At 49.7% G+C, this 125,521-nt stretch overlaps 2 protein-coding genes and 1 pseudogene across 4 annotated transcripts; 2 read left to right on the top strand and 1 right to left on the bottom strand.

The window, feature by feature from the left end:
• Positions 1 to 5,780: 5,780 nt before the first annotated feature.
• On the bottom strand, positions 5,781 to 21,066 carry CDX1 (caudal type homeobox 1). Its single transcript, XM_060092054.1, has 3 exons — positions 20,634 to 21,066; positions 6,552 to 6,697; positions 5,781 to 5,996 (listed from the first exon to the last, which is right to left on the bottom strand). The coding sequence occupies exons 1-3, from the start codon at positions 21,064 to 21,066 to the stop codon at positions 5,781 to 5,783; spliced, it is 795 nt and encodes a 264-aa protein (XP_059948037.1).
• A 10,828-nt stretch (positions 21,067 to 31,894) lies between these two features.
• On the top strand, positions 31,895 to 70,693 carry PDGFRB (platelet derived growth factor receptor beta). 3 transcript variants are annotated; one of them, XM_060093633.1, is made up of 23 exons: positions 31,895 to 32,309; positions 48,361 to 48,406; positions 49,528 to 49,851; positions 50,381 to 50,647; positions 51,370 to 51,497; positions 51,613 to 51,784; positions 52,329 to 52,521; positions 53,228 to 53,343; positions 54,662 to 54,785; positions 55,219 to 55,430; positions 57,833 to 57,927; positions 58,827 to 58,959; positions 59,511 to 59,615; positions 59,940 to 60,050; positions 61,108 to 61,267; positions 62,336 to 62,496; positions 63,410 to 63,528; positions 63,773 to 63,895; positions 64,700 to 64,811; positions 65,249 to 65,348; positions 65,899 to 66,004; positions 66,917 to 67,149; positions 68,654 to 70,693. In XM_060093633.1, the coding sequence occupies exons 2-23, from the start codon at positions 48,367 to 48,369 to the stop codon at positions 68,829 to 68,831; spliced, it is 3,312 nt and encodes a 1,103-aa protein (XP_059949616.1). In that variant the 5' UTR covers positions 31,895 to 32,309; positions 48,361 to 48,366; the 3' UTR covers positions 68,832 to 70,693. The 3 variants fall into 3 exon arrangements, with proteins under 3 accessions (XP_059949616.1, XP_059949617.1, XP_059949618.1); XM_060093634.1 differs by lacking the exon at positions 31,895 to 32,309 and adding an exon at positions 39,667 to 39,720; XM_060093635.1 differs by lacking the exons at positions 31,895 to 32,309; positions 48,361 to 48,406; positions 49,528 to 49,851 and having other exon boundaries at positions 50,534 to 50,681.
• Positions 70,197 to 125,180, top strand: LOC132486863 (large ribosomal subunit protein uL11-like; annotated as a pseudogene).
• Positions 125,181 to 125,521: the final 341 nt, after the last annotated feature.

Here is a 125,521-nt window from a genome sequence, read left to right as displayed (position 1 = left end):
GGGAGGCAGGCCATGCACATGGACCGTAACAGCCCTGCCTTGGGTTCCAGCATCTCTGTACCTCCTCTTCTGTGACCCTGCCCACGTTATTTAAACTCCCGGTGCTGCCATTCTCTGTCTAGAAAACGGGGACAAGAATCTTACCTCCCTTCTAAGGATGTGAGGAATCCAGGAAGATTGTGCATAGAAAACATTTCGCGCAGAGCCTGGCACATCATAGGAGCTCAGTTAACATTTATGGACCTACTGTGTGTTGTCCACCCTTGCCAACAAATGAACAGCCGATAGTCAGCTATTTATTCAATCATCCAATCTACCAATATTTACTGAGCACCTAAAGTGTGCCAGATCCTGGGCTAGGTCTTATTTTTCTCAACACAGTGACCTGGAGAAGATGTTATTATCCCCGTTTTACAGAAGAGGAAACCAAAGCCCAGAGAGGTTAAGTCACTCACTCAAGGTCACACCTGTGACAGGGTCAGGCCTCATGGACCTTCCGGACTAGCAGTGGTGCTGAACAGGCCTGTTTCCTTGGGATGAAAGTGAAACGGAATTTGGGGTGAGGAGAAGGGACAGGGCAAGTGCCACTGTATGGTTGTGATGGTTTGTGACTTAGATCATGAGCACCTGGGTTCCTGTCCACCAGCTGTATGACCTTGGGAATGTAAATGGTTTCCTATCTGTAAAGTGGGCCATCCACCAATTTGGGCCTGGCTAACCTCTCAGAGTGTTGTAAGGGTACAGTGAGCCTGCAGCTAGGATGGGAAATTATTAGCTAGAGTGATTCTATGCGTTGGTTTGTGGAACTGAACCAGTATTTGCTAGTGGGCCCAGCATATACATTACAAATCATGCTCCTTTCACTCTCAAAAGTGTCCCAGTTCAGACACTCATAGCATTACCCTACCAGCAGCCAACATGGGGAGGCCTTTGGGGAGAATGAGATCGTGTCTGCTGCCCCTCCCGTCCCTGGAGCAGGAGGCAGGAAGGGTTTAAATCAGAGCACAGGCTTGGATAAAGGACCTGGCTGGGTCCCAGGCCCACCTCTCCTCCCCAGGTCCCACCTAGCTGCTCCTTCCTTTAAGCCTGGCTTCACAGGGCAGGCAGGGACTCTCCAGACCCAGGAGGAAGGAGCCCCTTGGCCATGAATGTAAACGGAAGGGGTGTTCATTGAGCCCTACTGTGTGCATTAGATGAGCTCATATCCAATATCTAAGTTTTAGCTCTTTCCAACAGCCTGGAAAGACAAGTTTGTGTGTCCCCATTTTGTACCTAAGGAAACTGTCTTGAAGGAGTGAAGTTGTATGCCCAAGGTCACAAATCACTGAATCTCTGAGCTTTGGAGATAAAGCGAGGAGGGCCTTGGGCTGTGCCTGGGGAGAGGCAAAAGCTAAGAGGCCCAGGCAGGATACACCTCTCCTCTCCCCGAGGGCGTGTCACCACACCTCTTACAGGACAGCTTTGCTGAACCACTCCCTCTCGTTGGCTTGTGGGTTTCATTAGACGCTAAGGAAGGAAGAGAGAACCATGGAAACAGGGAGTAGAGGTGAGGCATTGGCTCAGGAGCCCTGGAAGACTAGCTTCCTTGTGGCCTCTTCCCAGCAGCACCTGCTCCCCCAGATCCAGCCCTGGAGGGAGCCAGCCCTAGGCGAAGGGAAGGGAACAGGGCTGGGACTTTAGCCTTTCTCAGACACATCATGGGGTGACCACTGAACATCAGCAGCAGTCACTGGGGCTCTGAATACAAATGGGTCTAGGTCCATGCCTTTCAGAAGGGGAAACTGAGGCCCAGAGGAGGCAGGACTTGGAAAGTCAGCCTGTGAAGTAGAGACAGGGTGAGGCCTGGAATCTAGGAGTCTGACCCCACCTAGGCTCTGCCCTCCATATCACACCTTCTGCCATCCCCTCCCCCATCACCACAGCACTTGTTGGAAAACTCTATACTTCATACAATAAACAACCCCCCAACGTTTTTTAGAAGACATTGTCCACATGAGTCAGTCTACCCTCTGAAATACAACTGGCCATGAGTTCAGCTGCTGAGCACATTTGACAATTGCTCTCAATACCACCCCCTCTCCCCCATCCCAGAGGAAGTTTGGGTACCACCTGGCAAAATAACTAGCTAGGAATTCAAACCTAGTAAATAATCTATTTCCCTTTCCCTCTCCCCTCCCTCTCTATTTCTCTTGGTCTCATGACAAACCAGAAGAATGGGGATGTGTGCTGATTTAAAGAAAATGTGAGATGAAAATGTACTTCCTTTTATTATATAGGGAGATATTTTTAAATGCATATAAATAAACATTTTTAATTTGCTTAAACGTTCAGACTTTATCGCTGAATAGCATGTGTTTTGTTACACCAGAGTGGCGAATGTGTAAGTAAGATGAGGATCCAGACTGCTAATCCATCTGGTGAGAAAGCGGTTCTGGAGCAGCCGTGCCGGGGTAGGTTTGCCCTCCAAAGCCGCCCTGTCCTACACCTGGTCTGCTCCCAGCTTCTGTGTCCCACTGGCTGGGCATCTCATCCACTCTGGGCCAGGCTGGTTTCCTTGCTAGAGACCTCCTCTGTGAGGGCACTCCACTCCCAACCCTGACACCTTCCCTAGTCTTGAGCTGTGGCCCTCTCCACTCAGCCCACACCAGTCTCTTGGCAGTCAGTGTTGGGAGTCTCATCCACAAAACTCAGATTCTCAATATGGTGTCAGGAGTCTATAGAAACGTAGCGCTGACGCACACATTTCTGATTTGCTAGAGGTCATAAACAGGCCCTGGGCCTTCCACAGCCAGGCCAGATATCATTTTTGCCTGGACGCCCCCCCTCCCACCTTCCATCCCCCATCTCTAGCATCAGCTCAGGGCCCGCCACCCAGCAGGGGAGGAAGCATAAAATCACTATATGCAAAGCAGAAGCAGCATCGGCCATTCCCGATAGGAAAGCTGGAACACCTCTTAGCACTGGGGTGGCTGCCGGGTCTGACAGGACGTAATGGGTCCTTTTCCCTGAGCCATTACAACACCCCCGCCTCTGGTGGAACTCTCTGGGTGGCAGGGAATGCGTTACTTCACACTGCAGCTCAAGACAGTGCTTGGAAGTTGTCTTAGATAAAAGTTTCCTTTTCCACAGAGCTCAAACACCAGTTGACAGGTGATGGCCAGTCCAACCTGTGGGGCCCACCCAAGGCCCTGACCGCCCACGTAGACAGCAACTGCAGCTCACCCAGCCTGCTCGGCCTGGCGACTGACCTCCAACCAGGCAGAGGTCTTCCTGTGGCTGGGGGCGGCCTTGTCCTGCCTCAGATCTTCCCAGCCACCATCTGTCCTCAGCACTGGGGATGGGGGTAGTTAGAACATCAGTCAGGCCTGCCAGCATCACACTAGGATGCAGCAGCCCAGGGAGCAGGTGGCTAAAACACAGAACTTACTGTGTGCCGGACCCTGTGCTAAACATAACTGAGATAGCTTAGATAGCTTAGAGTATTTTATTTCCATTTGACAAATGGGGAGGCTGAGGCTCAGAGAAGCTAAGTAACTTGCCTGAAGTCTCACAGCTTGGAAGTAGTCAAGCTGGAATCCAGGCCATGTGACAACAAAATCTGCTACTAAACACTGACTGAGTCACAGCTGAAGTGTGGCCCTCCAGCCCACAGCGTTCCCACACTCTAGAGCGGTGTTCACTGGGGTGCTGGTAGGTGCTGGTAGCAGGCTCCTGGGTAGTGAAGCATGGGGAATGCTGGATTAAAGAAAATTCAAGGGTTTTCTTTGCTGTGGGACTTGTCAGAGCCTTTGATGTGTTAAGGCACCAGTGTGACTCTCCCAGAAGGGTTGAGTCTGCAGGACTTCTCAAACTGACTTGACCAGAGTCATTTCTTCTTGGTAAACAAGCTCCCCAGTCTTACAGATGGGGAAATGAGGCTCAGAGGGGGGAAACAATTACCCCAGGGTCACACAGCAAATGCTTTTGACAATCAGAAACCTATATTCACTCACCGCTAGCCACCCTGCCACCAGCCCTCTTCCTCTGCTCCTGGAACCCTGGTCCTCTCCCCTGGTACCACCTGGTTCCCATGCCTTAGATGTCCACCATCCTCAGTGAAGCCATGATGTCTCCCAGGCCAACAGCAGGAGGAGGAGAGAGAAGTGCCTCTGCTCTTCAGGGGCTCATGTGGGGACTGGATCCACCTCGTGCACTGTTGTCATGTGCCCCAGGAGCAAAGGGCAGGCAGGCAGACTGCATGCACTTTTTATGGCCAGGCCACCTCCCAGAACAGTAAACAGAGGGGCAGGCAGCTGGCACCAGAGCCCTGTAGGGAGTGAAGGCCCCAGGGAGCAGACTCCTGCCCACCTCTGGAAGGGAGTTCAAAATAGCAGCTTTTCTCAGGAGTTTTTAAAAAGTGTACTTCAAGTTCATATTCCTCTTAATCTTATTTTTACTATTCCTCCTTCTTGGCCTGACAGCACCTACTAGTCCTATAGGCCTCAGTTTAAAATCACCTCCTCCAGGAAGCCTTCCAGACCCTCCAGGATAAGCTGGGAGCTCGCTCTGGACTCCCTGGATGCTCTGCTACCCTGATACCTAGAGCATAGCTCAGACTGGGAACTTCTGGGTGGCAAGGACTGTACATTCCCTGGGCCCAGCCATGCCTGGCATATGGGGTGCCCAACGAATGTCATCTGTTGAAAGAAAACCCTGAGTTGAAAGTATTTGAAAAATTCAAACGACTGAAATATTGAATCTGATGATTCTGCTTACAAAATGGACTCAAAATTTAACAGTCTCATAGACTTACTCTAATGATGTCCTGTTTTGATCTTTCAGAAGTATTTTAAAGGTGACCTTGTTGTAGGCCTACAGAGACTAGGAGAGACTATGCAGTTGCTGAGACGGGTGAGGATGATTTACACTTCTTTAGCATTTTCCTTTCATGCTATGTATAATGATTTTCATACATTTTTAAAAAGAGAAAAAAAATTTTATTCTTGAAGCTGCATTCAAGAGATTCCACTCTCTGTGCAACCCCTTGCCCAGCTGTGAGTCTGCTTGGTCCAGAGCAAGTTCTCTGGGGCTCCCTGGGGCCTGGGCCCTGAGGGACAGCCTGGTGGGGAGGTAGAGACTTGGCAGGATGGACTCTGCCCCTCTGTCCCCCTTCAGAGGCCTTCCCCACAACCTGGAATCTCCACTGAGAATTTGAGTGAGGGAATATGGCTCTGTGGCCCCGAGCCTCTTGCTCAGGCCCAATCCTGCGGGCTTTGCGCTTTGCATCCAGCCTGGAGAGGGTTTGGTGCATGTTACGCCGGGGCGGGGGGTGGGGGGGCAGGTAGAGGTGAGGCTGCAGGAAAAGGCAGGTGTGAGCTGACACCCTCCCCCCTCCCCCCTCCCCCCCTCAGGTCACGGTCTGCAAGCCTTCCATCTTCTCTCGGTTCCATCTCCTTTCTCCAGGAGTCTAGTCCCTACAGCAGCCTCCTACCTTTGAGCCTCTGGAGGAGGAGCTGGGTGGCCCCCTCACCTAGCCCCCTGGGGATTAAGACCTCCCACCCCAGGCTCCCTTGTCCGCCTGAGGCCTAGATCACCAGAGCTGGAAAAGGTCCTTATCCAGCAGGCTCGCTGCACAGATGGGCCCAGGGGATGCAGGGGCTGCGTGGGTGGTTGGTCCAAGGTTACTCAGCTGGTCAGTGGCAGGGTTTGGGACTCAGACTAGGCCTCCTGGGCCCCCACAGGAGCCACATTTCTAGCCCCTGAGTCCTCAAGGCCCCCAGCCCACAAGGCTGGTCGGGGGGCTACGGTAGGTACTCCTCCTTGACAGGCACTGGGGAGGAGGTGCCCAGGAGGCTGGCAGAGCTGGGGCACAGGCCCCCCAGGGGTGGCCCAGCTGGAGTGGCGGTGACATCGTGGGCGGGAGGGGGTGGCTGTGAAGGCTGCTGCTGCTGCTGCTGTTGCTTCTTCTTGTTCACTTTGCGCTCCTTTGCCCGCCGGTTTTGGAACCAGATCTTTACCTGTGGGGTCAGAGAAGAGAGATGGGGTAGGCGGTGGGGAGACCGAATGACAGAACAAGAGGAAAAGAGGAAAGGCAGTGGAGCTCTTGTTTTTCGATGTGGCGCTTGGGGCTTCCCTCTTGCTCCGGCTACCCCAACTGTTCGTGGACCCTGAACACGTTCTCCCCCTCTGGAACTTGCTCCCCTACTCTTAAGACAACTTCCTCGTAACCCTCTTCCTCTCCATCTTCCAAAGCCATGCTCTAACACCCCTCCTCCAGGAAGCCTTCCCTGTTCTCCCTGTGACTGCTCCCTCCTCTGGATTTAAACAGCACTGATTAAAGCCCGCTGTAGCCTATAACTAATCAGGCCCCCATCCCCCTTCTGGTGGTCAGGGATATTGGGTTTAATTGGCCGGGGGATTGGCAGCAGCTCAGTTTCTATTGTGTTGTATGACCATGGCTGGGAGACAACCTCTCTGTTCTCCTCCCTCGACTGAGCTCCATAATCTGCCTGGCAGCCTGGAGGCCAGACTCCCTGTACTGCTCCCGTGGCTGAGGTGGGAGCCCCACACACCTGACGTTCGGTGAGTCCCAGGTTGGCGGCCAGCTCTGACTTCCGCCGTATGGTGATGTAACGGCTGTAGTGGAATTCCTTCTCCAGCTCCAGGCGCTGGTGGTCGGTGTAGACCACGCGGTATTTGTCCTTGGTCCGGGTCTTACCTAAGAAGCAGAGGTGCCAGGAGGAGAGGTGAGTGGGGAGGGGAGCTTGCAAAAGGCCAAGGCAGGGCTCCCGGGAGGAAGAGCAATCCAGGGCCCCTGAAGAAGGACCTTGAGGGAGTAACAGTCATTATCCCAGGCTCAGGCTTCGAGACTCTCAACCTGGGAGGCAAGCACTGTTCTCATGCCCATCTGGGGGGGCCCTAAGGCTCAGAGAGGGGAAGCAACTTGCCCAGGGTTACCCAGCAAGCTGCGGGTGGAGTTGGGGGTTTCAGGCCAAGTCTCCTGACTGAGAGCCCTACTCTGATTGCCAGGCCCACCCGATTTCGTGCAACAGTTCCCAGGTGTGGCTGCACAACAGACATGCGGGGAGCTTGTGAAAAACACAGCTTCCAGCGCATCACTGAGAACGTGAAATAGAAAGCCGTGGCATGGAATCTCCATTTTTCACAAGCTCCCAGGTGGTTCCAATTTGGGGATCCTCAGACCGCAGGTCTGAGCACTAGAGACTTGGAGGAAGGAACACCTGGCAGCAAGGGTAGCTTGAGATAACGAGACGTCAGCTGCTCCTCTCTCCTGTGCGCAAGGAGAGCAGGAAGGGCCGCCACAGCCGGAGGCCGAAGCAGGAAGCTTGCAGGAACTGCCCTGGGGTATATGCTCCTCAATTCCTGTCAAACGCCTGGTGGCTGGTGGCCGCACAATCAAACAGAAAGGACTGGGGCTGCCGGTGGCTCCCCAGGACCTGTCAGGCTCCTCAGAAGGCCCTGGTTCTAGGCGCCAAGCCCTGAGCTGGGGACTACTCTGCCCGGAGCCATCTACACTCCAGCCTGTGCCCAGGCACAGAGCAGGAGTACTCAGATCAGCCCACAAATATTTACTGAGTTCCTGCTGTGGCCAAGTGCTGGGTACAGCAGTGAGCAAAACAAAAAGTCCCTGCCCTCATGAAGCTTAGGTTCTAGTGGAGGGAGATGGGCAAAAATAAAATAAATATGGAAATTATTTGATATGTTGATTGATGATAAGTATTTCAGAGAAAAAGAAGGACTGGGAATTTAAGGAGGAGTGAGGCTGTGATTTTAAATAGAGTGGTCCATGAAGGCCTTACCTTGAAGGGGAACTTAAGCAAAGATCTAAAGGAGGTGAGGGAAGGAGCAATGCAGCTGTCTGGGGAAGAGGTTCCCAGGCGGAGGGAACAGTAGGTGCAAAGGCCCTGATGGGGTCATGCCTGCCGCCTGAAGATTAAGGACCGGTGAGGAGGCTGGTGCACCTAGGGTGCCGTGAGCCAAGGGAGCGGACAGGTCGAGCCGGGCCTGTGAGCCCCGGAAGGGACTCTGGGTTTTACTCCGTCTGGGACAGGAGCCATTGCAGGGTTCTGAGCAGAGGAGACAAGAGGTCTGATGTAGGATTTAAGATTACTCTGGCTGCTGCATGGAGAACAGATTGGTGAGAAGGGGGAAGTGTGGGGAGACCTGCCATAACCCAGGCAGGGTTGGCTTGACTTCCACACGAGGCTCAGCCTCGTGGATTTGAGGAAGTGGATTTGAGGACCGACTGGGTTAATGTCAGGGATCTCTTTCGGGCTGGGATCAGAGGTCCGTCTGGAGAGAATATTAAGAGTCATGCTTGGCCTGGGCTGCTGTCGGGGCCAGACTCAACACCAGTTTCCTTGTAAGAAGCTGAGCGCAAGCACTTTTTAGACCCACCCATGTGTCCCACCAGGGCATGGCGGGTCTGCATAACCATCGAACCCATCCCACTTCAGCCAAGGGCCCCCGCAGTAACCTGGCCTTCACCTCCCTGGCCCCAGCTCTGGGCCTGCCCGCTCCTTGGCACCCCTGCGCTAACCACCCTCCCACCAGCGCCATTCCAGCCCACACAGCTTGGCAGGACAGCGCTGGGCTCCTCAGAGCCAAAGGGTTTGTGGAGAACAGGAGACAACACATGTTCCTCGGCTCTTTTCCTTGGGCTTCCTGCCAGAGTAGCAGAACCACACTGGACTCTTCCACAACCACTGACCTCAGCCCACTGCCCAACACAGCACGGGACAGCCTCGGCCCTTGGCCAGGCCTAGCCCAGGAAAGGGACAAGGGAGTGGCTGCCGAGGCCTTGGCTCCAGATGGGGCCCCTCCTTGACCTAGAAAATTCAATGCTGGCTCAAAAACTGTTCTGCCTAATGCACCACCACTGAAACCCAGCAGAGCTCTGAACCCACAGCCCCACTGGGTTCACTGGGCTAAAGCCAGAAGGGGTCATGGGAGTTTAGTCTCCTCCCACTTTATAGATGAAGAGACTGACGTTCAGGATGGTTATACAGCGTCCAGAGGTCCAAATAAGAGAGGCCTTGTGAGTCCTTCTAGTCCAACCTCCCTGTACAGTCAGGGTCATTGAAGCCCCAGGGTGCCATGGACTTGCCCAAGGCCATTTCACCAGGCCTGCAGGTCTCGCTCCTGCTCTAGTGCACAACTCCTCACCCCATCAGATTTAGGGTCCACAGAGACTGCTATAGGGCCCTCTAAGCATTGGCAGCAGAAGCTCAAACAACAGACCACCCATCTACTTGTATTTCTGGGAAGAGAGGGTCCAGACCATGGTGAGGGCAGATCCCTGAAAGCGCTGGGCTGAGGCTGGGTGGCCCACAGGTTGAAAATGCCTAGAAGATTCACAGCCTGAGGTAGGGGGAGGAGGCTCCCTGCCCACCCAAACCTCAGCCTGAGAGATTATAAAAGACACCCCCCCTTCCCTCAGGCACCCAACCCTCGGTCCCATCCTTCCTGATGAGCAAGTGGGGATCCACTGCACCCATTTCATAGTTGGGAGAAATTGAGGCTCAGAAAAGTTCACTTGCTGAGGCCCATCCTTTCTGGTAATGGTATAAACCTGGGCTCAGGTTTCCTGACCTCCAGCCAGGCTTTTTTGGGTCAGGGGACGGACGAAATTAGATGAGAGATGGGACTCTAGCTGCATAGTTACTCCTCTCTGCATAGTTACAGACTCTAGCAAGGCTGGCAGTGAAGACCCAGCCTACAGGCCCTGTCACCCCCTCCCTGGACCCAAGAGAAGGGCTGGTGGGCTCAGGAACACATTGGCCACTTCTATCTGGTGGAGTTGCTCAAAGCACACAATTTTATTGCTAAGAAAATGGCTCTGCCAGAAAACAAAATGTTTGATATTGCACTGTGTGGTCCAGGAACCAGGGAGTCCCACCTGCTGTCCAGAAGGTGATAATGGGAACATCCTCCTTGGGGCCCAACTTGGTGATCTCAGCCTCATTTAACATGCACATGCCCTTTGACTCATTAATCCCACTTCTAGGGATCAATCCCACAGAAAAATGCCCAAAGAGGTAGCTGTTTCAAATAGCACAGAACTAAGGACAATGTACATGTCTATGAGTCAGGACTGGCTAATAAGATAAGCGATGGTACATCCATGGAGAGGAGCACTACACAGTCACTAAAAAGAAATTACAAAGCTCCGTAGGTGCCAATGTGGAGCAATTTCTAAAAATATATTGTTAAGTTTAAAAAAAGGCAAAATGTTGTAGATAGTATGTTGCTATTTTTGTATAAAAATGGAATACACACACACACACACACTCAAACATGTTTGTGCACCGAGTTCTTTCTGAAAGAATACACAAGAAACCAGTAATGGGGGTTGGCATGCCTTGGGGAGGGGACTAGAGGCTGGGGAGCCATAGGTAGGAGGGAGTCTTTGGGATGTTTAAATTTTTACCATGTGCAGATGTGAATTTGTATTTTTAATGACAATCAGGAGCCCTGGGCTCCAGTCCCAGCTCTGGGCCAGAACTCCCCACTGCCGTGAGCAAACCTCCTTTCCCCTCCTGTGAACACCTGTGCCACCCTGGGGGCCCAGGAGAGAGGGGGCAGGGAGGTGCGTGACAGTGGTGGGGCAGGGAGAGGGCCCAGGATGAATGATTTACAGGCCCTTGGGACACTGGGCCTAAGAGGGAAGTCCGGGCTCCTGTAACAGGTGTCTGATGGGGGCCAGGCCACTCCCAGCCACCTAACGAATAACCCTCTGGGCCAGATGCCAGTGCAAGTAGGTGGGAGGGAGGGTGGGAGCCCCCCTACCAGCTCTTAGGGGTGAAGCATGGGGAGAGGAGAGCCTTGGATAACTCTGCAAATGAGAGGCTTTCTCTCTGCTCTGGCTGTGGGATGTGAGGAATGGCCCATCCATACGCATCAGGCTGCCGTGGAGGTAGCAAACTTCCCATCCCTAAAGCATGCACAGTAGAGGTCCTGGGAAGCTCCAGGCTAATGGTTCTAAATACCTGACCAGCAGCCTCAGAATTGCTTGGGGAGCTTTTTAAAAGCACAGATTCTGGCCCAGAAGTTCAGACTCAATAGGACTGAAGTGGGCCTCTGGGATCTGAAACTTGAATAGCTCTCCAGGTGACCCTGACATGTGGTTGTTTGGGCAAGTAGACCTCCGGGGCTGTGCCATGAAGCTTCTCAATGGCTGGGTGATCTAGGACACCTCACACCTCTCTGAGCCTCAAATTCTGTATCTATAAAATGGGGATAATTATTATTGTAGTAATGGCCAATGTGTCCATGTGTCAGGCACTTTGCATACATCTCTCAACAACCTATGAAGCTGTGCAACTGTTATCCCTAGTTTACAGATGAGAAAACTGAGTTTCAGCAAGGTCTGCACATCTGGAAGGTGAGATTTAGCCCAGGTCTGTCTAGCCTCAGAAACAGCATTAGAATCTATGGCCCAGTGTAAGGTCTCCCATAATGATCTCCAACTCTCGGGTGTACAGGGGATCACTTGAGATGGATGGATGAATGATGCCTAGCACAGTACCTGGCACACAGTAGGTACACAGGGAAAGGTAGATCTTATTCATTTCCATGGTGGCATAACCACATGGCAGGGATACTGGGAAATGGATCTGAGCGATGGGCTGTGTGTTGGATGAGACTGTTTATTTACAAGGTCCCTTCCAACTTGGAAACATGAAGCTTCCAATGTTTGTTGATGCTCTGATTATATTTGTTATTTTTGCTGAAAGAATTCTAAGACTGATTTCCCTGTCTGAGAGTCTAGAAACTGGGCCTGCCCAGCTGGAGGATAGAGGGCAGGAGCCTGGCCGTCTGCAGTGGGGCCTCCCCATCTAGCCTGGGCCAGAGTTCAGCCTCTGCCCCCAGGGTGGGGTAGGTGCCTCCAGGAAAATTGAGTGGCCTCTGGGTCAGCACGTCCTTTGACCTCTTCCTGCTGGGTTTGTGGCCCTGAGGGATGACACTGCCAGCTCTGGCCCTAGGGCTTGGAACACAAATCCATGACCCCTCTCTGTGTGGTCCAGCCCCACTGGCTGTATATCAAAATCCCCACAACCCCGACCGACACACACACACACACGAATGCACACACACACACACACACACGAATGCACATATGCATGCATGGATGCTTGTTAAAAATACATATTCCCAAGCTCTCAGATCTATTGCATCCTGGTCTCCCTGCCATCTTTAACAAGCCTACCAGAGGGAATTCTGAACCACCAGCTGGAGTCAGTAGGTCCTGGTCCCAGTTCTGTGCCATCTGTGTGGCCTTAAATAAGTCCCTTCTCCTCTCTGGGCCTCAGTTTCTCCTGTGCATCAGAAGAAGGTTTGGTGTCAGCCCCAAGGGCCCTGTAGATTCTGAACTTCTGTGTAGCTCTGAGTCCTCCCTTAAGGACCTGGGCCCAGGTCTGCATCCTTAGCTAAAGGACTTGACAAGTGATTGAATTTCTCTGGGCTTTCCTTCCCCCGGGGAACAGAATGGGTGTGAAAGCAGTTTGCAAAGGGCAAGGAGCTATGGACACAAGGAAAACTGAGCTGTTTGCAGAAGTGGATGTTGGAGGAATCCCTCGGGAGAGGGGGACATGCTGCCTGATGGGGAGCCGCAGGGCAAAGAACATTGGCCTAGGGGTGGGGAGGTCTGGGCAGGCCACCAGCCAGACATGTGATGTTCAGCTTGGACCCATGTCCTCATCTGTACCACCAGTGGGTGGGACTTCCGCTGCAGCAGCCCTGACCCACCCAGTTCAATGGTGGACGGATATCCTCCCTGGGCAATGAGGCTCTCTGCTGGGCCCATGACTGGTCCTTGTTCCGGCTGGTTTGCCGGTCCCAGGCTGCTCTAGCACAGTTCCTCATTCACCCCTGCTCATTCCTGGAGCAGGGGCGAGGCTGGCATGGGGGCGGGGGTGAGATGAGAGGAGGATAGGCAGGCCAGCCACGCTCAGGGGCCCTGTAGCCTTAGGCAAGCTTCTCCACCCCACTGTCACCCTCCTTCCTAGTCACAGCACTCAGCACCGCCCCCTCCTCCTCCCAGGCCTCTTCCCCTCTCCTGTCTTCTCAAGGGGGTCCACAGTCTGACTTGGCTACGAGAAGCAGTGAAGAGGACAGAAACTTCAGAGTCAGATAGACGCAGTGGTTCTAACCCAGCCAGGCCAGGTGCCAGCAGTGGGAACCCAGGCAAGTCACTGAACCTCTCTGAATCCCAGTTTACTCATGGGTCAAATGAGGACATGAATGCCTCCTTTAGACATGGTAGCTGTGGAGATTAGATGTGATCATTTCTTTAACAAGGTAGTTAGTAATAAGAGCTATCTGTGACAATGATGAAGAAGAAGGAAGAGGAGGAGGAAGAAGAGGGAGAAGATGATGACTGCAGAGACAATAGAGGCAAGAGGGATTCCTCAGTGGAGAATAAGGAGCCCATCTGGAATGGATTACATTCTAGAAACTCTTGAGCAGGATTTTCCTGCACTGTCCTATATGACAGCTACTAGCCACATGTGGCTATTTAAATTAAAATTAATTAAATGGAATTAAAAATTCAGCTCTTTAGTCACACTAACCATATAGCAAGTGCTCAATAGACACGTGTAGCTAGTGGCTAGCACACTGAACAGCATAGATAGAGAACTATAGAAAGTTCTATTGGACAACACGGCTAGATCAAACTCCCAGCCAGGGCTAGATGCTCACACCCTCATAGCATACCTAACCAGACTGCTTGGACTATCTACAAAGCAGCCTGTTCTTGCATCCATCACCCATTTATATTCTTCCCAGGATTTTCCACAAGGGGCACCAGAAATAAGGGGCACCCTTGGCCTAGAACAGCCCTTCTAAGAGTTGCAAGCAGCAACTGCATCCCTTCACGTCTTCTTCTGGGCTGAACAACTTGAGGCCACCAGCTGTTTCCTGGTGGAGTGTCCAGGCCTCTGTCCTACCCTGGCCATCCTCCTCTGGTCTGGAGGTGAAGTCCCTGCCTAATCATCCACAGGCGTGGGTCCTGAAGAGTCACATTTGGGGCAGAGGGGCAGGATGGGGCTCTGGACTCCAGCCCTTTTCTAGCTCATTGAGGAACCTTGGCAAATCCCTTCCCCTTGGTTCCTGGCTCCCTGAATGCTCTGTGAGGGCAGAGACCATGCCACCTTGCTCATTTGGTTCCACAACAGTGCCAGACACACACAGCGAATACTTGATGAATCCTTGTTAAACTTAACACAGACCTACTGCTTCCTGGTCTTCCCCTCACAGTAAATGGCCCCTATCCTCAGCCACTCAGGCCAAAAGCCTAGGTGGCACATCCCCTGCTTCCCACATCCAATCCATCAGCTGGTGGCTCAGCCTTTAAAGGACATCCTTCTGTCCAGCTCCACTGCTCCCACAGCCTTAGTCAAATTCACGAATCTAATGCAGAAATGTGCTGTTCTGGGGTCGAAAATACCTGCATTTGAAAAAACAGCGAGTACTCAATAGATGCTAGTTCATTTTATTATTACTATGGGAGGTGCTTGGTACTTATTTGTTAAACAGTTCATTCCTGTTTTTCATGGGTGGGGGGTAGATTAAAAACAAACGAAATAATTACGAACTGTGATGAGTGTGAAGGAAAGCAATGGAGCTGAGAGCTAGATTAAGTGGCGGGAGGCGGTGGGGGAGGGAACCTACTTTATTTAGCTTGGGGCAGCTAAATGTCACCTCCTGGAGGAGGTGACATTTAAGCCAAGATATGATGGTTGAGAAGGAGGTTTCCATGTCACCAATGGGGAAGAATATCCCAGGAAGACAGAACAGCATGTGCAAATGCCCTAAGGCAGAGAGCAGCAACAGAGGACCAGCTCTGTGAGGGACCCTGTCTGCTTCTTCTGGCAGGAATCTCTAGCACCTAGCAGAATGTTTGGCACAGAAGAGAGACTCAGAGACTATTACTGCCTGCCTGCCTACATGACTGAATGAAAGAGGCGTGTGATGAGCCTGGAGAGGTTAGCAGGGCTTTGAGCCCTGGGGTGAGGCGTTTGGATTTGACTTCAAGAGAAATGGGAAGACATCAGAGGGGGTTGAGCCTGGAGTGTCAGTCTCGGCTTTCACTAACATCTGCTCCCTCTCTCTGGTGATGCTGAGGGATCTATGTGTGGCATCCCTATAAGGTTGATGGGCAAGTATGGCAGGGGGAGGGCTTAGCATGTTAACACGGTGATGGACCTGACTCCAGATGTAAATGTCTCCAAATCCCAAGAGCTCCAGGACAGAAACTTGAGGGGTCATCTCATTAAGATAATTCCTCATCGACAAGCCAGGCTTGCTGCTAACAAAGCGGTTTTGGACCTTCAGAACAGCTCCCCAAGCTCTCAGCAGCAATATCTGCCAAAGTGTGCATGTGGGGGGAACACCCAACTGAAAAAAGCCTTCTGCCACCTTCTAACTGGGTCACTCCCCCCTTCCCAGGTACATCTGAGAGATGAGGTGGCAAATGGAGTTTCTGCCTTGAGAACCAGTTTTAAACAGCCCAGCACCTGCTGTGCCCATCCTCCCCCTCCAGCTTTTTATAGCTCATCTCTCACTGGCCTCCTTTTCCCCACCTGGACTGGAATGCACATGGGGAGGGGTCTTGGGCTCCCATTCTGAGTGTGTTGCTTTATTTTTATTTTATTTTATTTTATTTATTTATTTATGGCTGTGTTGGGTCTTCGTTTCTGTGCAAGGGCTTTCTCTAGTTGTGGCAAGTGGGGGCCACTCTTCACTGTGGTGCGCGGGCCTCTCACTATCGCGGCCTCTGTTGTTGCGGAGCACAGGCTCCAGACGCGCAGGCTCCGTAGCTGTGGATTACAGGCCTAGTTGCTCTGCGGCATGTGGGATCCTCCCAGACCAGGGCTCGAACCCATGTCCCCTGCATTAGCAGGCAGATTCTCAACCACTGCGCAACGGGGAAGCCCTGTTGCTTTATTTGATAGATGCTCATTAGGCTGTAGAGTCTAGGTTTGAACACTGTGCAGCAGCATCCCAGCTGTGTGAGCTTGGGCAAGCCACCTTACCCTCTCTGAGCCTCATTAACTTTATCTGTAAAATGAAGCTAATAATAGATCCTCACACCTCTTAGAGTTGTTATGAGACTTAAGTGAGATCATCCATGCAAAGTTCTTGGCACAGTGCCTGGCACATGTTAAAAACTCAGCTGATGCCACAGTTATTAGCTTTATCGTGAGCTCCTACAATGTGCAAGGTATGGTGAGAAGGACAGGACTGATTAGCACTGCTCCTTGAGGGGATAACAGATGGTAGATGGCAGGGATCAACAAGACAGTCAGTGATAAATGTTGTTCAAAACAAGGGCCTGGTACAGTGTTTGTAGGGGAGGGAACCAAGGAGGGCTTCCTAGAGGAGGTGGCCTTGGAGAAGAAGCAGGATTTGACCTGGTAAACATGTAGGAGAGGGAAGGGAGGGCAGTTCAGATCAAGGGACCCATAATAGAGAGGCAGGGAGTGTGAGGTGTGTACTCGCGTGCACCTGCTAAGGACTAGTAGAGATGGTCACAGGCACCAGTGCACTGAGTGCCTACTTTATGCCAGGGTCAGGGCTATGCTCTACTGGCACCATTGCTTCAAGGTGTAATCTTATTATCTTAATGTTACAGTGGAAGAAGCTGAGGCTCAGAGAAATGATCCAAATTAACTTGCCTGAGGCTAATGCAGCTTCTGACAGAAATGCAATCCCAGGCCTGAGGCTCCCACGCCCGACGCTTAACTGTCCCAGGTAAGCATTTCTGTATCTCGGCAAAGTAACAGGAGAGTGGCTTCAAGAGTGGGTTGGGGCCAGTTCTCAAGAGGGCTCTGAAATGGAGCTGGATTTTACAGCAATGAAATGGCATAAAATGAAATGGCAATTCCATGGCAGTGGGGAGCCATGGTTTAGAGGGCAGCTAGGGCATCAGAGAGAGGCTGAAGGTGAGAGGCCAGGTTGGTGACTGTGGCAATGGGCCAAGGGAGAGGGTCTAGGATGTGGTGGGGAGAGGAAGGTTCATCCCCTCCACGGGCCTCAGTTTCTCTATCTGAAACCTGACGGGGATGGACCAAGATCTAAACCCTGCTGCAAGAGTTTCATCATCTGAGCGGACATCTCCCGACTTGTATGGGACCTCAGCCACCCCAATGGGCCATTAACCTGTGAAAAACTATTCACAAGGAATTGGAGGCTAAGCCTTCAGCAGAAGGATAATTTAGAAACTTCCTAAGGAAAATGCTGATATTTACAGATGCAAACGGGGAAGACAGGAAAAAAAAATAGAGCCCCTTGTAGTCATTTCCTATCCTGGCCTCAGTCAAGTGAAAGTCATCACTCAGAACTGGTTAATGGGTAACATAACAGCCTCTCCCACATCTTCCCCATCTTCCCTGCCCCCTCCTTAGGGAAAGCTGGCATCTTAGTCCCAGCCTCAGCCACGCCTATTCCCCAGGTGAGGATGGAGTACTGTCCCATCCATGGAGTAGGGAGAAGGGGGCAACCAGGCTTCTACCACTGGCATGAGCTGCTCAGCTGGACAGTCATGGGTCCCATCTCTAGGTTGAGATCTCATCTCTCCCCTCTTCTCCCAGAGCTGTCTTACTGTCCCTCACACTTGCCCTGTTCATTCATTCAACAAAATGTATTGAGCACCTACTAAATGCCACACACTGAGTTGGGTGCCTGGAATGTAGTCACGGGTCAAATAGACATGGTTCTGGACTTCATAGGAGTTTACCTTGGTCAGTGGGTGTGGGAATAGACAACACACAAACATACAAATAAGTAAGTTAGTGCTCTGAAGGAAACATGGCAAAGATGATCAATGGGTATTGGGGGTGGGGGGTGCCTACTTTGGAACATCATGGAGGACCTCTCTGAGGAGGTGGCCATTAAGCTAAGACCTGAATGGTGAGAAAGAGCCTGCAAAGAGTCTGGGGAAAGAGTTTTCCAGGGAGAGGGAACAGTATGTGTACAAGACCTGCCTGCAGTAGCACATACAGCTTTGTAGACCTCAGGAAGGAGTGTAGATTTTGCCCTAAATATAAAGGGAAGCCACTGGAAAATTTTAAACTGACTCATCCAACATATATCCCAGCCCAGCCTCCACTTGTGTGAAACTGGAACATGCCTTAAAATCTCCAGGCTTCAGTTTCCCATCTCTGTGTCTGTTCTCTAACTGTCCAGTTCAGATATTCTAGAATGCTAGAGGCACAGAAGGGGGAAGAAGGGGCAAGAAGGGTACAATAAGAACAGGTGACCAGCAACATCTGGGGAGATGGCATGCACTGACCTTCCCTCTGCTGTCCCAGACAACAGCCTTACCCAGGAAACACCCCCAGAGACCCTGTATCTTCACTGCCCAGAAGGAGAAACTGAGGCCAAAGAGGAGAGGGGCTTGGCCTCTCTTTCAGGGAGGGTCTGTAACCCCACCCCAATTCTGCCCCCACCTTAAGAGTCAGAGTCAGATGCTGCCTGAGTGGACAGGCAGCAGCTTCTACCTTCGAAAACGCAGAATGGCTCTCACCTGGCTCCTGGGGTGGCCACTTTCCTCAGGAGCCCCCAAACCTCCCTCGGCCCTTCCTTTTACTTTCTGGGAGTGAGGGTGGAAAGGACTTTTGCCTTTGGGCAGAGTTACTCCTAGGCCCCCTATGTGCCCAGGGACAACGGTTTCCAAATGACTTCCGAGACGAGAGCTGAACTGAGTTCGGCAGCTCCAGTGCCCAGAGGGATGTGACTTGCCTGACATCACACAGCCTGGAAGCTCCCCAGGGTTCCTGCCAGTCCTCTGACCCCCACTGACCCACTCTCTCCCCCTCACACAGTGCTGGCCTCTCTCCAAGTCCCCGCCCCTGGGGAACCTCCCCATCCATCTCCAAAGTCACCTGATCAGCAGGAAGTAACAACCAGAATAAAGGAGCAGGAAAAGTGGGCTTCCTTCTTCAGGGAACAGACACAGAACTGCAGGACCCTGAGGGTCAGTGGCCCCAGACACTTCCTCTTATATAATCTAATGCAAAATTCTCAACCGAGGTTTATGGATAAAGCTTTTGGGGGCCTTTAGAACCCCTGAAATTGTCTGCCCGATTAGGAAACACTTTTTTTCTAGGGAGAACATTTATACTTCCCATCAGATTTCACAAAGGGGTCCTTTTGTAACTCAAACAAAGGTACAAGACCCTTCCCTCTTATGGGATGGTAAAACTGAGACCCAGAAAAGATGGCTGATTTAAGAGACACTGTTCAGAGATTAGAGCACAGGCTTGGTCAAATCCCAGCCCCACCATTTACTGCTTATGTAGGTATAACTATACTTGCACAACTCTGTAACCTCTCTATGCCATAGTTTCTTCATCTTGAAAACGGGGGTGATAATAGCACCTATGATAAAGTTATAAGAATTAAAAGATATTAGGTCAGTGCCCGCTCCGTTAGTAAGTGTTCCATAAACATTAGCTGTTATTATTTAGCCAAGGCCACAGAGACAAGTGGCACAGCTGGGACAGAAACCCCAGTCCTCTGAGGCCTCCGGAGGCAGACATGAGGTTCTGTGTCCCTGGGACTCCCAAGGAGGTGGTACAAATACAGCCAAACTTGTAGATCAGCCCTCCCCAGCATCTGCTGGGAGTGTGTGGGGACATGAAGGTGAAGAGAGAGAGGAGGTGGGGGATGTCCTAGGCTCGCTCCCAGCTGGGGGAAAGGGAGGAGGGGCTGGACATCAAAGGGTGGGCAGGCCAACTTCCCGCCCCTAAGGCCAGGTGGCCTTTGTCAGGACAGGCCGGACACAGTCCGGACAATGGGTATCATGTTCACTTTCTGGCCGACAGGAGTCACTACCGAGCCAAGGCCCAGCCTGTTACATGACAAAGGGGGGACCTAGGAAGGAGGTCAGGCCGCCCCTCATTAAAGCTGAGCCTTTGTCCTGCCCCCTCCCCTGCCTTTGAAGCGGGTGGATCCAAGAGGCCTGCCTGGGGGCAGAAGGTTCACAGGCTCAGGAGCCAAACAGTAGCCACCTTCCCAACTGCTCCTACTTTCCCCTCCCCCAGGGTCAAGAGTTCAGGGCGAGCCCTGGGATGGTAAGGTAGGGACCCTTCACCACCACCAATCTAACCAAAGAGGGCTCTTTTTTAGTCCAAATGATATGACCCACCAATCTCTTCATTGTATGGATGGGGGACTGAGACCTGGAAAGGGAAGTGACTTATGGGTGTTCACATAATCAGTGCATGTCCTTTGGGGGTTTGCAGCCCCTCTTTGGGGCTGGGATAGGGGTGCATGAAACGGATGACCACCAGGGCCAGTGTTGCTAAAAGTTTACCCTGGGATAAAGGTCTGGGGAACTGTGTCTAGTTCCGGCCTTGCCACGCAACCACAAGGCGTCGTTCTTCATGGCTGGGGTCTCAGTCTCCCTGTCTACAGGGAAAGACAGATTGTGCTTCCCGAGGCTCCAGGATTCAGAAGGGGGAAGCTGAGAGAACAGCCCCCAGGGACAGAGTCGGGGGTGGGCACACTCTGGAACCCAAGCAGGGCCGGGGCAGAGGTCAGACAGGGGGCGGCTGGGGCCTCGCTCTAGCACCTGCCGGCGCCCAGGGGAACCGTCCAGAGGCGCAGGGTGAGGGAGGGGTGCTTACCGCTGCCACCGCCGCCTCCGGCCGCCACGCTGCGCCGCATCCACTCGTAGGGCGTCCGCCTCTGCGCTCCGGGCGAGGACGGTGCGCCTGGGCCGCCGAGGGGCTGCGCCAGGAGACCCGGCCCAGGCCCCGGGGGCGCGGGCACCGCGCTAAAGTCCGGAGGGGGCCCGAATGCCAGCGGGGCCGGGCTGGTGGTGGGGGCCGCGGGGCCCGGACTGTAGGCGGCGGCCCATTCGTCCTTGGGCGCAGAGAAGGGCGTGCTCCAGGCCGCAGGGGGCACAGGGCCCGGCTCCACGTGAGAGTAGCCGGTGAAGTCGGGGTACTGCGGAGGCGGCGGGGGGCCGTAGGCTTGCGGGCCCAGGCCGAGACTGGCGGGCCTGGCGGGGCCGGGGTACACGGGGGATTCCTTGTCCAGCACATAGCCCACGTACATGGTGGCCGCGGGGCCCCCCGCGCATGCTGGGCCCTGGAGCCGCCGCAGCCGGCCGCCCCGACGAGCAACTGCTCACCTGAACTCCCAGCCCTGCCGCCGCCCGCCCCACCCAGGCCTTTTATAGCTCCGGACCGCCACGGCCCCAGCCGAGGCGGGTTTGCATTTCAAAGCGGGGGGAGCCTCCAGGCCGCGAATCAAAGGGGGAAACCCGTCGGGGGCGGGGGGTTCAAAAGGAGACAAATTGCCGCCCCAAGCGGGAGGTGGACGCCGGGGCCAAGGGGGGTGGGGGGCGCGGAGGGCGCATCCTGAGCGAGCATCGAGGCATCGCTAGGTGTGGGAGTCTCCTGCGAGGCCCCAACCTCACCGCCCGAACACCTCGACCGCCCCGCAACCCCCTTTTACAGGTGGAGAGAAGGGATCCGAGGGGTTCAGGGACGCCAGGCCAGCGTCACGCAGCCACACCGGGCCTGTGGCGCAGTCCGCAGGGACCAGTTGGAGGTGAAGGGGAGGAAACGCTGACTTCAAACGGGGTTCCCGTCTTTAAGGTAGCGGGTCCTTAATCTTTTGCGGGGGGGGGGGGGGGAGGGGTCACGACCCCTCTGAGTGTCTCTTGAAAGCTGTGGATGTTTTTCCCCCGGGGGGGAAATGCACATATGCACATACACGAGTCTGCAAACAATTGGGGAGTTCACCTGAGTTGGCTCTCTAGAGAAAGTTCTTAGAGAGGTGGCGTAGCGACATTCTTTTAGAGACATTCTAGCGAACTTCTCACAATTCTCTTGGCAACCCCCCTACCCGCGCCCTCACTCCCACCTTTATTTTAATGAGACGTTTCAAACATACACAAAAGTAGAATTGTAGAGTGAATCACTATATACCCATCACCAGTTTCAACCGTTATCAAGATTTTGCCACACTTATTTAACTGACTCGCTTCCCTTTTTTTGCTAAAGTATTTTGAAAGAAATTTCAAACATCATGTCATTTTACCCCTACTTACTTCAGCATGCATCTCTAAAACACATGGGCATTTTCTTACATAATATGCCATTATCACACCTAACAAAATTAACACAGATTCCTGGATCTAGAGACTGTCATACGGAGTGAAGTTAAGTCAGAAAGAGAAAAGCTAATATCGTATATTAATGCATATATGTGGAACCTAGAAAAATGGTACAGATGAACCGGTTTGCAGGGCAGAAATAGAGACACAGAAGTAGAGAACAGATGTATGGACACCAAGGGGGAAAGTGGTGGTGGTGTTGGTGTGATGAATTGGGAGATTGGGATTGACATGTATACACTAATATGTATAAAACAGATAACTAATAAGAACCTGTTCTATAAAAAAAAATAATTCAAAAAAATTAACACAAAGTCCTGGGTATTATCTAATACCCAGTTCATATTCAAAGTGTTTCATTTGATTCAAAGATGTCTTTTTAATAGCTGGCTTATCCTAAAGCCCTGATCTATTTATTATGGTTGGGGCTCTCTTGTATCTTAAATGTATCATGCATCTCCCCGCACCTTGCCCAATTAAAGACTGCCAAGGGCTTCCCTGGTGGCGCAGTGGTTGAGAGTCCGCCTGCCGATGCAGGGGAACACAGGTTCATGCCCCGGTCCGGGAGGATCCCACATGCTGTGGAGCGGCTGGGCCTGTGAGCCGTGGCCGCTGAGCCTGCGCGTCTGGAGCCTGTGCTCCGCAATGGGAGAGGCCACAACAGTGAGAGGCCTGCAAAAAAAAAAAAAAAGACTGCCAAACATTTCACAGCTACCGGGTTGGGGGGTGTTAAATAGTTGAGAGGCCATCAGTGAACCGTGAGTGGGAGCAAAGTAGAGGGATTTGGGGAAGGATTCATGAAGGACAGGGCTTTGGATCAGAAGGCCTGTGGCAGATGCATTGCCTCCCCACAGGAGGTTCAGGGCCAAAGAGCTGCACAGAAGCCCCCTATGGGATTTGATCCTCCAGCGTTTCCTGGGAGCCCCCTAATTGTTCAGGGACATGTGACCCCCAGAACGTGGGCAGAATCAGGGTCTTATGTATTTAAGCTGTCTGTCCCTTGGGTCACCACATTAGCTAGGGCAGGTCAGCATCATCTCAGGGCTAGACAGATGTGTCAGGATCAGGACACAATTTACAGGGCTCAATGCCAAATGATGTAAGATCCCTTGTTCAAAAATTATTATAAATTTCAAGATGGCAACGGTAGAGCATTCAACCAAGCATGGGGCCCTTCTAAACACTGGGCCCTGTGTGACTGCACAGCTGACTCACCCATGAAGCTGGTCTTGGTCAGAATCTTGTTCTTCTGCAGCTCTGATAGCTACTATAGCAGAGTGAGGGACATTATGCCCAGGGTGCCCCTGCCTGCTTGGAGGAACTCTTTTCATTGCACAGATGGAAGCAGTGAGACACCGAAAGGAAAGGGGTTATGCCCGAGTTTATGCAGCAAAATGAAGGTTGTTCGTCGGAGGGGGGAAAGAGGGCTGCCTGAGTTGTGGCTGACATGGATGAGCTCATGACTGCCTTAGCAGGGAAGGTCAGGAAGTGGATGTGTTGGTGAAAGGTTGCTCAGCAAGTCCTCTGGAGTGCTGGGCTCTGCCCAGGACCCAATTTTTCAAGGGGTCAGTGAGAAACTGGGAAGAATACTGAGAAGGGAGAAGAGACCCAAGAGGACTGAGCTCTACTCTCAGAGTTGATGTAACCAGGACTGCTCAGAATGGAGGAAGAAAAGACCTGGAGAGTGACTTGAAGGTCTGAGTTTGGGGCGGGGGACAGGGCAGACCTAAGACCTGAGACAGAAAGCTGCAGGCACAGAAATGGATTCCAACCCACCCATAGTTAAAGTGCTCTCTAGAGGGCGGTCGTGAAAGAGAGAGTGAGCTCACCATCACAGAAGGTATGCAGGTGACTGCTGGAGGTCCCCAGTCAGGGATGCTGCTGAAAGGATGCCTGTCCCAGGGAGTGAGAAAGTTGGTGCCCTCTAGGTGCCCTCTAATTCCAAGAATATGCTACATCAGACTTAGATGGAAGGCTTAAAGTTTGGGACTAGTTATAGGAATTCATTTGTTCATGTGTTCATATGTTTGATAAATGTGTATTAACATTCCTCCTTTGTGCTGACCGTGTGTCAGGTACTGAGTGAGGCTCTGCACTTGGGGTGCTTACAGAAGGGGAAAGGGGAGAAGCAGGTACGAATCAAATGATCACAAATAGGAGCAAAATTACATCTCGGTGAGGGCCAGGAATCCGGAGAGTTTTCCCAAATGGAGGAGACATGGAAGTCTTGCAAGAGGAAGTGACATATGAGTCAAGCCCCTGGGGAACAGGGAGGGACACTGGGCAGAGGGACAGTGTGAACAGAGGGGTTGAGGCTGGAGGGGACACGTGGTCCTCCAGAACTGAAGGACCAATTTGGAGTTCAGTGATGGGGGGGCGCACAGGACAGGGGCAGGAGACGAGTGTGGAGAGAGAGCACGGCCTGGCAGGACAGACCTGACGAGGGGTGTGGGAGGCTGTTATCAAGGGTTTTGCATTGTGGGAAGGGGGCTGTGGCTGGTGTGTGGAGAATGAGCCAGAGGAGAGGTGGGAAGCCTGAAAGCTGCAAGGAAGCTGGGCAGGAGTCCAGGAGTGACAAAGACAGTGTCCAGGACTTGGGTTGTGGCTGAGGGATGGGGGACTTTGCAGGCAAAGCAGGGACTATTTCCCTAGCCAGGGAGAGAGCAGAGTTAGGGAGGCCTAAGGCCTGGGGGGGCCATCCCAGCTGCTCCGTGGTACCCTCAGTGCTGTCCTCTCCCGGGGTGGAGGCAGGAGGTGCCTGCCTCTCCACAGACACCTCCTGGGGCCGGCCTCCACCCACCCCCACCCTACCTTGGGCCTGCTCTTTCCTGAGCCCTGGGTACTGGGAAAGGTGGGACAAACTGGCCCCATTTGCTGGATGAGGAAAGGAAGCAGGAAGCACAGAGGTCTACGTGCCTGGCCAAGGTCACAGAGGCACAGAGCTGGGCACAGAAGCTAGGTCTCCTGACCCCACTGGCCTTTCTTGCTGCCCAACCAGAGCGCCCAAGGGGTCCTCAGCCAGCCCTGCTGATCCTCCAAACGGCACCCCTGGTCCATGTAGTGTAGGAGTGCAAGGCTGTCATACATTTCGTAGCATCCTGATCATGCAAGACTCTTAGAGAGTCAACCCACTCATTTTACAGGTAGGGAAACTGAGGGCCAGAAGCCTAAAGAAAGGATTTTTTTTCCAAGTTCCCACAGCAGGTCAGTTCTGTACTGGAATCAGACCCAGTTCTTCTGATGACCAGCTCGGCGCCCTTTCAGTGCATCTCTCTGAGATTGCAGGGTTTGCCCTTTTACCTGTGCTGAAATAATAACAAGAGCACCATTATTTATTGAGCATTTACTAAGTGCCAGGTATCATGCCAAGTTGTTTGCATGTGTTAATCTCATTTCATCCTCATGGCAGCCTGGTGAGGTCGGGTCATTGTTATCCCTGTTTTACAGATGAAGCTGCTAGAGCTCAGAGAAGTGAAGTTACCTGCCTGAAGCCACACAGCAGGTGAGTGGCCTGTCTGGAATTTTTTCTTTCCTCTCCAGCTGAGCTACCTGGAAGGATAGTGAACCTGTATGTGCCCCTCCCCTCACCCCAGGGTTTTTCTTAAACAAATACCTGATTCCTCTTCCTCCTCTAGCTTCCTCATGCAAAAGAGCCTCAGCTCCCCCCTCACCCTCACCCTTAGATGGACCCCTGAGTCAGAGACCTGAACTACCCCTCATGTGACACCTCTGAGGACACTGTAACCTTGTTTAAAAATTTCAAGCTAGGTGTCTGAAATCGCAGGTCTTCCCCCACCTTGGCCTCTGACTCGCCATGTGACCTTGAGTCCTTGCCTCCCTGGGCCTCAGTGTCCCCAGGTGCCCACTGGGGACTTGTTGCTTTGGACATCCGTCCAGCTGTGGCGCTGTGACCATGTGTGGGTGGAGAAGCCCTTCCTTGACCATGTCGCAGCCTCTTCCTCTCTGACAGCCCCTTATCTCTGGGAGCGGCTGTTTATTGGAGCCCTCCTTCCCTCTGGCTCCCCGGGTGGGCCCCTCTTCCCTCTGGAGGTCCTCCCTCTGGGCTTCTCTCACACACCCAACCAGGGCCTTCTGGGGTGGGGCTCAGAGACGATGGCCTCATAAAGATCTTGGTGATAACTTGGTTTTTAAATCAGGTTTATGGCCCTGAAAGAAAGAGGCTCTGGGCTTAGCTTCCTGTTGGAAGTGATTTGCTTAAGAGAAGCTGGTGGGCACCATGGCCAGCATTAGGCTTACCTAGACTGCCCCCCACTCCCAGCCAAGCTTCGACCTCACTCTGTGACCTTGGGCAAGGAACTCTCCCTCTCTGAGCTGTTCCTGAGGTGGAAGTGAGGATGGTGATCTCTGCCCACCTTCGGGGGCAGGTGCGAGGCTCATGGGTGAGTGCTGGAGCTGCTGGGAGCCCCCTCCCCCCTCCCCTCTCCCCTCCCATTACGGTCCTCTCCTCCTCCTGCCCCCTTCAGAGGCTGGGGCGCCACCTGCTGGCACTTTGAGGTACTGGAAGGCTCACTGACTGCCTAGTCTCAATCTTGACGCAAGATGTGCTGATTCCCCTCCCCCTCCCAGTGGAGAAGCAGAGGCGTGGCCTGGGGGGGCAGTCCCTCAGTACACAGCCACTTAGGGAGCGGAAAGGACGCTAGAGCCAGAGACCCAGGGGCAGAATGTGCACATCTGAAGGAGCACTGTGTCTGACCCATTGTCCAGAGGAGATACAGAGGCCAGGACAGGAAGGTCACACTGTGAGTCAGTGGTCAAGCATGGACTGGGGCCCAGAAGTCCCAACTCCCAGCTGAATACATTCCCGCAGCCTCTGGGATGGATAGAGTCAGAGTGGGGGCAGTCAGCCCACAGTCGACTACCGTAGCCTCCCTACTAGCCCCCTGCCTTGCCTCGCCTCTTGCCCCTGTTAGCCAATCCTCCACAGCGTACCACCATGATCTCATCGGTGCCCTGTTTTAAATCCTACACTGGCCCCTCCTGACCCTCAGGACAAAAGCCAGACTCCTGTCGGGCCCACAGGGCCCCTTACTACCTCTCTAGCCTATTCCCCATCATGTCTCCTCTGTGCCTCAACCATTCTTTTCTTCCTGTTCAAACACACCAGGCTCTTTCTGGCCTCCAAGCTTTTGTGCATGCTGTTCCTTCTGCCCAGAACACTGTTCCTGCCCCTGCATTGTAGGTGGCCTCTTAACCTCAGATCTCAGTTGAAATATGTCTTCCCCAGAGAAGCCTTAATCCACCTAAACAAGAACCCCACCTACCCAGCCTGTTATTCTGACTCTTCTATCACATTTGTCACAATTTTTATATTATTAATTTGTGGTTTGCTTATGAGCTCTATGAGGGCAGGGCACATAGCAGGTGTTCAGTTAACTTGAATTGCATGGATAAACGGTGGGAGAAACAGAAGGGCCTGGGAGTCAGAGGCCCCATTCCAGACCCGCTGTGTGCCCTCAAGAGGGTTCTGGCCTTCTCTGAGACCCAGTTTATCCAGTGAGGGGGAGATATGTGGCCTCTGAGGGCCCTGCTGTTCTGATGATCCTTGAGCCATCTGTGTACCAGAAGGACACTCTTGTTCCTTGGGGCACTGAGACCAAGGCCAGCTGGAGGCTGGGGAGAGGCTGAGGCGGGCAGGGTCTTGAAGCCCTTGTTAGGCCTTGGTGGTGACAGCCTGGGCCAGCATAAGCAGTTCTAGGAATCTAGGTTGGGAATGTGGCCTGAAGCCGCCACCAGTCCCTCTGCCCCACCAGCCAGCCACTATGCTGAGTGTCCAGGAGGGGAAGGGGCAGTTTCCACTGTGCGCCTCTTTTCACTCCCCCACCTGTAGGTACAGGGACCTACCTGCTCAGGGTGTGCAGGGAGGAAGGACACAGTGCTGGGGGTCAGGAGTCCTGCATTCCAGGCCCCTTCTGTCTCTGCTAACCTCAGGCGAGTCCCCTCTGCTCTCTGGGCCTCAGTTTCCACGCTTGTCGCTCTTAGGACTCTTCAGGCCCTGACATCCAAGATGACTGTGCCAATGCCTGGGACATGTGTGCTGCATCCTCACCCCAGGCCGGGGGAGCTTGGGAGGGGGGGCAGCGCCGGGAGCGTGGGAGAGCCAGATGTGGTGGCTGCTGGGGCTGCCTGAGTGAGCACTGAGCTGGCCTACTGGGAATTCTCCCACTCAGGCGCCCTTTCCGGGCCCCCTCCCCCGCCCCACGGAGAGCTCTGGCTTCCGGCTCTAGGCAGCGTGGGTTGGGGGGCTGAGGAGGGGGTTCAGTTCAGCCCAGTTCCCTCCTTCAGGGAAGAACATGAGCCTGAGAGTCTAGACCAGAACCTGGGTGTCCGTCCTGGTCTCATATCACAGTCACTTTCCATCACTGGGCCTCAGGCATCCTGGCTGTAGCAGCGGTTGGACCAGCTTCCCTCCAGCCCTGATGGTGGACTTCTGTGACAGCAGCTCCCAGAGACACCTGACAATCAGGCACCTTCTGTGGAGCTTTCTCACTCTGCCCTAGTCCTGGAACAAAACAACTTCGGTGCAGGTGTTATTCAGGCCTCTCAACAACCCCATTTTACAGCTCAAAACACTGAGGCTCTTTGAGCTCAGATCATGTAATTCGTCTAGGGTCACACAGCTAGGAAGTGGCAGAGTTGGATTGGAACTACCCATATCAGAGCCCAGGTTCTTAATCCCCGAGCATGACACTGTGCAGTGGGAAGGGGACGTGCTGAACCCCAAGGCCTGCGGCTCCTCCCTCCCTCTGTATCCCATCCCACTTCACCTCAGGCAGTGTTCCCCACGCTCCACGCTCCGCCCACCCACTCTCAGCCTAGCCTCTCCCAAGACAGGATTATCGGAGGCTGGACCAGGCTCCCAGCATCTGGGCAGGTGGGAGACTGCTTGTGGCTTATCCTGTCCCCAGTGGGGCTGGGGGCCACGCTGACCACCCCAGCGTGACGGCACTGCATTGCCCACTGCACACTCCTTCAGAGTACACAGGGGAAACTGAGGCCCAGAAAGCGGAGAGCTCAGCCTAGGGATACACAGTGGTGGGCTACAGCTGGAATGGGGGAGACACACTATTTCAAGAACACTTCAGGCACTGTACTTAGCCCTTGAGGTGTGCATTACAAATCACAACAGTCTTTCAAGTCATTCCTTGAATTATCTTCATTCTTCAGAGGAGGAAACTGAGGCTGAGAAGTTTAACTGCCTTGCCCAAGATCATGTAGCTTGGAACTGCAGAAGCCGGGATTTGAACCCAGCTGTCTCCGGCTCCAGAGCCTTCCCTGTCAATCATGACCCTTCTTCCTCAACTGTCCAGCCCTCAGTGAGTGCCCTGTGGTGTTCCATGTGGTTCTGCATCCCCCAACCCCATCTCAGCTGTGAGGAGGCATAACAGTCCTGGTGCCTGCCAAGGGTTAATGGTGGTAGGGGCTAAGTGATTCCAGATGGGCCAGCCAGATGCCTGGGCTGGCCGGAAACCGGCAGCCGCCAGCTTCCCAGGGGAGCCACCAGCGGCCGCCCCCTCCCCTCTGTGCTGCCTCTCTGGCCCCCAGCTGTCCCCTTGCCCTGGGGTCCACCAGCCTCCTCTCCCTAGCTAGAGTCCACCTCTAAGACACTTGTAGACAAAGCATCCCAAGGGCCCTCCGGCACAGTGAGTCCACCCGTGTTATGAACAGATGGGGAAACTGAGGCTCAGAGAGGACATGGTAATTATCCAAGGCCACACAAGAAGTGCACAGCTGGGTCTCCTGACTCCCAGACTATCTATTTTGGGTACTGGGAGTTGAAATGCCTCCTTGTTCTCCCGCACTGACCTGGTCCGAGAAGTTGGGCCAAGGCTTTAGAGGTGAATGGCCAAGGCAAATGCCTGGAGGGAAGTTGTAAAGACTGATGGAACCTTTGGGCAGGAAGACCTGACCCATATTCCCCTGTGACTCCATTGCCACCAAGCTGGACCAGGCCCCCTCTCTTGGGAGGCTCTCACGGCCCCCACCACATTGCCTGGAGCTTGTCTGAGAACGCTTCTCCCTCTGTGTGGTCCAGCCAGATGCTCTGCTGGGCAGTCCCCACTGGGACAAGACCAAGAAATGAGTGCAAGATAGGTTACCGTGGTTGGCATGAAATCCCACCCTCCTTCCCCCCATGAACAGGAACCTGGGGTGAGGCCCAGGAGGAAAAGGGTGTAGACAGAGGGCAGGATGGAAGGAGCTCTGGGCAGAGTCAGGCTCTACCTGTGTGACCTGGGACACCTTTCTTCCCCTCTCTGGGACTCCATTTCCCCATGTGTACAGTAATAGCGGCAGGGTGACACAACCCAACTCTATGTCCTTTTAAAATGAGGCCCTTGGTCAGGAGTCTGTGATTAGAGATGTGTTCTGATCCGAGGAAATGATGGTTGAAGAAGTGAGGGGGGGCTTCCCTGGTGGCGCAGTGATTGAGAGTCCGCCTGCCGATGCAGGGAATATGGGTTCGTGCCCCGGTCCGGGAGGATCCCACATGCCGTGGAGCGGCTGGGTCCGTGAGCCATGGCCGCCGAGCCTGCGCGTCCAGAGCCTGTGCTCCGCAACAGGAGAGGCCACAACAGTGAGAGGCCTGCGTACCGCAAAAAAAAAAAAGTGAGGGGGTGAGAAGCCCAGGGGTTCCCGGAGGAACCTTGGCAGACCTTAGTGCAGAGGATAGAAACGGAACGCAACAGGCACTCGAAAATGAATGAGAGATGGGGAAGGGATAACCCAAGAAGAGGGTGGGACAGGAGGGCCAGTTGACACTGCAGTGTGGGTCTTCTGCTGGGGTCAGATCACCTGTATCTGTTCCACCATGTGACTCATGAGGCGTGATTCTGCTCTAGCTCTGCCATAGCTGTGTGAGCTTGCGAAGCTCATCTCACTCCTCTGGGCTTCAGTTCCTTGTCTATACAGTGAGGAAATAATTCTTTCTTGGTACTCCAGGGGTTTTGAGATGATGGAGGAAGATGTCTGGAAATCTGAAGTTTTCTGGATGACCTTGGGCATGTCTCTTTCTCTCTCTGTGCTAATTCACCCGTGGACCTTTATTTCTTCTTATGAGAAGTGACTGATAACCTCAGAAGGGCTTTCTCTCTTCCAAGTCACCTTTTCTCAGAAGCCCTTTCTGATTCCCTTAAGCCTCTGCGAGTGCCCCTCTAAATGCACTCTCAGCCCCCCTGCCCTCCCTGGGCACTGTCTCTCCCACTAGCCTAGGTACCCTGAGGTCAGGGACTGTAACTTACTACTGCATCCCAACACCCAGCAGTGTCTGGCACATAGTAGGTGCTCAACAAGCTTGTTTAAGGAATGTATGTCGATGGAATCAACCGGATAGGTTATCAGAGCTCCTTTTTACAGATGGGAAAGCTAAGGCACAGAGAAGGGACCCAGCCCCAGGTGCCACAGCAAGGGGAGTCTGCCACTCGAGACAGGCATCAGGTAAGTGGGGCCGGGCCACTCTTTAATAAAAGTGACTCAGCGGCTGGCTGGCGTGGGCTGCGGAATTTCTAAACATCTCCTCACATCCTGAGTGAGCAGGCTACAGGAGGGAGCAAGCAGAGGGAAAAGAGGAAGAAAAACAAGAAACTTGGGGGAAAAGAAAGAGGGAGGGGGAAATAAAATTGAAAACAGACGCACGCGTCCACCCTCCCCGCCCCCAGCCCCCCTTCTCCCAGCTGAGCCAATCAGAGGCCGCCCTGCAGCCTTTCCCCCAAAGTGGGGGGGCAGGGAAGCCCACGGTGGTGTGAGCTCCTGGGGCTGCCAGCAGCCCGCAGTCCCTGCCCGCCCAGTCTGGAGCCGGAGAGGAGGGACTAGGAGAGCGCCCGGGCCCCTCTGACCAGCGGCACCAGGCAGCAGCCTGTGCCCAGCGATACAGACAGACAGATCCAGGGCGGCCCCTCCTGGCAGCCCTGCTCCTCCAGAGGGATGCTTTGGGAGTGAGGCCACTCCTCACCCCCGTAGCCCCTCACTCCCTCCATTCTCCTGAGGCTCTGGGAGCCTGCAAAAGTCCTCACTGCCCTCCTACCCTGCCGCTGCCCAATTTCGGGTCCAGCAAAGTCTTTCTGATAACAGGAGAGGGTAGGCAGCGAGGAGGTCTTCCTGGAGGGGGTGACAGCCCAGAGCCCAGGACCTTGCCCACACTTCAGAAGGCATCAGCAGCAAGGTAAGTGCTGGGAAGAGGAGGGAACCCCAGCCCCTTGTCCTGTCCCCTTGTCCCAGACTGCGCCTTCTTGGGTAGGTCAAAAAATGGAAAATATTTTTAACCAAACCAGATGGGAGGAGGCTGGGAGGCTGTCGGCGACATCAGGGCTGGAGGAGCCAGCTCTCTGCTGTTCAGGCTGCTTCTGGGGTCGGTGCCCCCTGCCCTCATCAAACAAATTTCAGAGGTTTCTGGGTGCCGAGCAGGGTGGGGGGGACCTCCAAAGCAAAGCACAGCCTGTGGGGGGGGGTGGCGGGGAGAGCTGGGAGGGGTGTGAGAGGGGAACTGAGAGATGGCCAGCAGGGTACATGGCAAGAGGACCTAGCAGGGAACGGGGACCTCAGATCCACTGCCTCTGTCCCTGGGCCCAAGCCTTGTCCCTAAGAATCTGTCTGGCTCTAGGCCAGTCGGCCGCCAGGCAACCTCTCAGGATTTAAATGGATTTGCAAATTTTCCAGATTCCTAAGATGTCCTTCCAAACCCCCAGCGGCTGGGAAAGTGCGAAGGCGAGGGGGCCATGGCAGGCCCGTGCTAACAGTCACAGTCGTGCAGCCTGGGCCGGGGGTTTGGGATCTGGCAGTCAGATCTGGGGGCCCCTCTGTGAAGAAGGGGGGTTGGCTGCTGGGCCCTTTCCTCTGGTCCCAGGCAGCAGCTCAGGCCTCCTCACTGTCTCCCTCCTTCTTAAATATGAATCTGATTCCTTCTGTGAGTCTCCCTAGTAGAAGGTGCCTATAGAAAGCCCAAACTCCTAATAGCGGCTGCCACTGATCGACACTTACTGCATGCCAGGACCATGTGGAGTGTTTTATAAGCATGATCTCCTGTAACGCTCACCAGCAAATCCAGAGGCAGGGACTGATTTTATACCCAATTTACGAGTGAGGAAACTGAGGCTCACAACAGCCACAAAACTGTACCACACAGCTAGTAGGTGGCAGAGCTCAGGGAGATAGTAACCTCCCTGCCCCATCACAACAGACTTGGGCTTTGTGTTCCTGCCGGTCAGATCCCAGGATTCCCGGAAGGAATCTTCATGATCCTGACAGTGGGCATGCGCTTCCTTCCCACTTTCCCTTTTCCTTCAAGGACCCTCCCTATTCTACCTCCTCCAGGCAGCCTTCCCAGGTTCTTCTAGTCTTCCAAGAGCTTACCATGCCCATCATCCTGGAGCCTTGTTGCTTGACCCTCTGTTTCTGTTCGTGTTCTGTTTACACATCAGAGATTGTTTGGGCCCCAGGCTTCCCCATGTTGTGTTCTGGCCCCAGTGTTCCCAGGAGGCCAGTGGGGCTGAGAAAATGTGGTTGTGAAGGGGAGGAGGGACTGACTGAAGGCCTTGTGTTCCCAAGGGTGAGCCCAGAACCCAGGCCTCTTGTCTTCCTTCAGGCGCCTTTCCAGAACCTTATGTGTGTCCCCCAGACATTTTCCTATATGTCAAGGCGGGGGAGTGCCCCTGCCTCTGTGATCCCAAAGTGCACAGAGGCCTCTAACGAGATCTTCTGAAATCAGGCAGTCCTCCCCTGCCTCCAGGCATCAGGGCCCTGAATCCACAGCACTTGGGGACATGCAGACCATGTTGGTCACCATCATGGAGTGTTTACCCTGTGCTGGGCACAGAGCCTGGAACCTCGTATGCCTTATAATCCCCACAACGGGTTTTTGGAATCGGTATTATTCTTACCCCTGTTTTGTTTTGGTTTTTTTAACATCTTTATTGGAGTATAATTGCTTTACAATGGTGTGTTAGTTTCTGCTGTATAACAAAGTGAATCAGCTATACATATACATATGTTCCCATATCCCCTCCCTCTTGCATCTCCCTCCCACCCTCCCTATCCCACCCCTCTAGGTGGACACATAGCACGGAGCTGATCTCCCTGTGCCATGCAGCTGCTTCCCACTAGCTATCTATTTTACGTTTGGTAGTGTATATATGTCCATTTCACTCTCTCACTTCGTCCCAGCTTACCCTTCCCCCTCCCCGTGTCCTCAAGTCCATTCTCTACATCTGCGTCTTTATTCATGTCCTGCCCTTAGGTTCTTCAGAACCTTTTTTTTTTTTTTTTTAGATTCCATATACATGTGTTAGCATACGGTATTTGTTTTTTCTTTCTGACTTACTTCACTCTGTATGACAGACTCTAGTTCCATCCACCTCACTACAAATAACTCAGTTTCCTTTCTTTTTATGGCTGAGTAATATTCCATTGTATATATGTGCCAAATCTTCTTTATCCATTCATCTGTCGATGAACATTTAGGTTGCTTCCATGTCCTGGCTATTGTCTTACCCCTGTTTTGAAGACAAGGAAAAGAAGGCTCAGAGAAGCTAAGTGACTTTCCCAGGGTCACACAGTTAGTTGGTAGAGTTGGTATTTAGGCCGAGGTCTGCCTGAAACCAAAGACTTAACCCCCTTGCTCCCAGGGAGCCCCTGGTCAGAGCAGAGAGTCTCCATCCTCCCACAGAGCCTGCTCCTGGCTCCAGCACTTTCTCCAGCAGAAAGATTAGCTTCAGGCCTGACCTGCTCCCAGGTCCACCCGGGCCCTGGCTTGGTCCTGAGTGAGGAAGGAGACCATCTGGTGAGTCCCCTCCCTTCAGTGGTGATCGGGCAGCCCTCCCTCCTCTGTGGGAAGAAGAGCTGAGACTTCTAATTGCCCACAGATGTGGGGCAGCGGGAAGCACCGTGGATTCAGAGTCAGGAGACCCAGCTCTGGTCCTGGCTCGACTCAAATCCACTGTGTGGCCAACCTCAGGCCCCCATGTCCTCTTTCTTGCTGCGTCCGCATCTGGAAGGCAGTGAGCACGGTGGGTAAACAACACCAGGCTTGGCATCTGATGAGCCCCGCTTGGCTCTGGCTGACTGTGTGACCCTGGGCTAGCGCTCTGCCTCTCTGGGCGTCAGGCCCCTCCTCTGTGAGCAGTAGGGTGGGATGCAGGGTCCACAAAGTAATAATACAGATAAGGTGCTTAGCACAGTTCCTGCATCTCCTGGGGCTGGACTTAATGCCAAAGGCTAAGAGAGAACAGCCGCTCTCCCCGCCTCCTGCACGGGACGACCTGGCTGTGAAATTGGTCTGCACCTCGTGAAGTGCTATGCCCACAGAAGGGAAGGGACCTGGGCACCATGGGTGTGCTAAAGGCTCAACTCTATCCTCCAGACACAGTCTTGTTCTGAGACCAGCTGCCTTCTCGGTTGAAGGAGGGGACTCTGGAGGGGACTCGGGGTGCTTTGCTCAGGACAGGCTACTGAGTGGTGAGGAGGGAGGAAGGAATGAGAGAGGCCCCAGACATTCCTGAAATGTACCCCCTCACCCCATTTCTCGCACGTGGTTCAGAACCCTGCAGGCAGTGGACCCTTGGAAGGGGGAGATCTTCCTGCCCTGTTTTCCACAGCTCCCACAACCCTCCACCATGTCTCCCCAGCATCAGAGCTTGTAACGCCTCAACTGGGAAGCCATGTGTGCAGGATGACAGAACTGGGACCAGCCCTCTCTGAGCACTTTCATTGTGCTTTACATCCATTACCATCAAGTCCACTGCTGTATTCCTTAGCGCTTGGAACAAGCCTGGCATTCAGTGAGTGCTTAATAAATATTTGCTGAACTAATTTAATCATCGCAAACCACCTCAAGGAGTGGGTATAAACTCTCCATTTTACAGATGAAGAAATGCCCAGAGAGGTTAAGAGGTTAAGTCAGTTGCCCAGAGTCCCACAGCCAGGATGTGATGGAGCCAGGATTTAAACCGGGTGTTTCTGACTCCAGAGTCCACGAATGCGAGGCTGGGTGGGTTCTGGGTCTCGGCTGTGGTGCCCCTCAGAGGTCCAGAGGTGGTCATCAGACCCGGCAACCCATCCTGTGCGACTGTGGGTGAGTCAGTCCCTCTCTGGGTCTCAGTTTTCCCATCAGTAAAACAAGGAGGTTGAACAAGATGATCTCTGAGCTCCTTCCAGCCCTAAAACAATTCCAGGATTCCAAGCCACACCAGCCCAGATTGGCAGCTGCACAAGCTCTGTTGTGTACTCAGGGATCATGCATATTTAACTTCACAGTGAAAGGGTTTTTTCTTACCCTTTTTCTACACATTACAGAAAGTGGTCAGGATCGATGACCTCTAATGGAAAGCGGTGCCCTATAACAAGGAGGAGGGACATTCTGACAATCAGAGCGGCCTGTTAATGCACTCAGTTTCTTGGGGAGCTCTGAGGTCGTGTTTTCCCAGTGCCCACAGCCCTCTTTTCCTGGGATACTGAGGAAGGAGGGTCAGGAGGACTGCCTGTGAGGGTGTGTGTGTGGATGCTGTGACCCTTTGCTGATTTTCGAACTTCATAGGCTCTGATTTCAAAAGGAAGCAAGGCTTTGACCCATGGTAGATGAATGAATGATGGGCTCCAGAGGCAAGGGAATGGATGCAGAGACCCACCTTTAATGGAAGGAGTGTGGAATTCACACACTGTTTCTTCCAGTGTAGAAGGCCCTCCCAAGACTTCAGACCCAGAACCCTCAGGCAGAAGAGCTTCCTGAACCCCCCAGGCCGTGACCCCAGGATCCGCCTTTCCCAGATGCTTTCTGGGACGCCCGAGCCCAGCCTACTGCAGGAGGTTGAAAATCAAGGTGTATTGCTTTAACTGCATTAGTACCCTCTCTTCTCCTCGCTTCAGATCAGAGCTATTTAATGTCTCAGGTGTCCAGAGCCTTTCATCTGCCAAAGGTACCAGCTTCTCTGCCCTGTGATGGAAAGGGTTGTCGCTTGGGAGGTAGGGGCAGCAGGGCCAGGGGGGTCAGATAGTTCCTGAAGGTCAGAAGTGAAAAGGATTATGGGGATCCCTGTGCTCAACTTCCTTACTATATGCACGGGAAACTGAGGTCCAGAGAAGAGGAGGGACGTGCCTCAGGTCCTACAGGTTGTCCGTGATAGCACTCAGCCCAGGACCTGGCCTGCAGGTCTGGACTTTCCTCTGTGCCAGCGCATGTGCTGAATCTTCACCATCCACCTCTGTGGTCCAGGGCTTAGGCTCCAGCTCTCCCCGGGGTGAGGCCACAGGGCAGAGTTTTGGCTGAAAAGGAGCAACACCATCCTGATGAGGGATGGGAACCCCTCTGGGTAGTCTTGTGGACCGTGGAACCTTTGGTTACATCACTTCTCCATTCTGGCCATAATTTCCTTTTACATAAAGTGATGGGGTGGGGGGCAAGGAGACAGCTCAGTGACCCCAGAGGTTCCATCCAGCTCTGTTCTTAGCCCCTGAGAACTCCTGCCAGCCTTTGTGTGGCTATTTCGCATGTTGTTGCTGCCCTGGTTACCTTCTGTCCTGGGAAGTGGAATCATAAGGGCTGTGACACGCCCTCTTCTAGCTTCTTCACTCCTGAGGCTGAGCCTAAGTGGTCATGGATGGCGGAGGGGGAAGGTCCAGAGTCAGCCCCAGAGGGCAGGGCTCAGATTTACAGACCTGTCCCTGAAGCCCTAAAGGTAAAGGCTCAGGTGTGACTCAGTGGACCATGGGCTACTCCTGTCTTAACTGTACTTGTGTCCTTATCAGCCCCCAGGCTGGGGCCTTTTTGCTGAATGGATAATGAAATAGTGATAAATAAGTGTATGGAGAGATGGATAAACAGGTTGGTGGCTGCCTGCATGGATGGATGGATGGATGGATGGATGGATGGACAGACAGATGGCCTCCCCTTTAGTCCAGGGAGCAAGGGTGACTTCATGAGCATTCAACATGTGCAGTCACAGCGGGCTCCATGCTTAGAAGGGCCTAGCATTGCCTTGAAATGCTGAAGAGTCTTTTAACAAGGGTCCCTGCATTTATATTTTGCACTCGGCCCCGCAAATTATATAGCTGGTCCTGCCAGGGAGTTCAGGCTGGGTTTGAGATGGCTTCATCCCTGAGACTGGTCTCGCTGCCTCCACTGTCCCCATTCTAATCCATGCTCTCCCACAAAATGCCAACCTACTCCGTTCACTCTCCTTTGTGAGAGGCCCCCATCCCCATAAGGGCTTGGACTTGTGCCATTGTCACTGCCCAACCAGCAGCTAGCCCCCTACTCTCACTGTCAATACCCTGACAAGTTGGCTTCCCAGTGCCTCCAGGGCAGAGCCCAAGTCCTTACTCAGCACCCCAAACTTTTCCCAGAGTGGCCTCTGCCCTCCTTCTCTGCCCATCCCCTGCCTCTTTGCTGAAGAGCCCCAGTTTCTAGCCTAACAGATCTCTCTGTGCCACCACCCGGATGCCTTGCGATCTCCCCCTTCCGTAACTGCTCATGCAGAGCTTCTGTGAAATACCCTTCCCTGGCCTCGTCCACCAGAGAACCCAACTCAAGGCCACCCTCTCCCCCCTTGAAATCGTCCTATAATCATAATAATTACCATTTACTGAGCACCTGTTATACATCAGGAGCCTTTCTTCATCATCTCTAACCCTCACAGCAATGGAAAAGGATATCTCTTTTGCTGTCTTCCAGAAAATTGGGACTCAGGGAAGTTAAACTCAGAGAGGTCACATGTTTATGAGGTAGTAGAACTGGGACTTTGACCTGGATTAAATGGCTTCTAGCTGGGACTGCGGCCCCTGGCCTGGCTGAACCCCTCCATGTGCTTTCACTGCCCCGGGAGGCGTCAGGCACAGCCTGCTGGCATCAGGGCCCCATATGTCTGTGCTACCCCCTCACCAGCCCATCCCATCACCTCCCTGGAGGGGAAGGGTCACCATCGCCTGCCTATCCCAGTTTCCCAGCCCAGGGAGTGCTGAGTTTTTAGGGGGCAGCCGAGAACCAGAAGAGCTGACTCTACACAGCCATTTGATCTCTCATGCTGGGTAAGCATCTATTGAGCACCTACTGTATGCCTAATCCCATATGAGGAACTTGAAGACATCCCCCACATTGTTAGATGGGTTTCCTCATTTGTGAAAAATCAAACTAAGAGGCCAAGACAAAGGTAGAAGAAAGAGCTGGTTGGCAGACAGTCGACTGGGAGTCATTAGACTTGCGTTCTGGTCCTGGGTTGGCCTTTAAATCCTTGGAGTGCGCCAGGAGGAGACCCGACCCTACCCAAGCTGAGCCTGCTGACAATACCAATAACAACCGCAGCTACCCTTCCTGGCTTTCCCATCACCCCATTTCCCACACGCATCCTTTGCTGACAAGCTTAGCCTAGCGGGGTCTCAAGGCCAGCGAGTGAGTGAATGAGTGAGTGACTTATTCTCTCGTGAGTGAATGAAGAACAGTCACGTGGCCACTGACTTGGCCGAGGGCTGGGCGCCAGGCCCTGCTCTGAATATTTTCCTTGTATTAACTCATTCAAAGGCCTTGACAACTCGATGACGAGACCTGACTTACAGATGGGAAACCCAAGGCGCAGGGAGGCTGAGTAACAGTTAAGTGGGAGACTTGGGGTGGGCGACTGGAGGAAGGGGTGAAAACAGATGCTGGGAAAGCCAGAGAGGAGTGAAACGTGGGCGTTTTCTCCCCTCTGGCTCTGCTGCCCAGGAGGGCTCTGAGGGGAATCTCAATGCTCCGTAATTGGCAGCAATCAGCGGCAGGTTCTCCTTAGCCAGCTGCCCTGCCCGATGTGCGGGCTCTGGGCTGCTGGGGGAAGGCCGCGTGCTGGTGGGTCAGTCTGAACGGCCGAGGCCTGCCCCCTGCCCACTTGGCTCTGAGAACCATTCTATGTGTGGCCCCCACCCTGGCCCAGGGCTGATCTCGGGCTGGCAGCAACCAGGGGAACAGAAGGTTTGCTTGTCTGCGCCTGCTGCGCCCCGCTCCCCAGCCCCAGCCTGGGACCCCTCTCAGGGGCTCCTCTGGCTGCCAGGGCCTGATGCTCCTCGTTGCCATGGCACTGGCTGGAGATGAGACTCGGGGGGTTGGCTGTGGGGGGCGGGTTTCAGGGAGGGCAGCTGAGGGATGGTGGAGGCCTGGAACTCTGCAGCTGCAGAGGCCCCCAGGCCCTCTGTGAACAGTGGAAGGGGTGCTGGAGCTTCAGCAGGGGCAGGCCTGGACCCTGAGCACAGCAGGCCTGTGGCAGAGCTGACCACGCACCTAGCCTGACTACCGGGATGCTCTTTCTCAGAGGTGTCTGGGACAGGCCTCATGGTAGACCAGAGACCTGCTTGGGCACTGCCTCTGCCAGACCCAGGCTGTCCTCAGCAGAGACTCCTCTCCTCAGCCTAGATGCTGACCCTCAGACTCTGCAGTGACATCGCAGAAAGGTTCTGAGTTCTACCCTTACTTGACTTCCAAATTCCTGGGTGAGCTGGGGTAGATCCCTGGGGCTCACTCTGCCCCTCAGTGAGGGAGGGACAGGACTGTAACCTCTGAGGATCCCTCATCCCTGAGAGCCTGGATTCAGTGTGGACCCCATTAGGGTGAACCCATGTGGGAGTGTTTCTCTGTGATCAGACCTGTTTCTGGGCAGAAGCTAGGCAGTCTAGCAGAGCAGTTAAGGATACAGGTTTGGAGTCAGATGGGCCTGAGTTTGCATCCCAGCTTATCATTGGCTTATTACTTATTGGCTGTGTGACCTTGGGCAAGTTGCCATACCTCTCTGAGACTTAGTTTCCCCCTCTGTGAAATGGGAATAATGATTATATCCTCCTCACAGGATTGTTGTGAGGATAAAACAAAATCCCCAGGTCATCTCATTTAGCAGAGTGCCTAGCTCTGAATTAGTAAGGGCTTTTGTTTGTTTTCAGATTGTGGAGCATCAGAAAAATGAATGGGAAGAAAAACGTCCTTGTTGTGGGGGACATTGGCATTGGTGAATGGAAGCAGGACCAATGGGTAGAGGATACGATGAGACAGATTGTGCTCAATGGAATAAAAATTTTCAAATAGTCTGACCTCTGAGGATCCTGGGCTGTCCAAGAATGGAATGGGCTGCGGGTGAGGTAGTGAGATCCCTATCATGGGAGGTGTGCAATTGGAGGCTGGACAACCCCTTTGTTTGCAGAGAGGGTGGGGGAGATGTGAATTGGGAGTACTTACAGCCCCTCCCAGCCCTAAGATTATAGGGCTCTGTGAAAGATGGTGTGACTTTCTCCCCGCTTATCCTGCCAGGTTCACCTGGCTGAAGGAGACTGAAGGAGAGGTTGGAAAACAGAGGGTGAAAGAATAAACCTGGTCAATTGTATATTGAGCTCGTACTGTGTGCCAGGCACAAGCTTGACACCTTTGCCTCCTGCCTGAGAGAGGCTGTCACATGAGTGTTGAGCCTGTGTGCTGTCAGTCTGCCCAGGATCGAGCACCAGCTCCAGTACTGGTGAAATCCGTTGGGCAAACAGTTTGACCTCTCTGTGCCTTGCTTTCCTCATGTGTAAAATGCGGAAGCAACACTGATGTCATGGATTGTTCTGAGATCATTCACATTCAGGCCTTAGCCCAGGCTTTGGGTGATAAGAACTAAATCGTAGGTAGTTATTCTTCTTCTTGTTGTTATTTTCAAGGCCTTCTAAGTCCTTGTTCCTTTTTGAAGGGGCCACTGGGGCCTAGCTGGGATCCAGAGGACTCTAGTGCAGGGATCACTGAGCCTGGGCAGAGCCAGGCCATATGGGCCGGGGAGTGGCCATGGGGATGAACAGGGAGGCCAGCGAGGCGCCGGGGGAGGCAAGCAGTGTTTGCTCGGCAGGCGGGTGGACAGGCGTGCACAGTGGGCCTCCCTCCCTCCCTGACCTCCTTCTCAGGACTGCTTCCCAGCCTGTGTGGGGACCCAGGCCCCCTCCCCTGGGCCCCCAGCGGACATGAGGCACACACTGAGCGCTTTCCCATGAACTGTTCCAAGGAGCTTGGCCTGCTCCCCCTACCCCCAAGTGCGGGTGAGGGGGTGTGCGGGAGCGGGGGCTCGGACTCGGGGGATCAGCCCTTTCTTTATCAGCCTGACTCCGATCCAGACAGATGTTTCGTCTTATTTTGAACTTCCAGAAAATAGGTCATTTCTTTCCATTGTGTCCCTGGGGAGGCCTCCTGGGGAGAGGAGCACAGAGTGAGTGACAAGAGCATGGGGGCCTCACTTGGGCCCCTGGGGAGCTGGGAGGACAGCATCCTCCCCCCTCTGTCATGATGAGCCAGCCGTCTGTCAGCAGGGCCAGGGCTTGAAGGGTCTTAAAGGCTGGGCTAAGAAGCTGGCCTTTACTGAGGGCAGATGGAGAGCCATGGAGGCGCCAGGGAAGGACATGGTCAGATGGGGACATCAGAAATGTTCCTCTGGTTAGGGTGTGAGAACAGGCAGGAGGGGACAGACTGGAGGTGATAGGGGAGGGGTTGGTACAATGGGGCAGGCAGAGGCCACCAAGTTTCTCCTGGAGGGGGCAGGGGTAGGGGCATCCGGTTGACGGTCCATGGAACTAGCACTGTTCTTCCACTCACTTGGACTTCCAGACCAGCTGGATCCCATGCCAGGCCCCAGCTTAGCTGATTTCTGCTGCTTTGTTTGGGAGACCTCATAGGTACCTGGAAAGCAGGAAGGTCCTCTGGGTCTAGAAGCAGCGTGGCAGAGAGTTGGGCCTGGGTGATCAAGCTGCATCACTGTGTGATTTGGGGCAGGTTGCTCACCCTCTCTGACCTCCATGTGATCCTGAGGTTTGTGGGGAGATTCAGTGTGTCGGGTGGAGTGCTCAACCTTTAGCGGCAGAAGGGTCATCGGATTGAGAGGGGCAGGTGAGAGCCGCATAGCCTCCGCCCCTTCCCAGCTTTCTATCCGCTGCCCGTAACTATCTCCCAACCCAACGGAAACTGCTCTCCTTCCTGGCTCCCAGGCTGGGGTTCCCCTACCTGTGTTGCAAGATTGTACCTAAAACTCAGCCCACATGGGTCACACTCTCTGCCATCACTCTTGTACTTTCCCAACCGCTGGCGGGAAGACTCAGTCTCCAGCTCCAGATGCCTCTTGCCCCTACACACGCCCAGGACTGAAGCTGGCTGCCTTCTTCGAGCTGAGTCATGACATCCTGGCTAGGGCCCCTCCCCCGCACCCTACCCCCACCCCAGCATTCTAACTCAGCACAGCTTCTTCCAGAGCAGGGTCCTGAGAGTCACACCACGTCAGCCCCAGAAGTGTTCCTAGGACAGCCCTGCCCACCCTGTGTACAGATGGGGAAACTGAGGCTCAGAGAGGGGCAGGACCATATAAGCAGCCGACAGAGCTGAGCTAGAACCCACATCCCTTACTCTCAGCCAGGGATCAGTCCCCGAAGTTTGTGTCAGGGGCTGTGAAGTGTCTGTGGTGTGGAGGAGAGAGGACTAGACCACCGGGCAGGAGACCGGAGTCTGTGTCCCCCTTCTGCCAGCAACTTAGCAAGTCACCTGCTCTGAGTCTGTTTCCAATCCCCGCCAGGCTGGGACAATGCAGGGAAGGTGATATAAAGGTCTGTGTGTGGCAAGGGGGGTCGGTATCCTGTGGGAAGGGAGGGAGCAGCAGCTGTGGTTTGAACCGTAGGCCCTGAGCCACCAGCCTCACATCTGAGCCGGGGCTGGAGGCAGGGGCTGCCCAGCCAGGTGTGCTTCAGCACCCCATTGGCCAACTGAGCCCAGGATTGCCTAGGTCAAAACACTGAGACCTATCCCTGTCCTTTTCCAAGCCTCAGTTTCCCCATCTGTACAGTGGGGCACGGTAAGGGGGCTGGATCAGATAGCTGGTTCCTGAGGGCCTCGGAGCTCTGACATTCCAAGACTCTGACCCCACGACCGGGCCTCCTCCTCCCTCTGGCATCTTGTTTATTCAGAGCATCCCTGGCCCAAGACTGCTGGCCTCAAGCACCCGCTTCTCCCCGGAGCAGGGCTTCCTCCCACCCCCATTTCACTGCTATTTCTGCCCAGCCTGTTCCCCACCTCCAGACTGAGTGTCCCTCTGTCCACTCAGATACGCAGCCCCTCCAACTTCTAAACTAGCTCAGTGCCAGCTCCCAAACCCTTTCCTCCGCCACATTCTCATCTCAGAAAATGGTATTGTGCCCCCAGCACACACACACTCCTGCCCGCTAGTACTCTAAGCCAGACATAGGGGTGGGGCTCACTCAGGATACCTCTCTCTCCAGCCCTCCTACATCAGATCACCAAGTCCTGTCTTTCTGGGCTGGATAAATCTCAGTCCAGTCTGTTTCCATCCGTCCCCGCTGGCCTCAGCCCAGCCAAACCCAGTAAACAGAGTAATGGTGGCAGAGCCGTCCGCCTTGGCTCAGTCTCTGCTCTGTGTTCCTAGGCAACTTCCGTAAGCTCTCTCTGCCTCAGTTTCCCCATCTAAAATGGGACGATCCTTGTATCTACCTCATAGTGTTGTCTGAGGAACAAGTGAGTAGATCTGTGTCAAGTGCTCAGAACGGCACTTGGCACAGTACGTACACAACACGTGTTGGATCTGTGGCTTGTCTGTGCCCGCATGTGCACGTGTGTTCAGGTGAGTTTGGGGTACCGTGTGCACATGCTCTATGCGTGCTGTATGTGCACAGCTTTGCTTGTGCCGGGTATACATGTGACTTGCCGCGCATGTGCACACCTCACATGGGCACGTGGGAGAGCACAGAGGCTGCAGTCTGGGCGCCGTGGAGCTGCGTGTGTGCATGTGTGGGCGTGCACGTGTCTGGTGCCGACGTGAGGGCTGGGCACACACAGGGCCCGCTGCACACGGGTGTGTTTCAGAGCAGTGTGTGAACGAGCGCGTAGGCAGGAGCCTGTGCTGTGTGTGCACGTGCTCTCCGTGTGCAAGCCTCCCCCACTGGCAGCCATGCAGCACACCCCCGCCCCCAGCCTGCCTGTGTCGTGGGAGCCTTGGGACCCCGAGGGAGGGAAGCTGCTGCTAGCGGATGTGGCCAAGATGGACTGGATTTATTTAGATTAAGGCGGTGGGAAAGGAGTGGAAGCTTGTATGAGCAGGAAGGAGAGAAGGCTGGGGCTCTCACAGTGACTCCTCAAGCACGCTTGCTCTCCTGGGCTTGGGGTCCTCTGCTCACTTGGGGTTCTCCCCTGGACCAAGGGAGGGGTTCCCTCTGACTCACTGTGAGGAGCTGGGCAATTATCTCATCTTTGGACTTCTATACCCCCAAGCTGGCCAAAATAGGAGGAATCACGAGAACTCGCCTCATGTGCAAAGGGGGGGGGTCTCTGAGGGTCCCCTCCCTCTCTCTGCTCCAAGGGCCTCCCCAGGCAGGAGAGTGTGACAGGAAGGGGGATGCCTCCTCCCTGGCTATGACACCCACCTTGTCCCAGGTGGTTCCTCCTTGGAGCGCAGCCCTGCCCCTGAAGAAGGGGAGTGGTCACAGGCAAGTCCTCCACCCGCATATCAGCCACCTGGGCCCCTCTGGGGTCGGCTGGAAATACAGCAGCCCCTGGGAAGCACAGAAGTCTATAAGGCATTGGATGGACAACTGGGGGTGTCAGGGAATCATCCAACATGGCCCAGGAGGTCATGTCCCAAGCCCCACTCTGGTTCCTCCCAGTCCACCGGCCTGTGGCCCACACCACGCTTCCCCCTGCCACCTCCTGAGTGTCCACATCACCCGTCTATTTGTCTGGAAGTCACCTGAAAGACTGAAGTCCAGAGACGGAAGCAACTTGTCAAAGTACACACAGCAAATCTGGGACCAAATGGTCAGGGGATTGAATCCATGGAATGAGATGGGTTATGGATTCTCAGTCTACGTCAGCCTCAGGAATGTTGCCCTTCCTCTCATCAGTCCCTATGTCCCCAAACCACCCCGGCAGGAATAATAGTGACCAGAATCTTCTCTCTGGCAGTTTTAGAGCAGGATGGCTCTTTGAGATGACCCATCCAAACCTCTCCCTGTGTGGATGGGGAAACTGAGTCCCAGAGAGGGCTGGAGACACACTCAGTCTCAGAGTAGGTCTGAAGCCCCATGTGAAATGCTCATTTCATAAAGAGAGAAGCCAGTCCAAGATCCCTGGTTGTCCATATTCTCCCAAAGGTGGCTGCACTCTCCCTGAGCTCCTGTGCCCAGCCCGTCCTCTCCCTGCAGCCTGATTCTGTCTTTTCGCTGTGTGACTGGGCCATGACTCTGTCCGTCTCTGGGCCTCTGCTGCCCGTTCAAGAAGGCCCCTCCCAGCTCAGAGTCTCAGGGACTCTAAGCCCCCTTAGCGCCAGGCCTAGCAGGAGAGGAGCCAGGGTCGGGGTGGTGGGGGAGGCCGCTTGCCCGCCCAGGGGCCCAGCCCACAGCCTTCCAGAGCCAGGCCAGTCCTAGTTGCCGTGACCTCCCATCTCCAGGCCAGCCGACCAAATTCCTCCTTTAGAATAATAAACAGTGTGGCCAGCCAGGGAGGCCAGGAGAGGAGGGGCAGGGAGGCTGAAATGACCCCCTCCCCCAGCCTCCGCTGCTAACGATTTTCTTTGGCTGAGATCTCTGGTAGGAAGGGGGGATCCAGAGGGGCACCCACCAAGGGACAGATAGGCCTCTGTGGTGGATGCTGGCTCCGCCACGGCGCTGCTCCCTCCTGCTGGAAGAGGCCTGGCATCCAGCTGGAGGGCTGGGGCAGGAGGGATGGGAGAGGAGGGCACTGTGGAGGGGGCCTCAGATTGGCTGGGCTTTGAGTCTAAAGCAACTGGGAGAGGGGACCCTCAGGCAGGCTGGTCTGAAGGGATGGGGAGAATGAGGAGGAGAGCAGGTTCGTTCAGGGAGCTTCTTAGGGCGCTGGGCAGAGCTGAGACCAGCGATCCCCAAGCCAGAGCCCTTGCCTGTGTCCCATGACTAATGTGTAAATGCAGCCCTGTAAGTGGTATACTTGCCATCGTCCCATTTTGAGAGCTGGAGACTGAGGCCACTGAGAGAGTGACGGTGCAGGAGGTAGCCCTGCTGGGGCTCAAACCCAGATCCCCGCCCTGGCATGGGAACTGAAAGGGGTGAGATGAGAGTGGAGTGGGAGCAATCGGTGTGTGGCCTTAGGAGCCGGGCCAGGCAGGGCAGCCACTCAGGGAAGGCAGGAGCCCCACTCTCCCGGTTGCCTTGTCACCTGGTCTCTCCCACATTTCTTGCTCTATGACCCCCACCCACTTCTGGCCTTCTTCCTGTTGATCCTGCAGTCAGACCTTTGCAAGCCTGGCTATTGATGGTTATTTTGGACCCTCGGTTGGGGCTGCCAAGGGCAGGGGTAGGGCAAAGACGCACGCAGCGCGATCCATCTCTCTCCATGTCCCTGCTTCTGTCTCCCTCTGCCTCCATCACCCGGTGCTTCCTTTCTCTCTGTCTCTCGGCGTCTTTGTCTTTCTACTTCTATCATTCCAGTCCCTTTGTCTCCCTCCAGGACAAGCGCTGCTGTGTAGCCTCGGGTAAACTTCTTCCCCTCTCAGAGCCTCACTCTCCCCATCTGGACCCTGGAGGTGTGGGTGGGGGCTTTGGATTCAACAGTTTCCAAAGACCGCCAAAGCCGTGCTGTGCGGGGTGGCCTCCCCTGGGCCCAGCCCCCGGCCCCTCCCTCCTGGGCCTCCCTGGGCAGCTTGGGGCTGAGTAAAGGGGGCCGGTGCGGGGGGGTGCCCCCCACATTCCACAGCCCCCGCTTCCCTCCCCAACGCCGCCTCCATTTCCTGTTGTGCTTGTGGAGCTGTGGGAGTTCTCCGGGTTCTGGCTTACCCCCTCCTTCTCCCCTAGGCCTTTCATCACACTTTCCCAAATATTTGTCCTGGCAGATAAGAGCCTGGTATTGGAACTGTCACCCGGAGGACAGGCTGTTAGAGCTGGCGGGCCCCTGGACACCATCCAGCCCAAGACCCGCCCCCCACATACATACAGAGAAACCAAGGCCCAGGGAGAAGCAGGGGGCTCAGCCGAGGCCATCAGGGAGGTAGAGGCAGAGCCACAGCAGGGTCCAGGCACCCTGTGAATGGGCCCGGCACAGGGGAGGGAGCTCCTTGGGCATGAGTGCCCTCTTGGTGGGGGCTCTGAGTAGCCTTTGACTTTAGCCCGAGGGATCCAGAGGCTGGGTGGCTCAGGCTGGGGCTTACTCTGCAGGACCCAGGCAAAGATGGGCCCTGGCGCTGCCTCTGGCTACTCTGGGCCCTGACCCCTGTTTAACTCTGCAGGATACCATGCGGCCTCCGAGTGCCATGCGAGCTCCTGTCCTCGAAGGTAGGTAGACTCGGGATAGGGGTAGAAGGCCCTGGGGAGCCATCTAAGTAGGATCTGGAGCTGGCGGGGTGGTGCATGCCAGCACCAGGGCCCGGGCACTGCTCTGCTCTTGACCTTCAGTTCCCTGCCTTTCCAGTTGCTCTCAGTGGAGGCCTCTTTCCACTGCCCACCCCTCAGCTCAGAGGCCTCAGTCGACCTCTGCCTGCCCAGACACATCAGCTCAAATCCTTGGCTTGGCCCTCCACACCACATGTCCCCTCACCAGCAGTCCCCACCCCATTCCCTAACAGTCACCCTGGTCTCCCATCTCTTGTCAGCACTTGTTGGTACTAGTCCAGCCAGTCTGGTTCCAGTGGGGGACTCCCCTACCCTGCCTGGACCCTTCATTGGCTGTAAGCTCCCAAGTCTGGGTGGGCTTCTCCAGGCAATCAATGCTGACCAGGCAATCAGTGACCAGCCAAAGGCCCACCCAAAGATGACTGACCCACTGGCTGAGCACCCACCTGTCTAAGTGGGTGCTTATTTTCACCTCATGTTCCCTGCCGAAGTGGGCCAGGGTGGGGAGGGCAAGGCTTACAGAATCCTTCCCCGGGGGATATCAGCAAGGGGAGGGGAAACCAATCACTTGACATCCCCCGATCCCCAGTCCCCTTCAGCCTCCAGGGGCCTCAATATCTTTCGTGCCCCAGTCTGCCTCACTCTGGACTACCTTGGCCACCACTTCCCCAAGGAGGGCCATCTCTGGGATTTGGGGCAGAAGCTGGACATCTGGGGCAGCTGCAGGGAAGAGGCTCAGAAAGTGACCTGGGAAGTAATGCAGGAACTGGAGGCCTGGGAATTGCTTCCCGAGGATTTCCTGATGCCTTTGAGAGAACGTGCCTGCAGCCTGAAAGCTGCACTGCAGAAGGACTCCAAGGCTGGGGGTCTCTAGGAACTAAGATCAAGAGGCCAGGAGGCCAGAAGGAGTCCCTGGAGACCAGGCTCTGGGCAAGCAGGTCTCAGAGCCATGGGTTCCCGTCTGTGTTCTCTGTGGATTAGGGAGGTGTGTTCTTCAGGGTCAGCTGTCGGGGAGAGGTGCTGATGTTCTTGTGCCCTGACGTCTGATGCCTCCTCTCCCAAAGGCCAGGTGCTGTTGCTGCCCTTGCTGTTGTTGCTGGGACCACAGGCCTCCTGGGGCCTGGTCATCACACCCCCGGGGCCAGAGCTTGTCCTCAATCTCTCCAGCACCTTTGTTCTGACCTGCTCGGGTCCAGCTCCAGTGGTGTGGGAACGGATGTCCCAGAAGCCCCCACAGGAAATGACCACGACCCAGGACGGCACCTTCTCCAGCGTGCTGACACTGACCAATGTCACTGGGCTAGACACAGGAGAATACTTTTGTGCCTACAAAGGCTCCCACGGGCTGGAGGCCAGCGAGCGAAAACGACTCTACATCTTTGTGCCAGGTGAGGGCCCCCGGCCTGTGTACTCACTCCCTTATTCCTCTTCACAACTGCAGGCATCTGGGGGAAGTTCAGAAAGTGCCTTGCTGATATGGTGAAACACAGCTGTCTCAGAAATGCAGATGAATCAGGGAATCCAGCCTGGTTCAGTGCAGGAGTATGTTCACTCCCACCCCCTTGCTCTGAATATTTGTCTGCTCCCTGCCAGCCCACCCCATTCCTGGTTCCCAAGAACTCTGCATTCTCAGCTGGTTCTAGTATGCACCCTCTTGGCCTCCACATCTCATTTTCCCCATTCTCCGAGCTCCAGGTACCAGCTGCCCTTCAACTTGCAACTGATCTTCTTTCTCAGGCCAGTGCTGTCCCTATCAAATGCTAAAGCTAGAAGGGACCTCTGAGAGCACGCTTATTCTGTAGTGGGTAGACTGAGGCCCAGAGAGAGAAAGAGACTTGTTCAAGGTAACAGAGAAAATCAGGGCATAGCCAGAAACCCAGCTCCTCTGACGTGTATTCTTGGCTTCACCTATGGCAGATCCCACTGTGGGCTTCCTCCCTGTTGACCCCGAGGAACTATTCATCTTTCTCACGGAAATAACTGAGACCACAATTCCATGCCGAGTGACGGATCCGAGACTGGTGGTGACGTTGCATGAGAAGAAGGTGGATGTCCCGCTGCCCATCGCCTATGACCACCAACGTGGCTTCTCTGGTACCTTTGAGGACAAGACCTACGTCTGCAAAACCACCATCGGGGACAGGGAGGTGGATTCGGACGCCTACTATGTCTACAGCCTCCAGGGTGAGCCCCCTTTCTGGCCTGGTGCTCAGCAGAGGCAAGTATGACCCTCCACAGAGGTACAGACCTTTTCGGATAATACAGTGTGCAATTCCATTTTTCACTGAATTCTCACTACAGCCTTGGAAGGCAGGTGTGTTGCCCCATTTTACAGATGAGAAAACTGAGGCTCAGAAAGAGGACGGAGTATGTCCAAGGTCACAGGAAGCATTAGTGGTGGAGCTGGGCTGTATACTGCGGTAGGCAAAGGCACAAGCTTTGAATCAGTGGGGTTTGAATCCCAGCTCTGCCACTTCCCATCTGAGTGACTGCACAAGACACATAATCTCTCTGAGTCTGCTGCTTCCTCTGTAAAATGGGGATAATACTGACTGCTTACCTAGTGGGATTATTGTGAAGATTAAATAAAACAAAAGATGGAGAGTATGTGGTTGTGCTCAATAAATTTCTTCTGTACTCAGATGCCCAGAGAGTACTTTGATTTCAAAATTGTTACCCCTTCTAGAATGTCAGCTTCATGAGGACAGGAGTTTTGTCTGTTGTGTTTCCTGCTAAAGCCCCAGTGCCTAGAATAGTAGGTATTTAATAAATATTTGTTGAAAGAGTGAATCTTTCACACCAGTTATCCCTTCCCTCTCTGGACCCCCACCCCGTCCTTAAACAGATGTGCTGGTGGCTGGGGGGTGACTTCCTCAGTCCTAACTAAGCCAGTCTCTTTCCACCAGTGTCATCCATCAATGTCTCAGTGAATGCGGTGCAGACTGTGGTCCGCCAAGGGGAGAACATCACCATCATGTGCATTGTGACTGGGAATGAGGTTGTCAACTTTGAGTGGACATACCCACGCATGGAGGTAATGCCGGGCCACGGGTTGGAGGAAGGGTCAGGCAGGGATGGATATTTCAGCTTGTAGCCTGACTTCATGGACCTTTCCTGATGTGGGTGGCTTGCCCCAACTTTCCCTACAGAGTGGGCGGCTGGTGGAGCCAGTGACCGACTTCCTCTTTGAAATGCCCCACATACGTTCTATCCTGCACATCCCCAGTGCCGAGCTTGGAGACTCAGGGACCTACATCTGCAATGTATCAGAAAGCGTGAGCGACCATCGAGATGAAAAGGCCATCAATGTCACCGTGGTCGGTGTGTGCCTTAGGCTTACCCCCAGCCCTCAGTCTGAACTGGACCCAGACCTTGTCACAGCCCTGGGATACTGTCAGCCATGTTCTAATCCATCTCTAGCCTTAGTGCCAAGCAAAGCCCCCTTTTCAGGATAAACCAAAACCAAAGCACAGTACCAGCCCCAAATCCAATCCTAATCCCAACCTAGACTTCCCACCTAGCCAGAACCCGAGCCCCAACCCAATTTCTAAATCCCAGCTGCCACCCCCGGCCCAGGCAGCCCCATCCCCAAATTCAGCCAGGCTGTAACTCATCTCCGCCACAATCCTGAGACAGAACACACCAAAGAGCACTACAACCCCAGTCCCAATCTTGAACCCAGCCCCCAAACCAGTATCAGCCCCAAATTCGGCTCCTGCTCCAGTCCATCACAGTCCCCACCTGAACCCCAACTCAGGTAACTCCATCGCTGGTTCAGTTCCTAAAGCCTGAGGCCCCGCCCCCAGGAGGTGCTGCCCCGTTGGAGGCCGGGCACAGCCCCGCCCCTGACGGCCGCCCCTTGCAGAGAGCGGTTACGTGCGGCTGCTGGGAGAGCTGGACCCTGTACAATTCGCGGAGCTTCACCGCAGCCGGACACTGCAGGTGGTGTTTGAGGCCTACCCGCCGCCCACTGTCATGTGGTTCAAGGACAACCGGACCCTGGGTGACTCCGGCGCCGGCGAGGTTGCGCTGTCTACACGCAATGTGTCTGAGACCCGGTGAGCAGCTGCCTATCCACTTCATTCTTGAAGTCATTATTCTCTGCATTCGGCAGGCAGCCCACAGCCTTAAGCTACTTGACAAACCTATCGAGGCCCATCTTTCCTGAGAGCCTACTACATGCCAGGCGCCATACCAGGGGCCTGTGCCAGGCACTGGGGATGCTGCATAGACCAGAACAGACAGTTCCAGCCTTCCTAGAGTTTCCTATCTAGAGGGGAAAACGGACGCTGGTCATACGATCACCCAGATGTTTAGTTGTCCTTGTGATGGGTGGAGTCAGCAGGAAGCAGCCACAGAGAAAAAGGCAGGAGACTGGAGAAGAGGGTGCCAGGCAGGTCACTGCCACCTATGCAAGAATGGTGGCCCTGAGGCTGGAGATGAGCAGGCTGACCTGAGGCGCTGCATGTTAGGATAAAGCAGTGTCAGGCCTTTCTGAGAGGGATGAGATGTGGACGGATGGAGATGGTGCTTCCCCTCCACCACGCCCCCCACCCCATCCGTCCTAACCCTCCCTCTTGGCTCACTGGAGCTGCCTATGGGTGGGGATTCAAAAGTCCTGGCACTGCTACTGAGACCCATGTGACCTTGGCACTCCCCTTCCACTCCCTGGACCTTGTTTTTCTGTCTTTACAAGAAAGGAGGGGGCTGTAGGACTTCTTCCAGCTCTGATAGCTGGGTCTCCTGGCCTGTCCTCCTCCTCAGGTATGTGTCGGAACTGACACTGGTGCGGGTGAAGGTGGCTGAGGCTGGCCGCTACACCATGCGGGCCTTCCATGAGGATGCTGAAGCCCAGCTCTCCTTCCAGCTACAGGTCAACGGTGAGGAGCCTTCCACCCTGCTTTCCTTCCTCTGACCCTCCCACCCCCATTCTCTCGCCATTCCTACACTGTCCATCCACCCACAGGAGGAGGAGAAGAGAGTGTCCAGGACTCAGGAGGCTGAATTCTAGGCCAGGCTCTGACACTGACCACTGCTGTGTGCACATCCCCTCTCTGGGTCTCAGTTTCCCCAGCTTTACGAGAAGGTCACTGGGCTAGATTGGTGTTTACAAAACCTCAGGCATTCACATCCCAGTGGCATGATTTTTCCTTCTCACACACCACTATACTACTAATTAGATATTTATTGAGCAACTACAATATGCCAGTCCATTCAAGTTTCTTGAGGCCCTGCCATGGTGGAGTTTGCATCCCAGTGCGGGGAAGATAAACATTCAAAAAAGGGGAAAAATCAGCAAACCATGTACAAGGTTAGAAGGTAACAAGTGCTGTGAAAGAAAACAAACAAACAGAAAAGCTGGGTAAGGAGGGTAGAGAGTCCTGGGGGCAGGGGATTGAGGAGAGTTACAGTTTCAAATAGCATGATCAAGATTGGCTGCCTGGAGATGACATTTGTGTGAAGACTTGAAGAAGGTGAGGGCAATAGCCAAGTGACTATTTGGGGAAAGGGCACACCAGGCAGTGCAAAGGCAGGAGCAATGCAGAAAGGCTTGTGTAGCCAGAACAGAGTGAAGGGGAGAGCGGTGGGAGATGAGGTCAGAGCTGAGATGGGGCAGTTGGGGGGACAGGAGAGGGTAGATCGTGTAGGCCTTCCTGGGCGCTTGTATGGACTTTGGCTTTTACTGTGACTGAAATGAAGAGCCACTGCAGGATTTTGAGCAGAGAAATGGCACAATAATGACTTAATGTTTTGTGAATTGACTTTCTAAAAATAAATTTATTTTGAATGAAAAGTGAACTTCTCCACTGTAGACGGAAAATCAGCATCACATGTATAAAGCAACCACTAAAATAAACTCTGAGAAAACAAAACAGTGCTATTAAATTCTAACTCCATGTTCTTGCAGGTCCAGGCCTCTGATCCTGAGGCCTGCCCTCTCTTTGTTAAAAGGGAAGATTAGCAAATCTCAGAGAGGTGTTAAAGACAGACTAGCACCCTACCGAGATTTTCCCTTTGAAGTACCCAGAAGGGGAATCTGTCAGTTTTCACATGGTGATTCCTGGTATTTAATGTTCACCTGCAGTCTGAAGCTCCCCTCCCCCCCAAGGGAGACTCTGGACCAGGTCCTCCCTGAGGGCCTTTCTTACTGTCTATCCTGACCTCTCCACCTCCTGGCCCGTGCCCCTCTCTCTGCAGTGCCTGTCCGTGTGCTGGAGCTGAGCGAGAGCCACCCTACCAGCGGGGAGCAGACAGTCCGCTGTCGTGGCCGGGGCATGCCCCAGCCACACCTCAGCTGGTCTACCTGCAGCGACCTCAAAAGGTGAGCAGACCCTGGGCCAGGGTCTCCCAGGGTACCCATAGCTGACTGGAAGGACCCATTGAAGGTCATCTAGTCCAACACCTTCCTCTGGGAACACTGTTCCAGGCTAGAGCCATATCCTAGAACATATGGCTTCTTGGAGATGCTCTGCGTGACCTAAATTGTCGCCTTTCCTTACTTTGACCCTGAGGCTCAAAGGAAGGGAGTGGATTTTGCAATCCAGGTTCTCAATTCTGGGGTAGGAGCGCCCCTGCTGGTCAGTTGAGGGATCACGGGAGGAACCAGCTCAGGACCAGGCAGTGGGAAAAAGGAACTGGACGTGCCCAGCTGCCTTCTACCACCACCGCGTGGCGCTACCTGCTTTTGGCCTCAGTTTTCCCGCCCGCATAGGGAAGCAAGGGACTGGAAACCGACCTGGCTGGTTCTCCGGCAGGTGTCCGCTGGAGCTGCCTCCCACGCCTCTGGGGAACAGTTCCGAGGAGGAGAGCCTGCTGGAGACGAACGTGACATACTGGGCAGAGGAGCAGGAGTTCGAGGTGGTGAGCACACTGCGCCTGCGCCGTGTGGATCAGCCGCTGTCAGTGCGCTGCACGCTGCACAACCTCCTGGGCCAAGACGTTCAGGAGGTCACCGTGGTGCCACATTGTGAGTCCTCCATCCTCCGTAGCCCCTGACGACCCCTCAGCCCCACCTCCACCCTGCTGTACTTGAAACCGTGCCTTGGAACTGCCCACAGCAGGCTAACGTCAGCATTCAGGGCCACGGCATTCAGGAGCATTGTGGGTGTATCTTCCTAGGCATTTGCACAATATTGGCACACGTGTGTACATCCACGAGTGTATGTGTATAAACCATGACAATGAACAGTGCTATCTTCTTTTGTATGTACACTGTTTGTATGTCCTAAGCTGTGTACACGAGCATGCTTGATCCTTGGACATGGGTGCAAACCCTGCAAGTGTAGATTTGTAAAGCGTGTAATGAAGAATGTCCAATCCCCACATACACGCATAAAGCTAGAGTGTGTGTCTGTAAGCATGTACACAAGCATGTTTATGGGTATAAACCCACTGAGGGTATGTTTGTAAACCATGTACATGAGCACCCCAATACCCAGGCAGGTATATAAACCCACGTGTGTACGTCTGTAGGCGTGTACATGCAGGTGCACAATCCCCATACAAGTGTGCAAACAATGTACAACTCCCGTGCACGTGTGCACACTGGCATAGTGCGTGTCTGTAAGCATGGAGATGCAGTACACCTTTTTGTAAAACTGTGCAACCCAATTCCCGTACATATATGCTTGCTGTGCCATGCATGTCTATTAGCAGGTACACATCTATGCAGAATTCTTATCCGTATGAACAGTCCCTACAGTGCCCAGACGCTTTTGCTACCTGCCAGTCCCTGTGCATGCATGGACCTGTGTGCATGTGCTTCATTTTTTCACCTATTTCCTCATTCAGTAAATAGCCACAGGGTCGCAGCTTCTCACTGGAGAAGGCCCAGCCCTGCCTGTCCTCCTACTGCCCAAAGTCCAGAGAGGAGGCAGACAAGGAACTAGGCAACCTCACTGTGGGGGTCAGCATTTGGGGGGAAAGCCTAAAGGGAGAAGGGGCTCCATACGCAGCTGTGGGATTCAGGAAAGTGTCCTGGTAAAAGGAAGCTTTAGGTCAATACCTGAAAGATAACTAGAGTTAGCCTGGTGAGGAATGGTGCTCTGGTCTGACGGAACAGCCTCTGCCCAGAGGCAAAGTGGGTTCAGAGAAATTAAAGGAATTCAACCTGGCTGGAGAACAGAGTGTATATATTTAGGGGCTGGGGGAGGAGATAAGGGGGTGGGGACTAGTAAGGGAGGGGGCTACAGGAGAAGGCAGGAGCCAGTGCAAGCAGAGCTATGAAGGCTGTACAAGGTGTTTTGGACACACTTATGCCTACACTTAGGTAGGTCCATGGGCTTGTACAGGCAGATACTGCTCTATGCAGACCTGCCTCCCCCTGCCCTGTGGTGGGATGGGTGATGGGTTCTAATGCCTTATCTCACCCACACTCCCACACATGCACACATATCCCTGAGCAAGTGGGCACCTGCAGACCAGCTCTGAGCAAAGCAGAAGTAAAACTTTTGTGTGCCACTGAGGGGGAAGCCATGTACCAGCCCACGGGGAATTTCCATGGCTGGATGAAGGCCCCTCTTTTTACTTGGAGATGGCTCCCTAGAAGATGCAGGCTTCCTTCCCAGGATGGGGAAAAGGAGGAGAGGAGTGATGTTGGTCTGAGTCCCTGAGGAGGAGGGACAGAGCTCTCTAGCGAGCAGAGAAGGGCAGGTGGGTGACACAGGAGGAGGGAGTGAGTTCCCAGGGGGCTTCATGGGCGGCCAGAGGGGCAGGACAGGGGAGGTGAGGGTCTGGCTAGGGTGGATGTGGAGGAAGTGGGTATCTGTGCAGCAAAGAGGCTGAGGCTTTGCGGGTAGAGGAGACTCAGGGCTTCGAAGGGGGTGCCCAGAGTTGGCCCTACTTGGTTACCCCAGTTCCCTGGCCCACACCCTGATGTACTTTACAACTACCATCACTATGGGAGAGGAAACCGGCTCCTTTCTGCAGTCTGGATGTCTCAGGCTATGGGAGCTCAGTTATTGGGTCCATTGGCCTCTCAGTCAGGCTCTGTCCTAGCAGTGACAGCCCCAGTGAGGGTGTGGATTCAGAGGAGAGGTAAACCACACCCCAGCTGTCAGGAGCTGGCATCCAATCTGGAGCTATGGCAGACAGGCCAGATTGACCCTGGCAAGGGCTGAAGGGATTTGGAGGCCAGTAGTGATCCAGGGGTAGTTACTGAAGGGCATGGGGTATTTATGCAAGGGGCTGGAGGTGTGGCCCAGAGGGGAGAGGCTAAGGGTCTGACATCATAGGCCAAAGGGGGATGGGGCTGGTTCCATTCTGGGCAGGATGGGCAGAGAGGGATTTGTGGTGCCAGAGGTGGATTGAAGGGAGGGGAGCTGCCAAATGCCCTGTTTGCTCATAAGCAGCTCTTGTCTCTGCTTCCAGCCTTACCCTTCAAGGTGGTGGTCATCTCGGCAATCCTGGCCTTGGTGGTCCTCACAATCATCTCCCTCATCATCCTCATCATGCTCTGGCAGAAGGTAAGCCCCACCCTTGCCTGATGGGTGCAGACTGGCACACCATTTTTTGCATGGACCCCCCTGCCATCCCCTATTGCTGGAGGATCGGGCCATGGTCGGGGCCCAGCATGGAGCTCAGGTGTGGAGTAATGCTGGGTGTTTGAGCTGCTTTCAACCCCAGCAGCCTGGGCAACATGGGCCTGGTCCAGGCCATCCAGGGTGCCCTGTCTCGGCTGTGCACCCCACTTTCCATCCAGAGTCCTGCTCGGGCATCATCCCTGCCCATCGCAGCCACGGGGCATGGGACCTTCAGGGTGGACTGCACGGGCTCCAGCATTCTTCCAACACTGACCCACAGAGACTCCCAGGCTTCTACTGAAAGGCATTCTAATCCTATAAATCTGTCATTTCAATGAACTGTTCTGAGATTTCACCATTCCATGATTCTACCATAGGATTGCAGCACCCCATGATTCTATCATTCTCAGATTCCAATCCTGTGACTCCAACATCCTATGATTTCAACACTCTAAGGTTATATCTTTCTGAGATTCCTGCTGTGACTGATCCAGTATGGGGAGGGGTCATCCACATCCAGTAGAATGTCCCGGCCTTGTGTTACTTTCCAGGGCTGCCTGCTCCTGTCTTCCCAGCTGAGGAGCGGCCGAGGCTCTGGGAGAAGCTGGTGCGGAGGTTCTCATGAGCCTGCCCCTCAGCTGTCAGCTGCTCCTCAGCACCTCGCCCTGACATCTGTTCCGTGGAGCCCATGAAGGCCTTGGCTCTATTGATAACTTGCTATATGGCTTCAAATATGCCCCTAATCCTTTCTGGGCTTCAGGTTTTCCTGTCCCACCTGTTTCATAAGGAGCTGGACCTAGTGGTCCCCCTCTGATGATCCATCCCTTGTCTTGGTCCTGCAGAAGCCACGCTATGAGATCCGATGGAAAGTGATTGAATCTGTGAGCTCTGATGGCCATGAATACATCTACGTGGACCCTATGCAGCTGCCTTACGACTCCACCTGGGAGCTGCCGCGGGACCAGCTTGTGCTTGGTCAGCCCAGGGAGGCCTCAAGTGGCAGTCTGGGGACTTGAGGCGGGTGGGAGCACTGATGTCTGAGCACAGCCTTGCCATGATTAGCTTTGAGACCTAGGGCTGACGTCTTGCCTTCTCTGGCCCTAGAGCCCCACCCTCTGTACGGTGGCGGCAAGATGATCCCCCAGGGACCGTCCAGTGTTGAGGTCCTATGATCCAATGATAGTGTGAGATGGGACCCCTTCGTGGCGAGAGAGGAAGTATTAGTCGAGGGCAGGCTGAGTGCCAGGCCTGCGCTTAGTCTAGCTGGAGAGGCTGAGAGAGCATGGAGGAGCTGTGCTCCCCTCTGTGGGGAGAAGAAGGCCTCCAGGGACTAAAGAGGGGCCAGGAAGCAGGCAGGACTTAGGCGAGACCAGAAAGGTCTGCAAAGCACTGTGATTTTAGGAGTGACCATTGGAGAAACACCTTAAGTCCAGGGTGGCTTGAGGGATGTCTAGCTTGACCTCAGAGAGTGTAGGGGGGTGCAGCTTCCTAGTGTGCCAGGAGCTGAGAGATCATCTCATCCCCAGGACGCACCCTGGGCTCCGGGGCCTTTGGGCAGGTGGTGGAGGCCACGGCTCACGGCCTGAGCCATTCGCAGGCTACCATGAAAGTGGCCGTCAAGATGCTGAAATGTGAGTCCTGGGAACCCGCCCCTCCCTTACCTCTCCCCTGCCCCCTCCCCGGGCACAGGAAGTGCAGTCACACCAGAGCCAGCAGCACTCCCAATTCTGCTTTGGGAAAGAGGCTTCCTCACCTGCCCCCTCCTCCGGGCCTCCTCCCCTCCTCCATCTTCCTCCCATCCTCCTTCCTCTTCTCCTATGCACGGGTCCTCATCACCCTCGGCCACCTGAGTCTTACAGCACAGCCTGGGACAGAAGAGCCAGAATAGGCTCCAGTGGGGTGTCTGCGGGGCCTCAGTGACTGGACCAAGCCTGAGGGCCCCCTCTCTCCCTCAGCCACAGCCCGCAGCAGCGAGAAGCAAGCCCTCATGTCGGAGCTGAAGATCATGAGTCACCTCGGGCCCCACCTGAACGTGGTCAACCTGCTGGGGGCCTGCACTAAAGGAGGTACAACCCACCCCTAGAGGATTCTGGGGAAGTGCCAGTGGCCAAGGCCTGGCCCCTCCCCGCCCCCTCCTCAGTTTACGGACAGGACACTCCAGCTGGAGGGTCCGTGCCCACCCTCTCTAGTGCCCTCACTTCACAGAGGCAGATGGATGTGGGATTTAGCAAGTCACCAAATCACATCACCTTCAAGACCAAAGGACTCTTTAGTTCACCAGTCCTAGCGGCTTCCAAATCAAGGGGTTCTCTGACATTTAAAAAATTTTCATGATACATTTTATTTTATTTTTACTTATTTATTTGTTTACAATACCTTTTAAAAACTATAAAAAGTGGCAGCTCATGTGACACTGAAATGAGTTATAGCCCCACCTTTGGAGCCCACCAACTAGCTTGCTCACTGTGAGCTGCTTTCACTCGGATCATAGAATAAGGTCTTTCCAGCCAAATATGTTTATTTGAAGCTCTGATTACAAGTTAGGCCGCAAAAAAAAAAATGTTATCACTATTTGCAGCTGCTTATTGTGAGATTTGGGATTTTCCTCGGTATTGTGCAACAAAAAGAGAATACAGAAGTACGCTGTGCACGTAGGCCAATTTATGTCTGCAGTGATCACACATTTCAAAATTTTTGATTCCACCAGTATGTTTAAGCTGCCACTGATTGACTTTAAGTCAATGTATCATGTTTGAAGTTAAACAGTAACCTGGTAATAAACAGTTACCTTTGTTTATTTTGTATCCTGGGCTCCAGAATCAGCTTTATCAATAACAGCTAACCCTGTGCTTGCTACTTGCCAGGCACTGAGCTGAGCTGACAAAGGCATTGTCTCATGAATACTCAATGCAGCCCTTTGGGGTGGGTATTACTAGCCCCATTTAATAGATGGGGAAAGTAAAGCTCAGGGAAACTAAGTGCCTTGCTCACGGTCAGGAAAGTCCAGGTTTGCCTGGCACCTAAGCCTCTTTGCTGACCCACGTGCAACCCATCATTAGCCTCATGGCCCTGATGGGAAGACCCCCAACCGCGGGGACTGTCCCTGAGCCTGTCCCTCCGCAGGGCCCATCTTCATCATCACCGAGTACTGCCGCTACGGTGACCTGGTGGACTACCTGCACCGCAACAAGCACACCTTTCTGCAGCGCTGCTCCAACAAGCGCCGCCCGCCCAGCGCTGAGCTCTACAGCAACGCCCTGCCCGTTGGGCTCCCGCTGCCCAGGTACTGGAGGGAGGGCGGGACCTGAATCTGTGGGGAGCCCTGAGGAGCACCTGCTCCCTCCTTCCTTGTCCAGGACAGAAAGCTGAGGTGAGGGCGGGCAGAGCCACTCCTGGAACCAGGTTTCACTTGTTTCACCAGCCAGCTTAAGACCTGGCCCCTGGCCACCCCAGAGGTGGGCAAAACAATAACAGTGATGATGATGGTGGCATCCGCTACCACCTACTGACTGTCCGTGGTGTACCAGGCTCTGCACTGAGCTCTCTGGAGGCTCAGAGGGGGTGACCCCCTTGACCCCTCACCCCACCCAATCTCATCTTCTCCTGTCTTCGACCGGGGGCACCTGGGGCCCTCCTGTCCCAGGCTGACCCCCTCTGTAGGGGGTCCACACTCTACTCCTCCCTCGCCACAGCCTCCCCCCTCTCCCCACACCAGTCTCTCCAGTGCCTCCAGGGCAGCTCATCCCTTTTCTGCTTTCTCTTTTCCAAAAATGACATTTCTTTGTTCCTTTGCTAATTACAAAAGCTATACATGTTTATTGCAGAGGCAAGAGTAAGTTCAGAATAGCATTAAAAGACATTAAAACTCACCCGTGTCCTCCCCAACATTTTGATTGATTTCCTTCCAGTCTTTTCTCTAACCCTAGAGACACATGTGTACATAGTCCCGCAGCTCTTGGGGGAGCTGCTGCTGCAGGCAGAGGCATTAAGGCGATTCATTGCCCACTTGCAGGGTATCGTGGCTGGATGGTGCTGTAGTGGCCACAGGAAGGCACTTGGGTATAGGCCCTTCCTGTGACCCTGGTCCTGGGGTGCTGGAATCACCCCTGGATGTAAGTTCTCTGAGGACACACCCTGGGTCCTAGGTCATCTTGGCAGACCCAGCGTCCAGCTCAGGGTGGATCTGACGTTGGCTGGAAGGGCTCAGTACGTGGTCATTCATATTGTGACAGACTGTGTGGGCATGCGAGAGTGAGGGAGAGAAGAAATGCATGAGTGATGGGGCCTTGCAGGAAGGGGGAGAGAGGGAAGAGCCTGCGCTTCTCCTTTTGTAACGCTCCTCTGCCCCCAGCCATGTGTCCCTGCCTGGGGAGAGCGATGGTGGCTACATGGACATGAGCAAAGATGAGTCGGTGGACTACGTGCCCATGCTGGACATGAAAGGGGACGTCAAATACGCAGACATCGAGTCCTCCAACTACATGGCTCCTTATGATAACTACGTCCCCTCCGGTGGGTGCGCACAGGGTTCTCACACCTAGGTAGTCATGCATTCTTTTTTTTTTAACTTAAATTTTTAAAAAAATTTTTGGCCGCATTGAGTCTTCGTTGCTGCACACGGGCTTTCTCTAGTTGCATCGAGCAGGGGCTACTCTTTGTTGCGGTGCGCGGGCTGCTTCTCATTGCGGTGGCTTGTCTTGTTGTGGAGCATGGGCTCTAGGCGCGCGGGCTTCAGTAGCTGTGGTTCGTGGGCTCTAGGGTGCAGGCTCACTAGTTGTGGCGCACGGGCTTAGTTGCTCTGCGGCATGTGGGATCTTCCCGGACCAGGGATTGAACCCGTGTCCCCTGCATTGGCAGGCAGATTCTTAACCAGTGCACCACCAGGGAAGTCCCATGTAGTCATATATTCTTTTCGAAAACTTTCCTCTGCCCAGCCTGGCAACAACCCTGCTAGGAAGGTGACCTTGTGCCCATTTCACAGATGCAGAAACTGAGGCTAGCCACCTGCCCAAAGCTGCTGTGTGGTAGAACCCCAATATGAACTCCCTGTTTCTGGGTCCAGAGATGCATACACAACCCACAGGGAGGGGAGGAGCTTGGGTGGGCGCAGGGGTGCCTGACCTGCTGGGGCCTCGGGGAAGAGTGGTCTGCAGGTGCCAGGCTGATCTAGAGTCCCTAAAGAGCAGGCAGGCCAGGCTGAGCAAAGGTGGCCCAGGGCTAAAGCCAAAAGTTTTTCTGGCCAATGAGGGCTCTGATAAAGAAGGAGAATTTAAGTTAGATATTTGGAAATTGTTTTCCTTTTGTGGGAGGCTTAGAGGATCAGGAGTCTTCTCTCTGGGACATTCAGCCTCCACGAGCCAAAGGCCAGGAGTTCTCTAGCCCCAGGGAGACACAAGACAGTGGGTGTCCTTCTGCTCTTCCCTAGCTCCTGAGAGGACCTGCCGGGTGACTTTAATCAACGAGTCCCCAGTACTTAGCTACACGGATCTTGTGGGCTTCAGCTACCAGGTGGCCAATGGCATGGAGTTCCTGGCCTCCAAGAATGTATGTGTGGTCACAGTGAGCACAGTGGGGTCCTGGGGAGGTGGGTCACCCAGCCAGCCAGGGTGCTCCCAGTACATGGCCCCCCGTACGGCAGCCCTCTGGTGGGTGAGGACGGCAAGTGCCCTCACACCTGGTGGCCCCTCACACCTGAGCAGCGATGCATATTTCCCAAAGCCCCTGACATGGAGAGTCTTTCCCCAGAATTGCCCTCTACGGTCTCAGCTCCCGTCTCCTCCCTCCCCAGTGTGTCCACCGAGATCTGGCAGCCAGGAATGTGCTCATCTGTGAGGGCAAACTGGTCAAGATCTGCGACTTTGGCCTGGCTCGTGACATCATGCGGGATTCGAACTACATCTCCAAAGGCAGTGTGAGTGCCTTCCCCCGTCCTCATGGTTCGCGTGGCTGTGGCTCATGGGAGATCAGGACAGGGTTCTCGTGGCCTGACCTGCCCAGCGGCGATGGGCTCTGCCTGCCTAGCCCTGTGTGCAGGGATGGTAAGGGGAGCCGCTAGCTGTGCATGGGATGGGGGTGAGACGCCGAGGCCTGTGGGGTAGGCCGGGGGCTCAGCTTTGCTGGTCGTGGCAGGGGACAAGGGACCAGCTGTAAAGGGTCCTGGGGAGGTTGAAGGGGCAACAGGCCAAATGTGCTGTCCCAGGAGCGATGGTGAACAGAGGAAGAAGCCCAGGTGACAGGCTAAGACAGATGAGTAGACGGCAGGCAGTCTTTGGTTCAAAGGTGACCATCCTGCCTCCCACTCATGTCCCCACTTCTCGCATAGGGACGGAAGTGGAGGGACACTGGGCCCCAGACATCTAAGGCAGCTAGGATGAGAGCTGGGTGACACCTTGGCACGTCTCTTCCTCCCCTCAGCAGGGGCCTCTCCTGGGGTCAAGAAGGGGAGCCTGTTCCATGAGGAGCCTCAGACCCTGGGGCTCTCCCTCATGGATGGGGGTTACCATGTCCCCAGCTTGTGCGAAAAGAAACTCAGCCTCCTGATCCTCTGACCAGCACTGGGATGGGCGTGGGAACCGAGCACCAGCAGAGATGGGCCCTCAGGGACCGAGAAGTGAGAAAGAGCTGGGGGTGGGAACTGCCAGGCTTCCTCCCGGCTCCCAGGTGCAGAGTGGGGCCCGGCCCCTCCTTGCACTCAGCAGCCTCCGCCCTCCCACAGACCTTCCTGCCTCTGAAGTGGATGGCCCCTGAGAGCATCTTCAACAGCCTCTACACCACCCTGAGTGACGTGTGGTCCTTCGGGATCCTGCTCTGGGAGATCTTCACCCTGGGTACACTTCCTTCTTCCTCCAGTCCTCAGCCTCACGGCACAGCGTCCGCCCTGACCGCTCACACCTTCATCCTGGTGGGGCTGTGGGATGGGCTCTGGGACAGGGCTCAGAAGCTCTGCTTCTTTCTTGTTACTGTGTGACCTTGGCAAGTCTCTTGCCCTCTCTGGATCTCTTTACCTCCCCATCTCAGTAGAGATGAATTTGGACAGTGACATCAAAAAGCCTGCTTGGCTCTGGTGTTCTCTGGTTCTCTGATTCTGGGGAGGCATGCAGTCTCTGTCCAGAGCCTATGAGGGAGCCCATATTTCCCAATGCTAAGGCCACTGCACCCTCACTGATGCCGGGGTTGGTGTGCCTCTCCCTGTCCCATGGAAGAAGATTCTTGCCACTGTTCCGACACCCCTGAGCCTGTGTTTCTTGTCTCTGCTCCCTAACAGGTGGCACCCCGTACCCAGAGCTGCCCATGAACGAGCAGTTCTACAATGCCATCAAGCGGGGCTACCGCATGGCTCAGCCTGCCCACGCCTCTGACGAGATGTGAGTGGAGCACTTGGGAAGATACTTTGGGTGCAAACAGTAGATATCCCACGTTACCAGCTTAAGCCGAAAATAGATTTATTAGTTCAGAGATGTAGGAAAATGTAGGTATAGCTGGATCCTGTTGTTCATAAGACATCGTCCACACTCTCTCATCCTACCCCGGGGCTCTGCCCTCCTCTGCATCAGCCTCACTCTCAGGTTGGCACCGTCCAAATGGCTACGTCCTAGCTGCTTTCACCGTAGTTCCAGTGAAAGGTCCAGAGGTGACTGTCAAGGGCTCAGCTGGGGTCACCTTCCCATCCAGAAAACCAGCCACTGAGCTAAGGGGATAAAAATGCCTACTGGCCATGCCCGTGTCATGTGCTCACCAAGGTGTGATCAATCCCATGGGACCACTGAACTGAGGATGGTGGGAGGGCTTCCCAAGGGAACATGCAGGTGCAGTAATGGAAAAACCCCTCCCCTCCTAACTCTTCATTATTCCCCTTGGTCTGGGAGGTGGCAGACCCTGAGCCAGAGACCCTGACCCCTCTGCCCCTCTCCCCAGCTATGAGATCATGCAGAAGTGCTGGGAAGAGAAGTTTGAGATTCGACCCCCCTTCTCCCAGCTGGTGCTGCTTCTCGAGAGACTGCTGGGCGAGGGTTACAAAAAGGTATGTTGAGGCAGGGTTGGGGTGGGGAACGGAGAGTTCTGGTCCAGAAGTAGACACAGGGTACAAGGCTTTGTGTGACATGCTGGTATTTGGGGGGACCCTCCTTTCCCCTCTCTGGGCCTCAGTTTCCCTGTTGGTGCTAATAAGGGATGGGCTGGAGCTGTGAGTGTAGTTTATTTTAGCAGCATAGAGTTTTTTAAAGTGAAATCCTATGTGGAAGCTGATTAATTTAAAGCAGGGGCAGGAAGCCTACAGCCCCCTTCATCCTGCATCCTTCCTCATGCCTTTGCACCCAGACCAAGTCCCGGGCCTCCGTCACAAGTTTGAACAACCCCAGGCGAGATGACTGCTGAGGGCCTGACCACTTGGACCCTGTGGCGGGCTCATACAAGGCTTATGGAGCCAGCAGGGCCTTAAAACCCTCCCTGCCCAACTACGAAGCTACAGTGAGGGGGATGCATGTGTCCTTTGGCCCAGACACAGCCCTTTCCCTCAGTCCATTCCTAAGCCCACTCCCAACCACATCTGTTTACAGCTCCAGGACCAGTGAGTTGGAAGAGAGTTGTCTCCCTTCAGTAGCGAGGGAAACTGTGGCCCCGGCGAGGGAGGCCATGGCAGGCGGAGAGCCCGTGCCTGTCTGCCCTGAAGTGGGGGAAGAGTTAGGGTTGTGGGTGCTAGTCCGATCACTGTCCCCTCCCTGAGTGACCCTGAGCTCATCTTGTCTGGTGAGAGGCCAGGTAGGAGAGCAGCTCAGCTGTGTGGCTTTGGGCAATTCTTCCTCTCTGAGCACCAGGTGCTTTATGTACATGAGGCGGGAAGGGCTGGGTCAGAATCTGCCCATTAGATGATCCCTAAAGGCATTTCTGGTCTGACCCTCCCTGTGTCTCCGGTTCTTCCTGCCCTGCTGAGCAGAAGTACCAGCAGGTGGATGAGGAGTTTCTGAGGAGCGACCACCCAGCCATCCTTCGGTCCCAAGCCCGCTTGCCCGGCTTCAATGGCCTCCGATCCCCCCTGGACACCAGCTCCGTCCTCTACACTGCCGTGCAGCCCAACGAGGGTGACAACGACTATATCATCCCCCTGCCTGACCCCAAACCCGAGGTTGCTGACGAGGGACCACTGGAGGGTTCCCCCAGCCTTGCCAGGTAGCCATTCTGACCTGCAGCCCAAAGCCGTAGTGTGCATAGTGTGTGTGTGTGTGTCTGTGTGTGTGTGTGTGTGTGTGTGTCTGTGCCTTCATGCCATCAGGCTTGCCTTAGAAGTAAGTTCCCTAGGGTGAGTACTTATTCCTGCCAGCGAATAGAAGAGAGAATTGAACTCATTTGACCTTTGATGACCTCGAGTGGAAATGGCAGGCTGGTAAGAGAAAGGGGCCTGGGATATATTGTAAGGTAGCTGTTTCTTTAAAGGAGCCTCCACAGGCCATCTGCTCTGTCCCCTCTCTAGGCCCTGTCCTAGCCCTAAGGAGGAAAAGAGGAAAATCTAGTTCGCATCCCCAACACCCCATGTATTGCTCTATGGTCATCGCCAGCCCTGTGGTCTGTCCTTTAGCACCATGCCCTGAGGACCCCAGGGAGCCTGGCACAGGGAGGCAGAGGTACCTACAGAAGTTCAGGCCAGAATTCAGACTGGGGAGGAGATTCGTGCTTTTCTTTTTTTCTTTTTTTTTTTTTTTGCGGTATGTGGGCCTCTCACTGCTGTGGCCTCTCCCATTGCGGAGCACAGGCTCTGGACGCGCAGGCTCAGCGGCCATGGCTCACGGGCCCAGCCGCTCCGCGGCATGTGGGATCTTCCCGGACCGGGACACGGACCCATGTCCCCTGCATCGGCAGGTGGACTCTCAACCACCGCGCCACCAGGGAAGCCCCGTGCTTTTCTTTTGCCTCGGGATGTGACGTTACAGTAAGGGGAGGGCTTTGGAGGAAGGCCAGCTGTCGCCTGGACTAGATGTTCCCCATGTGGGCAGACCCACACCCAAAACAAGACCCACCCTATGGTGAAATGGCAGGGGCCCCAAACTGTGTTCCAGCTCCATCTCTGCCGCTAGCTGCCGTGAGACCCGGCCGCACATCTTCTCTGCGAGCCTGTCTCTCCACGTGCACTAGGAGCACACATAAGACTTAGAAGGCCCTCCCCACACTGTTTGAGAAGCTAATATTCCAAGGCTCCAAGTAACCAATGTATAGAGGAGTTGAGCTCAGAGTTTCAAACAGCTTGGAGTGTGAATGTTGGTGCTGCTCTGTGCCCTCAGACAAGCTGCTTCCCCTCTCTGGACCTCAGTTTCCTTAACTGTAAACTGAAAACAGTAAGAGTACTTCTATTTGGAGGTTGTTGTGGGGATTAAATGAGATCATTATACATTCAGGCATGCAGGAGAGAGACACTGACGGGTGAGCAATCAACTCGATCTGCTCTGAAGTCCCAACTCCTATACTTACCCGCTGTGTGATGCAAGGCAATGATGTAACCTCTCTGAGCTGCACTTTCCTCACAACGCCTGCCTTGCATAGTCTTTACAAGGATTCAGTGAGTTAAAATGTGTAAGGTGCATGCTGCAAGGGTGGATAGATAGAAAGCTCTACGTTAATGCTGTTATTATTTCACTGTGGTTCCCTCCCAGCCTCTCACTCACTTGCCTTCCGCCTCTAGCTCCGCCCTGAATGAAGTCAACACCTCCTCTACCATCTCCTGTGACAGCCCCCTGGAACCCCAAGAGGAACCAGAGCCAGAGCCCCAGCCTGAGTCCCAGGTGGAGCCAGAGCCCAAGCGGCCGCCGGATTCCAGCTGCCCTGGGCCTCGGGCCGAGGCGGAGGACAGCTTCCTGTAGGGGCTGGCCCCCACCCTGCCCTACCCGAAGCTCCCCCTCTACCTCCCAGCACCCTGCGCCTCCTGGCCTGGCCCAGCCTCCCAACAGCCAGGCTGTTCCCATCAGCTGTCCCCTCTGGAAAGCTTTTGCCCCTGGCACATCACACCCCGACCCCTGGGGCTGGCTTAGGAGGTAACAGAACTGTAGGGACCATGACCGGTCCTCTGCCTCTGGAGAGCGTATGGGACTCTGAGCCAGGCTTCTCCCAGGGGACTCAGTTTCCCCATCTGTAAGATGGGAAAGGTGGGCTTGGCAACCCCCAGTCTGGGATTCTCACGCTGGCTGACAGATGTAGAGGCTGGAATCCCTGAGGAGATACTCAAGGTTCATGAGGTGGTAGGTTAGCTTTTTTTCTGTTCAGCCAGCTGCCCCTCAAGGAGCTGCAGCTCTCTCCTTGCACTTTTTCCTGCCCAAGGGCTGGGGAAGGGACCCTAGCATCTCTGGCTCCTGAGCTAGGGCCTGGCCTTGGACAGTGTTGCCTCATTCAGAAGCCACCTCCCCTCCATGCCAGTCTTTGCTTTCCCAGGCCCAAGCTGGTCTGGGGCCTTCCAAGCTTAATTGATGCTGGGGGCTGAGCCAAGGACAGGACACCCTGGCCTGTAGCCCCTGCCCCAGGCACTTGGGGTATACCTCCCCATAACATGCCTGTGTCTGTGTCTTCCTGGCCCCATGGATCCAGGGGTCTTTTTCCTCATCACTGCCAGTCTTACTCCACTCACCAGAGTCTCCAGGGCCAGATGGGCCCCACGTCTGTGATGAGTGTGTTGACGTGCCTGCAAGAGGTGTCCACATGTGTGGACCAATGTGGCATTGGACCCGCTAAGAGACCTTGGAGGAATCCCTCGCCCTCTGTTTTCCCTGTTGAAAAATGAGCAGGTTGGACTCATTGACTTCTGGTGCCCTGCCAGCACTAACATTCTAGAATGTTCCAGGGGTTGCACACTTGCCCAGATGAAGCAAAGATAAACCCTCCAAATCTCTATCCCGGGTTAGTTGGGGTCTGAGGAGGTTCCAGACTACACAGCACACTCCGGGCATTCAGGAACTGTGCCCCTTCCCCAGGCCCCTGGCAAGTCCCCAAAGGTCAGCTGCCCAGGCCTTGACTCTGAGTGACAGCCAGTGTCCTGGAAAGCCCCCAGAAGCTGCCCCAGGGACATGGGGAGACCGTGGGACCCCTTTCAGCACCCACATGACCTCCAGAGCTATTCTGGGCAAAGGAGGCCGAGAAGGAAAGTCAGACCACCTGACACAGCCCACCACTCCAGAGCCTGCTGTCCAGGTCTATGCCGCAGACCTAGAGGACAGTGAAAGGACAAGAAACCTTGGATGGGGGACCTGAGGAAGGGGCGCAAGAGGTGGGTACTTTGGGGGGTGTCTTCCCACTTGCCAGCTGCCCCACCCTGAGGCAGAAACTGAAGAACATGGCTTTGTCTGCCTGGGGATGCTCACCTCACTGTGTCTGCCAGCCCAGTGGGCTCTGGAGGGACCTGGGGCGTGAGGGCTGTGGCCAAGACTGCTGGCAGGGGAAGGACTGGATGGAGGGTGAGGGAAGGTCAGTGCCTCTGGGCACCAGCCCCCTGTGTTGGTTGGCACCTCCCCGCCCCAGGACCCCCGAAGCCTGGTCAAGGAGAGGGCGTGGGTTCTCACTACGGTACCAAAGATGTAATCCCCTAGGTTTACAAGTATTTTTAGGACTCACATTAACTCACATTTATACAACAGAAGTGCTATTTTGTATGCCATCAACTTTTCTTCTCTGTGTACTTTTTTTTTTTTTAAAGAGAAAGATTTTAATATTAAACCTGGTGCTTCTCACCCACAGACCTCGTGGTGTCTCGCAGGTTTGGATCCCTGGGCCCGGGAGGTGGCAAGAGTGGGGTAGGGCAGCCGGACTCGCCCAGCTGTAGGATCCCTGCACAGAGCCCTTCAGCTCAAGTCTTGCTTCCATCTGTGAGACGGGGGTCTTCACACTCCCCCCACCTCCTCGCAGGTTGCCGGGTGACCTGGACCTCTGGCTTTGGTTTTCCAGGTTGTGAAAGGAGAAGGCTCTTCCGGCTCTGCAGTGCCTGGCTCTGGGTTGGGAGCCTGCGCTCCCCCGCCAGCCCCACTCCGCCCCACCATGTGCTTTGGCTTTGGCTGTTAAGCCAGGCCACCCCCCTCCCTCCCTCCACTCTGCCCATGGGCCCAGATTGAGGCTGGTGTGGCTCATGAGAGGCATCCGCTAAAGTCCAGATCCCAGGCCCCGGTGAGTAGTGGTCGTGTCTCAGGTAGGAGCAGGGCAGATGGACAGAGCACCCAAGGGGTCCAGAGAGCAGGAAGAAAGAGGAGAGAGGGTGAAGGAGAGAGAGGAAGAGGAAGGGAGGAAGACGTGGGGTGAGAGCCACCAGGACAAGGCCAGGGGAGGGAAAGGCGGCCCGGCTGGGTCTCTGAGAGCAAAAGTCTAGCCAGGCTGGGAGAGGGGTGCGGACCGGCCCCCCACGGCTGCAGCAGCTCGGTGGCGTGGGGCTGGCACGAACCAGGCATCTCGGTGTCTGCTGGCCGGCTCGGTACTGGATGTCGGCTCCACTGCCCAGGCCAGGCCTGGGAGACCTGGCAGCAGTAGGGGGCCAGGGCAATAGAGCTGCCAGGGGCCGAGGGCAGAGCGCACAGGTCCTGGACCCAGCCTGGGGCTTTCTGGCCCTCCTGCCTGAGCCCTTTGGGAGGGGTCACCTGAGGTGGAACCAGGTTTCAGCTTGAGGTCTGTCACACCTCACTATGTGACCTTGGCCATTCCCTGCTCACTCTGAACTGGGGAAGGGGCCTCTCAGTTTGTTTCCGGGGACAGGCACCTGGTTTTGGAACCACAGGGCTCCCTGGACGGCCTCCAGAAGTCTGGGGCCGTGGCTGCCAGTGGGGAGAGGAACAGCGACGTGGAGCAGCTCTGACTCACGGGCCCAGCCGCCAACACCCCCGGGGAAACCCCGCCTGCTGAAGGGCCCACCCTCCGGGGGGTCCTGGCCTTAGAGCCCGTGACCCCGTCTCTCCTGGCTGTGGTAGGAGATGAATACGCCATACCCAGATCTGCCCTGTAAAGAGAGTAAACGACCACATTCCAGATGCGGATTACCCTTGCCCGTGGGAAAAGCCTCCCTCATGGGGCCTTGGGTGGATTATTCAGCCTTAGGCCTCCATTTCCCCGGAGGTAAATGGAGCTAATGATGCCACAAAGGGATAAAGGAGGGTAGAGCGCTGGTGCCCACTTACTGAACAGTTACTCTGTGCCAGGCCTGTCCTGTTGCTGCACACATTTTCTCATTTGCCCTTACATCCACCCTGTGAACCAGGGGCTACTATTGTCTTCATATTACAAAGGGGACACCAGTTCACGGGGGGTTGAAGTGGCTTGCCCAAGGTCATCTGGTCGGTGTGGCAGGGAGGGGATAGGAGCCTGGGCCTGGCCGACCCCCAGGTCAGCCCTAGGGGAGGCGAAGCCCAGGCCGGGTTGCAGGGCAGGTGAGTAGGGAAGCCTGGGTCCCAGCCCCGGTCTCCTGACTCCAGACCTCTGGGTCTGTGGGTCCCCAGGAGAAAGCACTGGGGGAGAGGAGAGAGCTAAGGGAGTCTGCGGGCTAAGTGAACATAATAAACAAGAGTCTGGTGGGGGGCTTGGAACCCACAGGCCCCCGTGCAGAGGGGTGCGGGAGCTGGAGGATGGGGGAACCGTAGGTCAACCTCTGCGGGCTCCCGCCACTCAGGCGGGCCCACGGGAACGGGTGAGCTGGAATTTTCCTGCCAGACGATGAGCCACTGACTACACAATTCTTCCGCCACCCTATTCACAGCCAGCGTCCTTGTTCCTGGAAAAACAGGGAAAGACTGAAAGCTTTTGCTGAGGGGCCCTGACCCTCAGCTGATGAGGGGCCCCACGACCCCCATTAAGGCCCCTTCTTTGAATTAGAGCCCTGTCTCCACAAGGCCTCTTCTATTTCAGTTTCTCATTCAGCTTCATAGTCATTTAAAATTACTTTTATAAAAGCATTTATATAATATACGCCTACACTAAAAAGTATCTATTACCAAATATGTAATATAGAAAAGAGACCCTTGAGACCCTGACTCTGTCCCGGTCCCTCACCCTTTAGAGTGGGTTCCTATCAGTGGACCCATGTGATGTTCACAGTACAGCCAGGAGACATGCCAAGGGAAGATCCAGATGAGGAAGCTGAGGCTCAGAGCCATGAAGTGCTGGCCCAAGGTCACACACAGGGAGGCTCATGCCTGCCGGTCTGGTGTCCTTGCTACTGCCTTTCTCAGGGAGTCTCTGAGTCCAGTTCCTGGACGCAGAGGGGGCAGCAGGCTGAGCCTTGGAGTCAGGGTGCTGACCGTCCACTCGGGGTGAGGCTCCTGGAATTCCCTGGGTAGGCTCCTCCTTGGAGGGGGCTTCTGGGGCTTCTCTGGGCTGTGATGGGTTCCCACAGCTCAGAATACCATCTGCCATGACCTGCCATGATTTTGGGGGCCTGATGAAGGGGGCCCAGCCTGGGGCAGGGGGTGGCCCTTCTCAGGATCCAGCAGGGACTCAGGGACATCACAGAAGCCAGACTGTCTCTCTGTGGTCCCCCTCCCACTGGCTCAGCCCCTGCCCTTCTCTCTGGTCCCCCTTTGGCATGCTTGTCTGCCCTCTCCAACAGCTGCCTATGCCTCCACCCCCCCCACCCCCCCCCGCTTGGGGCTCCTTGCCTCCTAACAAGGTTGGGACAGTTCCAGTCTCTTTCTGGTTTGGGGTTTTGTGGGTAATCACTGCAAGGAACTAGAAAGTCACAAACACAGGGAAGTAACAAAGCTTCTGGAAAATCACAGAATTCTCAGAGTGGTTGTTCCCCTTCTGAAGGGACAAGATGACAGCTTCCACGCCTGAAAGTTTTTCTTCTCCGTTACTGATCTTCTTGAAGCCTACTATGATCTTGGCTCTCCTTTGCTCAAACAGCTCTGATGGCTCCCCGCAGGCCAACAAACAAAGTCCAGACATCCTCATGTGGTCTTCAAGGCCCTTCCTGACCTGCCTCCAACCTCTCCTGTTCCCTCCCCACATCTGCCCTCAAGGCCTGTCTACCCCTGTGTGGCCACAAGCTGTCCAACCTTCCAACAGTGCACAAGGCTTCCCTTTTCTCCACATCCTTACCAACACCTATTGCTTGTCTTTTTGATAATAGCCGTTCGAACAGGTGTGAGGTGATAGCTCATTGTGGTTTTGATTTGACTTCTTGATGATTAGTGATGTGCGTCTTTTCATGTGCCTGCTGGCCGTGTGTAGATCTTCTTTGCAAAAATGTCTATTCAGTTCCTTTGTCCATGTTGTAATTGGATTTTTTTTTGCTATGAGTTGTATGTGTTACTAATATTTTGGATATTAACCCCTTAACAGATATATAACTAGCCAATATTTTCTCCCACTTCATAGATTACCTTTTCATTGTTAGTTTTTGCTGTGTAGAAGCCCCACCTTTGCATCTCTGTGGGTGCTGTGCTTACCACCTAGGACTCCCAGCCCTCTATGACTGAAAGGCAAAGTCTTGCTCTAACTTCCAGCCCAGCCCAAAGCCACCTCCTCCAAGAAGCCTTCCTAATACTCAGCTGGAAGTGGATTCTTTTCCCAGTGCTTTGCTTGTGCCTCTGATGGGCCCTCGTGTTTTTCTGACACCCTCAGTCCCCTGATGTCCTATGTGCTCTCTCACCTCCAAGCCTTCACCATGCTGTCTCTCCTTCCTAGAATATTCCCTACTCCTCCCTGCACCTCTCCCCAGCTCCTTCTCAGTTTAGGCAGACTCTTCCTTGTCTTCAGTGCTCCCAGGCTGTCCTGAAACGCTGCTGATGTCCTAGTTCATCTTCACCCCAGGCTGTGAGCTCCCAAGGGGAGGGACCATGCCTGCCATGATCAGCACTGTCCCTAAGGCCAAGCAGAGAGTCAACACTTGATAAATATTTGTTGAATGCACTTCACCTGCATTACTGTCTCACTGGATCTGAGTTAGTAACCCTTCCCCTGTTTTACAGGTGAAAAAAACAGAGAGGCCATGGACCTGGCTGTGGTCACACAGCTATGAGTGGGGAATGTGATTCCCAGTCTGTCTGGCTCCAAAAACCAAACCAGTCCCCTCTACCCTTGACCTTTCTGAGAGCCCCAGCCATTGCTGAAGGCAGGTCGTTAAAAACATGGTCTCTGGGGCTGAGTTCCTGAGTTCAAATCCAGCTCTGCCACTTATCAGCTGTGTGACCCTGGGCAGAACACATCTCTGAGCCTGTCTTTCCTCATCTATAACATGGAATAATTACAGCTATCCCCTTAGGCGATTGTGAGGATCATATGAGATGACCTGTACAAAGAGTTTAGTCTGGACATCGGCACAAAGAAAGTGCCCAATGGACAAGGGGGACTCAAGACAGCCCCTCCTTAAGTAACCACTTTACTGCAATTACTAATGACACCACTTTTGGTCTCAAAGGTCCTCATTTGGATGATAAATCATAGCAATATAGACTGATGTCAGTATTATCACCTGCATTATAGTACCACCGCTTAGGACAGGGAGGGCCTTGGAGGCAGGAAACTGCCCTGAGCCTTCTCCTTCCCGGGCCCAGAACAGGGCCTGGCACGTGAAGTAGTCACCAAATGGATTGGCTTCTGAGAGTGGAGGACTCCTTTTGCCCTCTGTTCGTTTGTTTATACATTTACTCATTTATTCATGCATCCGGCACTGACTGAGCTCCCACCATCTGCCAGGCGTGGGCCAAGGGCAGAGGGTGTAAAGGAGACCAGGAGAGATGCAGGGCCTGCCAGGGAGCTGTGATGGGGGTGGAGGGTGTCAGGACAACGTTATATCAATAGCCTCCCTCACTGAGAACATCCTGACACTGAGAAGTGCTGTGACCTCAGGGCGCCAGAGAGAGCATAAGACAGACAAAGGGAGGAGGGGTGAGCCAGACAGAAGCAGGAGCACATCGAGCAGTAAGAAAGAGCATGGCGAGTTCTGGAGCTGAAAGCTTGGGGTTCAGGGCTGAAAGCTTGGGGAGAACGAGTAGAGAGAGCGGAGGATCTGAGGTCAGATGTAGGCGGGTCGCAAAGGCTCCTGTAAGCTCAGCTAGAGTGTGGACTTGATCTGCCCTGCTGGGCTGCAATAGTAGATGGGAACAAATACCCCATAGTAGCCTAAACCAGATACTAGAACTCATTTCATCCTCAGTCCTAGAGGGAGGTGCAGTAGAACCTCTCTGGCCTGGGGTCGAAGCAGGACTGGTAGCCAAGTGTCCTGATGGTGGGTCCCTGGCTCCTGGCTTGGGCCCCTCCTCTCCCTGGTGGGGAAACTGCCTGCATCCCAGGGCGTGGGCTGGGCTGGGGTTGAGTGGTCAGGAGAGTGGGGGCTGAGCTCTCCCTGCCATGGGGTCCGGAGGTGCCAGGAGCCAAGAGCCAGACAGGGAGATAAGTACAGTCCCTCAGTGTGTGCAGGAGCGTGACAGGCCCACACAGTTGCTTCAGGACATCCTAATGTTTAGGCTGACATGCAAACCCTTTGCAAAACTCCTCTGCCACAGGAAGGAGTCATGGCAGTCTCGGGTCCCTGTTCATCACCCTCCCGGCAGCATCACTGCAGCTTCCCCAGTCAGGGTCACCCCATGAGCCCAGGGCACTCCCACCCACATTCATGGGTGGTCAGCACCCTCACATCTGAGAAAGACCCAGGGTCACCCTGTGCATTGTGATGGTCATTAGCAAAGTCTCTGCAGCCAGCTCTGTCACCTGCTGGCTCTGGGACCTGGGGCAAGTGCCTAACCTCTATGAGCCTTGGTTTCCTCATCTGCAAAATGGGGATAATTAATAGAACAGGTCTCCTGGTTGAGAGGATTAAACGAGATAAATATGCAAAGAACCTGGCATGGTGCCTGGCACATAAACAACATGTGGAAGATGTTAGGCCTCCAAATGCCATATTTCCAGGAGGGTAGAGTGCCTTCCTGCTCACAGAGCTTTGGAACACAGCATTCGTTTGTTGATTCATTCATCCTTCAAACATCTAAAATCAGTGGATCAGAATGGTCAGGTATACCACAGGCTCAGGAGGCAGGCAAACCCTCACCAGCTGTGTGACCTCGAGAAAGTGACTTAACTCCTCTGAGCCTTGGGATAATAACCACACCTACCTCTAGGGTTGAGGATTCAGTGAGAAAATTCCAAAGAGAGCTTGGCATGCTGCCTGACATGTGGTGAGCACCTGATAAACCTCAGAGGCCTGCAAGTGAAAAAAGAACTGAGATGGGTGTGAACCCAGAAGGCTTGGGATGCATAGGGAGAACCCCTGCCAGCCTGGCAGGGACAGGTAGGGAGTCCAAACTGTTGGGAGTTATAGCTGGGTGAACAGAAGTGACAGCTTCCTCTGATCTCGGGGACGGAGACAGGTTCTGCTGAGGTGGCCTAGGTCACCCCTCGGGGTCACTGTGACCTCCATCCCCCTGGGTAGCCACATCCCTTCTCCACCTCAATGCCCTCCACCAGGGAGGGGTCCCCGCCAGCCCAGGTCAGGGACTTTGTGAGAATTGAATGGAAGCTGAGCACCCAGTCCTGAGACCAGACACAAACTTCACCTACCTCTTAGAGATTCTCAGCTTTCCTCAAGGCCATGCGTGGGCTTTGGAGGACAATGGCCTCAGACACAAGTAAGCATCAGAATTCCCTAGAGAGCTTGTTTCCTGTGCAGGTTCCCATATCCCACCTCTAATTCCACAGGCCTGGGATGGCCCTGGAATCTGCATTTTAACAGGTACCCCTGTGATTCTGAGGCTGGGATCCCTGGACTGTACTTGGACCCAGACTGTACTTGGAGGTACCCCCCTCTTCCAGTTCCCATGAAGAACCCTGGCCTGTAGGATAAAGCCTAAAACCCCAGCCACATGGTCAGGGACACTTTGCACTTAGACCTCGCCCCTTCCTACTTCTGCCTCTGCTCCCTTCCTCTGGCTGGCCACAGGGAGCTCTGACTTTTCGCCCTCTCTGCCCTCATGCCAGTCACACTCCTGGGTTTTCTTTCTGCCTGGAGGACTCCTCCAAGGACCAGCTCCAAAGTCACTGCCCTGGAAACCCTCGAAGCCTCTCCATCCTATCCCCCCATGCCATCTGACTGTGCTCCTGTCACCACACGAAGGGTCTCCTTCCAAATATATTGGACTTGAAAAGGTTAATGTCACATTTCTGACCCTGCATATTGTTGAAGATCTGATGAGGGTGAGGATGACCAGATGTGTTGGGAGACCAGGTCCCAGGAGGACCACTAAGGGATGAAGTGCTTGACCTAGAGACGTGGTGCCTCCGGGGGCCACAGGGGCTGCCCCCACACAGCTGGAGGCCTGTAGGGGGACAGGGAACAGTAGTGACAGGTGAGTACCCCAGGGAGACAGATCTGTTCCCTGGTAGGGAAGCATGGGCTACAGCTTTCTAACTACAAGAGGTACGCAGGTGACCTTCCAGGAATGCTGTGAGTGTGTGGGGAATGGTATTGGCCGATTGACCTGGCAGCCGGGAGGGGTATCCTGGGCCTGAGACCCTGAGAATCCCAGTACTGCCTCTAAGTCTTCCCCAAAGTGACTGTGTGACCTGAGTTAAGTCACTTACCCACTCTGACCTTTCTTTTTCTTATCTCTAGTGGAGATACTATGCACTTCACTGAGTCCCTGTGGCCCAAGCCTCTATGAAAAAAATGGAAATGAAAGTGCCTTGTAAACAGTTAATGGCTCAGCCTTCCTAAGCAAGACACAAAACCCAGAAACCAGAAATGAAAAGACCAGCAAATTAGACAACAACAAAGTAAAACTTCTGTGTAAATAGAGATACCAGAAAAGAAAGTTGAAAGAGAAGTGGTGGATTGGTGGAGAATATTTTCAACGTATCTGATAATAGGGTTAATAGACATAATACAGAATATAAATAGTGCCAACAACTCAATAAAAGACAAGAAACAAACGGGAAAATGAGGCAAGGATATCTGTAGAAGAAATCCAAATAGCCAATATACATGTTAAAAAAACAATCACTTTACCATCAACCTCACAAATGCCTATTAAAATCTCAATGAAATAACATTTCTTTTCTATCAGATTGGGAGCATCTATAAAGGTCAGTAAAAGCCAGTGTCAACAAGAACATAGTGTAGCTGGTTTCCCACACACTGTTGATAGGAATGCACATTTACACAGTTTTTTTAAAAATTTATTTTAATTTAATTATTTTTGGCTGCGTTGGGTCTTCATTACTGAGCACGGGCTGTCTCTAGTTGTGGCGAGCGGGGGCTACTCTGCGTTGCGGTGTGTGGGTTTCTCATTGCGGTGGCTTGTCTTGTTGTGGAGCACAGGCTCAAGGCGTGCGGGCTCAGTAGTTGTGGCGCATGGGCTTAGTTGCTCCACGGCATGTGGGATCTTCCTGGAACAGGGCTTGAACCCGTGTCCCCTGCATTGGCAAGCAGATTCTTAACCACAGCACCACCAGGGAAGCCCTACACAGCCATTTTTGGAGGACAGTTTAACAGTGCCTCCACATTTTACTGGACCCACCCTTGGACCCAAAAATCCGGAATGGATCCCACTCAGATGATGGCACATATGCACAATCATTTAGGTGCTCGGATGTGCACCGCAGCGTTGTTTACAGTGGAAAAGAATCAAGTAACTAAAGTGTCCATTCAGTAGAGGAATGGTGAAAAAAATTATGGTACATTCATCTCATGAATACAATGTAGCAATTTAAAAACTGAGGTAGATCTCTGTGTATTGACATGGAAAGACTTCTAAGATGTGTGATTAACTGATAAACCTAAAGCCCCACAGTGCAATAAACAGCATTTGCTACTGTTTTTTAAAACCACACAATATGGCTGAGGGGATGGATGACTGGATCCATGCATGAGCGTATAGCTGTGTGGACAAAGGTCAGGAAGGGTAGAGCATATACATGATTCGTACCAGTGGCTGTTGCTGGGAAAGGGGCTGTGGTTGGGAGCAGGGTTTGTGTGGGGGACTTCCATCGGGGGGGCGAATAGATCCCTCTGTATGTATGACTATCTTGCAGTAAGCACTGTGGGGCAACAGGACTATAGCCTGCTGCTGGGAAGGGCTTCCTGGCACTACTGCTCTCTGCCTGGGTTCTGTACCTGCCAGTGACCAGCTAGCTGCTCTGCTAATGGCCTTTGCCGTTCATTTCTTTCTAAATGCCCTTCTTCTTTTCTTCCCTGCCTCTGCCTGGCAAAACCCAGCCCTCCCCAGGCTTGGCATTTATCCCAGATCAATACATTACCAGTTAGCTTCCCTTCTATAGCATTCGAACCAATAAAACCCTACAAATCTACAATAATAATAAAGAAATATTTATTTCTCTCTCATCTACACCTCAGGCAGCTGATCTTGTTGGACTCAGTAGGGCTCACTCATGCATCTACATGGCGACTGGGGATTCTGCTCCAGGCTGGGCTTAGCAGAGGTACCTTAGCTGGTGCAGCTCCGCCTCACATGTTTCTCATCCTCGCCTTAGGACCAACAGGCCAGCTCAGTGATGCTAGAAGCATCTTCTTGTGTCTCTCCAGAAATTTGTCCATTTTATCTAACTTGTTGAAGTGATGTACCTAGAGCATTTTATAGTATTCCCTTTTTATCCTTTTAGTGGCTGTACGCTAAAACGGTGATGTTGGTGATGATGTCCCCTCTTTAATTCCTGACATTTGTAACTTGTATCTTTCTTGTTTTGTTTTGTTTTTCTTGAATATTTTAGTCATTATTTTTTTTTCAGTGAAACGGCTTATGGCTTTACTGATTATTCTCTGATATTTTCTGGATTTCATTCATTTCTGCTGTTATCCTCTTTCCTCCTTTATTGTAGCTATGGGTTTAATTTGTTCTTTTCTGGTTTCTTAAGGTAGAATTCAGATTATTGATTATTTTTTCATTCAATTAAAAACATTTTCTAATTTCCCTTAGGGTTTCTTCTTTGACTCGTGGGTTGTTTATAAGAGTATTGTTCAATTTCCATATATTTGGATTTCCCAGTTATTGTCCTGTTAATGATTTCAAGTTTAATTCTGTTATGGTACAAGAAATATTTTGTATGATTTAGATGTTTAAACTTTTTATGCTTTTAAATTTTTTAATGGTTTTTCACATACATAAGAATATGGTACATCTTGGTGAATGTTCCATGTTTCCTTGGGAAGAATTTGTATTCCCTTATTGTTAAGTAGAATATTCTCTAAATATCAGGTCAAGTTGGTTTGTACTTTTGTTCAGGTGTTTTATATTCTTACTTTCTCTGTACTTGTACCATCTGTTCCGGAGAGAGATGTGTCACCAGAGATTTGTCTATCTCTTCTTTTAGTTCTCAGTTTTGTTTCATGTATTTAGAAGCTCTCTTCTAAGGTGCACATACATTTAGGATAGTTGTATTCTTGGATAATTGACTTCTTTGTCATTATGTAATATGCTTCACAATCCCTAGAAATATTCCTTGTTCTGATATCTGCTTTGTCTGATATTAATATAGCACTCTGGCTGTTTTTTTGTTTTTTCTGATTACTTTTTCTGGGAATATCTTTTTCCATCCTTTTACTTTTATCCTACCTATGGCTTTATATTTAAAGTGGTTTTTTTTCATTGTTATTGAAGTTTAGTTGATTTACAATGTTGTGTTAGTTTCAGGTGTAAAGCAAAGTGATTCAGATATATATATATATATACATATTTATTTATATATATAATTTAGATTCCTTTCCATTATAAATTATTACAAGATACTGAATGCAGTTCCCTGTACTATAAAGTAGGTCCTTGTTGTTTATATATTTTATATATAGTAATGTGTAGCTGAAAATCCCAAACTCCTAATTTATCCCGCCCTTCCTCTTTGGTAACCATAAGTTTGTTTGTTATGTCTGTGAATCTGTTCCTCTTTTGTAAATAAGTTCATTTGTATAATTTTATTTTAGAATTCACATATAAGTGATATATGATATTGTTTTCTCTGTGTGATTTACTTCACTTAGTATGATAATCTGTAGGTCATGTTGCTGCAAAATAGCATTAGTTCATTATATATCTATGCCACAGTTCATATATATATATGTATGCCATATCTTCTTTATCCATTCCTCTGTTGATGGACACTTAGATAGCTTCCATGACTTGGCTGTTGTGAATAGTGCTGCTATGAACATTGGGTTACATGTATCTTTTTGAATTAGACTTTTTGTCTTTTCCAATTATATGCCCTAGAGTGGGATTGCTGGATCATATGGCAGCTCTATTTTTAGTTTTTCAGGGAACCTCCATACTGTTCTCCACAGTGGCTGCACCAATTTACATTCTGAAGTGGGTTTCCTGTAGAAAGCACATATTCAGTTTTGCTTTTGTATCCAGTATGACAATCTCCTTTAACTGGTGCAGAGCTGACTTTGAACACTGTGGGTGATCATCCACCTATTGCTTATCGTCATCCCTCTGTATCCAAGGTTCCTCCTCATCCGTGGGGTCAACCAAGACAAGGCCCTCAAATCTGTCTCCTTGGTAGCGAACCTCACAATAAAGCTCTTCCTTCTCTCCAAGGCCAGTCCCATAGTCTTGGCTTTTATGAACGTTGGGTAGTGAGCCCTTGCTCAGTAACAATTTTGGACTCCATGAAGGGACTCAGTCTTGTGACAGCCTGCCCGAGGCACTGTAGCCCCTGGTGGAGTGTGAGCCCACACCACAGACCCTGAGTGGCCACCTAGACCAAATGCATCTAGAGGGTCAGCTATCGAGTTCCTGCTTCCCCGCTGGAGCCCTCCAGGCCCCTCAGTGCTCCCTTCACTTTTGAGAGAAGAAACTGCTCCTAAATCAGATGTCTTCGGGGGTGAGTAACATTGTTAAAATGCACCAGTGCCTGTATTGTCTAATAATCTCATCAGGATTGTGCGTTAGAGTCCCACCTTAAGAGAGACACTCTAAAAGGTTGCAGCCACTGAGGTACCAAAGGATCAATAAGGTTAGAACCCCAATCCCTGGATTAGAGTCCCATGCCTTTTTCTTTGCCTGTGTCTGACTGTTTCCTTTGTTAGGATTCACTAATAGGGGTTGGTTGTTGGATGACTATGGCAAAAGTTCCTGGAACCTGGATTAATGGGCAGAGGGAGCTCTCTGCCCCAGGAGGTTAAAGCCATTGCTCCCTGACTAGAGAGCTTGCCTTACAGAGCTGTTGGGAGTTTTCACCTGTGCCTAATATAATTACCTGGCGGTATTGATAAAGGTGTATATTCTTAAACCAGCCCAGAATACCTTGTAGGGGCGGGAGGGTAAAGGGGAAATGAGGGAGTGTGAAGCAGGTAAGTCTCCACCCAGAAGAACGTAACCCGTGTCTGGGTTAAAGGAATTTCATACAGTTGGACAGTTTGGGTTTTCCTCACTGAGAGTTTTAACCCTCTTTTGCATGAGCCAAACTAGCAGGGAGTTAGTATTGAAATGCCTTTCAGTGTGTGTGTGTGTGTGTGTATGTGTGTTTATGAAAGTTTGCCAGAGGAACAAGCATTGGTGGTGATGCAAAAGGCTACATGCTCTATGGAGATCTTGGGCAGAATATATTCTACCTGGAAATTTCCCAGGCATTGAGCTGAGCTTGTCTTTAATTTCTGCTGGGGAGGTAAAATATTTCGATCATCTACCTGGAAGATGAAACCCCACCATGCCCACAAAGGAAGTCAGGGCTTGGTATTTCAACCTGTGTACTCGTGAATTCCTCTCTCAAATTCAGCTCTGAGTCTCAGACAGCCTCCTCACTTTGGTTTCTTCAAGGTGATCCTGTCATTTCCTCCGCCTGCCTCCCCATGAGGTAAGTTTATCCAGGTGGTGCGTGAGACAGAGCCTGGGCTCTCCCAGGCCCCTCTGCAGTAGACACGCCTGCCCTCAGCACTCGGGGGAAAACTCTTAGGAGCCTCTGACCACCGTGGCTACAGTCTCGCAACTGCCAGGACAGATTTCTTGGCAGACAGGCAGCACGCGTGACGTTTAGGCTACAGTGCTTGGCAACCATCTTTAATGGAAACCTTTTCAGTGTTTCCTAAGGGAACCTTCAAATCCAAGCTGGTCATCTTTGAGACTCTCCATTCTCCTTTGTGGCTTCTACAGGGAATTCTTTTTTTTCTTTGTAAGTGAAGGGTATTTATTTATGTATTTTTTTTTTTTTTGGCTGCATCGGGTCTTAGTTGCTGCACGGGCGCTCTTTAGTTGCGGCGAGCGGGGCTACTCTTCCTTGTGGTGCGTAGGCTTTTATGGGCGACTGAGGGAAAGTAATTTTTTAGAGATTTGCAGTCCATAGACTGTTCTCAGCTCTTGGTTTTGAAACCTGGGATATTGACTAAGACTTTGACATAGGGGTTGCTTGTTTTCGTGCTCTCTCTCCCCAAACATCCAATATCGGGGGACCAGCTAACCCCTCAGAACAGGCACTAAGGTGGAGAGTAGTTGGCGGGACAAGCGGCCCGTGTGCCCAGGTGCTGCCTACAAAGGAATAAAGGGTGTTTGGAGCCACGATTGGCAAGTCCTGGTGCTTTCCTTCATCTCCCGTGAACGCCCAGGTTTCCCAGGTGCAGCCAGTATTGCAGCATTACGCAACCTCGAGTCTCTGATAAGACTGCTGCTTGGTGTGCGGCCTGAACCATAAAGGCTGGGAAGAAGCAGCAGGCGTTTGGTGAAGGTACTTTTTCCAGCCCCTTCTGGGGTTTTGCTGGCTAAGAAGTCAAGTATCTTGAGCACTACAGCGGAGGAACCCCAGTCAGCCAACTGCAGAGCCCAGCTTCACTAAGTGCTTGTTTTCCTTCGAGGAAGGACTCCTGGCTGTTCTACCGTCAGCTCTCTGCCTTGCACTGTGGTTATCAACTTTCCTGAGATCAAGAGTAGGCAGGTACGTCTGACCTCCACTGGCTTTTCTAAGTTATTTTGCAAAATAAGTATTTGTGGAAGAGATGTAAAATTATGGTTGGAGGGAGGACCCTCAATAAAACCTGTTCTCCCTGGTGGATTTTAAGGTGGATTCTTAATCATGGCCCCACCAGGGAAGCCCTACACAGCCATTTTAGGAGGGCAGTTTAACAGTGCCTCCATATTTTACTGGACCCACCCTTGGACCCAGCAATCCGGAGTGGATCCCTCTCAGATGATGGCACATATGCACAATCATTTAGGTGCTCGAATGTGCAACACACGGTTGTTTACGGTGGAGAAAAATCAAGTAACTAAAGTGTTCATACTGTAGAGGAATGGTGAAAAAAATTATATTATAGTACATTCATCTCATGAATACAATGTAGCAATTTAAAAACTGAGGTAAATCTCTATGTATCGACACGGAAAGACTTCTAAGATGTGTGATTAAGTGATAAACCCGAAGCCCCACAGTGCAATAAATAGCATTTACTACTGTTTTTTAAAACCACACAATATGGCCGAGTGTATGGATGACTGGATCCATGGATGAGCGTATAGCTGTGTGGACAAAGGTCAGGAAGGGTAGAGCATATACATGATTCGTACCAGTGGCTGTTGCTGGGAAAGGGGCTGTGATTGGGAGCAGGATTTGTGGGGGGGCCTTCCGTCCGGGGGGAGAATAGATCCCTCTGTATGTATGACTATCTTGCAGTAAGCACTGTGGGGCAACGGGACTATAGCATGCTGCTGGGAAGGGCTTCCTGGCACTACTGCTCTCTGCCTGGGTTCTGTACCTGCCAGTGGCCAGCTAGCTGCTCTGCTAATGGCCTTTGCCGTTCATTTCTTTCTAAATGCCCTTTCTTTTTTCTCCCCTGCCTCTGCCTGGCAAAACCCAACCTTCCCCAGGCTTGGCATTTATCCCAGATCAATACATTACCAGTTAGCTTCCCTTCTATAGCATTCAAACCAATAAAACCCCACAAATCTACAATAATAATAAAGAAACATTTATTTCTCTCTCATCTACACCTCGGGCGGCTAATCTTGTTGGACTCAGTAGGGTTCACTCATGCATCTACATGGCGACTGGGGATTCTGCTCCAGGCTGGGCTTAGCAGAGGTACCTTAGCTGGTGCAGCTCCGCCTCACATGTTTCTCATCCTCGCCTTAGGACCAACAGGCCAGCTCAGTGATGCTAGAAGCATCTTCTTTTCTCTCTCCAGAGATTTGACCATTTTATCTAACTTGTTGAAATGATGTACCTAGAGCATTTTATAGTATTCCCTTATTATCCTTTTAGTGGCTGTAAACTAAAAGGGTGATGTTGGGGATGATGTCCCCTCTTTGATTCCTGAAATTTGTAACTTGTGTCTTTCTTGTTTTGCTTTGTTTTTCTTGAATATTTTATTGAGTTTTTTCCCCAGTGAAACGGATTTTGGCTTTACTGATTTTTCTCTGATATTTTCTGGATTTCATTCCTTTCTGCTGTTATCCACTTTTATTCCTTATAATTGCTATGGGTTTAATTTGTTCTTTTCTGGTTTCTTAAGGTAGGACTCAGATTATTGATTATATTTTCATTCAATTAAAAACATTTTCTAATTTCCCTTGGGGTTTCTTCTTTGACTCGTGGGTTGTTTATAAGAGTGTTGTTCAGTTTCCATATGTTTGGATTTCCCAGTTATTGTCCTGTTAATGATTTCAAGTTTAATTCTGTTATGGTACAAGAAATATTTTGTATGATTTAGATGTTTAAACTTTTTATGCTTTTAAATTTTTTAATGGTTTTTCACATACATAAGAATATGGTACATCTTGGTGAATGTTCCATGTTTCCTTGGGAAGAATTTGTATTCCCTTATTGTTAAGTAGAATATTCTCTAAATATCAGGTCAAGTTGGTTTGTACTTTTGTTCAGGTGTTTTATATTCTTACTTTCTCTGTACTTGTACCATCTGTTCCGGAGAGAGATGTGTCACCAGAGATTTGTCTATCTCTTCTTTTAGTTCTCAGTTTTGTTTCATGTATTTAGAAGCTCTCTTCTAAGGTGCATATACATTTAGGATAGTTGTATTCTTGGATAATTGACTTCTTTGTCATTATGTAATATTCTTCAGTATCCCTAGAAATATTCCTTGTTCTGATGTCTGCTTTGTGTGATATTAATATAGCACTCTAGTTGGTTTTTTGGGTTTTTTGATTACTGTTTACATGGGATGTATTTTCCATCCTTTTACTTTTATCCTACCTATGTCTTTATATTTAAAGTGGTTTCTTTTTTTTCATTGTTATTGAAGTAAAGTTGATTTACAATGTTGTGTTAGTTTCAGGTGTAAAGCAAAGTGATTCAGGTATATATATACATATATATATATTTATATATGTATATATATAATTTAGATTCCTTTCCATTATAAGTGATTACAAGATATTGAATGCAGTTCCCTGTGCTATAAAGTAGGTCCTTGTTGTTTATATATTATATATATATTAGTGTGAGCTGTTAATCCCAAACTCCTAATTTATCCCCCCTTCCTCTTTGGTAACCATAAGTTTGTTTGTTATGTCTGTGAATCTGTTCCTCTTTTGTAAATAAGTTCATTTGTATAATTTTATTTTAGATTTCACATATAAGTGCTATATGATATTGTCTTTCTCTGTGTGACTAACTTCACTTAGTATGATAATCTGTAGGTATGTTGCTGCAAATGGCATTAGTTCATTCTTTTTTGTGGCTGAGTGATAGTCCATTATATGTGTTTATATATGTATATATAGATATATCTCACATCTTTGTTTTTTTACATGATATCATTTACATGTGGAATCCAAAAAGCAGCACAAGTGAACTGATCTATGAAACAGAAAGAGTCTCACAGATATAGAGAACAAATTAATGGTCACCAAAGCGGGGCAAGGGATAAATTAGGAGTATGAGATTAACAGATGCACACTACCATATATAAAATAAACAACAAGGATTTACTGTTACAGCACCGGGAACTATTTTCAATATCTTACAATAAACTAATTATAAGAAAAGAATTGAAAAAAAAGAACATATGTGTTTAAACAAATCACTTTGCTGTGTACCTGAAACTAACACAATGCTGTAAATCAATTATACTTTAATGACAAAAAGAAAATTATCACTAGAGTATGGACCATGGGGTCACAGGGAGAGATGGGGCTGAAGAGAGGAAAGGGTCTGGGTCACAGAGGGTCTAAGTGGTGAGACTTGTATATTCTGATCATCTCCTGCTAACAGTGGGATCTGCAGAAGTGGGACACAGGGGGCCTGGGGTTCAATCAGCTCTAATACCAACCAGCAAAACTGCAGCAGGTTCATCACTTCTGTTCTCATCTTCTCAATTACCATATTGGTATGATCAAGCTGACCCATCTCCGAGCAGCAAAGGCAGGAACTAAAGCAACCCAGGGCCCCACAGGGCTAAGATGCTGGGGACAAAGCTTGCTGTTCTGCTCTCTCAAGAATAGTCACCTAAACGTCCCTCCCCGAAAGAAGAGGCTGAGCTCTTCCTTCCAGGCTAGTGTGTTTTTAGAAAGTTAAGTTCTCCAGGTGTTGCACATTTCAGATGGGTCAGGGACATGTTGGATGTTGAGAGGCCCTTAACCTCTTGCAAACAGGCTGGGAGAGTCTTAGGTCAGAGCCCGATGGAGAAGCCTGTGAGATTGTTCATTGGCATCCAAGAGAGATCAAGCTTGTTCCAATAATACTCTCTGCTCTTCGCTCCAAGCTCTGCCAGAATGAAGGATTGTTGGAAAGTGGGAATCCTGACAGCTTCTGGGAAACAACAGGAGTCTATGCCACATCTTCTTTATCCATTCCTCTGTTGATGGACACTTAGATAGCTTCCATGACTTGGTTGTTGTGAATAGTGCTGCTGTGACCATTGGGGAACATGTATCTTTTTGATTATTAGAAATAAAGACAAAATTAGAGTTTTCGTCCTTTCCAGTTGTATGCCCTGGAGTGGGATTGCTGGATCATAAGGTAGCTCTATTTTTAGTTTTTCAGGGAACCTCCGTACTGTTCTCCACAGTGGCTGCACCAATTTACATTCTAAAGTGGGTTTCTTGTAGAAAGCAAATATTCAGTTTTGCTTTTGTATCCAGTATGACAGTGTCCTTTAACTGGTGTAGAGCTGACCCTTGAACACTGTGGGTGATCATCCGCCTATTGCTTATCATCATCCCTCTATATCCAAGGTTCCTCCTCATCCGTGGGGTCAACCAAGGCAAGGCCCTCAAATCTGACTCCTTGGCAGTCACACTCATAATAAAGCTCTTCCTTCTCTCAAAGGCCAGTCTCATAGTCTTGGCTTTTATGCACACTGTGTAGCGAGCCCTTGCTCAGTAACAATTTTGGACTCCATGAAGGGACTCAGTCTTGTGAGAGCCTGCCTGAGGCACTGTAGCCCCTGGCGGAGTGTGGGCCCTCACCACAGACCCTGAGTGGCCACCTAGACCAAATTCATCTAGAGGGTCAGCTGTCGAGTTCCTGCTTCCCCGCTGGGGCCCTCCAGGCCCCTCAGTGCTCCTTTCACTTTTGAGAGAAGAAACAGCTCCTAAATCCAACGTCTTTGGGGGTGAGTAACCTTCTTAAAATGCACCTGTGCCTATATTGTTGAATAATCTCATCAGGATTTTGGGTTAGAGTCCCACCTTAAGAGAGACACTCTAAAAGCTTGTAACCACTGAGGTACTAAAGGATCAATCAGATTAGAACCGCAATCCCTGGGTTAGAGCCCTATTCCATTTTGTTAGCCTATGTCTGACTGTTTCCTTTATTAGGATTGGCTAATAGGGGTTGTTTCTTGGATGACTATAGCAAAACTTTCTTAAACCTGGATTAATGGGTGGCGGGGATGGTCCTCTGACCCAGGAGGTAAAAGCCATTGCTTCCTGACTAGAGAGCTTGCCTTACAGAGCTGTCTGGAGTTTTCACCTGTGCCTAATATAATTACCTGGGGGTACTGATAAAACGTATATATTCTTAAACCAGCCCAGATTACCTTGTAGGGGCGAGAGGGTAAAGGGGAAATGAGGGAGCATGAAGCAGGTAAGTCTCAACCCCAGAAGAACGTAACTGGTGTCTGGGTTAAAGGAATTTCATACAATTGGACAATTTGCATTTTCCTCACTGAGAGTTTTAAGCCTCTTTTGCATGAGCCAAACTAGCAGGGAATTAGCATTGAAATGCTTTTCAGCATGTGTGTGTGAGTGTTTATGAAAGTTTGCCAGAGGAACAAGCATTGGTGGTGATGCTAAAGGCTACATGCTCTATGGAGCTCTTGGGCGGAATGTATTCTACCTGGAAATTTCCCAGGCATTGAGCTGAGCTTGTCTTTGATTTCTGCTGGGGAGGTAAAATGTTTCGATCGTGTACCTGGAAGATGAAACCCCACCATGCCCACAAAGGAAGTCAGGGCTTGGGTATTTCAACCTGTATACTCCTGAATTCCTCTCTCAAATTCAACTCTGAGTCTCAGACAGCCTCCTCACTTTGGTTTCTTCAAGGGGATCCTGTCATTTCCCCCACCTGCCTCCCCATGAGGTAAGTTTATCCAGGTGGTGCGTGAGACAGAGCCTGGGCTCTCCCAGGCCCCTCTGCAGTAGGCACGCCTGCCCTCAGCACTCGGGGGAAAACTCTTAGGAGCCTCTGACCACCGTGGCTACAGTCTCGCAACTGCCAGGACAGATTTCTTGGCAGACAGGCAGCACGCGTGACGTTTAGGCTACAGTGCTTGGCAACCATCTTTAATGGAAACCTTTTCAGTGTTCCCTAAGGGAACCTTCAAATCCAAGCTGGTCATCTTTGAGACTCTCCATTCTCCTTTGTGGCTTCTACAGGGAATTCTTTTTTTTCTTTGTAAGTGAAGGGTATTTATTTATGTATTTTTTTTGGCTGCATCAGGTCTTGGTTGCTGCACGGGCGCTCTTTAGTTGCGGCGAGCGGGGCTACTCTTCCTTGTGGTGCGTAGGCTTTTATGGGCGACTGAGGGAAAGTAATTTTTTAGAGATTTGCAGTCCATAGACTGTTCTCAGCTCTTGGTTTTGAAACCTGGGATATTGACTAAGACTTTGACATAGGGGTTGCTTGTTTTCGTGCTCTCTCTCCCCAAACATCCAATCTCGGGGGACCAGCTAACCCCTCAGAACAGGCACTAAGGTGGAGAGTAGTTGGCGGGACCAGTGGCCCCTGTGCCCAGGTGCTGCCTACAAAGGAATAAAGGGTGCTCGGAGCCACAGATTGGGAAAACCTGGTGCTTTCCTTCATCTCCCGTGAACGCCCAGGTTTTCCAGGTGCAACCAGTATTGCAGCAGCACGCAGACCTCGAGTCTCTGATAAGACTGCTGCTTGGTGTGCGGCCTGAACCATAAAGGCTGGGAAGAAGCAGCAGGCGTTTGGTGAAGGTACTTTTTCCAGCCCCTTCTGGGGTTTTGCTGGCTAAGAAGTCAAGTATCTTGAGCACTACAGCGGAGGAACCCCAGTCAGCCAACTGCAGAGCCCAGCTTCACTAAGTGCTTGTTTTCCTTCGAGGAAGGACTCCTGGCTGTTCTACCGTCAGCTCTCTGCCTTGCACTGTGGTTATCAACTTTCCTGAGATCAAGAGTAGGCAGGTACGTCTGACCTCCACTGGCTTTTCTAAGTTATTTTGCAAAATAAGTATTTGTGGAAGAGATGTAAAATTATGGTTGGAGGGAGGACCCTCAATAAAACCTGTTCTCCCTGGTGGATTTTAAGGTGGATTCTTAATCATGGCCCCACCAGGGAAGCCCTACACAGCCATTTTAGGAGGGCAGTTTAACAGTGCCTCCATATTTTACTGGACCCACCCTTGGACCCAGCAATCCGGAGTGGATCCCTCTCAGATGATGGCACATATGCACAATCATTTAGGTGCTCGAATGTGCAACACACGGTTGTTTACGGTGGAGAAAAATCAAGTAACTAAAGTGTTCATACTGTAGAGGAATGGTGAAAAAAATTATATTATAGTACATTCATCTCATGAATACAATGTAGCAATTTAAAAACTGAGGTAAATCTCTATGTATCGACACGGAAAGACTTCCAAGATGTGTGATTAAGTGGTAAACCCGAAGCCCCAAAGTGCAATAAATAGCATTTACTACTGTTTTATAAAACCACACAGTTTGGCTGAGGGAGTGGATGAACGGATCCATGGGTGAGCATATAGCTGTGTGGACAAAGGTCAGGAAGGGTAGAGCATATACATGATTCATACCAGTGGCTGTTGCTGGGAAAGGGGCTGTGATTGGGAGCAGGATTTGTGGGGGGGCCTTCCGTCCGGGGGGAGAATAGATCCCTCTGTATGTATGACTATCTTGCAGTAAGCACTGTGGGGCAACAGGACTATAGCGTGCTGCTGGGAAGGGCTTCCTGGCACTACTGCTCTCTGCCTGGGTTCTGTACCTGCCAGTGGCCAGCTAGCTGCTCTGCTAATGGCCTTTGCCGTTCATTTCTTTCTAAATGCCCTTTCTTTTTTCTCCCCTGCCTCTGCCTGGCAAAACCCAACCTTCCCCAGGCTTGGCATTTATCCCAGATCAATACATTACCAGTTAGCTTCCCTTCTATAGCATTCAAACCAATAAAACCCCACAAATCTACAATAATAATAAAGAAACATTTATTTCTCTCTCATCTACACCTCGGGCGGCTAATCTTGTTGGACTCAGTAGGGTTCACTCATGCATCTACATGGCGACTGGGGATTCTGCTCCAGGCTGGGCTTAGCAGAGGTACCTTAGCTGGTGCAGCTCCGCCTCACATGTTTCTCATCCTCGCCTTAGGACCAACAGGCCAGCTCAGTGATGCTAGAAGCATCTTCTTTTCTCTCTCCAGAGATTTGACCATTTTATCTAACTTGTTGAAATGATGTACCTAGAGCATTTTATAGTATTCCCTTATTATCCTTTTAGTGGCTGTAAACTAAAAGGGTGATGTTGGGGATGATGTCCCCTCTTTGATTCCTGAAATTTGTAACTTGTGTCTTTCTTGTTTTGCTTTGTTTTTCTTGAACATTTTATTGAGTTTTTTTCCCCAGTGAAACGGATTTTGGCTTTACTGATTTTTCTCTGATATTTTCTGGATTTCATTCCTTTCTGCTGTTATCCACTTTTATTCCTTATAATTGCTATGGGTTTAATTTGTTCTTTTCTGGTTTCTTAAGGTAGGACTCAGATTATTGATTATATTTTCATTCAATTAAAAACATTTTCTAATTTCCCTTGGGGTTTCTTCTTTGACTCGTGGGTTGTTTATAAGAGTGTTGTTCAGTTTCCATATGTTTGGATTTCCCAGTTATTGTCCTGTTAATGATTTCAAGTTTAATTCTGTTATGGTACAAGAAATATTTTGTATGATTTAGATGTTTAAACTTTTTATGCTTTTAAATTTTTTAATGGTTTTTCACATACATAAGAATATGGTACATCTTGGTGAATGTTCCATGTTTCCTTGGGAAGAATTTGTATTCCCTTATTGTTAAGTAGAATATTCTCTAAATATCAGGTCAAGTTGGTTTGTACTTTTGTTCAGGTGTTTTATATTCTTACTTTCTCTGTACTTGTACCATCTGTTCCGGAGAGAGATGTGTCACCAGAGATTTGTCTATCTCTTCTTTTAGTTCTCAGTTTTGTTTCATGTATTTAGAAGCTCTCTTCTAAGGTGCATATACATTTAGGATAGTTGTATTCTTGGATAATTGACTTCTTTGTCATTATGTAATATTCTTCAGTATCCCTAGAAATATTCCTTGTTCTGATGTCTGCTTTGTGTGATATTAATATAGCACTCTAGTTGGTTTTTTGGGTTTTTTGATTACTGTTTACATGGGATGTATTTTCCATCCTTTTACTTTTATCCTACCTATGTCTTTATATTTAAAGTGGTTTCTTTTTTTTCATTGTTATTGAAGTAAAGTTGATTTACAATGTTGTGTTAGTTTCAGGTGTAAAGCAAAGTGATTCAGGTATATATATACATATATATATATATTTATATATGTATATATATAATTTAGATTCCTTTCCATTATAAGTGATTACAAGATATTGAATGCAGTTCCCTGTGCTATAAAGTAGGTCCTTGTTGTTTATATATTTTATATATATTAGTGTGAGCTGTTAATCCCAAACTCCTAATTTATCCCCCCCTTCCTCTTTGGTAACCATAAGTTTGTTTGTTATGTCTGTGAATCTGTTCCTCTTTTGTAAATAAGTTCATTTGTATAATTTTATTTTAGATTTCACATATAAGTGCTATATGATATTGTCTTTCTCTGTGTGACTAACTTCACTTAGTATGATAATCTGTAGGTATGTTGCTGCAAATGGCATTAGTTCATTCTTTTTTGTGGCTGAGTGATAGTCCATTATATGTGTTTATATATGTATATATAGATATATCTCACATCTTTGTTTTTTTACATGATATCATTTACATGTGGAATCCAAAAAGCAGCACAAGTGAACTGATCTATGAAACAGAAAGAGTCTCACAGATATAGAGAACAAATTAATGGTCACCAAAGCGGGGCAAGGGATAAATTAGGAGTATGAGATTAACAGATGCACACTACCATATATAAAATAAACAACAAGGATTTACTGTTACAGCACCGGGAACTATTTTCAATATCTTACAATAAACTAATTATAAGAAAAGAATTGAAAAAAAAGAACATATGTGTTTAAACAAATCACTTTGCTGTGTACCTGAAACTAACACAATGCTGTAAATCAATTATACTTTAATGACAAAAAGAAAATTATCACTAGAGTATGGACCATGGGGTCACAGGGAGAGATGGGGCTGAAGAGAGGAAAGGGTCTGGGTCACAGAGGGTCTAAGTGGTGAGACTTGTATATTCTGATCATCTCCTGCTAACAGTGGGATCTGCAGAAGTGGGACACAGGGGGCCTGGGGTTCAATCAGCTCTAATACCAACCAGCAAAACTGCAGCAGGTTCATCACTTCTGTTCTCATCTTCTCAATTACCATATTGGTATGATCAAGCTGACCCATCTCCGAGCAGCAAAGGCAGGAACTAAAGCAACCCAGGGCCCCACAGGGCTAAGATGCTGGGGACAAAGCTTGCTGTTCTGCTCTCTCAAGAATAGTCACCTAAACGTCCCTCCCCGAAAGAAGAGGCTGAGCTCTTCCTTCCAGGCTAGTGTGTTTTTAGAAAGTTAAGTTCTCCAGGTGTTGCACATTTCAGATGGGTCAGGGACATGTTGGATGTTGAGAGGCCCTTAACCTCTTGCAAACAGGCTGGGAGAGTCTTAGGTCAGAGCCCGATGGAGAAGCCTGTGAGATTGTTCATTGGCATCCAAGAGAGATCAAGCTTGTTCCAATAATACTCTCTGCTCTTCGCTCCAAGCTCTGCCAGAATGAAGGATTGTTGGAAAGTGGGAATCCTGACAGCTTCTGGGAAACAACAGGAGTCTATGCCACATCTTCTTTATCCATTCCTCTGTTGATGGACACTTAGATAGCTTCCATGACTTGGTTGTTGTGAATAGTGCTGCTGTGACCATTGGGGAACATGTATCTTTTTGATTATTAGAAATAAAGACAAAATTAGAGTTTTCGTCCTTTCCAGTTGTATGCCCTGGAGTGGGATTGCTGGATCATAAGGTAGCTCTATTTTTAGTTTTTCAGGGAACCTCCGTACTGTTCTCCACAGTGGCTGCACCAATTTACATTCTAAAGTGGGTTTCTTGTAGAAAGCAAATATTCAGTTTTGCTTTTGTATCCAGTATGACAGTGTCCTTTAACTGGTGTAGAGCTGACCCTTGAACACTGTGGGTGATCATCCGCCTATTGCTTATCATCATCCCTCTATATCCAAGGTTCCTCCTCATCCGTGGGGTCAACCAAGGCAAGGCCCTCAAATCTGACTCCTTGGCAGTCACACTCATAATAAAGCTCTTCCTTCTCTCAAAGGCCAGTCTCATAGTCTTGGCTTTTATGCACACTGTGTAGCGAGCCCTTGCTCAGTAACAATTTTGGACTCCATGAAGGGACTCAGTCTTGTGAGAGCCTGCCTGAGGCACTGTAGCCCCTGGCGGAGTGTGGGCCCTCACCACAGACCCTGAGTGGCCACCTAGACCAAATTCATCTAGAGGGTCAGCTGTCGAGTTCCTGCTTCCCCGCTGGGGCCCTCCAGGCCCCTCAGTGCTCCTTTCACTTTTGAGAGAAGAAACAGCTCCTAAATCCAACGTCTTTGGGGGTGAGTAACCTTCTTAAAATGCACCTGTGCCTATATTGTTGAATAATCTCATCAGGATTTTGGGTTAGAGTCCCACCTTAAGAGAGACACTCTAAAAGCTTGTAACCACTGAGGTACTAAAGGATCAATCAGATTAGAACCGCAATCCCTGGGTTAGAGCCCTATTCCATTTTGTTAGCCTATGTCTGACTGTTTCCTTTATTAGGATTGGCTAATAGGGGTTGTTTCTTGGATGACTATAGCAAAACTTTCTTAAACCTGGATTAATGGGTGGCGGGGATGGTCCTCTGACCCAGGAGGTAAAAGCCATTGCTTCCTGACTAGAGAGCTTGCCTTACAGAGCTGTCTGGAGTTTTCACCTGTGCCTAATATAATTACCTGGGGGTACTGATAAAACGTATATATTCTTAAACCAGCCCAGATTACCTTGTAGGGGCGAGAGGGTAAAGGGGAAATGAGGGAGCATGAAGCAGGTAAGTCTCAACCCCAGAAGAACGTAACTGGTGTCTGGGTTAAAGGAATTTCATACAATTGGACAATTTGCATTTTCCTCACTGAGAGTTTTAAGCCTCTTTTGCATGAGCCAAACTAGCAGGGAATTAGCATTGAAATGCTTTTCAGCATGTGTGTGTGAGTGTTTATGAAAGTTTGCCAGAGGAACAAGCATTGGTGGTGATGCTAAAGGCTACATGCTCTATGGAGCTCTTGGGCGGAATGTATTCTACCTGGAAATTTCCCAGGCATTGAGCTGAGCTTGTCTTTGATTTCTGCTGGGGAGGTAAAATGTTTCGATCGTGTACCTGGAAGATGAAACCCCACCATGCCCACAAAGGAAGTCAGGGCTTGGGTATTTCAACCTGTATACTCCTGAATTCCTCTCTCAAATTCAACTCTGAGTCTCAGACAGCCTCCTCACTTTGGTTTCTTCAAGGGGATCCTGTCATTTCCCCCACCTGCCTCCCCATGAGGTAAGTTTATCCAGGTGGTGCGTGAGACAGAGCCTGGGCTCTCCCAGGCCCCTCTGCAGTAGGCACGCCTGCCCTCAGCACTCGGGGGAAAACTCTTAGGAGCCTCTGACCACCGTGGCTACAGTCTCGCAACTGCCAGGACAGATTTCTTGGCAGACAGGCAGCACGCGTGACGTTTAGGCTACAGTGCTTGGCAACCATCTTTAATGGAAACCTTTTCAGTGTTCCCTAAGGGAACCTTCAAATCCAAGCTGGTCATCTTTGAGACTCTCCATTCTCCTTTGTGGCTTCTACAGGGAATTCTTTTTTTTCTTTGTAAGTGAAGGGTATTTATTTATGTATTTTTTTTGGCTGCATCAGGTCTTGGTTGCTGCACGGGCGCTCTTTAGTTGCGGCGAGCGGGGCTACTCTTCCTTGTGGTGCGTAGGCTTTTATGGGCGACTGAGGGAAAGTAATTTTTTAGAGATTTGCAGTCCATAGACTGTTCTCAGCTCTTGGTTTTGAAACCTGGGATATTGACTAAGACTTTGACATAGGGGTTGCTTGTTTTCGTGCTCTCTCTCCCCAAACATCCAATCTCGGGGGACCAGCTAACCCCTCAGAACAGGCACTAAGGTGGAGAGTAGTTGGCGGGACCAGTGGCCCCTGTGCCCAGGTGCTGCCTACAAAGGAATAAAGGGTGCTCGGAGCCACAGATTGGGAAAACCTGGTGCTTTCCTTCATCTCCCGTGAACGCCCAGGTTTTCCAGGTGCAACCAGTATTGCAGCAGCACGCAGACCTCGAGTCTCTGATAAGACTGCTGCTTGGTGTGCGGCCTGAACCATAAAGGCTGGGAAGAAGCAGCAGGCGTTTGGTGAAGGTACTTTTTCCAGCCCCTTCTGGGGTTTTGCTGGCTAAGAAGTCAAGTATCTTGAGCACTACAGCGGAGGAACCCCAGTCAGCCAACTGCAGAGCCCAGCTTCACTAAGTGCTTGTTTTCCTTCGAGGAAGGACTCCTGGCTGTTCTACCGTCAGCTCTCTGCCTTGCACTGTGGTTATCAACTTTCCTGAGATCAAGAGTAGGCAGGTACGTCTGACCTCCACTGGCTTTTCTAAGTTATTTTGCAAAATAAGTATTTGTGGAAGAGATGTAAAATTATGGTTGGAGGGAGGACCCTCAATAAAACCTGTTCTCCCTGGTGGATTTTAAGGTGGATTCTTAATCATGGCCCCACCAGGGAAGCCCTACACAGCCATTTTAGGAGGGCAGTTTAACAGTGCCTCCATATTTTACTGGACCCACCCTTGGACCCAGCAATCCGGAGTGGATCCCTCTCAGATGATGGCACATATGCACAATCATTTAGGTGCTCGAATGTGCAACACACGGTTGTTTACGGTGGAGAAAAATCAAGTAACTAAAGTGTTCATACTGTAGAGGAATGGTGAAAAAAATTATATTATAGTACATTCATCTCATGAATACAATGTAGCAATTTAAAAACTGAGGTAAATCTCTATGTATCGACACGGAAAGACTTCCAAGATGTGTGATTAAGTGGTAAACCCGAAGCCCCAAAGTGCAATAAATAGCATTTACTACTGTTTTATAAAACCACACAGTTTGGCTGAGGGAGTGGATGAACGGATCCATGGGTGAGCATATAGCTGTGTGGACAAAGGTCAGGAAGGGTAGAGCATATACATGATTCATACCAGTGGCTGTTGCTGGGAAAGGGGCTGTGATTGGGAGCAGGATTTGTGGGGGGGCCTTCCGTCCGGGGGGAGAATAGATCCCTCTGTATGTATGACTATCTTGCAGTAAGCACTGTGGGGCAACAGGACTATAGCGTGCTGCTGGGAAGGGCTTCCTGGCACTACTGCTCTCTGCCTGGGTTCTGTACCTGCCAGTGGCCAGCTAGCTGCTCTGCTAATGGCCTTTGCCGTTCATTTCTTTCTAAATGCCCTTTCTTTTTTCTCCCCTGCCTCTGCCTGGCAAAACCCAACCTTCCCCAGGCTTGGCATTTATCCCAGATCAATACATTACCAGTTAGCTTCCCTTCTATAGCATTCAAACCAATAAAACCCCACAAATCTACAATAATAATAAAGAAACATTTATTTCTCTCTCATCTACACCTCGGGCGGCTAATCTTGTTGGACTCAGTAGGGTTCACTCATGCATCTACATGGCGACTGGGGATTCTGCTCCAGGCTGGGCTTAGCAGAGGTACCTTAGCTGGTGCAGCTCCGCCTCACATGTTTCTCATCCTCGCCTTAGGACCAACAGGCCAGCTCAGTGATGCTAGAAGCATCTTCTTTTCTCTCTCCAGAGATTTGACCATTTTATCTAACTTGTTGAAATGATGTACCTAGAGCATTTTATAGTATTCCCTTATTATCCTTTTAGTGGCTGTAAACTAAAAGGGTGATGTTGGGGATGATGTCCCCTCTTTGATTCCTGAAATTTGTAACTTGTGTCTTTCTTGTTTTGCTTTGTTTTTCTTGAACATTTTATTGAGTTTTTTTCCCCAGTGAAACGGATTTTGGCTTTACTGATTTTTCTCTGATATTTTCTGGATTTCATTCCTTTCTGCTGTTATCCACTTTTATTCCTTATAATTGCTATGGGTTTAATTTGTTCTTTTCTGGTTTCTTAAGGTAGGACTCAGATTATTGATTATATTTTCATTCAATTAAAAACATTTTCTAATTTCCCTTGGGGTTTCTTCTTTGACTCGTGGGTTGTTTATAAGAGTGTTGTTCAGTTTCCATATGTTTGGATTTCCCAGTTATTGTCCTGTTAATGATTTCAAGTTTAATTCTGTTATGGTACAAGAAATATTTTGTATGATTTAGATGTTTAAACTTTTTATGCTTTTAAATTTTTTAATGGTTTTTCACATACATAAGAATATGGTACATCTTGGTGAATGTTCCATGTTTCCTTGGGAAGAATTTGTATTCCCTTATTGTTAAGTAGAATATTCTCTAAATATCAGGTCAAGTTGGTTTGTACTTTTGTTCAGGTGTTTTATATTCTTACTTTCTCTGTACTTGTACCATCTGTTCCGGAGAGAGATGTGTCACCAGAGATTTGTCTATCTCTTCTTTTAGTTCTCAGTTTTGTTTCATGTATTTAGAAGCTCTCTTCTAAGGTGCATATACATTTAGGATAGTTGTATTCTTGGATAATTGACTTCTTTGTCATTATGTAATATTCTTCAGTATCCCTAGAAATATTCCTTGTTCTGATGTCTGCTTTGTGTGATATTAATATAGCACTCTAGTTGGTTTTTTGGGTTTTTTGATTACTGTTTACATGGGATGTATTTTCCATCCTTTTACTTTTATCCTACCTATGTCTTTATATTTAAAGTGGTTTCTTTTTTTTCATTGTTATTGAAGTAAAGTTGATTTACAATGTTGTGTTAGTTTCAGGTGTAAAGCAAAGTGATTCAGGTATATATATACATATATATATATATTTATATATGTATATATATAATTTAGATTCCTTTCCATTATAAGTGATTACAAGATATTGAATGCAGTTCCCTGTGCTATAAAGTAGGTCCTTGTTGTTTATATATTTTATATATATTAGTGTGAGCTGTTAATCCCAAACTCCTAATTTATCCCCCCCTTCCTCTTTGGTAACCATAAGTTTGTTTGTTATGTCTGTGAATCTGTTCCTCTTTTGTAAATAAGTTCATTTGTATAATTTTATTTTAGATTTCACATATAAGTGCTATATGATATTGTCTTTCTCTGTGTGACTAACTTCACTTAGTATGATAATCTGTAGGTATGTTGCTGCAAATGGCATTAGTTCATTCTTTTTTGTGGCTGAGTGATAGTCCATTATATGTGTTTATATATGTATATATAGATATATCTCACATCTTTGTTTTTTTACATGATATCATTTACATGTGGAATCCAAAAAGCAGCACAAGTGAACTGATCTATGAAACAGAAAGAGTCTCACAGATATAGAGAACAAATTAATGGTCACCAAAGCGGGGCAAGGGATAAATTAGGAGTATGAGATTAACAGATGCACACTACCATATATAAAATAAACAACAAGGATTTACTGTTACAGCACCGGGAACTATTTTCAATATCTTACAATAAACTAATTATAAGAAAAGAATTGAAAAAAAAGAACATATGTGTTTAAACAAATCACTTTGCTGTGTACCTGAAACTAACACAATGCTGTAAATCAATTATACTTTAATGACAAAAAGAAAATTATCACTAGAGTATGGACCATGGGGTCACAGGGAGAGATGGGGCTGAAGAGAGGAAAGGGTCTGGGTCACAGAGGGTCTAAGTGGTGAGACTTGTATATTCTGATCATCTCCTGCTAACAGTGGGATCTGCAGAAGTGGGACACAGGGGGCCTGGGGTTCAATCAGCTCTAATACCAACCAGCAAAACTGCAGCAGGTTCATCACTTCTGTTCTCATCTTCTCAATTACCATATTGGTATGATCAAGCTGACCCATCTCCGAGCAGCAAAGGCAGGAACTAAAGCAACCCAGGGCCCCACAGGGCTAAGATGCTGGGGACAAAGCTTGCTGTTCTGCTCTCTCAAGAATAGTCACCTAAACGTCCCTCCCCGAAAGAAGAGGCTGAGCTCTTCCTTCCAGGCTAGTGTGTTTTTAGAAAGTTAAGTTCTCCAGGTGTTGCACATTTCAGATGGGTCAGGGACATGTTGGATGTTGAGAGGCCCTTAACCTCTTGCAAACAGGCTGGGAGAGTCTTAGGTCAGAGCCCGATGGAGAAGCCTGTGAGATTGTTCATTGGCATCCAAGAGAGATCAAGCTTGTTCCAATAATACTCTCTGCTCTTCGCTCCAAGCTCTGCCAGAATGAAGGATTGTTGGAAAGTGGGAATCCTGACAGCTTCTGGGAAACAACAGGAGTCTATGCCACATCTTCTTTATCCATTCCTCTGTTGATGGACACTTAGATAGCTTCCATGACTTGGTTGTTGTGAATAGTGCTGCTGTGACCATTGGGGAACATGTATCTTTTTGATTATTAGAAATAAAGACAAAATTAGAGTTTTCGTCCTTTCCAGTTGTATGCCCTGGAGTGGGATTGCTGGATCATAAGGTAGCTCTATTTTTAGTTTTTCAGGGAACCTCCGTACTGTTCTCCACAGTGGCTGCACCAATTTTACATTCTAAAGTGGGTTTCTTGTAGAAAGCAAATATTCAGTTTTGCTTTTGTATCCAGTATGACAGTGTCCTTTAACTGGTGTAGAGCTGACCCTTGAACACTGTGGGTGATCATCCGCCTATTGCTTATCATCATCCCTCTATATCCAAGGTTCCTCCTCATCCGTGGGGTCAACCAAGGCAAGGCCCTCAAATCTGACTCCTTGGCAGTCACACTCATAATAAAGCTCTTCCTTCTCTCAAAGGCCAGTCTCATAGTCTTGGCTTTTATGCACACTGTGTAGCGAGGCCTTGCTCAGTAACAATTTTGGACTCCATGAAGGGACTCAGTCTTGTGAGAGCCTGCCTGAGGCACTGTAGCCCCTGGCGGAGTGTGGGCCCTCACCACAGACCCTGAGTGGCCACCTAGACCAAATTCATCTAGAGGGTCAGCTGTCGAGTTCCTGCTTCCCCGCTGGGGCCCTCCAGGCCCCTCAGTGCTCCTTTCACTTTTGAGAGAAGAAACAGCTCCTAAATCCAACGTCTTTGGGGGTGAGTAACCTTCTTAAAATGCACCTGTGCCTATATTGTTGAATAATCTCATCAGGATTTTGGGTTAGAGTCCCACCTTAAGAGAGACACTCTAAAAGCTTGTAACCACTGAGGTACTAAAGGATCAATCAGATTAGAACCGCAATCCCTGGGTTAGAGCCCTATTCCATTTTGTTAGCCTATGTCTGACTGTTTCCTTTATTAGGATTGGCTAATAGGGGTTGTTTCTTGGATGACTATAGCAAAACTTTCTTAAACCTGGATTAATGGGTGGCGGGGATGGTCCTCTGACCCAGGAGGTAAAAGCCATTGCTTCCTGACTAGAGAGCTTGCCTTACAGAGCTGTCTGGAGTTTTCACCTGTGCCTAATATAATTACCTGGGGGTACTGATAAAACGTATATATTCTTAAACCAGCCCAGATTACCTTGTAGGGGCGAGAGGGTAAAGGGGAAATGAGGGAGCATGAAGCAGGTAAGTCTCAACCCCAGAAGAACGTAACTGGTGTCTGGGTTAAAGGAATTTCATACAATTGGACAATTTGCATTTTCCTCACTGAGAGTTTTAAGCCTCTTTTGCATGAGCCAAACTAGCAGGGAATTAGCATTGAAATGCTTTTCAGCATGTGTGTGTGAGTGTTTATGAAAGTTTGCCAGAGGAACAAGCATTGGTGGTGATGCTAAAGGCTACATGCTCTATGGAGCTCTTGGGCGGAATGTATTCTACCTGGAAATTTCCCAGGCATTGAGCTGAGCTTGTCTTTGACTTCTGCTGGGGAGGTAAAATGTTTCGATCGTGTACCTGGAAGATGAAACCCCACCATGCCCACAAAGGAAGTCAGGGCTTGGGTATTTCAACCTGTGTACTCCTGAATTCCACTCTCAAGTTCAGCTCTGAGTCTCAGCCTCCTCACTTTGGTTTCTTCAAAGTGATCTTGTCATTTCCTCCGCCTGCCTCCCCATGAGGTAAGTTTATCCAGGTGGTGCGTGAGACAGAGCCTGGGCTCTCCCAGGCCCCTCTGCAATAGGCACGCCTGCCCTCAGCACTCAGGGGAGAAACTCTTAGTAGCCTCTGACCATCGTGGCTACAGTCTCGGAACTGCCAGGACAGATTTCTCGGCAGACAGGTAGCACGCGTGACGTTTAGGCTACAGTGCTTGGCAACCATCTCTTTTTGTTCGTTTGTTTTAATATCAGTTTTATTTTTTCCTCATTGATGCATAACATAGCTTACTGTAACATCAAGTCTTAGGGGAAAAAAAGAAAATCAGAAAGCAAAACCAACCCCAAACAAACATAACACACAACCATGACATAATTTGGCAAAAGTCTAGGCTTAGAAGTTTAAGAAGGTTGGAAAATGAATAAATATTCAACTTTTGTTAGTTCTGTCCTTGGACTTAAAAGATTATTTGGTATGAAAACTTTTGTTTGTAAGTTGATGGCTGTATTATTTCAGGGTACAGGGAGACTCGAAGAGGAGCCTAGCTCATTGAGAGACAGGTATTATTGATAAAGGGAGAAGAGCTTGTGTACACTTGGCAAGACTAAGGGGTTTTTGTCTGAAATCTGTCTTTGTGTGGTGGCTAATGACACTTGCTTATTACCTTCACTCATAAAAGTAGAAGCAGTGCTATTATGGTCTTATCTACTCTGTACAACTCATACATTGTGGACATTAGCAGAATGACAAAGGAGCTCCTGGTTGATGAACCCTCCTACTGAGCCATGACGGCACCAGATCTGCTTGGCAACCATCTTTAATGGAAACCTTTTCAGTGGTCCCTAAGGGAACCTTCAAATCCAAGCTGGTCTTCTTTGAGACTCTCCATTCTCCTTTGTGGCTTCTCCAGGGAATTCTTTTTTTTTTCTTTTTTTTGGCTGCATTGGGGCTTGGTTGCTGCGTGCTAACTCTTCTCTAGTTGCAGCGAGCGGGGCCACTCTTCCTTGTGGTGCGTGGGCTTTTATGGGTGACTGAGGGAAGGCCATTTTCTAGAGATCTGCAGTTCATAGACTGTTCTCAACTCTTGGGTTTGAAACCTGGGACATTGACTAAGACTTTGACTTAGGGGTTGCTTGTTTTTTTGCTCTCTCCCCAAATAGCCATTCTCAGTGGGAGGTGGGGGCAGCTAACCCCTCAGAGCAGGCACTGAGGTGGAGAGTAGTTGGCGGGGCAAGCGGCCCGTGTGCCCAGGTGCTGCCTACAAAGGAATAAAGGGTGTTTGGAGCCACAGATTGGCAAGTCCTGGTGCTTTCCTTCATCTCCGGTGAACGCCCAGGTTTTCCAGGTGCAGCCAGCATTGCAGCATCACGCAGACCTCGAGTCTCTGATAAGACTGCTGCTTGGTGTGCGGCCCCAACCACAAAGGCTGGGAAGAAGCAGCAGGCGTTTGGTGAAGGTACTTTTTCCAGCCCCTTCTGGGGTTTTGCTGGCTAAGAAGTCAAGTATCTTGAGCACTACAGCGGAGGAACCCCAGTCAGCCAACTGCAGAGCCCAGCTTCACTAAGTGCTTGTTTTCATTTCCTTCGAGGAAGGACTCCTGGCTGTTCTACCGTCAGCTCTCTGCCTTGCACTGTGGTTATCAACTTTCCTGAGATCAAGAGTAGGCAGGTACGTCTGACCTCCACTGGCTTTTCTAAGTTATTTTGCAAAATAAGTATTTGTGGAAGAGATGTAAAATTATGGTTGGAGGGAGGACCCTCAATAAAACCTGTTCTCCCTGGTGGATTTTAAGGTGGATTCTTAATCATGGCCCCACCAGGGAAGCCCTACACAGCCATTTTAGGAGGGCAGTTTAACAGTGCCTCACATTTTACTGGACCCACCCTTGGACCCAGCAATCCGGAATGGATCCCTCTCAGATGATGGCACACATGCACAATTATTTAGGTGATCGGATGTACACTGCAGCATTGTTTACAGTGGAGAAAAATCAAGTAAGTGAAGTGTTCATACAGTAGAGGAAAGGTGAAAAAATTATGGTACATTTATCTCATGAATACAATGTAGCAATTTAAAAATTGAGGTACATCTTTATGTATCAACATGGAAAGACTTCTAAGATGTGTGATTAAGTGATAAACCCAAAGCCCCACAGTGCAATAAATAGCATTTACTACTGTTTTTAAAACCACACAGTATGGCTTAGTGGATGGATGAATGGATCCATGGATGAGCGTATAGCTGTGTGGACAAAGGTCAGGAAGGGTAGAGCATATACATGATTCATACCAGTGTCTGTTGCTGGGAAAGGGGCTGTGGTTGGTAGCAGGGTTTGTGGGGGGGCCTTCCATCCGGGGGGAGAATAGATCCCTCTGTATGTATGACTATCTTGCAGTAAGCACTGTGGGGCAACAGGACTATAGCATGCTGCTGGGAAGGGCTTCCTGGCACTACTGCTCTCTGCCTGGGTTCTGTACCTGCCAGTGGCCAGCTAGCTGCTCTGCTAATGGCCTTTGCCGTTCATTTCTTTCTAAATGCCCTTTCTTTTTTCTCCCCTGCCTCTGCCTGGCAAAACCCAACCTTCCCCAGGCTTGGCATTTATCCCAGATCAATACATTACCAGTTAGCTTCCCTTCTATAGCATTCAGACCAATAAAACCCCACAAATCAACAATAATAATAAAAAACATTTATTTCTCTCTCATCTACACCTTGGGCAGCTGATCTTGTTGGACTCAGTAGGGTTCACTCATGCATCTACATGGCGACTGGGGATTCTGCTCCAGGCTGGGCTTAGCAGAGGTACCTTAGCTGGTGCAGCTCCGCCTCACATGTTTCTCATCCTCGCCTTGGGACCAATAGGCCAGCTCAGTGGTGCTAGAAGCATCTTCTTGTGTCTCTCCAGAGATTTGTCCATTTTACCTAACTTGTTGAAGTGATGTACCTAGAGCATTTTATAGTATTCCCTTATTATCCTTTTAGTGGCTGTACACTAAAAGGTTGATGTTGGTGATGATGTCCACTCTTTGATTCCTGACATTTGTAACTTGTGTCTTTCTTGTTTTGTTTTTCTTGAATATTTTATTGATTTTTTTCCCCCAATGAAACGGCTTTTGGCTTTACTGATTTTTCTCTGACATTTTCTGGATTTCATTCATTTCTGCTGTTATCCTCTTTCCTTCCTTATAGTTGCTATGGGTTTAATTTGTTCTATTCTGGTTTCATAAGGTAGAACTCAGATCACTGATTATTTTTTCATTCAGTTAAAAACATTTTCTAATTTCCCTTGGGATTTCTTCTTTTGCTCGTGGGTTGTTATAAGAGTATTGTTCAATTTCCAAATATTTGGATTTCCCAGTTCTTATCCTGTTAATGATTTCAAGTTTAATTCTTTTATGGTACAAGAATTACTTTGTAAGATTTAGATGTTTAAAGTTTTTATGCTTTTTAAATTTTTAATGGTTTTTCATACACATAAGTATATGGTACATCTTGGTGAATGTTCCATGTGTCCTTGGGAAGAACGTGTATTCTCTTATTGTTAAGTAGAGTATTCTCTAAATATCAGTTAGGTCAAGTTGGTTTGTACTTTTGTTCAGGTCTTTTATATTTTTACTTTCTCTGTACTTGTACCATCTGTTCCAGAGAGAGATGGGTCACCAGAGATTTGTCTATCTCTTCTTTTAGTTCTCAGTTTTGTTTCATGTATTTAGAAGCTTGTCTATCTCTTCTTTTAGTTCTCAGTTTTGTTTCATGTATTTAGAAACTCACTTCTAAATTGCATATACACTTAGGATAGTTGTATTCTTGGATAATTGACTTCTTTTTCATTATGTTATATTCTTCACTATCTGTAGAAATGTTCCTTGTTCTGATGTCTGCTTCATCTGATATTATACAACACTCTAGTTGTTTTTTTGTGTTTTTTGATTACTGTTTCCATGGAATATCTTTTTCCATCCTTTTACTTTTATCCTACCTATGTCTTTATATTTAAAGTGGGTGTCTTTTTTTTCATTATTATTGAAATATAGTTGATTTACAGTGTTGTGTTTCAGGTATAAAGCAAAGAGATTCAGATATATATATTTATATATATAATTTAGATTCCTTTCCATTATAAGTTATTACAAGATATTGAATGTAGTTCCCAGTGCTATAAAGTAGGTCCTTGTTGTTTATATATTTTATATATAGTAGTGTGTAGCTGTTAATCCCAAACTCCTAATTTATGACCCCTTCCTCTTTGGTAACCATAAGTTTGTTATATCTCTGAATCTGTTCCGCTTTTGTAAATAAGTTCATTGGTATAATTTTATTTTAGATTTCACATACAAGTGATATACGATATTGTCTTTCTCTGTGTGACTTACTTCACTTAGTATGATAATCTGTAGGTCATGTTGCTGCAAATGGTATTAGTTCATTCTTTATTATGGCTGAGTGATATTCCATTATATATATGTATGTATGTGTGTGTGTGTATATATATATATATACACATATATATATGCCACATTTTCTTTATCCATTCCTGTGTCGATAGACACTTAGATAGCTTTCATGACTTGGCTCTTGTGAAAAGTGCTGCTATGAACATTGGAGTACATGTATCTTTTTGAATTAGAGTTTTCATCTTTTCCAGTTACATGCTCTGGAGTGGAATTGCTGGATTATATGGTAGCTCTATTTTTAGTTTTTTAGGGAACCTCCATACTGTTCTCCACAGTGGCTGCACCAATTTACATTCTAAAGTGGGTTTCTTGAAGAAAGCAAATATTCGGTTTTGCTTTTGTATGCAGTATGACAGTGTCCTTTAACTGGTGTAGAGCTGACCCTTGAACACTGTGGGTGTTCATCCACCTATTGCTTATCGTCATCCCTCTGTATCCAAGGTTCCTCCTCATCCGGGGGGTCAACCAAGGCAAGGCCCTCAAATCTGACTCCTTGGCAGTCAGCCTCATAATAAAGCTCTTCCTTCTCTCCAAGGCCAGTCCCACAGTCTTGGCTTTTATGCATGTTGGGTAGCGAGCCCTTGCTCAGTAACAATTCTGGACTCCATGAAGGGACTCAGTCTTGTGACAGCCTGCCCGAGGCACTGTAGCCCCTGGCGGAGTGTGGGCCCTCACCACAGACCCTGAGTGGCCACCTAGACCAAGTTCATCTAGAGGGTCAACTGTCGAGTTCCTGCTTCCCCGCTGTGGCCCTCCAGGCCCCTCAGTGCTCCTTTCACTTTTGAGAGAAGAAACAGCTCCTAAATCAGACGTCTTTGGAGGTGAGTAACCTTGTTAAAATGCACCTGTGTCTAGAAGCCCCATGTCTTTTTGTTTGCCTATGACTGACTCTTTCCTTCTTTAGGATTGGTTAGTAGGGGTTGGTTCTTGAATGACTATAGAAAAATTTTCTGGAACCTGGATTAATGGGGGGGGTGCGCAGTCCTCTGACCCAGGCGGTAAAAGCCATTGCTCCCTGAGTAGAGAGCTTGCCTTACACAGCTGTCGGGAGTTTTCACCTGTGCCTAATATAAGTACCTGGCGCTATTGATAAAGCAGTGTATTCTTAATGAAACCAGTCCAGATTACCTTGTTTGGGCGAGAGGGTAAAGGAGAAATGAGGGAGCATGAAGCAGGTAAGTCTCCATCCTAGAAGAACGTAACCTGTGTCTGGTGAAAGGAATTTCATACAATTGGACATTTTGGGTTTTCCTCACTGAGAGTTTTAACCCTCTTTTGCATGAGCCAAACTAGCAGGGAGTTAGCATTGAAATGCCTTTCAGTGTGTGTGTGTGTATGAAAGTTTGCCAGAGGAACAAGCATTGGTGGTGATGCTAAAGGCCACATGCTATATGGAGGTCTTGGGCAGAATGTATTCTACCCAGAAATTTCCCAGGCATTGAGCTGAGCTTGTCTTTGATTTCTGCTGGGGAGGTAAAATGTTTCGATCGTGTACCTGGAAGATGAAACCCCACCATGCCCACAAAGGAAGTCAGGGCTTGGGTATTTCAACCTGTATACTCCTGAATTCCTCTCTCAAATTCAACTCTGAGTCTCAGACAGCCTCCTCACTTTGGTTTCTACAAGGGGATCCTGTCATTTCCCCCACCTGTCTCCCCATGAGGTAAGTTTATCCAGGTGGTGCATGAGACAAAGCCTGGGCTCTCCCAGGCCCCTCTGCAATAGGCACGCCTGCCCTCAGCACTCGGGGGAAAAGGCTTAGGAGCCTCTGACCACCGTGGCTACAGTCTCGCAACTGCCAGGACAGATTTCTTGGCAGACAGGCAGCACGTCGGAGGTTTAGGCTTCAGTGCTTGGCAAACATTTTTAATGGAAACCTTTTCACTATTCCTTGTGTGAACCTTCAACTCCAAGCCAGTCATCTTTGAGACTCTCCATTCTTCTTTGTGGCTTCTCCAGGGAATTCCTTTTTTTCTTTTTAAGTGAATGGTTTTTGTTTTTTTCTCTTGGCTGCATTGTGTCTTTATTGCTGCGTGCGGGCTCTTCTCTAGCTGCGGCGAGCGGGGCTGCTCTTCCTTGTGGTGCGTGGGTTTTTTTTCTTTTTGTGTCAAAAATATATTTTCTAATGTAGGATGAAATACTATAAAATATCCACAGACAACTCATGATGAAACAGAGGGCTAACAAAGTTGGCCAAATTGGGACTTCCCTGGTGGTCCAGTGGCAAAGAATTTGCCTTCCAATGCAGGGAGTGCCAGTTCAATCCCTAGTCGGGGAGCTAAGACCCCACATACCTGGTGACGCCGCCGTGTGCAGGCTTTTTATGGGCGAGGGAAGGAAGACCATTTTGTAGAGATTTGCAGTCCATAGACCGTTCTCAGCTCTTGGGATTGAAACCTGGTATATTGACTAAGACTTTGACTTAGCTCTTGGGTTTGAAACCTGGTATATTGACTAAGACTTTGACTTAGGGGTTCCTTGTTTTTGTGCTCTCTCTCCCCGAACAACCATTCTCGGGGTGGCCAGCTAACTCCTGAGAACAGGCACTAAGGTGGAGAGTAGTTGGCGGGGCAAGCGGCCCGTGTGCCCAGGTGCTGCCTACAAAGGAATAAAGGGTGTTTGGAGCCACAGATTGGCAAGTCCTGGTGCTTTCCTTCATCTCCGGTGAACGCCCAGGTTTTCCAGGTGCAGCCAGCATTGCAGCATCACGCAGACCTCGAGTCTCTGATAAGACTGCTGCTTGGTGTGCGGCCCCAACCACAAAGGCTGGGAAGAAGCAGCAGGCGTTTGGTGAAGGTAGTTGTTCCAGCCCCTTCTGGGGTTTTGCTGGCTAAGAAGTAAAGTATCTTGAGCACTACAGTGGAGGAAACCCAGTCAGCCAACTGCAGAGCCCAGCTTCACTAAGTGCTTGTTTTTCTTCAAGGAAGGACTCCTGGCTGTTCTACCATCAGCTCTCTGCCTTGCACTGTGGTTATCAACTTTCCTCAGATCAAGAGTAGGCAGGTACGTCTGACCTCCACTGGTTTTTCTAAGTTATTTTGCAAAATAAGAATTTGTGGAAGAGATGTAAATTTATGGTTCAAGGGAGGACCCTCTGTAAAACCTGTTCTCCCTGGTGGATTTTAAGGTGGATTCTTAATCATGGCGCCACCAGGGAAGCCCTACACATCGTTTTAGGAGGGCAGTTAAACAGTGCCTCACATTTTACTGGACCCACCCTTGAACCCAGCAATCTGGAATGGATCCCGCTCAGATGATGGCACACATGCACAATCATTTAGGTGCTCGGATGTGCACTGCAGCATTGTTTACAGTGGAGAAAAATCAAGTAAAATGTCCATTCAGTAGAGGAAAGGTGAAAAAAATTATGGTACATTCATCTCCTGAATACAATGTAGCCATTTAAAACCTGTGGTAGATCTCTATGTATTGACATGGAAAGACTTCTAAGATGTGTAATTAAGTGATAAACCCGAAGCCCCACAGTGCAATAAATAGCATTTACTACTGTTTTATAAAACCACACAGTTTGGCTGAGGGAGTGGATGAATGGATCCATGGATGAGCACATAGCTGTGTGGACAAAGGTCAGGAAGGGTAGAGCATATACATGATTCATACCAGTGGCTGTTGCTGGGAAAGGGGCTGTGGTTGGGAGCAGGGTTTGTTGGGGGGCCTTCCATCCGGGGGGAGAATAGATCCCTCTGTATGTATGACTATCTTGCAGGAAGCACTGTGGGGCAAACAGGACTATAGCGTGCTGCTGGGAAGGGATTCCTGGCACTCCTGCTCTGTGCCTGGGTTCTGTACCTGCCAGTGGCCAGCTAGCTGCTCTGCTAATGGCCTTTGCTGTTCACTTCTTCCTAATTGCCCTTTCTTTTTTCTTCCCTGCCTCTGTCTGGCTTGGCAGGCTTGGCATTTATCCCAGATCAGTACGTTACCAGTTAGCTTTCCTTCTATAGCATTCAAACCAATAAAACCCCACAAATCTACAATAATAATAAAAGACATTTATTTCTCTCTCATCTACACCTTGGGCAGCTGTTCTTTTAGGACTCAGTAGGGTTCACTCATACATCTACAGGGCGACTGGGGATTCTGCTCCAGGCTGGGCTTAGTAGAGGTTCCTTAGCTGGTGCAGCTCCGCCTCACATGTTTCTCATCCTCGCCTTAGGACCAACAGGCCAGCTCAGTGATGCTAGAAGCATCTTCTTGTGTCTCTCCAGAAATTTGTCCATTCTACCTAACTTGTTGAAGTGATGTACCTAGAGCATTTTCTAGTATTCCTTTATTATCCTTTTAGTGTCTGTACACTAAAACGGTGATGTTGGTGATGATGTCCACTCTTTGATTCCTGACATTTGTAACTTGTGTCTTTCTTGTTTTGCTTTGTTTTTCTTGAATATTTTATTATTATTTTTCAGTGAAACGGCTTATGGCTTTACTGATTATTCTCTGATATTTTCTGGATTTCATTCATTTCTGCTGTTATCCTCTTTCCTTCCTTAGAGTTGCTATGGGTTTAATTTGTTCTTTTATGGTTTCTTAAGGTAGAATTCAGATCATTGATTATTTTTTCATTCAATTAAAACATTTTCTAATTTCCCTTGAGATTTCTTCTTTGACTCGTGGGTTGTTTATAAGAGTGTTGTTCAGTTTCCATATGTTTGGATTTCCCAGTTATTGTCTTGTTAATGATTTCAAGTTTAATTCTGTTATGGTAGAAGAAATACTTTGTATGATTTAGATATTTAAACTTTTTATTCTTTTAATATTTTTAATGATTTTTCATATAGATAAGTATATGACATCTTGGTGAATGTTCCATGTGTCCTTGGAAAGAATGTGTATTCTCTGGTTGTTAAGTAGAGTATTCCCTAAATATCAATTAGGTCAAGTTGGTTTGTACTTTTGTTCAGGTCCTTTATATTCTTACTTTCTCTGTACTCGTACCATCTGTTCCAGAGAGAGATGTGTCTCCAGAGATTTGTCTATCTGTTCTTTCAGTTCTCAGTTTTGTTTCACGTATTTAGAAGCTCTCTTCTAAGGTGTTTATACATTTAGGATAGTTGTATTATTGGATAATTGACTTCTTTTTCATTATGTAATATTCTTCAGTATCCCTAGAAATATTCCTTGTTCTGATGTCTGCTTTGTCTGATATTAATACAACACTCTAGCTTTCTTTTTGCTTTTTCTGATGACAGTTTCCATGGAATATCTTTTTCCACCCTTTTACTTTTATCCTACCTATGTCTTTATATTTAATGTTTTTTTCATTATTATTGAAGTATAGTTGATTTACAATGTTGTGTTAGTTTCAGGTATAAAGCAAAGTGATTCATATATATATATATATATATAATTTAGATTCCTTTCCATTATAAGTTATTACAAGATATTGAATGTAGTTCCCTGTGCTATAAAGTAGGTCCTTGTTGTTTATATATTTTATGTATAGTAGTGTGTAGCTGTTAATCCCACACTCCTAATTTATTCCCCCCCTTCCTCTTTGGTAAGCATAAGTTTGTTTCTTATGTCTGTGAATCTGTTCCGCTTTTGTAAATAAGTTCAGTGGTATAATTTTATTTTAGATTTCACATACAAGTGATATATGATATTTCTCTGTGTGACTTACTTCACTTAGTATGATAATCTGTAGGTATGTTGCTGCAAATGGCATAAGTTCATTTTTTATGGCTGAGTGATATTCCATTATATGTGTTTATATATGTATATATATATATCACATCTTTTTTTTACATGATATCATTTACATGTGGAATCCAAAAAAGAGCACAAATGAACTGATTTACAAAACAGAATTAGTCTCACAGATATAGACAACAAATTTATGGTCACCAAAGCAGGGGAAGGGATAAATTAGGAGTATGAGATTAACAGATGCACACTACCATATATAAAATAAACAACAAGGGTGTGACAAAGCGAGAGAGAGGCATGGACATATATACACAACCAAACGTAAGGTAGATAGATAGTGGGAAGCAGCCGCATAGCACAGGGAGATCAGCTCGGTGCTTTGTGACCGCCTGGAGGGGTGGGATAGGGAGGGTGGGAGGGAGGGAGACGCAAGAGGGAAGGGATGTGGGAACAGATGTATATGTATGACTGATTCACTTTGTTATAAAGGAGAAACTAATAATAAAAAAATAAAAGAAAATAAATAAATATACAACAAGGGTTTACTGTTACAGCACAGGGAGTTATATTCAACATCTTACAATAAAATAATCATAAGAAAAGAACTGAAAATAGAGAATATATGTGTTTAAACAAACCACTTTGCTGTGTACCTGAAACTAACACAATACTGTAAATCTATTATACTTTAATGAAAACAAGATAATTATCACTAGAGTATGGACCATGGGGTCACAGGGAGAGATGGGGCTGAAGAGAGGAAAGGGTCTGGGTAACAGAGGGTCTAAGTGGTGAGACTTGTATATTCTGATCATCTCCTGCTAACAGTGGGATCTGCAGAAGTGGGACACAGGGGGCCTGGGGTTCAATCAGCTCTAATACCAACCAGCAGAACTGCAGCAGCTTCTTTACTTCTGTTCTCATCTTCTCAATTACCATATTGGTATGATCAAGCTGACCCATCTCCGAGCAGCAAAGGCAGGAACTAAAGCAACCCAGGGCCCCACAGGGCTAAGATGCTGAGGACAAAGCTTGCTGTTCTGCTCTCTCAAGAATAGTCACCTAAACGTCCCTCCCCGAAAGAAGAGGCTGAGCTCTTCCTTCCAGGCTAGTGTGTTTTTAGACAGTTAAGTTCTCCAGGTGTTGCACATTTCAGATGGGTCAGGGACATGTTGGATGTTGAGAGGCCTTTAACCTCTTGCAAACAGGCTGGGAGAGTCTTAGGTCAGAGCCCGAAGGAGAAGCCTGTGAGATTGTCCATTGGCATCCAAGAGAGATCAAGCTTGTTCCAATAATTCTCTCTGGTCTTCGCTCCAAGCTCTGCCAGAATGCAAGAGTGTTGGAAAGTGGGAATCCTGACAGCTTCTGGGAAACAACAGGAGTCTATGCCACATCTTCTTTATCCATTCCTCTGTTGATGGACACTTAGATAGCTTCCATGACTTGGTTGTTGTGAATAGTGCTGCTGTGACCATTGGGGAGCATGTATCTTTTTGCTTATTAGAAATAAAGACAAAATTAGAGTTTTCGTCCTTTCCAGTTATATGCCCTGGAGTCGTATTGTGGATTATATGGTAGCTCTATTTTTAGTTTTTCAGGAAACCTCCATACTGTTCTCCACAGTGGCTGCACCAGTTTACATTCTAAAGTGGGTTTCCTGTAGAAAGCAAATATTCAGTTTTGCTTTTGTATCCAGTATGACAGTGTCCTTTAACTGGTGTAGAGCTGACCCTTGAACACTGTGGGTGATCATCCGCCTATTGCTTATCATCATCCCTCTATATCCAAGGTTCCTCCTCATCCGTGGGGTCAACCAAGGCAGGTCCCTCAAGTCTGTCTCCTTGGCAGTCACACTCATAATAAAGCTCTTCCTCTTCTCAAAGGCCAGTCTCATAGTCTTGGCTTTTATGCACGTTGGGTAGCGAGCCCTTGCTCAGTAACAATTTTGGACTCCATGAAAGGACTCAGTCTTGTGACAGCCTGCCCAAGGCACTGTAGCCCCTGGCGGAGTGTGGGCCCTCACCACAGACCCCGAGTGACCACCTATACCAAATTAATCTAGAGGGTCAGCTCTCGGGTTCCTGCTTCTCTACGGTGGCCCTCCAGGCCCCTCAGTGCTCCTTTCACTTTTGAGAGAAGAAAGAGCTCCTAAATCAGATGTGTTTGGGGGTGAGTAACCTTGTTAAAATGCACCTGTGCCTATATTGTTGAATAATCTCATCAGGATTGTGGATTAGAGTCCCACCTTAAGAGTCACAATATAAAAGCTTGCAGCCACTGAGGTACCAAAGAATCGATCAGGTTAGAATCCCATTCCCTGGGTTAGAGCCCCAAGCCTTTTTGTTTGCCTATGTCTGACTGTTCCCTTTGTTAGCATTGGCTAATAGAGGTTGGTTCCTAGATGACTATAGCAACACTTTCTTGAACCTGGATTAATGGGGGGGGGGTCCTCTGCCCCAGTGGGTAAAGCCATTGCTCCCTGACTAGAGAGCTTGCCTTACAGAGCTGTCGGGAGTTTTCACCTGTGCCTAATATATTTACCTGGCAGTATTGATAAGGATGTGTATTCTTAAACCAGCCCAGATTACTTTGTTGGGGCGAGAGGGTAAAGGAGAAATGAAGGAGCATGAAGCAGGAAAATCTCGACCCCAGAAGAACGTAACCCGTGTCTGGGTTAAAGGAATTTCATACAATTGGACATTTTGGGTTTTCCTTAGTGAGAGTTTTAACCCTCTTTTGCAGGAGCCAAACTAGCAGGGAGTTAGCATTGAAATGCCTTTCAGTATGGGTGTGTGTGTGTGTATGTGTGTGTATGAAAGTTTGCCGGAATAACAAGCATTGGTGGTGATGCTAAAGGCCACATGCTCTATGGAGGTCTTGGGTGGAATGTATTCTACCTGGAAATTTCCCAGGCATTGAGCTGAGCTTGTCTTTGATTTCTGCTGGGGAGGTAAAATGTTTCGATCGTGTACCTGGAAGATGAAACCCCACCATGCCCACAAAGGAAGTCAGGGCTTGGGTATTTCAACCTGTATACTCCTGAATTCCTCTCTCAAATTCAACTCTGAGTCTCAGACAGCCTCCTCACTTTGGTTTCTTCAAGGGGATCCTGTCATTTCCCCCACCTGCCTCCCCATGAGGTAAGTTTATCCAGGTGGTGCGTGAGACAGAGCCTGGGCTCTCCCAGGCCCCTCTGCAATAGGCACGCCTGCCCTCAGCACTCGGGGGAAAACTCTTAGGAGCCTCTGACCACCGTGGCTACAGTCTCGCAACTGCCAGGACAGATTTCTTGGCAGACAGGCAGCACGCGTGACGTTTAGGCTACAGTGCTTGGCAACCATCTTTAATGGAAACCTTTTCAGTGTTCCCTAAGGGAACCTTCAAATCCAAGCTGGTCATCTTTGAGACTCTCCATTCTCCTTTGTGGCTTCTACAGGGAATTCTTTTTTTTCTTTGTAAGTGAAGGGTATTTATTTATGTATTTTTTTTGGCTGCATCAGGTCTTGGTTGCTGCACGGGCGCTCTTTAGTTGCGGTGAGCGGGGCTACTCTTCCTTGTGGTGCGTAGGCTTTTATGGGCGACTGAGGGAAAGTAATTTTTTAGAGATTTGCAGTCCATAGACTGTTCTCAGCTCTTGGTTTTGAAACCTGGGAAATTGACTAAGACTTTGACATAGGGGTTGCTTGTTTTCGTGCTCTTTCTCCCCAAACATCCATTCTCAGGGGGGCCAGATAACCCCTCAGAACAGGCACTAAGTTGGAGAGTACTTGGCACGGCAAGTGGCCCGTGTGCCCGGGTGCTGCCTACAAAGGAGCAAAGGGTGCTCGGAGCCACAGATTGGCAAGTCCTGGTGCTTTCCTTCATCTCCCATGAACGCCCAGGTTTCCCAGGTGCAGCCAGTATTGCAGCATCACGCAGACCTCGAGTCTCTGATAAGACTGCTGCTTGGTGTGCAGCCCCAACCACAAAGCCTGGGAAGAAGCAGCAGGCGTTTGGTGAAGGTACTTTTTCCAGCCTCTTCTGGGGTTTTGCTGGCTAAGAAGTCAAGTATCTTGAGCACTACAGCGGAGGAACCCCAGTCAGCCAACTGCCGAGCCCAGCTTCACTAAGTGCTTGTTTTCCTTTGAGGAAGGACTCCTGGCTGTGCTACCGTCAGCTCTCTGCCTTGCACTGTGGTTATCAACTTTCCTCAGATCAAGAGTAGGCAGGTACGTCTGACCTCCACTGTTTTTTTAAGTTATTTTGCAAAGTAAGAATTTGTGGAGGAGATGTAAAATTATGGTTCAATGGAGGATCCTCAGTAAAACCTTTTTGCCTGTGTCAGAGCCAAATGATTTTTATTTGTTATATCTGTCCCCTCCTTGGGTACCCCCTCCACCCCGCTCTTCCCTGTACTCAATTCAGCCCAGGGGCTGCCCTTCCTCAGGGAAGGCAATATCCATTTAGTTAAGTTCCCAGAGGTGTAGAGGACCAGGATCAACCAAGGGGATTTACATGTGCGCCCTACTCCGTTTCTACCTCTGAGTTATATAATTGGGGGAAAAAAACACTTAATGCGCAGCTCGCACCAGAGAGCAGACAGCAGAAGCAAGAAGAATTACAGTTCTTCAGCCTGTGGAATGAAAACCACATTTACAGGAAGACAGACAAAATGAAAATTCAGAGGACTATGTACCAGATGAAGGAACAAGATAAAATGCCAGAAAAACAACTAAATGAAGTGGAGATAGGCAACCTTCCAGAAAAAGAATTCAGAGTAATGATAGTGAAGATGATCCAGGACCTCAGAAAAAGAATGGAGGCAATGATAGGGAAGAAGCAAGCAAACAATGTTTACAAAGACCTAGAAGAATTAATGAACAAACACCTAGAAGAATTAAAGAACAAGCAGAGATGAACAATACAATAACTGAAATGAAAAGTACACTGGAAGGAATCAATAGCAGAATAACTGAGGCAGAAGAACAGATAAGTGACCTGGAAGACAGAATGGTGAAATTCAGAGCTATGGAACAGATTAAAGAGAAAAGAATGAAAGGAGTTGAAGACAGTCTGAGAGACCTCTGGGAAAACATTAAACACAACAACATTCACATTATAGGGGTCCCAGAAAGAGAAGAGAGAGAAAGGACCCGAGAAAATATTTGAAGAGATTATAGTCCAAAACTTCCCTAATATGGGAAAGGAGATGGCCACCCAAGTCCAGGAAGCACAGAGAGTCCCAGGCAGGATAAACCCAAGGAGAAACATGCTGAGACACATAGTAATCAAACTGACGAAAATTAAAGACAAAGAAAAATTATTGAAAGCAACAAGGGAAAAACGACAAATAACATACAAGGGAACTCCCATAAGGTTAACAGCTGATTTCTCAGCAGAAACTGCAAGCCAGAAGGGAGTGGCATGATATATTTCAAGTGATGAAAGGGAAGAACCTACAACCAAGATTGCTCTACCCAGCAAGGATCTCATTCAGATTTGGTGGAGAAATCAAAAGCTTTACAGACAAGCAAAAGCTAAGAGAATTCAGCACCACCAAACCAGCTCTCCAACAAATGATAAAGGAATTTCTCTAAGTGGGAAACACAAGAGAAGAAAAGGACCTACAAAAACAAACCCATAACAATTAAGAAAATGGTAATAGGAACATACATATTAATAATTACCTTAAATGTGAATGGATTAAATGCTCCAACCAAAAGACACAGGCTCACTGAATGGATACAAAAACAAGGCCAATATATATGCTGTCTACAAGAGACTCACTTCAGACCTAGGGACATATTCAGACTGAAAGTGAGGGGATGGAAAAAGATATTCCATGCAAATGGAAATCAAAAGAAAGCTGGGGGCCTCCCTGGTGGCGCAAGTGGTTGGGAGTCCGCCTGCCGATGCAGGGGATACGGGTTCGTGCCCCGGTCTGGGAGGATCCCATATGCCGCAGAGCGGCTGGGCCCGTGAGCCATGGCCGCTGAGCCTGCGCGTCCGGAGCCTGTGCTCCGCAACGGGGGAGGCCACAACAGTGAGAGGCCCGCATACCGCAAAAAAAAAAAAAAAAAAAAAAAAAAAAAAAAAAAAAAAAAAAAGAAAGCTGGAATAGCAATACTCATATCAGATAAAATAGACCTTAAAATAAAGAATATTACAAGAGACAGGAAGGATACTACATAATGATCAAGGGATCAATCCAAGAAGAAGATATAACAATTATAGATATATATGCACCCAACTTAGGAGCACCTAAGTACATAAGGCAACTGCTAATAGCTTTAAAGGAGGAAATCGACAGTAACACAATAATAGTGGGGGACTTTAACACCTCACTTACACCAATGGACAGATCATCCAGATAGAAAATTAATAAGGAAACACAAGTTTAAATGACACAATAGACCAGATAGATTTGATTGATATTTATAGGTCATTCCATCCAAAAACAGCAGATTACACTTTCTTCTCAAGTGCACATGGAACATTCTCCAGGATAGATGGCATCTTGGGTCACAAATCAAGCCTTGGTAAATTTAAGAAAATTAAAATCATATCAAGTATCTTTTCTGACCACAATGCTATGAGATTAGAAATCAATTACAGGGGAAAAAAACGTAAGAAACACCGACACATGGAGACTAAACAAGACGTTACTAAATAACCAAGAGATCACTGGAGAAATCAAAGAGGAAATCAAAAAATACCTAGAGACAAATTGCAATGAAAACATGATGATCCAAAACCTATGGGATGAAACAAAAGCTGTTCTAAGAGGGAAGTTTATAGCAATACAATCCTACCTCAAGAAACAAAAATCTCAAATTAACAATCTAACCTTACACCTAAAGGAACTACAGAAAGTACAAACAAAACCCAAAGTTAGTAGGAGGAAAGAAATCATAAAGATCAGAGCAGAAATAAATGAAATAGAAACAAAGAAAACAATAACAAAGATCAATAAAACTAAAAGCTGGTTCTTTGAGAAGATAAACAAAATTGATAGGCCTTTAGCCAGACTCATGAAGAAAAACAGGGAGAGGACTCAAATCAGTAAAATTAGAAATGAAAAAGGAGAAGTTAAAATGGACACTGCAGAAATACCAAGCATCCTAAGAGACTACTACAAGCAACTCTATGCCAATAAAATCGACAACCTGGAACATATGGACAAATTCTTACAAAGGTATAACCTTCCAAGACTGAACCTGGAAGAAACAGAAAATATGAGCAGACCAATCACAAGAAATGAAATGGAAACTGTGATTTGAAATCTTCCAGCAAACAAAAGTCCAGGACCAGATGGCTTCACAGGTGAATTCTATCAAATATTTAGAGAAGAGCTAACACTCATCCTTCTCAAACTTCCAAAAAATTGCAGAGGGAGGAACACTCCCAAACTCATTCTATGAGGCCACCATCACCCTGATACCAAAACCAGACAAAGATACTACAAAAAAGAAAATTACAGACCAATATTACTGATGAATATAGATGCAAAAATCCTCAACAAAATACTAGCAAACAGAATCCAACAACACATTAAAAGGATCATACACCATGATCAAGTGGGGTTTATCCCAGAGATTCAAGGATTCTTCAATATAAGCAAATCAATCAATGTGATACACCATATTAACAAACTGAAGAATAAAAACCATATGATCATCTCAATAGATGCAGAAAAAGCTTTTGACAAATTCAACACCCATTTATGATAAAAACTCTTCAGAAAGTGGGCATAGAGGGAACCTACCTCTACATAATAAAGGCCATATATGACAAACCCACAGCAAACATCATTCTCAATGGTGAAGAACAAAGTATTTCCTCTAAGATCAGGAACAAGACAAGGATGTCCAGTCTCACCACTATTATTCAGCATAGTTTTGGAAATCCTAGCCACGGCAATCAGAGAAGGAAAAGAAATAAAAGGAATCCAAACTGGAAAAGAAGAAGTAAAACTGTCACTGTTTGCAGATGACATGATACTATACATAGAGAATCCTAACGATGCCAAGAGAAAACTACTAGAGGTAATCAGTGAATTTGGTAAAGTTGCAGGATACAAAATTAATGCACAGAAATCTCTTTCATTCCTATACACTAACAACAAAAGATCAGAAAGAGAAATTAAGGAAACAATCCCATTCACTATTGCCACAAAAATAATAAAATACCTAGAAATAAACCTATCTAAGGAGGTAAAAGAGCTGTACTCAGAAAGCTATAAGACACTGATGAAAGAAATCAAAGACACAAACAGATGGAGAGATATACCATGTTCTTGGATTGGAAGAATCAATATTGTGAAAATGACTATACTACCCAAAGCAATCTACAGATTCAATGAAATCCCTATGAAATTACCAGAGGCATTTTCTACAGAACTAGAACAAAAAACCTTAAAATTTGTATGCAGACACAAAAGACCCCACATAGCCAACGCAGTCTTTAGGGAAAAATGGGGAGCTGGAGGAATCAGACTTCCTGACTTCAGACTATACTACAAAGCTACAGTAATCAAGAAAATATTGTACTGGCACAAAAACAGAAATATAGATCAATGGAACAGGATAGAAAGCCCAGAGATAAACCCACGCACCTATGGTCAACTACTAATCTATGACAAAGGAGGCAAGGAAATACAATGGAGAAAGGACAGTCTCTTCAATAAGTGGTGCTGGGAAAACTAGAGAGCTACAAGTAAAAGAAGGAAATTAGAACACTCCCTAACATCATACACAAAAATAAACTCAAAATGGATTAAAGACCTAAGTGTAAGACTGGACACCATAAAACTCTTAGAGGAAAACATAGAAAGAACACTCTTTGACATAAATGAGAGCAAGATCTTTTTTGATCCACCTCTTAGAGTAATGGAAATAAAAACAAAAATACACAAATGGGACCTAATGAAACTTAAAAGCTTTTGCAAAGCAAAGGAAACTGCAAACAAGACAAAAAGACAGGCCTCAGAATGGGAGAAAATATTTGCAAATGAATCAACAGACAAAGGATTAATCTCCAAAATATACAAACAGCTCATGCAGCTCAATATTAAAAAAACAACCCAATCAAAAAAATGGGCAGAAGACCTAAAGAGACATTTCTCCAAAGAAGACATACAGATGGCCAAGAAGCACATGAAAAGCTGCTCGACATCACAGGTTATTAGAGAAATGCAAATCAAAACTACAATGAGGTACCACCTCACACCAGTTAGAATGGGCGTCATCAGAAAATCTACAAACAAATGCTGGAGAGGGTGTGGAGAAAAGGGAACCCTCCTGCATTGTTGGTGGGAATGTAAATTGATATAGCCACTATGGAGAACAGTATGGAGGTTCCTTAAAAAACTAAAAATAGAACTACCATATGATCCAGCAATCCCACTACTGGGCATATACCCAGAGAAAACTATAATTCAAAAGACACATACACCACAATGTTCATTGCAGCACGATTTACAATAGCCAGGTCATGGAAGCAACCTAAATGCCCATCAACAGATGAATGGATAAAGAAGATGTGGTACATATATACAATGGAATATTACTCAGCCACAAAAACGAACGAAATTGGGTCATTTGCAGAGACGTGGATGGATCTAGAGACTGTCATACAGAGTGAAGTAAGTCAGAAAGAGAAAAACAAATATCACATATTAACGCATATATGTGGAACCTAGAAAAAATGTACAGGTGAACTGGTTTGCAGGGCAGAAATAGAGACACAGATGTAGAGAACAAACGTATGGACACCAAGAGGTGAAGGGGGAGGTGAATTGGGAGATTGGGATTGACATGTATACACTAATATGTGTAAAATAGATAACTAATAAGAACCTGCTATATAAACAATAAAATTAAAAAATTAAAAAACAAAACAAAACACAGCTCTCTGTATATACCTGAATGCCCTATTCCCTTGTTGGGAGGAGATCTACAAACAGAATTAAGTGACTTTCTCACCAGAAAAAGTAGGCCTTAGAGAACTCCCAGATCAAGCGTACGCCCTGCAAACTGTGCAGGAGACAAGCCTCAACCAGAAGGTCCTGAACAAATTCTACAAAAGGTAAGAGTGGATGTTTGGGCTGATAGGAGGCAGGAAGTGCCAAGAGGGCTGACCCAATAGTGGTAAAATTCTGCCTAGATGCCAAGGCTCCAAATGTAAAGCAATACCCTTTAAAGAGGCATGTGAAGGAAGATACAAAATATCTGATAACCACCTTTCTTAAGTGCCAATTAATCTGACCTTGTCAGATACAAAAAGACTGGTACTGGAAATTATTGTGTTGTACGGGATTTGAGAGTCACTAACCAAGTTGTAGATATGTACATCTGGTACTATCAAATCTTTACACTTTGCTTACAACTTTATTTGGAGACTTATGCTGGTTTACAGTTCTGGACTTAAAAGATGCCTTTTACTATACTCTGAAATCCTAAGTCCCAGGAACTGTTTGCCTTTGAATGGGACAATCCAGAGATAATATATAACAACTGTATTGTTGGATGGTACTCCCACAGGATTTAAGAATGCCTCCACCATCTTCAGGGAAGTCTTATCCATGGACTTAAGTGATGTCCCATTAAATGAGGGAGTCTTACGGTGATATACTAATTACTAATAAAAATAAGGGAGCCTCAGACCAAAATACAATCCTCACTTTAAAGTTGCTGGCAGACGGGGATTATAAAGCCTCCAAGGGAAAAGTGCAAATCTCTCAACCAACTGTAAAATACCTAGAATTTGAGTTACCAGAAAGACGAAGACTTTCGGCTTGGAGGGGACCAAGGTGCAACTTATTCAGTCCTCTCGAATCCAGGTTCATCTGACCCCAGCTGCTCCCACCCTGCCGCCTAAGTGGGACCCCAATGATACCAAAGTTGTATACCCGAGGTGTATCAGTGGGGAAGTTTTTGCCACGTCTGCCCTGGCCCCCAAGATCTGCCCCTGGGTCTATCTGCAAAAAAAGGTTGGTGAGGACATCGCCAAGGCAACTGGTGATTGGAAGGGTCTGAGGAGTACAGTGAAACTGGCCATTCAGAACAGACAGACCCAGATTGAGGTGGTACCTTCTGCCTCTGCCCTGATCATCAAAGTCCTAAAGGAACCACCAAGAGACAGAAAAAAGCAGAAAAACGTTAAGCACAGTGGAAGTATCACTTTTGATTGTCAACATTGCTTGATAGATGCATCATCAATCTTTAGCTAGAGAACTCTCTGGAACCATTAAAGAGATCCTGGGGACTGCCCAGTCTGTGGGCTGCAATGTTGATGGCTGCCACCATCACGACATCATAGATGACATCAGCAGTGATGTGGTGGAATGCGCAGCTAGTTAAGAACTGCAAAGAAAAATAATTTAATAAAGGGATATTTGGTAACCATTTAAAAAAAAAGAAATTTACTACTGGACCATTAGATAGGGTGACTGTACCCACCATCAGAAGGCAATGGCAAGGATTCTTAGGAATGGCTAGGTTTTGTCCTGTTGGGATTCCTAACTTTGGTCTCATGGCCAATTCCTATGTTAAGTTCTCAAAGGAAATGGCAGCCATTAAGCTGGACTGTGGAATGCCATATGGAGTTCCATCCCATACAAATAATCAACAAAGTATATTCTAGCAGATTTGACTGATCAGCCTTTAGAAAATTGGGATATGGAAATGTTCATGGACAGCAA

This window comes from Mesoplodon densirostris, chromosome 3 (genome assembly GCF_025265405.1).
Source record: "Mesoplodon densirostris isolate mMesDen1 chromosome 3, mMesDen1 primary haplotype, whole genome shotgun sequence".
Classification (NCBI taxonomy): domain Eukaryota; kingdom Metazoa; phylum Chordata; class Mammalia; order Artiodactyla; family Ziphiidae; genus Mesoplodon; species Mesoplodon densirostris.
The sequence above is the reverse complement of the archived record's forward strand: the minus strand, read 5'-3'. Positions and strand labels throughout refer to the sequence as shown.

Bases quoted from the DNA above. Each gene is read 5' to 3' on its own strand.
- PDGFRB (XM_060093633.1), top strand. From the start codon at position 48,367: ATGCGGCCTCCGAGTGCCATGCGAGCTCCTGTCCTCGAAG. The intron at 48,407-49,527 runs GTAGGTAGACTC...CCTCTCCCAAAG, and splicing joins GCGAGCTCCTGTCCTCGAAG to GCCAGGTGCTGTTGCTGCCC. The intron at 67,150-68,653 runs GTAGCCATTCTG...TTCCGCCTCTAG, and splicing joins GGTTCCCCCAGCCTTGCCAG to CTCCGCCCTGAATGAAGTCA.
- CDX1 (XM_060092054.1), bottom strand. From the start codon at position 21,066: ATGTACGTGGGCTATGTGCTGGACAAGGAATCCCCCGTGTACCCCGGC. The intron at 6,698-20,633 runs GTAAGCACCCCT...TCTGCTTCTTAG, and splicing joins CGGAGGCGGCGGTGGCAGCG to GTAAGACCCGGACCAAGGAC. The intron at 5,997-6,551 runs GTGTGTGGGGCT...CTGACCCCACAG, and splicing joins TGGGACTCACCGAACGTCAG to GTAAAGATCTGGTTCCAAAA.